The sequence below is a fragment of the Oncorhynchus masou genome, chromosome 17 (assembly GCF_036934945.1).
Source record: "Oncorhynchus masou masou isolate Uvic2021 chromosome 17, UVic_Omas_1.1, whole genome shotgun sequence".
Classification (NCBI taxonomy): Eukaryota; Metazoa; Chordata; class Actinopteri; order Salmoniformes; family Salmonidae; genus Oncorhynchus; species Oncorhynchus masou.
This window is the reverse complement of record NC_088228.1, coordinates 10809997-10954175: the sequence shown is the minus strand read 5'-3', so window position 1 is coordinate 10954175 and position 144179 is coordinate 10809997. Positions and strand designations below refer to the sequence as shown.

Below are 144179 nucleotides of genomic sequence, written 5' to 3'. Positions count from 1 at the left end.
CCAATGCTCTGGTCCATAGCAGACAGTGAAAGTGCCAATGCTCTGGTCCATAGCAGATAGTGAAGGTGCCAATGCTCTGGTCCAGAGCAGACAGTGAAGGTGCCAATGCTCTGGTCCATAGCAGACAGTGAAGATGCCAATGCTCTGGTCCAGAGCAGACAGTGAAGGTGCCAATCCTCTGGTCCATAGCAGACAGTGAAGGTGCCAATGCTCTGGTCCATAGCAGACAGTGAAGAGTTACTCTGCCCTCCTCCTGTTGCACTTATCGCTTTTGTGGATCATAATAAAAAAAATGCATTTGTTTTCAAATCAAACCATTTCTTTTTAATTTCATTAACTGTTCTGCAACCAGATGAGGCAGAATTTACCACAGCTCTAACCTGCTCCCAAGCAATATTCTTTCTTATTAAGACATTGTTAAGACATTGCTGAGGGCTCCAAAAAGTATGGCTTGTTTTGCTTCCACTTCAGTGATCAAAAGTTGTATTTTTGCATCTAAAAAGTTTATTTTCTTTGATTTCTCCATGTTGGCGGACAGAAATTTGTGACATTTCTTGCTTCTTTAAAGGGAAGGTTTTTGACCATAAATGGTCATTTAGGGCAGTACTTTATGTAAATGAGACTTCACGTGCACGAGCACAGTGTTTTAGAACGTGTCTGATTAATCAAGACAAAATACTTAGAGGTGTGTGAAAATCAAGCGCACGAACAATTGATAAATACCAACTTTTTTGTACATTCTACATTTTCTTCGTAGGAGTTAATTTAGAAGCTTTTCTACCCAACATTGATAAATGAGGGCCCAGGCCCAGCTAATCAGAATGAGTTTCTCCTAATAAAAGTTTTTATTACAGACCGAAGTACTCCTCAGTTTAATTAGCTGGTCTGGTCTCAGACAATTCCACAGGTGAAGAAGCCAGATGTTGAGGTCCTGAGCTGGCGTGGTTACATGTGGTCTGCGGTTGCGAGGACGGTTGGACGTACTGCCAAATTCTCAAAAAATGAAGTTGAAGGTGGCTTATGGTAGAGAAATTAACATTAAATGATCTGCTAACACCTCTGACTGACGTTCCTGCAGTCAGCATGCCAATTGCACGCTCCCTCAACTTGAGACATCTGTGGCATTGTGTTGTGTGACAAAACTGTACATTTTAGAGTGGCCTTTTATTGTCCCCAGCACAAGGTGCACCTGTGTAATGATCATTCTGTTTAATCAGCTTCTTGATATGCCACACCTGTCAGGTAGTTGGAGTATCTTGGCAAAGGAGAAATGCCGCTAACAGGGATATAAACAAATTTGTGTGCAAAATTTGAGAGAAATATCATTTTTTGTGCTTATTGAACATTTCTGGGATCTTTTATTTCAGCTCATGAAACATGGGACCAAAACTTTGCATGTTGTGTTTAAAGGGTTTGTTCAGTGTATAATGGACCTATATACACTGAGTATACAAAACATTAGGAACACCTTAATAACCTTAATATTGAGTTGCACCCCCTTTTTCCCTCAGAACAGCCTCAATTCAATTTGAAATCTTTCCACAGGGATGCTGGCCCATGTCGACTCCAATGCTTCCCACAGTTGTGTCAAGTTGGTTGGATGTCCTTTGGGTGGTGGACCACTCTTGATACACACAGGAAACTGTTGAGCATGAAAAACCCAGCAGCATTGCAGTTCTTGACACGCCTACTACCATTCCCCGTTCAAAGACACTTAAATCTTTTGTCTTGCCCATTCACCTCTGTTGTCTCAAGGCTTAAAAATACTTATTTAACATGTCCCTTCCCCTTCATCTACACTGATTGAAGTGGATTTAACAAGTGACATCAATAAGCGATCATAGCTTTCACCTGGATTCACCTTATCAGTCTTTGCCATGGAAAGAGCAGGTGTCCTTAATGTTTTGTACACTCAGTGTATTCTCAAATAACTGCCGATTTTCTGGCCCACAAAATGCTTTTGACAAACAAATCGGTCTAGAAAAAAAATCTCTGCGGCCCTCCACTGAATTTGAAAAGCTGATGAAGCCCTCGAACCAAAATGATTGCCACCACTGATCTGATTACAAATACAATATACCCAACAGGCCGATGTATTGAAATAAAATACAAGATACTTTTGCAATGTATTGTATTGGTATTTTAGATTGTTTGTATTTTCAAAATACAAAATACATTTGCAAGTACAAGTCTTAACTACAACAACATTCTCAGTAAGGAAATACTCTTTACTTGCTATGACTGATCTACATGTGTAATCTACTTTAGCTGAACGCACTGGCTGTAAGTCGCTCTCGATAAAAGCATCTACTAATGACCAACATCTAAATGTAAATCTAAAAATGTACAATTGCAAAGCACACTATGTATTAGCATTGGCCTTGTTTCAGGGCCAGAGCTCATTAGAATAATATCCAGCGTGCTTTGCAGGTGTTTTTACATGTACATTTTGGTCATTTTGCTGATGCGCTCATCGCTCGGTAGTGCCATCAGACTTCTGATACCAATGCAGGGTGAAAGGGGGCCACAAAATTGTGAACTGCATAAAAAACAATGAAAATACAAATTATATTTCAGGCAAAGTGTAACACAAATGACAAAATACAAAAAAAATGGTTTCAATAGTAATTAAATAAGTATTTCAAATACAAGTTTCAGAAATACTGCCCGTCTCTGATGGTTATCTATCCAAGTCTATGGATGGATCTGAGAGTCAAGTGGCGCAAAGAACTCAGGGAGGATATGGAATAATATCTGGTTCCTCTTTGTCTCTTCTGAATTGTGTATAGAATGTTGTTTATTCCAAGTCTGCTGCTTTCCCCATTAACTCTCTTGTTCTGTTGCTTTTCCACTAACACTCCATGGGAACTTAACATGACCTATTGGTTGCCTGGAAAAAAGAAGTCACTTACTGGACCATATAAACACTAGAAACAGAGTGGGAGGAAGTGCAATGGATATCATAGTACAATGCTTACAATAACAAAATATACAATGCTCTATGATTTAAGTACGTTTTGTCAGTTAGTCTTACCTCTGGCATCCATTCGATTGTAGAGGAAAAGTGGGTGAATGCAATTATCTTTCAGCTAGTTTTAGTTTTAGTCCCAAATACACAATTTGATCACTCTTTTGTCGCTAAGAATTTTCCTGCACTGCAAGGAATACAGATGAGCTTCGTGATTGACATGAATGAACTAAAAACCTGCACTAAGACATGATTATATTAACAGTATTGCACTCTTCATGTAACCTCATTTTTGTCCGGCTAATAATAGCCTAACCACCAATCAAAAAACATTATGGACAAAACATTCAAATCCTGTTGTTGTGACAATATCGGGCAAATGAAGATCCTACATCTGTAGGTGGAGTTGTTTAAGTAGACGTTCAACTAACATTTTACATTTAAGATTTGTTCAATTATCTTCTCTGTTGGAAGGAAGTAAATCCTCTCACTTAGAGTTGATCAATTATATCCACAGACTGCCCATTCGTCTACTAATGATGCCTTTTATCAAAGTGTGTTCATAATGAGAATATATTTGACTGAAGCTGAAGGGCAGCCCACTGTTTAACTGCTGGACATAACGTCAGTCAAATGTGAAAATGTACATGAATATTCCAAGGGTCATTTATTTTACACAATTGTTGAAAACCGGTGTGTCTGTGTGTAATAATAATGCAATAATAATTTGGTGGGTGCTTATATTTGTCCTATTTCACACGTGTACAAGTGTGTCTCAATACACGTGTGAATTGGAAATGTTTTTTTTTGCATATCCCAACTCCTCCTGAGAGTGGAGTCATGGCCGGGGTCACCATTGTCCAGGGCCCATGGAGCAATTAGGGTGAAGTGCCTTGATCAAGGGCACATTTCCAGATGTTTCACATTGTTGACTCAGGGATTCGAAATAGTGACGTGTGTGTGGTGCATTTATCGTTGCATTCATTTATTGTTGCATCTCTCTGTGCGTGTTGAGTACCTAAACATGATTGAGATATGACGTCTTAGACACAGAGACATGATGCATGAAATGATGTATTTTACCCAGAACAATAAGGAGGTTAGAAGTGGAGAAACATACACCGAAGGACATTGAACTCCAACCATCTCCTCATCCACTAAAACCAATACAAATAATATATTCTCCGAAGAGACGGTTTGTGAATTAAACAGCCTGGTATGGAGTATGGAGTGTTGCATCTACACTTCGGTCCGCAGACCATACAAACGCTCCACACCGCGTGGCCGCGGCCACCCTAATCTGGTGGTCCCAGCGCGCACGACCCACGTGGAGTTCCAGGTCTCCGGTAGCCTCTGGAACTGCCGATCTGCGGCCAACAAGGCAGAGTTCATCTCAGCCTATGCCTCCCTCCAGTCCCTCGACTTCTTGGCACTGACGGAAACATGGATCACCACAGATAACACTGCTACTCCTACTGCTCTCTCTTCGTCCGCCCACGTGTTCTCGCACACCCCGAGAGCTTCTGGTCAGCGGGGTGGTGGCACCGGGATCCTCATCTCTCCCAAGTGGTCATTCTCTCTTTCTCCCCTTACCCATCTGTCTATCGCCTCCTTTGAATTCCATGCTGTCACAGTTACCAGCCCTTTCAAGTTTAACATCCTTATCATTTATCGCCCTCCAGGTTCCCTCGGAGAGTTCATCAATGAGCTTGATGCCTTGATAAGCTCCTTTCCTGAGGACGGCTCACCTCTCACAGTCCTGGGCGACTTTAACCTCCCCACGTCTACCTTTGACTCATTCCTCTCTGCCTCCTTCTTTCCACTCCTCTCCTCTTTTGACCTCACCCTCTCACCTTCCCCCTACTCACAAGGCAGGCAATACGCTCGACCTCATCTTTACTAGATGCTGTTCTTCCACTAACCTCATTGCAACTCCCCTCCAAGTCTCCGACCACTACCTTGTATCCTTTTCCCTCTCGCTCTCATCCAACACTTCCCACACTGCCCCTACTCGGATGGTATCGCGCCGTCCCAACCTTCGCTCTCTCTCCCCCGCTACTCTCTCCTCTTCCATCCTATCATCTCTTCTCTCTGCTCAAACCTTCTCCAACCTATCTCCTGATTCTGCCTCCTCAACCCTCCTCTCTTCCCTTTCTGCATCCTTTGACTCTCTATGTCCCCTATCCTCCAGGCCGGCTCGGTCCTCCCCTCCCGCTCCGTGGCTCGACAACTCATTGCGAGCTCACAGAACAGGGCTCCGGGCAGCCGAGCGGAAATGGAGGAAAACTCGCCTCCCTGCGGACCTGGCATCCTTTCACTCCCTCCTCTCTACATTTTCCTCCTCTGTCTCTGCTGCTAAAGCCACTTTCTACCACTCTAAATTCCAAGCATCTGCCTCTAACCCTAGGAAGCTCTTTGCCACCTTCTCCTCCCTCCTGAATCCTCCTCCCCCTCCCCCCCCTCCTCCCTCTCCGCAGATGACTTCGTCAACCATTTTGAAGAGAAGGTCGACGACATCCGATCCTCATTTGCTAAGTCAAACGACACCGCTGGTTCTGCTCACACTGCCCTACCCTGTGCTCTGACCTCTTTCTCCCCTCTCTCTCCAGATGAAATCTCACTTCTTGTGACGGCCGGCCGCCCAACAACCTGCCCGCTTGACCCTATCCCCTCCTCTCTTCTCCAGACCATTTCCGGAGACCTTCTCCCTTACCTCACCTCGCTCATCAACTCATCCCTGACCGCTGGCTACGTCCCTTCCATCTTCAAGAGAGCGAGAGTTGCACCCCTTCTGAAAAAACCTACACTCGATCCCTCCGATGTCAACAACTACAGACCAGTATCCCTTCTTTCTTTTCTCTCCAAAACTCTTGAACGTGCCGTCCTTGGCCAGCTCTCCCGCTATCTCTCTCAGAATGACCTTCTTGATCCAAATCAGTCAGGTTTCAAGACTAGTCATTCAACTGAGACTGCTCTTCTCTGTATCACGGAGGCGCTCCGCACTGCTAAAGCTAACTCTCTCTCCTCTGCTCTCATCCTTCTAGACCTATCGGCTGCCTTCGATACTGTGAACCATCAGATCCTCCTCTCCACCCTCTCCGAGTTGGGCATCTCCGGCGCGGCCCACGCTTGGATTGCGTCCTACCTGACAGGTCGCTCCTACCAGGTGGCGTGGCGAGAATCTGTCTCCTCGCCACGCGCTCTCACCACTGGTGTCACCCAGGGCTCTGTTCTAGGCCCTCTCCTATTCTCGCTATACACCAAGTCACTTGGCTCTGTCATAACCTCACATGGTCTCTCCTATCATTGCTATGCAGACGACACACAATTAATCTTCTCCTTTCCCCCTTCTGATGACCAGGTGGCGAATCGCATCTCTGCATGTCTGGCAGACATATCAGTGTGGATGACGGATCACCACCTCAAGCTGAACCTCGGCAAGACGGAGCTGCTCTTCCTCCCGGGGAAGGACTGCCCGTTCCATGATCTCGCCATCACGGTTGACAACTCCATTGTGTCCTCCTCCCAGAGCGCTAAGAACCTTGGCGTGATCCTGGACAACACCCTGTCGTTCTCAACTAACATCAAGGCGGTGGCCCGTTCCTGTAGGTTCATGCTCTACAACATCCGCAGAGTACGACCCTGCCTCACACAGGAAGCGGCGCAGGTCCTAATCCAGGCACTTGTCATCACCCGTCTGGATTACTGCAACTCGCTGTTGGCTGGGCTCCCTGCCTGTGCCATTAAACCCCTACAACTCATCCAGAACGCCGCAGCCCGTCTGGTGTTCAACCTTCCCAAGTTCTCTCACGTCACCCCGCTCCTCCGCTCTCTCCACTGGCTTCCAGTTGAAGCTCGCATCCGCTACAAGACCATGGTGCTTGCCTACGGAGCTGTGAGGGGAACGGCACCGCAGTACCTCCAGGCTCTGATCAGGCCCTACACCCAAACAAGGGCACTGCGTTCATCCACCTCTGGCCTGCTCGCCTCCCTACCACTGAGGAAGTACAGTTCCCGCTCAGCCCAGTCAAAACTGTTCGCTGCTCTGGCCCCCCAATGGTGGAACAAACTCCCTCACGACGCCAGGACAGCGGAGTCAATCACCACCTTCCGGAGACTCCTGAAACCCCACCTCTTTAAGGAATACCTAGGATAGGATAAAGTAATCCTTCTCACCCCCCCTTAAATGATTTAGATGCACTATTGTAAAGTGGCTGTTCCACTGGATGTCATAAGGTGAATTCACCAATTTGTAAGTCGCTCTGGATAAGAGCGTCTGCCAAATGACTTAAATGTAAATGTAAGAAAACAATGGTATCGCTTTCTCTGGGAAACATCTTTACATTTGGAATTGTTTGTCATTTAGCAGACACTCTTATTCAGTTTTATTACAGTTGGTGCATTCATCTTAAGACAGCTAGGCGAAGCAACCACATATCACATTTGTAGTAAGTACATTTTAAATAAATACCTCAATAAAGTAGTTATCAGCAAAGTAGGAAAAAACATGCTTGAGTTCTTCTTCTTCTTAGGAAATGTGATGGAGTGGAGCTTTTTAATTAGAGATTTTCCAACTGTATTGCCTTGTTATCAAATAATCTGCTCAGACCCCAACCAAGGAACATCAAAAGTCGTGCTATAAATTCACAGACAACACAAAGATTCCTTGATGTCCTTCCAGATTCCCTCTGTCTACCCAATGACACCAGAGGACAAAAATCAGTTAACCACCTAACTGAGGAACTCAATTTTACCTTGCGCAATACCCTAGATGCAGTTGCACCCCTAAAAACTAAAAACATTTCTCATAAGAAACTAGCTCCCTGGTACACAGAAAATACCCGAGCTCTGAAGCAAGCTTCCAGAAAATTGGAACGGAAATGGCGCCACACCAAACTGGAAGTCTTCCGTCTAGCTTGGAAAGACAGTACCGTGCAGTACCGAAGAGCCCTTACTGCTGCTCGATCATCCTATTTTTCTAACTTAATTGAGGACAATAAGAACAATCCAAAATTCCTTTTTGATACGGTCGCAAAGCTAACTAAAAAGCAGCATTCCCCAAGAGAGGATGACTTTCACTTTAGCAGTGATAAATTCATGAACTTCTTTGAGGAAAAAATTATGATTATTAGAAAGCAAATTACAGACTCCTCTTTAAATCTGCGTATTCCTTCAAAGCTCAGTTGTCCTGAGTCTGCACAACTCTGCGTGGACCTAGGATCAAGAGAGACGCTCAAGTGTTTTAGTACTATATCTCTTGACACAATGATGAAAATAATCATGGCCTCTAAACCTTCAAGCTGCTTACTGGACCCTATTCCAACTAAACTACTGAAAGAGCTGCTTCCTGTGCTTGGCCCTCCTATGTTGAACATAATAAACGGCTCTCTATCCACCGGATGTGTACCAAACTCACTAAAAGTGGCAGTAATAAAGCCTCTCTTGAAAAAGCCAAACCTTGACCCAGAAAATATAAAAAACTATCGGCCTATATCGAATCTTCCATTCCTCTCAAAAATCTTAGAAAAGGCTGTTGCTCAGCAACTCACTGCCTTCCTGAAGACAAACAATGTATATGAAATGCTTCAGTCTGGTTTTAGACCCCATCATAGCACTGAGACGGCACTTGTGAAGGTGGTAAATGACATTTTAATGGCATCGGACCGAGGCTCTGCATCTGTCCTCGTGCTCCTAGACCTTAGTGCTGCTTTTGATACCATCGATCACCACATTCTTTTGGAGAGATTGGAAACCCAAATTGGTCTACACGGACAAGTTCTGGCCTGGTTTAGATCTTATCTGTCGGAAAGATATCAGTTTGTCTCTGTGGATGGTTTGTCCTCTGACAAATCAACTGTAAATTTCGGTGTTCCTCAAGGTTCCGTTTTAGGACCGCTGTTGTTTTCACTATATATTTTACCTCTTGGGGATGTTATTCGAAAACATAATGTTAACTTTCACTGCTATGCGGATGATACACAGCTGTACATTTCAATGAAACATGGTGAAGCCCCAAAATTGCCCTCGCTAGAAGCATGTGTTTCAGACATAAGGAAGTGGATGGCAGCAAACTTTCTACTTTTAAACTCGGATAAAACAGAGATGCTTGTTCTAGGTCCCAAGAAACAAAGAGATCTTCTGTTGAATCTGAAAATTAATCTTAATGGTTGTACAGTCTTCGCAAATAAAACTGTGAAGGACCTCGGCGTTACTCTGGACCCTGATCTCTCTTTTGAAGAACATATCAAGACCATTTCAAGGACAGCTTTTTTCCATCTACGTAACATTGCAAAAATCAGAAACTTTCTGTCCAAAAATGATGCAGAAAAATTAATCCATGCTTTTGTCACTTCTAGGTTAGACTACTGCAATGCTCTACTTTCCGGCTACCCGGATAATGCACTAAATAAACTTCAGTTAGTGCTAAATACGGCTGCTAGAATCCTGACTAGAACCAAAAAATTTGATCATATTACTCCAGTGCTAGCCTCCTTACACTGGCTTCCTGTCAAAGCAAGGGCTGATTTCAAGGTTTTACTGCTAACCTACAAAGCATTGCATGGGCTTGCTCCTACCTATCTCTCTGATTTGGTCCTGCCGTACATACCTACACGTACGCTACGGCCACAAGACGCAGGCCTCCTAATTGTCCCTAGAATTTCTAAGCAAACAGCTGGAGGCAGGGCTTTCTCCTATAGAGCTCCATTTTTATGGAACGGTCTGCCTACCCATGTCAGAGACGCAAACTCGGTCTCAACCTTTAAGTCTTTACTGAAGACTCATCTCTTCAGTGGGTCATATGATTGAGTGTAGTCTGGCCCAGGAGTGGGAAGGTGAACGGAAAGGCTCTGGAGCAACGAACCACCCTTGCTGTCTCTGCCTGGCCGGTTCCCCTCTTTCCACTGGGATTCTCTGCCTCTAACCCTATTACAGGGGCTGAGTCACTGGCTTGCTGGGGCTCTCTCATGCCGTCCCTGGAGGGGGTGCGTCACTTGAGTGGGTTGATTCACTGATGTGGTCATCCTGTCTGGGTTGGCGCCCCCCTTGGGTTGTGCCGTGGCGGAGATCTTTGCGGGCTATACTCAGCTTTGTCTCAGGATGGTAAGTTGGTGGTTGAAGATATCCCTCCAGTGGTGTGGGGGCTGTGCTTTGGCAAAGTGGGTGGGGTTATATCCTTCCTGTTTGGCCCTGTCCGGGGGTGTCCTCGGGTGGGGCCACAGTGTCTCCTGACCCCTCCTGTCTCAGCCTCCAGTATTTATGCTGCAGTAGTTTATGTGTCGGGGGGCTGGGGTCAGTTTGTTATATCTGGAGTACTTCTCCTGTCCAATTCGGTGTCCTGTGTGAATCTAAGTGTGCGTTCTCTAATTCTCTCCTTCTCTCTCTCGGAGGACCTGAGCCCTAGGACCATGCCCCAGGACTACTTGACATGATGACTCCTTGCTGTCCCCAGTCCACCTGGCCGTGCTGCTGCTCCAGTTTCAACTGTTCTGCCTTATTATTATTCGACCATGCTGGTCATTTATGAACATTTGAACATCTTGGCCATGTTCTGTTATAATCTCTACCCGGCACAGCCAGAAGAGGACTGGCCACCCCACATAGCCTGGTTCCTCTCTAGGTTTCTTCCTAGGTTTTGGCTTTTCTAGGGAGTTTTTCCTAGCCACCGTGCTTCTACACCTGCATTGCTTGCTGTTTGGGGTTTTAGGCTGGGTTTCTGTACAGCACTTTGAGATATCAGCTGATGTACGAAGGGCTATATAAATAAATTTGATTTGATTTGATTTGATTATCCAAATCAAATTGCCTCCAGGCAAATGAACAACAACTAGGATAAGCATCAAGTATGCCATATGGAGGTACACAAGCATAACATTATCACCAGCCACACTCAACTGCATGAAGGCACGTCACACACCATAACGAACATCAACCCTGTGCATGTATAAAGAACTGGACAACCATAACGAACATCAACCCTGTGCATGTATAAAGAACTGGACAAACTATAACGAACATCAACCCTGTGCATGTATAAAGAACTGGACACACTATAACGAACATCAACCCTGTGCATGTATAAAGAACTGGACAACCATAACGAACATCAACCCTGTGCATGTATAAAGGACTGCACACACCATAACAAGCATCAACCCTGTGCATGTATAAAGGACTGAACACACTATAACGAACGTCGGCCATGCTTGTGTTGATCACCTGCTGGCTGTCTGGCAGCCGTTGGATGAACATCAGATATCGCGGTGAGCTTGTGAGCTTGTGAGATCAAGTTGTTGATGAACTCTCAACACTAAACTGTGTTGATATCCTTATTCTTCTTCCTCATCGTTTTCCCTCTCACGGACAGTGCAGGAACTGTCCAATGTTGATACAGATGTCAGCATGTCAGCAATCAAGTTTTCTGGATGCAGGACTTTGCGATTACAGATATGCTGCCATCCACTAGGTTAGCCTGAAAAAGTAAACAGTATATTAAAAAAAAAATGTGTAAAGAAATGCACATAAAAAAGACATGGAAAACGTGTCACGCTTGTGGCAGCTCAAAAATCAGTGGTGTAGATGGTTCCTAACTATACACACATAAACTATTACTGCATTACGTGGGCAGACGCCAAGTACTCTAACCTGTGGTCTACATGTTCACGCAAGACTTTGCACTCCTTTGATCACCCACATGAACTACACTGCATTACGTGAGGGGACACTGCCCAATAATACACACGCAGTACAAGAGCTTTAATTGTCACATGGATTCAATCTTAATGCCTTATGGTATTAACACTACCCTATAGAGTGCCTTGTTATCATCTCCAGAAACATTTAGGAAAATTGTGTTGATAATTAAAATGCACTTATTATTATTCTAGCAGTCCAGGTACATGTTTCTAGAGATGATAACAAGGCACTCACTCTAAAGGGCAGCGCCACTCTTGGACATCGCTTAGTGATGTCACCATCTTTCTATTATTTTGTTTGCGTGAAAAAAAAGGTCAGTTATGCATTGTTAGTCCCCAAAGTGTCCAGTTCTGAAATTATGCTAATAGTAGCACTTACTGGAAACTGGAGAAAACATCAAGGACTGAGAGGGAGGCACTTTCGCAATCCAGGTACTTTTGGGTGGGCGGTTCGACGTAAACAAGATAAAAGGGTTACTAGGTACATTTTCAATCAGTGTAAATTAAAGCAGTTCATTTAATCAGCCAGGCTGAAGCGCATCTGCTTGCCAACACAAAATGAAAAACAGAACTATTGATTAAAAGGGATGTGTCCTGTAGTATAATGGGGTAGTTTGGTATTATTGTTGGATTGTTTTGAACAGCTGATTGTTGAGTTGGGGCTGTCAGTGACCAGCAGATAAAATAGATACAATAACTTCTTCCTTCAGTCTAGATGGGCGTCATACTGTACAATGTGTGTGTATCCTCTTTTTTCATAGGCCTAGGCTACTGGTTGCATTCAATACAAGGTCATTTTTATTGATCTGAGTTTGCATTGCATGAAATGTATTTATAAAAGGCCAGATGTTTGGACTGTATTTGAAGCTTTACGTCTTGGAAGGAGTGTGATTCTGTTCTTCATGTTTCATGGCATTGTGGCAAGCTAGGTGAAACTTGTCCCTGTCTCATGTTTTTGTATTATGTCATCACGGACTGTGTCATAGTTAGGGCTTTCCAAGGTTGAAATTCAGGTGTAGATATTGGAGGGGGGTCCGGGTGTTCTACCACCTATATGTTTTTCTTTTACTTTTTCAAACACATTTCCTGCAATCCTACACAGTTTGACATGATTTATTATGCCTCTCTTCACAGAAAAAAAAGAAGAAAAAAATAAAATAAAATAAAGAAAACACCATTGAAGCTGTGAATTAGTCCAGGAGTAATATTTCACTTACTGTTACTGAATCTTGAGGGTTGATGTAATCTGAAATCAGCTGACAGAGGCTGGACTGGACATTGATGGAGACCTTCTCCCTTACCTCACCTCGCTCATCAACTCATCCCTGACCGCTGGCTACGTCCCTTCCGTCTTCAAGAGAGCGAGAGTTGCACCCCTTCTGAAAAAACCTACACTCGATCCCTCCGATGTCAACAACTACAGACCAGTATCCCTTCTTTCTTTTCTCTCGAAAACTCTTGAACGTGCCGTCCTTGGCCAGCTCTCCCGCTATCTCTCCCAGAATGACCTTCTTGATCCAAATCAGTCAGGTTTCAAGACTAGTCATTCAACTGAGACTGCTCTTCTCTGTATCACGGAGGCGCTCCGCACTGCTAAAGCTAACTCTCTCTCCTCTGCTCTCATCCTTCTAGACCTATCGGCTGCCTTCGATACTGTGAACCATCAGATCCTCCTCTCCACCCTCTCCGAGTTGGGCATCTCCGGCGCGGCCCACGCTTGGATTGCGTCCTACCTGACAGGTCGCTCCTACCAGGTGGCGTGGCGAGAATCTGTCTCCTCACCACGCGCGCTCTCACCACTGGTGTCCCCCAGGGCTCTGTTCTAGGCCCTCTCCTATTCTCGCTATACACCAAGTCACTTGGCTCTGTCATAACCTCACATGGTCTCTCCTATCATTGCTATGCAGACGACACACAATTAATCTTCTCCTTTCCCCTTCTGATGACCAGGTGGCGAATCGCATCTCTGCATGTCTGGCAGACATATCAGTGTGGATGACGGATCACCACCTCAAGCTGAACCTCGGCAAGACGGAGCTGCTCTTCCTCCCGGGAAGGATTGCCCGTTCCATGATCTCGCCATCACGGTTGACAACTCCATTGTGTCCTCCTCCCAGAGCGCTAAGAACCTTGGCGTGATCCTGGACAACACCCTGTCGTTCTCAACCAACATCATGGCGGTGGCCCGTTCCTGTAGGTTCATGCTCTACAACATCCGCAGAGTACGACCCTGCCTCACACAGGAAGCGGCGCAGGTCCTAATCCAGGCACTTGTCATCTCCCGTCTGGATTACTGCAACTCGCTGTTGGCTGGGCTCCCTGCCTGTGCCATTAAACCCCTACAACTCATCCAGAACGCCGCAGCCCGTCTGGTGTTCAACCTTCCCAAGTTCTCTCACGTCACCCCGCTCCTCCGCTCTCTCCACTGGCTTCCAGTTGAAGCTCGCATCCGCTACAAGACCATGGTGCTTGCCTACGGAGCTGTGAGGGGAACGGCACCGCAGTACCTCCAGGCTCTGATCAGGCCCTACACCCAAACAAGGGCACTGCGTTCATCCACCTCTGGCCTGCTCGCCTCCCTACCACTGAGGAAGTACAGTTCCCGCTCAGCCCAGTCAAAACTGTTCGCTGCTCTGGCCCCCCAATGGTGGAACAAACTCCCTCACGACGCCAGGACAGCAGAGTCAATCACCACCTTCCGGAGACACCTGAAACCCCACCTCTTCAAGGAATACCTAGGATAGGATAAGTAATCCTTCTCACCCCCCCTTAAATGATTTAGATGCACTATTGTAAGTGGCTGTTCCACTGGATGTCAGAAGGTGAATTCACCAATTTGTAAGTCGCTCTGGATAAGAGCGTCTGCTAAATGACTTAAATGTAATGTAAATGTAAATGGAGGCAGACATTGGCAGGCCTCAATGCAGCTGACAGACTGGACTGGAGTTTTCTAGCAGACAGACAGTAGCTGGACGTTGAAGATGGTTGACAGAGACTGGACTAAACTTTGAAGAAGGCAGACATTGGCTGGGCTCTGAAGGTGTCTGCCAGAGACTGGACTGGAGTCAAATAAATGTTGTCCTGTCTATCTTGTCCAACCTTTTCTGGTGAGCATGGCAAACAGCCACATCTCTTCTGTGTCATTGATGTTCTGAGCCATATTATCAGTCTTCTCAGGGCACTGAAGCTTCTTCAAACTCAGCAGGAACAAGTAGAAGTCTCACCCAGGTTTCTACTTGCTTGAAGATACTTATCACCTCTGGTACCATGTTCTTAATGATATCGACCAAATACAGCAGGTGCTGTTTGTGTAGTTAGACTCTAGCATGTCTAGCTGCACGTGCAACGCCCTGGGCTCCAACTCTGGGAACTGGTTGAAAACAAGAAATAAACACCTTCTACAACTGTTTGAGTGTGTGGAGCTCCACCCCCCCCGTAGTATCTAAGATGTTGAACTACTGCATTCTGTAGTATCATGGACATGACTGTTTATTTTCACTTTAGAGGATAAGTCATCCCAATCACTCACTCACCTGTAGATCAACACTGCTGCTGCTCATGCCTGCACTGACTTCACTCTCCTCACTGTCACTTTGATTATTTAACCTTTATTTAACTAGGCAACTCAGTTAAGAACAAATCATTATTTACAATGACGGCCTACCAAAAGGCAAAAGGCCTCCTAGGGTGTCAGGGGGGCGTAACTGGTGGCATGGAAGTCAAACGCAGGAGAGCAGAATTTGGTAAATAGCCAGAGCCGTTTAATGTACATAACTACCGGCATACAAAAGTAACAAAACACATGGGCACAAAAACCCCGCATCGCACCAGTCACATAAAGCACACGTACTACAATAAACAATTCCCGACAAGGACATGGGGGAAACAGAGGGAACATATACAACAGGGAGTTGAAACCAGGTAAGTGCGACAACCAGACAAAACAAATGGAACATGAAAAATAGATTGACGTCACCGGTCTTCTAGCCATCATCAACCGCCGAGCCCCCGCCCGAACAAGGAGAGGAACCGACTTCGGCAGAAGTCGTGACATAGGGGGACGGGGGCTGGGTTTAAAAATAAAGACAACAATATAGCATGACAGCAACACATGACAACACAGCATGGTAGCAACACCACATAACAACAACATGGTAGCAACACAACATGGCAGCAGCACAAAACATGGTACAAACATTATTGGGCACAGACAACAGCACAAAGGAGAAGAAGGTAGAAACAAACAATACATCAAGCAGCCACAACTGTCAGTAAGAATGTCCAGTCTTTGAATGAAGAGATGGAGATAAAACTGTCCAATTTGAATGTTTTTTTGCAGCTCGTTCCAGACGCTAGCTGCAGTGAACTGAAATGAGAAACGACCCAGGAATGTATGTTCTTTGAGGAACTTTAACAGCATGTGACTAGCAGAACGGTGTTGTATGTGGAGGATGAGGGCTGCAGTAGATAACTCAGATAGGGGGGAGTGAGGCCTAAGAGAGTTTTATAAATAGGCATGAACACTGGGTCTTGCGACGGGTATACAGAGATGACCAGTTTACAAAGGAGCATTGGTGGGAAATCTGATGGCCGAATGGTAAAGAACATCTAGCCGCTCGAGCGCACCCTTACCTGCCAATCCATAAATTAAGTCTCCGTAATCTAAAATAGGTAGGATGGTCATCTGAATTTTTCCTCATGTTCCATCCAGTTTGTTTTATTTTTATAATATATTACACTGGATCTTTCTTGAATAAGTTCCTCTATTTCTTTTAGTTTTTCCTTATTCTGTGCCTCTATGGTACAGTTTTTATTGCTATCTAACTGTAATGTTAGTCCTTCAATTTCCTTTGTTAATATGGACTCTTGATCGAAATTGATTCTGTTTTATAGATGGGTTGTCACGTCCTGACCTTAGTTCCTTTTTTATGTCTCTGTTTTAGTTTGGTCAGGGCGTGAGTTGGGGTGGACATTCTATGTTTTGTGTTCTGTTTTCCATTTCTATGTGTTTGGCCTGGTTTGGTTCCCAATCAGAGGCAGCTGGCAATCGTTGTCTCTGATTGAGAACCATACTTAGGCAGCCTGTTTTTCCCACTTGAGTTGTGGGTGGTTGTTTTCTGTCTCTCTACCAGACAGGACTATTTCGGGTTTTGTTTACTTTGTTCAGTTATCGAATAAATCTAACATGGACACTTACCACGCCGCATCTTGGTCCTCTCCTTCCAACAGCAGTTACATGGGTACTGAATTGCATGGCCTCTTAAAGGCACATTTAAAAGTGTCCCATACAATAAGAGGATCTGCTGTACCTATGTTATGTCTGAAAAAGGCAGTTATAAATGATTCTGTCCGAGTTCTAAACAAGTCATCCAATAGGATTTGATTAGATGTCCAATATCCACACCAACGTGGAAATTCTGTAAGAGTAATATATATGCCAATTATGTGATGATCCGACAACATTCTGTCCTTTATCAACACTTTTTAAACTTTTGGTGCCAGAGAGAATGACATTAGAAGGTAATCAAGACAACTAGCTTGATTAAGCCTCTGCCATGTATATCTCCCTAGGTCAGGGTATTTAAGGCTACATATATCCACTAATTCCAATATATCCTTGACATTCATGATTTCCTTAAGTGCCTGAGGGTGGTAGTTTGTAGTGTGATTTCCTTTACGGTCCATAGAGGTATTTAAAACCATATTAAAATGTCCCACCAAAATAATAGAGTCTAGTGTGACTTCTAGAGTTGATAAATTCTTAAATATATTTTCAAAGAAGCTTGGATCATCATTATTTTGACCATATAGGTTAATATGCCATACCTGTTTATTGTCTAATAATATATTTAAAATAATCCATCTACCATGATGATCTGTTTGGACAATTTGCACATTTGGATCAAAATTACTGTTAATTAAAACCATCACCCCTTTTGAATTTCACTGCCCCTGGGAGAAATATATTTCACCCCCCCAGTCCTTTTTCCACAAAACTTCATCTAAAATTGTTGAATGAGTTTCCTGTAAACAAAATATATTTTATTCCTTCTCTTTTAGCCAGGTAAATACTGATTGTCTTTTCTTATTATCTGCTAAGCCATTACGATTATAACTGTCTATACTTATTTCACCACCATAATGAGACAACTTTCAATTCAATTTATCAAAATATATGTTTGTAAACGTACCATTAAAAAGTAACATGATGATGGAGTGTCTATATAGCTGTACCATGATATTTGCATTGCTACTAAGTAAACCTCCAATTGGTCCCCACTATTCGACCCGCTAAAAGCCCTCCTCATCCCGAGTTGGGTTGTCATCCAAATGCCCGGCAGACCACCCCCGACCCCCCGGATCCCATAGCCCCGGAGAGAGACGGACCCCTCCTTCGAAAAGAGCACACGGAACAGAAGCAGAACAACCGCCAAATGCATTTCCATCCCCCTCACCTCCATTTGTATTATATATAGCCATCAAAAAAATATATATTTAAAAAATCACATTTATCTTATTTTCCATAATTAGCTATTAATATTTGTAGTAATGTAGGCAATTTATGCAAATGATTTTTACCTCTCACCAGTCTCGCCATTACCAAAATTACATTATGGCAAGCAATTATTATAGCAAACAATTATTATATTAGTAAACAATTATTGTGAATCATCCTATATTGTCCCTAACATCTTTTACTCTCTCGCAACTGTTGTGGGATACACACACACCCACACATACACACTCAACCCTTTCCCCCACAATAAACATAGACTCAGATTCTCAACAGTTGCACCATCCCAGAGCCCAACTCAAGAAATGTCTTGATTTACGAATGCATTTACAGTTGCAGTTGTGTGACAAGGCCTGCAAGACTGTGCATAAACATGGGCAGAAATGGGAAGATTTGATTAACCAGCACTGTCACTGCCTGGGTGGGGACACCCCACCGGAATCCTCACAGGCTAGGTACAAGGTTGTCAAGGTTCTCATTAGCAGCTTTGAGAATTTCCTTGAATATTATGCTCTCCCTTCAGGGGGCTTTTGCTTTGCAGGACCAAACCTGCCAAAGCAGGCTCAGAATCTTGAGGGGGCAGTGCTGCTCTAGAAACTCTCTGACTGCATTTTGACTTCATACAGGCCACTTACAGCAGGCCCATAAAAACAGATAGGGACTTCTCCTTAATATCTGGGTCGTACAGGTGGGTTTCTAGGGTATAAGGTTGTGGACCGTTCCATCAATATAGGACCATAAATAAATAAAATAGATGTAAAATGTATTTTAAAAAATGTAGTTCCCCATGATAGGACAATACATAAATAAATAAGATGTATAATTCATTATAAAATGTATACCCCTCATCTGCACAACATTGAAAGCTCTCTCACAACCCCTGCTCACAGAAATACATTGGTTCTGGGATATTCAACCATTTCCTTTCTCACTCAATGCCAGACTTTCCCAAACACCAAAAAAATTCACACCACACCATCCATCCCCCATTCTATTCTACCATGCCCAGAAATTTACTCCTTTTATTCTCTGTCCCCAATGCACTAGACGACCAGCTCTTATAGCCTTTAGCCGTACCCTTATCCTACTCATCCTCTGTTCCTCTGGTGATGTAGAGATTAACCCAGGCCCTGTAGCCCCCAGTTCCACTCCTATTCCTCAGGAGCTATCATTTGTCGACTTCTGTAACTGTAAAAGCCTTGGATTCATGCATGTTAACATCAGAAGCCTCCTCCCTAAGTTTGTTTTATTCACTGCTTAAGCACACTCCGCCAACACTGATGTCCTAGCCGTGTCTGAATTCTGGCTTAGGATGGCCACCAAAAATTCTGAAATTTCCATCCCCAACTACAACATTTTCTGCCAAGATATAGAACTGCCAAAGGGGGTGGAGTTGCAATCTACTTTCCAGAAATAAGTCTCTCACTGTTGCTGCTTGTTATAGACCCCCCTCAGCCCCCAGCTGTGCCCTGGACACCATATGTGAATTCATTGCCCCTCATTTATCTTCAGAGTTTGTACTGTTAGGTGACCTAAACTGGGATATGCTTAACACCCTGGCCATCCTACAATCTAAGCTAGATGCCCCCAATCTCACACAAATTATCAAGGAACCAACCAGGTACAAACCTAAATCCGTAAACACGGGCACCCTCTAAATAAACCTCTGCTGTCTTCAACCAGGATCTCAGCGATCACTGCCTCATTGCCTGCGTCTGTAATGGGTCCGCGGTCAAATGACCACCCCTCATCACTGTCAAACGCTCCCTAAAACACTTCAGCGAGCAGGCCTTTCTAATCGTATGCTGGAAGGATATTGACCTCATTCCGTCAGTAGAGGATGCCTGGTTATTCTTTAAAAGTGCTTTCCTCACCATCTTAAATAAGCATGCCCCATTCAAAACATGTAGAACTAGGAATAGAACTCACTCTAAACTTGACTGCCCTTGACCAGCACAAAAACATCCTGTGGCGTATTGCATTAGCATCGAATAGCCCCCGTGATATGCAACTTTTCAGGGAAGTTAGGAACCAATATACACAGGCAGTTATGAAAGCAAAGGCTAGCTTTTTCAAACAGAAATTTGCATCCTGTAGCACAAACTCCAAAAAGTTCTGGGACACTGTAAAGTCCATGGAGAATAAGAGCACCTCCTCCCAGCTGCCCACTGCACTGAGTATAGGAAACACTGTCACCACCAATAAATCTACGATAATCGAGAATTTCAAGAAGCATTTCTCTAAGGCTGGCCACGCTTTCCACCTGACTATCCTTATCCCTGGTCAACAGCTCTGCACCCCTCACAGCAACGTGCCCAAGCCTGCCTCATTTCGCCTTCACCCAAATCCAGAGAGCTGATGTTCTGAAAGAGCTGCTAAATCTGGACCCCTACAAATCAACCGGGCTAGACAATCTGGACCCTCTCCCTAAAAGTATCTGCCGCAATTGTTGCAACCCCTATTACTAGTCTGTTCAACCTCTCTTTCGTATCATCTGAGATCCCAAAAGATTGGAAAGCTGCCGCGGTCATCCCCCTCTTCAAAGGAGGAGACAAACTGTTACAAACCTATATCTATCCTACCCTGCCATTCTAAAGTCTTCGAAAGCCAAGTTAACAAACAGATCACTGACCATATCGAATCCCACCGTACCTTCTCCGCTATGCAATATGGTTTCCGATCTGGTCATGGGTGCACCTCAGCCACGCTCAACGTTCTAAACAATATCATAACCGCTATCGATAAAAGACAATACTGTGCAGCCGTATTCATCGACCTGGCCAAGGCTTTCGACTCTGTCAATCACCGCATTCTTATCGGCAGACTCAACAGCCTTGGTTTCTCAAATAACTGCATCGCCTGGTTCACCAACTACTTCTCAGATAGAGTTCAGTGTGTCAAATCGGAGGGAATGTTGTCCGGACCTCTGGCAGTCTCTATGGGGGTGCCACGGGGTTCAATTCTCAAGCAAACTCTTTTCTCTGTATATATCAATGATGTCGCTCTTTCTGCTGGTGCTTCTCTGATCCACCTCTACGCAGACGATACCAATCTGTATACTTCTGGCCCTTCTTTGGACACTGTGCTAACAAACCTCCAGACGAGCTTCAATGCCATACAACACTCCTTCCGTGGCCTCCAACTTCTCTTAAATGCAAGTAAAACGAAATGCATGCTCTTCAACCGATCGCTGCTTGCACCCGCCTGCCCATCTAGCACTACTACTCTTCTGACTAAGAATATGTGGACAACTACAAATACCTAGGTGTCTGATTAGGCTGTAAACTCTCCTTCCAGAATCACATAAAACATCTCCAATCCAAACTCAATCTAGAATCTGCTTCCTTATTTCAAAACAAAGCATCCTTCACTCATGCTGCCAAACATACCCTTGTAAAACTGACCATCCTACCGATCCTTGACTTTGGCGATGTAATTTACAAAATAGCCTCCAACACTCTACTCAGCAAATTGGATTTAGTCTGTTACAGTGCCAACCGTTTTGTCACCAAAGCCCCAAACACTATCCACCACTGCGACCTGTATGCTCTCGTTGGCTGGCCCTCGCTTCATATTCGTCACCAAACCCACGGGCTCCAAGTCATCTATAAGTCTTTGCTAGGTATAGCCCCGCCTTGTCACAGCTCACTGGTCACCATAGCAACACCCACCCGTAGCACAAGCTCCAGCAGGTATATTTCACTGGTCATCCCCAAAGCCAACTCCTCTTTGGCCGCCTTTCCTTCCAGTTCTCTGCTGCCAATGACTGGAACGAATTGCAAAAATCACTGAAGCTGGAGTCTTATATCTCCCTCACTAACTTTAAGCATCAGCTGTCAGAGCAGCTTACCAATCATTGCACCTGTACACAGCCCATCTGTAAATAGCCCACCCAACTACCTCATCCCCATATTGTTATTTATTTTTCTCCTTTGCACCCCAGTATCTCTACTTGCACATTCATCTTCTGCACATCTATCACTCCATTGTTAATTGCTAAATTGTAATTATTTCGCCACTATGGCCTATTTATTGCCTTACCTCCCCAATCTTACTACATTTGCACACACTGTATATAGATTTTTCTATTGTATTATTGACTGTATATTTGTTTATCCTATGTGTAAGTCTGTGTTGTTTGTGTTACAACTGCAACCTGGCCAAGATAAAGCAAAGCAGTGCAAATGAGAACTTGTTCTCAACTGGCCTACCTGGTTAAATAAAGGTGAAATAAGAAATAAATCCACACATACTGTGCCTTCTGTTTACTGTGTTTTTATCACCACCAGGTTGAATTTGTGCTTTTGTGTTCCAATTAGTTATATTTGAAGATAGTTTTTCTATCTATATTTTTGTTGTTGTATTAAATACAATCCAAAACAGGGCTAGAATTGTATGTTTCATTATATGCCTCCTCTATGACAACTTTGTAATTTTTAAAATAGCCATGGAGTAGTCTTTGTGTCTCTGAACAACTGGTTATCAATATATAGTTTATAGATGACAAGAGCTATGCGTTTCCCTTTCAATCTATTTTCCTTGAAAATTGGATATAGAATTTACGCCGTTCATGCCTATTTTCGTGCCAGCTAGTCTTTTACCCAGGCTTTTAACCATTATTTATCTTTAAAGAAAGCTAATTTGGCAACGATTGGGCGTTCAATCCTCTGCCCTCTCTGTCCGAAGTGGTGTACACAATCGAGTTGGATTTTGTCGATAGCTTCACGTGGGATCTGAAGAGCTGCAAGGAGGAACTCTCACACTACAGATTCAGGAACTTCTCCTTCTTTCTCTTGGATACCTGTAAGTACCAGATTCTCTCTGAAGGATCTAGTCTGTTTGTCAAGCTTCTCTCAGAACGACGTTCTCCTTTTGAAGTAACTCTGGGTTCAGTCTTATTGACTGTGTCTTTTAGCTTGTTTGTGTCTTTCACCAATGTCGCAGCTTTTTCGTCACTCATCTCGAGACCTTTAACTCTTTTATATCCTTACTGACTAGTTCAAGTAGGACCCAGTTTGTCTTTTATTGATTTTAACAGATGGTTTTCAACCTTTACCATTCCCGGTGGTGAAAAAATGTAATTGTCTGTAGAAGAGTCCCGTTATTCGTTTTGAAATAGGTTCCCCTGTCTTACTCGCAGTCATGTTTGGGTGTTGCTTGTCTTCGTAATATTTGTCAATGAATTTCTCTAGTCTTATGATTTGTTTTGTGTTGTTATCCAGATTGAAGGTTATTACCCAACAGATTGTGTAGGGCTAATATTTAGTCTAACTTACCGAAATAGAATATTACATTTTTTATCTTGAGGTGGTCTACATAACTGTGGTCAGTCCGCCATCTTCAGTAGCGGTAGATGGGCCAGCATGTACAGTCATGGCCAAAAGTTGAGAATGACACAAATATTAATTTCCACAAAGTTTGTTGCTTCAGTGTCTTTAGATTTTTTTGACAGATGTTACTATGGAACATGGAACAATACTGAAGTATAATTACAAGCATTTCACAAGTGTCAAAGGCTTTTATTGACAGTTACATGAAGTTGATGCAAAGAGTCAATATTTGCAGTGTTGACCCTTCTTTTTCAAGACCTCTGCAATCGGCCCTGGCATGCCGTCAATTAACTTCTGGGCCACATTCTGACTGAGGGCAGCCCATTCTTGCATAATCAATGCTTGGAGTTTGTCAGAATTTGTGGATTTTTGTTTGTCCATCCACCTCTTGAGGATTGACCACAAGTTCTCAATGGGATTAAGGTCTGGGGAGTCTCCTGGCAATGGACCCAAAATATCAATGTTTTGTTCCCTGAGCCACTTAGTTATCACTTTTGCCTTATGGCAAGGTGCTCCATCATGCTGGAAAAGGCATTGTTCGTCACCAAACTGTTCCTGGATGGTTGGGAGAAGTTGCTCTCGGAGGATATGTTGGTACCATTCTTTATCCATGGCTGTGTGCTTAGGCAAAAATTGTGAGTGAGCCCACTCCCGTGGTATGACACAGGACTGATGTTTTTTTCAGCTTTTTTTCAGTTTGCCCCAAACAATTGGAAAGGGGATTCATACCTTTGCAGAATATTAGTCTGTCCCTGATGTTTTTCCTGGAGAGAAGTGGCTTCTTTGCTTCCCTTCTTGACACCAGGCCATCCTCCAAAAGTCTTCACCTCACTGTGCGTGCAGATGCACTCACACCTGCCTGCTGCCATTCCTGAGCACGCTCTGTACTGGTGGTGCCCCGATCCCGCAGCTGAATCAACTTTAGGAGACGGTCCTGGCGCTTGCTGGACTTTCTTGGGTGCCCTGAAGCCTTCTTCACAACAATTGAACCGCTCTCCTTGAAGTTCTTGATGATCCGATAAATGGTTGATTTAGGTGCAATCTTATTGGCAGCAATATCCTTGCCTGTGAATCCCTTTTTGTGCAAAGCAATGATGACGGCACGTGTTTCCTTGCAGGAACCATGGTTGACAGAGGAAGAACAATGATTCCAAGCACCACCCTCCTTTTGAAGCTTCCAGTCTGTTATTCGAACTCAATCAGCATGACAGAGTGATTTCCAGCCTTGTCCTCGTCAACACTCACACCTGTGTTAACGAGAGAATCACTGACATGATGTCAGCTGGTCCTTTTGTGGCAGGGCTGAAATGCAGTGGAAATGTTTTTTTGAGATTCAGTTAATTCGCATGGCAAAGAGGGACTTTGCAATTAATTGCAAATCATCTGATCACTCTTCATAACATTCTTTAGTATATCCAAATTGTCGTCATACAAACTGAGGCAGCAGACTTTGTGAAAATGTATATTTGTGTCATTCTCAAAACTTTTGGCCACGACTGTACATGCACATTTCCAGATGTCATCAGAAGTAATACAATCAGGGCACGGCAGAGGCCAGGGAGAGATCTGCAGTGTTGATTTATGACATTTGAACGTGCATCAGATGGCAACAAGATCATATTGTAAAGCAATTTCATTAGATAACATGAATACAAAGCCGGTGAGAGGTGGTTAGAATAGGATGGGAGGCCAAGAGTCTGTGTAACCAATAGAGAGTCAGAGTCCCGAGTGTGGGAACAAACATATTCAATCCCACGGTTGGGTAAACAAGCAAGTTCATAGTCAACAAAGCACTCAGGAGTCATGAGACACAGCTAGCCATTGTAAGTTCAAGAAGTCACTTACCCCAACAAAATTATTTGATAGAGTAGCTCTCTATGAGTCCAGTAGGTTATAAAAGTATGTGTTTAAATAAATAAATAGCAGGCCTATACTAGTTAATTAAAGTGTTTGAGTAAGCTCAAATAATAAATGAATAATAACAAATAATAATAATAAATAATAACAAGTTAATTAGCCTAGCTAATATTCCTATCAGTTGCTTCTCTGTCACAGTAGACATGGACCAATACAGTGAGGCAGATAGAGGCAGTGAACAATGTCCTGTGTTACAGGATAACCAGTGAAGTTTACTTTAAAGGACAAATTTAGAGGGAGCTGCTCTGTCAACAATCACATTTGTCTAGTACTTGAAAAAGTAGGGTCTGTTCCATCTCATGATTTTTAATCAGGGTGAGAAAAAAAACATGGTTTGTTGATGTGTGATTTATGTAATGGAAAGGTTGAGCATCAGAGCATACAGTACCAGTCAAATGTTTGGACACACGTACTCATTCAAGGGTTTTTCTTTATTTTTACTATTTCCTGCATTGTAGAATAATAGTGAAGACATCAAAACTATGAAATAACCCATATGGAATCATGTAGTAAGCAAAAAAGTGTCAATATACATTTTATATTCTTCTAAGTGACCACCCTTTGCCTTGATGACAGCTTTACACACTCATTCTCTCAACCAGCTTCATGAGGAATGCTTTTCCAACAGTCTTGAAGTTCCCACATATGCTGAGCACTTGTTGGCTGCTTTTCCTTCACTCTGCGGTCCAACTCATTCCAAACCATATCAATTGGGTTGAGGTCAGGTGATTGTGGAGGCCAGGTCATGTGATGCAGCACTCCATCACACTCATTATTGGTCAAATAGAACACACCTCCAGGCTGTGTAAGGGCTATCTCAAGGCCATCAGACTGTTAAACAGCAACCACTAACATTGAGTGGCTGCTGCCAACACACTGACTCAACTCCAGCCACTTTAATAATGGGAATCGATGGGAAATGTAAAATATATCACTAGCCACTTTAAACAATGCTACCTAATATAATGTTTACATACCCTACATTATTCATCTCATATGTATACGTATATACTGTACTCTATATCATCCACTGCATCTTTATGTAATACATGTATCACTAGCCACTTTAACTATGCCACTTTGTTTACATACTCATCTCATATGTATATACTGTACTCGATACCATCTACTGTATCTTGCCTATGCTGCTCTGTACCATCACTCATTCATATATCTTTATGTACATATTCTTTATCCCCTTACACTTGTGTATAAGACAGTAGTTTTGGAATTGTTAGTTAGATTACTTGTTGGTTATTACTGCATTGTCGGAACTAGGAGCACAAGCATTTCGCTACACTCGCATTAACATCTGCTAACCATGTGTATGTGACAAATAAAATTTGATTTGATTTGTTTTGGGTCATTCCAGAAAAATGCTGTGGAAGCCATGCTGGTGTGCCTTGAATTTTAAATAAATCACCTACGGTGTCCCAGCAAAACACACCCATACCATCACACCTCTTCCTCCATGCTTGACTCCAATACTTCCCACAGTTGTGTCAAGTTGGTTGAATGTCCTTTGGGTGGTGGACCATTCTTGATACACAAGGGAAACTGTTGAGCATGAAAAACCCAGCAGCATTGCATTGACACACTCAAACCGGTTCGCCTGCCACCTATCACCATACACCGTTCAAATCACTTATCTTTTGTCTTGCCCATTCACCATCTGAAAGGCACATATACACAGTCCTCGTCTCAACTGTCTCAAGGTTTAAATATTTTTTTACCTCTCCTCCCCGTCATCTACACTGATTGAAGGGGATTTAACAAGTGACATCAAGAAGCGATCATAGCTTTCACCTGGATTCACCTGGTCAGTCTTTTTCATGGAATGAGCAGGTATTCCTAATGTTTCGTACACTCCGTGTACAGTGAACCAGACAGAGACATTGAACAATAACCTGTGTCACTGAATGACATATTAAGTTTACTTTAAAAAGGAAACATTTATAGTGAGTTGCTGTGTCAACAATCCCATTTGACCAGGACTACATGATTCCTTCAAGCTATCCACAATGTAAATGTAGGGCCTGGTTCCATCTCATCAATTTTAACCTGGGTAAAGAAAGAGATCAGAATATTTTATGATCGCTGAAGGAAGAGAGGGCAGAGTATTATGTCATGTGTCTGTACATGACTGGTTTCCAAAGGAAGGCACATGTTTTGTTGCCATTATTAGTGCTGAGCGATTAGTGCTTTTTGAGGTCGGTTCGGTTTTGGTTGATTATGAATAAATATCACGGTTTTCGATTTCAAATGTTTTTTTTAGGTATTAAATGCACTATGCATTATGTGGGTTGAATGCTATAACACAGAATACAATTAATACAAGTCCCATGACGGTAGTGACTGCCCGTTACTGCGTATCACTTATTATAATCTGGATGGTTCGAACCCTGAACACTGATTGGCTCAAAGCCGTGGTGTATGAGACCATATACCGCGGCTATGACAAAACATTTATGTTTACTGCTCTAATTACGCAGGTAACCAGTTTATAATAGCAATAAGGCACCTCTGGGGTTTGTGGTATATGGCCAATATACCACGGCTAAGGACTGTTTTCAGGGACTCGTGCACAAGAACAGCCCTTAGCCATGGTATATTGGCCATATACCACACCCCCTCGTGTGTTATTGCTTAATTAACAATAATTTACTTCAATAAAATATTTGTTTAATTACAGTTCATCTTTATAGAGCTGCTGCGCATTCTGTCTGACAAAAATCACAATTTTTGTAGTTATTCAAAGTAAATAAAGGCAAACTTTTATGACTACTGAATATCAACTATCAATCACTTAGAACATATCTATATTTTCAGGCAGGCGAAGCAGCTCCTTCCATCCTGCGTTCTCTCTTCTCATGTTTTTCTGGGCGTCGAACCCGCATTTTCCATACTTGATGCATATGTGCTGCACTTTTCATTTTGCTAAAAAACGAGCTAGTTGGAGTCTACTTCCTTTTGTACCGATACACGGTAAAACAACACATAAGTTAACATATTTAACTAATGCGGTACACAGAACGCACCGCAGCCCAGTGCTGCACCCCCAACATAGCCTTGCAGACTGCTCCATTGAAAATGTATGACTTCCACCAGAACACAAAGAGAGTGATGCATCCGGTGGACATGAGGCATCAGTCTCCGTGTCTGCTCTGCACAGGCCGGTGCCGGTGGACATGAGGCATCAGTCTCCATGTCTGCTCCGCACAGGCCGGACAAGTTTAAGCAGGAATGGATTATGGTCATTGTAGTTAACTGCCAGGTCGCATATGTAAATGAGAACTTGTTCTCAACTGTCCTACCTGGTTAAATAAAGGTGAAATAAAAAAATAAAAATAATTTCATCCTTCTCTAGCCTACTATTAAATACTTTATCTTTTTCAATGGGTTTCCGTTTCATGACATGCCAAAGCTGCAACAGTGGGTAGAAAATATCAGGTGGATGTATTGGGAACCCACCTAACACTCAACTCTGTGCGCTTCACTTTGAAGAGGACTGTTTTTGACCGTGGTGACATGGGAAGAGTCAGCCTCACTAGACTGCTGTGCCCACCATTGTGTCCTTTTCCAGATCATCTACAAAAGCGATCACAAGACCCCAGGGAAAAACAAAGGAGTATGGTAAGTACATAGGTAATTGGCCATGTTTATCATGCTACACATGATCACAGGTACAGACACACGCATACGCAAACAAGCGCTAGCACACGCACTGTACACACACATTGTAATATTGTTGTATGGTGGTATTATACATTTTGTATTGTACATTTCTGTATTGTAGATATGTAGCGGTGTAGTAATGTTATATGATGTACTGTTTTATCTTTTGTTTTATGTGTAATGTAAGTGCCTATAATGTGTTTGGACCCCAGGAAGAGTAGCTGCAAGGCAGCAGCTAATGGGGATCCTTAATAAATACAAATACACAAACTGTGCAGAGGTTGAGGATCTTGATGAGGTAGCTGATAATGATGAAGCGACATCACTGTGATACTGGGTATGCATGAGGATATTACTTTTGTGTCAGATGTATGCTTACATCACAATGATATATCTGTGACGGTGGATGTATGTGAGGAAAATGTGGTGTCAGACTTTATCGATCGTGGTTATGCCGTTCAGGAAACCCCTTGTGTTCCTGAACACAACTACAATGTGATGGAATTACCCAGAACACTGAACCGTAACTTGAGGTCAGTAGGAGACAAACTGTAAACATTTAGAAATAAGTTAAAAAGTGTAGAAGGAAAAAACACATTTTCACTTTGTTACATTTAGATTTGTTGAATGTCGACATCCTTCGTTCCACTGGTCTCTTTACTGCATGTTATGTTCTTAACTAACATCGTCTTCGTCTGCTGACAACCCACTCATTGTCGGTACCTTGACGCGGTGAGTGGGGTTCAAACCAAGACAGACCATTCATTTATCATTTCTTTAAAATGCTCACATAATCACCTGTGTGTGTATCCTTTCCCTTCTGCAGGTGTGACTGTCACAGCTGCAACATAACTATTCAACATGACAGAGTGAGTAGTTATTGGAAATTGAGTGTGAATTGAACTATGAACTATGAATTTTGCTCCAGTGTTAATGTTATTGTGTGCCACTGGATGTGCTGTGTTTTGGTAGTGTAACGGATGTGAACGGCTAGCTAGTTAGTGGTGTTCGCTCTAAATAGCGTTTCAATCGCTGACGTCACTTGCTCTGAGATCTTGAAGTAGTAGTTCCCCTTGCTCTGCAAGGGCTGTGTGGAGCCATGGGTAACAATGCTTCGTGGGTGACTGTTGTTGATGTGTGCAGAGGGTCCCTGGTTCACGCCCAGGTATGGGCAAGGGGACAGCCCAAAGTTATACTGTTACAGTAGCTTTCATTATACTCAGGTGACCTGACTCGGACGCAGTGGCAGCCCTACCCACCTGGTGGCCTGTAATTGGCTGGTATCTTATCTGCAATAAGAATGGAGGCAACAGAGACAATGGCAGGACGCCTCCCAGGAAAAAGCCCTGTAAAGAGGGCCACATTTTATCCATACTTCCTCATTGGCGTGACTGTCATGTACCGTTTCTGTTCACATGCCACTTATCTGAGATCCTCGTGTGTATTCCAGTCTCATGACTCCCAAAGCAACACTGCCACCACTGCTGCACCTTCAGACAACCCTTCACCAGCTACTCACGTAAACAGGGATGACCTTTTCATATTCCTTCATTAGTGTGACAGCTAACGTTGTTAATCACATGCCATTTATCCTATTCCACTTGTGTGTTCTAGGCTGCCTGTCGTGATTCAATGAACACTTAACCAGCATGGCTACCACAGCATTCTGCAGCTATATGCCATCCTATCTGGTTTGCGTTTAGTGGGACTATCATTTGTTTGGTAACTACTTAAAGAATCTAAAATCTAAAATATATTTTGATTTGTTTAACACTTTTTTTGGTTCCTACATGATTCCATATGTGTTATTTCATAGTTGTGATGTCTTCACTATTATTCTGCAATGTAGAAAATAGTTGTTTTTTTTAAATGGAAAACCCCTTGAATAAGTAGGTGTCCAAACGTTTGACTAGTACTGTAGATTAAAAAAAACTACCAGCCACTCAGATTTGTTATCCCCCTCCCCCACACAAAACAAAAAGATGAGTCTGTTTTCTAATGTTTCTAAAACAGGAAATGTATTACTAGTAAGAAGTAATGTGGTATTATTGCTTCATTTTTCTGATATTTTAATCATTGTATGTTCAATTTAATAATTGAGATACAATAGTTAAAACAGATTAACAGTTCTACAACTGAACATCAAGAATCAACAAAGTGCCTACCCTGCCATTTTTATAAGGAGTACATGATGTGATCATAAGTAGAAATATAGAAGTACACTAATAAATCTAGGAGAACAATTCAAGTATTTGAGCATGTTAACTAAAAGTGAATGAATAACATTTTTCGTGGGTAATCCATGCTGACTCAAGCACTATCAGGAGGCGGGACAAAAATGTTCCGCTGCTGGCTGTTACCGTGGTAACTTGGGCACTTGCTTGTCTGTGATGGACTGTGTTGCCATGTTGATTTTTTTCGTGCGAATTGGGCTACATTGAAAACGATGTCACGGGTGAAAATATATTGGTCGCGGGTTGCATTTTGTTTGAGGTTATTTCTAAGTTGCACTGTGGCCGCTATGGCATTTCTCATAAAAGTATATATATATATTTGACTGTGACCTGCTGTCAGGCAGCTGTTGCTTAGTGAGTGATTGGTGGGGATGGCCAGAGGGTTGTGTGTATGGGGGGTGATTCAGGCCATCATTTAGCCTAGTGAAGCTACTGATACCTCTCACCAAGTCAGCTAACGTCTTCCTAGCGCCATAAGATACCGCCATGAATTAACATGGAGTGCAAATTGAGCTTTCGCGTCACATTCATGTCACGTGACACGTAGTGTTCACGTTGTGTAAAGTGGCACTGACATGTCACTGTCAGTTGTAAGTTTATTACGAAAGATCTCACCATGAATGCCTTCTACATCTACGTCAGCTTTCACTTTGTGTACAAGCGACACTTACGCGTCATGTGTAAGTGATGGTTTAGTTTATTATTAAAGATCTGACCATGAACGCCTTGAAATCTATATGTTCAGTATTTTGTAAAAAATATTTTCCAGAGTAATCAAATCAATTTAGCTAAAATAGACATCACCTCAATACAAAAATTATTAGGCTAGTTGATTTGCAGCCAGATACCATTACTGTGTAGATATGCCTATTTCTCACATCAATACAGGCACAAGGGCTTATTTGTTGGAGGTAGCCCTATTCAGAGATGAGGTAGCCTAGGTCTCGAGTGGCGCATTCAAAACAACTTGGAACTCGGCAATCTCTGACTTCTGACATCAGTGTATTTCAGACAACTGTGAACTCAGGGGAAAAATTTGCTTAGACTGGGATTTTTTGGGGTAACAGTCATCCAACTCCGAATTCCAAGTCAGAAACACCTTTCTCCTCATTGCCCAAATCAATATGACACATAGCCTGGCAGTTATACTAGACTGAACGCTACGTTCACCACTGGTTTTGTTGAACCAGGCTAAGTATAACTTATCACGACTAGAAATCCCATAAAACTTATGCAAGAACCCCCTATTAAGTCTAGAGTTTCTAAGAAATGATCCAGGCTAGAGAAGCTGCAGCCAGGAAGAGGACAACACTCCTTACTGTGATTTCACTCTGCCCAGTAGGACTATTGAGTGCCTGCAAACACAAGTCTTGTTATCTCCACTCACCCTCAGGTCTGTAGTTACGTGTATTCAATCACTAGGTCTTAATCCTGTGCTGTAGTCGAGTCAACATCTATTTATCCAGGCAAGTTAATTCACTTATATTTACAATGATGGCCTGGCCATTAAGTGGCTTCCGTCGGTACTTGAGACAACAGGAAAACAGGAAGAGAGAAACATGGGATAATTTCTTAAAGCTCTAGACTTAATAGGGGGTTCTTGCATAGGTTTTATGGAATTTGTAGTTGTGATACATTTTTTCAGTATAAATGGGAATAGTCATATTTTTACATCCATTTTCATGTATGTGCGTCCCCTCCTGTACTCCCTGTTCACTCATGACTGCACAGCCAGTGTTGTGGAGGATCGTTTCAAAATATAACACTTCCAAGAACTTGTGAATTCAATATAGGCTTTTAATACAAACATATCAGAAGCCTAGATGGTCCGCGGAACACACCCCTTCCCAGAGCACTGGCTCTGAATTTATACACACACAGTATATGAGTCCATTCCATATGTTTAATGAAGTTACTTCCCTCAGGTCATCGGCCACCATTATCTTTCAGTCCAGGCTTCCTCCATGTTCATGCCTAATAACGCCTGTATCCGCTCTTGATTAGATTGATTACAATGGTGGCAGGACCCTCTCGTGTCCTAAAATTAATATATGTCTATCTTACCCTAAGCACTTATGGCCTTTACCCTAAGCACTTATGGCCTTTACCCTAAGCACTTATGGCCTTTACCCTAAGCACTTATGGCCTTTACCCTAAGCACTTATGGCCTTTACCCTCTCTATCTACTCTTTATAATGAGGTCCTGCTCCTTCCATAATAGATCATGTATTTAAGGGTCACCTCCTCCTCTTTGCCCTAAGCCCTTATGCACAGTAAAGCACGTATGGCTTCAGCCATTACACTTATGTCTGTTTAATCTTTTGTTTCCTGTCCGCTTTCTGTTTGTGGTCTAATGTACACCTATCTTTGCTCAATAGTGTCATATCTGTCTCTATATGTAACAATAACTACAACACCAGGCACAACTCCAACACCATCATTAAGTTTGCTGATGACACAACAAACACTGGTAGGCCTGATCACTGACAACAATGAGACAGTGTATAGGGAAGAGGTCAGAGACCTGACCGCGTGGTGCCAGGACAACAACCTCTCCCTCAACGTGATGAAGACAAAGGAGATAGTGCACTACAGGAAAAGGAGGACCGAGCACGCCCCCATTCTCATTGACGGGGATGTAATGGAGCAGGTTGAGAGCTTCATGTTCCTTGGCGTCCACATCACCAACAAACTAACATGGTCCAAGCACATCAAGACAGTTGTAAAGAGGGCATGACAAAACCTATTCCCCCTTAGGAGACTGAAAAGATTTGGCATGGGTCCTCAGATCCTCAAAAGTTCTTACAGCTGCATCATCGAGAGCATCCTGATGGGTTGCATCACTGCCTGGTATGGCAACTGCTCGGCCTCCGACCGCAAGGCACTACAGAAGGTAATGCGTATGGCCCAGTACATCACCGAAGCCAAGCTTCCTGCCATCCAGGACCTCAATACCAGGCGGTGTCAGAGGAAGGCCCTTAAAATGGTCAAACACTCCAGCCACCCGAGTCATAGACTGTTCTCTCCCGTGCTACCACACGGGAAAACGGTACCGGAGCGCCGAGTCTAGCGCCAAGAGGCTTCTAAACAGCTTATACCCCCAAACCATTAGACTCCTGAAAAGCTAATCAAATGGCTACCGAGACTATTTGCACCCCTCCGCTACTGCTACTCTCTGTTATTATCTATGCATAGCCACTTTAATAACCCGACCTGCATGTACATAATTACCTCAATATTACCTCGACACCGGTGACCCCGCACATTGACACATCGACTCTGTACCGGTACCCCCTGTATAAAACCCCACTATTGTTATTTATTGCTGCTCCTTAATTATTTGTTTTTCTTATCTCTTACTTTTTGGGGGATATTTTCTTAAAACGGCATTGTGGGTTAGGGGCTTGTAAGTAAGCATTTCACTGGAAGGTCTAGACCTGTTGTATTCGGCGGATGTGACAAATAAATGTGTTATTTGATATGAAGGAAGTTAAGAGGTAGTTTTTTAGAACCTAAGCTAACTAGCATTAGCGCAATGACTGGAAGTCTAGAGGAACAGCTCTAGCAATTGCGCTAATGCTAGTTAGCAACTTCCTTCAATCTGCATTCAAGTACATAAACATGGTATCCGAACTATCCCTTTAAATTTGAAATGTGATGGTTGGAATAGGACTACCATTATACATCAGACCCCATGCACTGAGGATGTGGTGAGAGAAATGTAATTTCTTGGACATGCCTCCCACAAACTATGTCATTGTTGTGAAATAAATAGGTGTCATTCAGTGGAGGGGAAACACACATAAATGCCTTTTGTGTGATCTCTTTCCGACCGATCGTGAAAAAATGAATTGAAAGTATAGGGGAGTGTTACTTTAAATTAAGCACCAAACCTTTTTTTACCACAACATCACTGGCGTCATTGTTATCCGGTGATCGAAGATGTCTCTCACAAACTATCTCAGTGGGTTCTTTTCAGGAAACCTTCAGTACCTGTCCTTCCTCGTTCACTCAAAACATTTTCTTCACTTTTCTGCAGGAGACTGCTGAAGGACACTGCAGCTGAGAGAGTCCTGTCAGACACACAATATAAGTAGGATACAGTGCCTTCAGAAAGTATTCACACACCTTGACTTTATCAACATGTTGTTACTTTTTTATATTGAACCTTTATTTAACTAGGCAAGTCAGTTAAGAACAAATTCTTATTTACAACAACGGCCTACCGGGAACAGTAGGTTAGCTGCATTGTTCAGGGGCAGAACGACAGATTTTTGCCTTGTCAGCTCAGGGATTTGATCCAGCAACGTTTCAGTTACTGGCCCAACGCTCTGACCACTAGGCCACCTACCTCCCCTCCACTCTAACCACTAAGCCACCTACCTCCCCTCCACTCTAACCACTAAGCCACCTACCACCCCATCCACTCTAACCACTAAGCCACCTACCACCCCATCCACTCTAACCACTAAGCCGCCTACCACCCCTCCACTCTAACCACTAAGCCGCCTACCTCCCCTCCACTCTAACCACTAGGCCGCCTACCTCCCCTCCACTCTAACCACTAGGCCGCCTACCTCCCTCCACTCTAACCACTAGGCCGCCTACCTCCCCTCCTCCACTCTAACCACTCGGCCGCCTACCTCCCCTCCACTCTAACCACTCGGCCGCCTACCTCCCCTCCACTCTAACCACTCGGCCGCCTACCTCCCCTCCACTCTAACCACTCGGCCTCCTGCCTCCCCTCCACTCTAACCACTAGGCCACCTGCCTCCCCTCCACTCTAACCACTAGGCTACCTACCTCCCCTCCACTCTAACCACTAGGCTACCTACCTCCCCTCCACTTTAACCACTAGGCTACCTACCTCCCCTCCACTTTAACCACTAGGCTACCTACCTCCCCTCCACTCTAACCACTAGGCCACCTACCTCCCCTCCACTCTAACCACTAAGCCACCTACCACCCCATCCACTCTAACCACTAAGCCACCTACCACCCCATCCACTCTAACCACTAAGCCACCTACCACCCCATCCACTCTAACCACTAAGCCGCCTACCACCCCTCCACTCTAACCACTAAGCCACCTACCTCCCCTCCACTCTAACCACTAGGCCGCCTACCTCCCCTCCACTCTAACCACTAGGCCGCCTACCTCCCCTCCACTCTAACCACTAGGCTGCCTACCTCCCCTCCACTCTAACCACTAGGCTACCTACCTCCCCTCCACTTTAACCACTAGGCTACCTACCTCCCCTCCACTTTAACCACTAGGCTACCTACCTCCCCTCCACTCTAACCACTAGGCTACCTACCTCCCCTCCACTCTAACCACTCGGCCTCCTACCTCCCCTCCACTCTAACCACTCGGCCTCCTACCTCCCCTCCACTCTAACCACTAGGCCGCCTACCTCCCCTCCACTCTAACCACTAGGCTACCTACCTCCCCTCCACTCTAACCACTAGGCTACCTACCTCCCCTCCACTCTAACCACTAGGCTACGTGCCACACCAAATATGAGTAATATTAAAGTATAAGGTACATTTTGTCCACATCACCTCAGCATACGGTGGACTGAAGTGTTTTAAACGAGTGTTTAAGTGATATTTAAAACGGAACATTGGGCTTGCAGTACAGAGAGAACTTTTTTCTAAGCATTTTCACGATTTATGTTTTACAGGTCATGTCTGGACAACGTGTTGAAGAGGTAAAATAATAGAGGCCATCTTGTCAAGGTAAACTCTATTTTTGTGTGTGACATCACTGCCCTTTTTACTGGGGCCGGGCTCTGTGTGTGTGTGTGTGTGTGGTAATAAAAGTTTAACCTTTTTTAAATTGGTTGCCACTGTGAACAAAAGCTCTATCAATCACTACATCAGATGTCAATTGACACAGTCAGTGGTTCACTGCAGGTCAAGGACTCAATCTTACAAGGTGTGTGGTGCAGTTAGGAGATAGGGGATGTGACCAGAGGGAGGAGGAGGACAGAGAGCTGAGCATCATTTACTCTCCCAGAGAAAAATATAGAGAGAGAGAGATTTTGTTTTTGGTGCTATGCTCTCCAATTCATGAAGACAGAGGAGAGAGCAGCGCTCTTCGTCTTCACTCCGGCAGTTCAGGAGATTAACATGGGGAACCGAACCGGTAAAGTATAGGAGGGCGAACATCAATTTGCAACCTTTTTCCCACTCCTTTACATACATCTGTGTCTGAAGAGAAATAAGAAGAGGACATTTAAAAAGGACAAGGTAAGTTTTCCATCTTTCCAGCCATGGCACATGACAATGGAAGAACATTTCTGCAATGACTACCATGAATGCTTATTATAAACAAATGCCCATAAAAATAGGTGCATTAGTGTACATTAGTGTTTCTTGTTAGACAAAGACAAGAAACAGGGCCACTGTACTTTCCCAAATATATACAGCTATGGGTTCAACACTGTTTATGGTACCTATATCGCTAAAAGAATGTCAAAATGACCAGTATACTTTATACATTTATACAGTATAAATAATATGGGAATAGTCATATTTTTACATCCTTTTTCATGCATGTATTTTAATACCTCTCATAGCTAATTATCTTGAACTTGATATGAATTTGGATGGGAGAAAGCAGTAGGTTGTTGTTTTAAATTAATCATGACTTTGTCTGGGCTGTGTTTATGCAGTTGGATCCGTGGCTGGTTTGGAGCCAAATATTTTAACTGAATTGTTACTATTGTTATGATTATTATAGTTTACATTGGTTATTTGGAGTGACAAAATCTATTTGGATCTTTTAGCTTCGTTTAGAAAAATGTGTAATGATGATTTATGACAGGTTGGTCACAGATACCTTAAAAAATAAGTATGGGCTTTGCATATAGTTGATCAGGCTGTTGATTGTGGCCTGTGGAATGTTGTCCCACTCCTCTTCAATAGCTGTACGATGTTGCTGGATATTGGCGGGTACTGGAACACACTGTCCTACACGTTGATACAGAGCATCCTAAACATGCTCAATGGGTGACATGTCTGGTGAGTATGCAGGCCATGGAAGAACTGGGATATTTTCAACTTCCAGGAATTGTGTACAGATCCTTGCGACATGGGGCTGTGCATTATCATGCTGAAACATAAGGTGATGGTGGCGGATGAAAGGCACGACAATGGGCCTCAGGATCTAGTCACAGCATCTCTGTGCATTCAAATTGCCATCGATAAAGTGTAATTGTGTTCATTGTCGTTAGCTTATCCCTGCCCATATCATAACTCCACCTCCATCATGGGGCACTCTGTTCACAATGTTGACATCAGCAAACCGCTCGCCCACACGATGCCATACATGTGGTCTGCGGTTGTGAGGCCGTTTGGACGTACCAAACTCTCTAAAATGATGGAGGTGGCTTATGGTTGAGAAATTAACATTACATTCACTGGCAACAGCACTGGTGGACATTCCTGCAGTCCATATGCCAATTGCACGCTCCCTCAAAACTTGAGACATCTGTGGCATTGTGTTGTGTGACAAATCTGCACATTTTAGAATGGCCTTTTGTTGCCCCCAGCACAAGGTTCTCCTGTGTAATTATCATGCTGTTTAATCAGCTTCTTGATAAGCCACACTTGTCAGGGGATGGATTATCTTGGCAAAGGAGGAATGCTCACTACTAACAGGCATGTAAACAGATTTGTACACCACATTTGAGAGTAATAATGTAAGAATCAATGCTGGAGTAGAGAAGCAGGTACGGAGTCAACATTTAAATAACGAACAGATACAGAACAAGACTGGAACAGCGTCAGCACACGGGTAACACAACGACACACAACAATTAATCATGAAGCGGGGAACAGAGCTTGGGAACAGACATACAGTGGGGAGAACAAGAATTTGATAACCTGCAAAATCGGCAGTGTTTCCTACTTACAAAGCATGTAGAGGTCTGTCATTTTTTATCATAGGTACACTTCAACTGTGATTGAGCCTGTGGACAGGTGTCTTTTATACAGGTAACGAGTTCAAACAGGTGCAGTTAATACAGGTAATGAGTGGAGAACAGGAGGGATTTTTAAAGAAAAACTACAGGTCTGTGAGAGCCGGAATTCTTACTGGTTGGTAGGTGATCAAATACTAATACAAATACTAATATAATAATAAAATCATACAATGTGATTTTCTGGATTTTTGTTTTAGATTCCGTCTCTCACAGTTTAAGTGTTTTACTAGACTAGAATGCCAAAGGTCTGCAAGGCTGTAATTGCTGCAAATGGAGGATTATTTGATGAAAGCAAAGTTTGAAGGACTTTATTATTTCAATTTAAAAAAATGTTTTATAACCTTGTCAACGTCTTGACTATATTTCCTCTTCATTTTCCCAACTCATTTCATGTATGTTTTCATGGAAAACAAGGATGTTTCTAAGTGACCCCAAACCTTTGAACGGCAGTGTAAATCCGAGACACTCCAGTTAGTAAGATATGTCAAGTTTCATATGGTATGTATTCATTTGTGGATGTCCATCACACATTTTGTATAATATGTTCTGAATTACAATTTTTTTGAATTGCAATTCGTACAATATCTTACGAATTTACAAATACCGGTAAGTATGACATGTTACGAGTTCCAATTTGTTGTGGCTAACGTTAGTTAGGTGGCTAACATTAGCTAGATTAGGGGTTTAGGTTAGGAAGGAGTTAGCATGTTAGCTAGCCCTAACCCTTTAACCTAAGTAGTTGCAAAGTAGCTCAAAAGTAGTAAGTAGTTGAAAAGTTGATAATTAGCTAAAATTATGAGATTCAAACACGCAACCTTAGCGTTTACACGCCCACCCATCCCGACCAACCACCATCCTTTCGTTTTGGCCTTAACTAACCTTCAGTAACCATGCCAAACCTAACATTTCAAACTAATTTGAATGTCCCAGGTTTACATTTACTATGTTTCGTCTAGTTTTTGAGACCAGGCTGCGTCATAACACCTCATAACCATGTCATAACAGCTGTCATACAATGTTATTTACGACAGACTAACACTGTTTTCACACACAGACGTTTTGTTGAATAAAATGTAGATGTTAATGTTGTGCCATACAGTATATTGTGATATTTTATAACCTGGTTGACACCTACATAAGTGTCAAAACCCACAAAAACCTACCACACAAGTCAAACCATTAAATTACACCAAACTTGTATGTCAGATAGCATTGTAATTGCACACACATTGATATTAGACATACAGTACCTACCCCAATGCTCATTTGCTGATGACTGGGATGAATTCAGAAGCGAGACAAGACACCCTCATTGTGACATATGAGCATGCACGTAATAGGTCACGTCATAATCACCAACTGCCAAATGTTGTTTGTTCAGACTGCAGCTAAACTGTCACCTACACTGAACCAAGCAAAACATTCCATTCCTATTATTTCCATTCTCCCCCTCAGGTGTTGTGTCCCCATAAACCAATGGCTCAGTATAACTGTTCCTCTCTGGGTCTGCCTGCCACCACTCCTGACCAGCTTGGTTGGAATGTGTCCTGGGCCCTGGGCAACGTCAGTGCTGATGACATGGAGGACATGTGCCTGAATCGGAGTCAGTACCTGGAGAAGTTTCTAGGCTTCCAGCAGTCGCCTGTTTTCCTGCCAGTTTGCATTACCTTCCTCATCATCTTCGCTGTGGGAGTGTTAGGTAACGTGCTCACCTGCGCCGTCATCGTGCGCTACAAGGTGATGCGGACGCCAACTAATTACTACCTGTTCAGTCTGGCCGTGTCCGACTTACTGGTCCTAGTCCTGGGGATGCCGTTGGAACTCTACGAGATGTGGAGCAACTACCCGTTTCTGTTCGGCGCTGGTGGCTGTTACTTCAAGACCTTCCTGTTTGAGACGGTCTGCTTTGCCTCCATTCTCAATGTAACGGCACTGAGCGTGGAGCGCTACATAGCCGTGTTACACCCGCTGAAAGTCAAGCACGTGGCCACGCACGCCCATGCCAAGCGTGTGATCCTGATAGTGTGGGTCATGTCCATGGTGTGTGCCATGCCAAACACCAGCCTCCACGGGTTGGCCGTGTTGAGGCCTCGATTTGGCCGCCAATTCCCAGAGTCGGCCGTCTGCATGATGGTCAAGCCCATGTGGATGTACAACCTGATTATTCAAGTGACCACGCTGGTCTTCTTCCTGATGCCTATGCTCACCATCATTGTGCTGTACCTGCGCATCGGTCTGCAGCTCAGGATGGAGAGGGGCATGCAGGGGGTCAGGATCGGGCAGGGTTTTGGTCCTGATCGCCACTGCAGGCACCAGCAGAGGGCGCGCCACAGACAAGTCACCAAGATGCTTTGTGAGTGCCTCATCCACTTTCTCTATAGTGCCTGAAGGGTAGAGAGGAGATGTCCAGGAAATTACAGATTACAGACCGATCTCTCTATTGAATAGGGATTTAAAATCATTTGCTGAAATACAACTGTTCCTAACCATTGCTCTTGCTCTCAGAAGATAAGATGTTCTGGAAATGCGACAAATTATAGACCAATATTTATTTTGAATTGGGACTTAAAACGTGCTAAAGTACAAACCAAAAGATTAGTTTCTAAACATGTTCATTGTCACTTAAACATTGCTCTTGCTCTCAAAGTCTGCAGATGTCTTGTCTTGTCTGTCCAACTGTCTACGCAGGCGTACTGGTGATTGTTTTTGGCATCTGCTGGGCTCCCTTCCACATTGACCGTCTCATGTGGAGCTTCATAAACTCCTGGACTGGCCACCACCACCTGGTCTTCGAGTACGTCCACATTGTCTCCGGGGTCTTCTTCTACCTCAGCTCGGCGGTCAACCCCATCCTCTACAACCTCATGTCCACCCGCTTCCGGGAGATGTTCCAGCAGATCACGTGTCGCTCCGGCCTCTGTGGCGGCGACGTGCGCATGCTGAACGCCCGTAGCACCCAAATGACCCTACGTAGTATCGTCTATGAGAAGCCGCAACATAATGGGACCCCAGAGAGAATCACCCCAGACAGAGAGGAGCAGAATGTGTACGTAAACCCCCACGGCCAGCATGTATATGGCAATACAAGCCCTGATTAGATAGAGGGTGATGGGGTGGGGGTACCAAAACAATGTATAAACATTAACTAAGATTGGGTACCAAAATGAGAAAATGTGTAGCTGATTGAACGTGTACAGCGAGAGTTTGGATGGAAAGCAACAGAGTTGAAGTTGAAGTTTTGCCCTAGACTTTGGATTTAAAGTGGAATTTTCACTGGGCAATAACAAAATTAACTAGGATGAGGTACCAAAATGTAATTATTAAATCGATCACTGCTTGAATGTGTAGCAGGTAGGTATTTATTGGGATGACTCATGTGCAGCTTTGTAGAGTAGACACAGCCACAAAGTTATACAATCAGATTTGAAACCTAACCCTAACCACCCTGCTAACCTTATGCCTGGGGCGGCAGGGTAGCCTAGTGGTTAGAGCGTTGGACTAGTAACCGAAAGGTTGCAAGTTCATATCCCTGAGCTGACAAGGTACAAATCTGTCGGGCAGGTAACCCACTGCTCCTAGGCCGTCATTGAAAATAAGTTAAATAAAGGTCAAATAAATAAATAAATAACCCTAACATAGAGACAATTTTGACTTTGCAGCAGGCCCATCTAGTGGAAATCGCTTAGCTCTGCCTCCAGAACACGACATCTCAATAAATATCAACCTGCGACTGTGTACAGCCAGAGTGGATAGAGGGAAAGTAATAAAGTGGTTTTCACACACACATACAATTAGTTATGTGGGATATTCAAATGTTTATTCCGTGCAGATGAAAGTGTTCTTCAACCGGATATTAATATTCAGATTGAACACATTATTTATATAAGCTTATTTTGAAAAAGAAATGATACCCAGCTTTGTAAAATAGCTTATTAATATAATACTAATCTTATTCTGTTCATATGTTTCAGGAGACACGATTAAATTGTAACTGTCTTCTTCCATGCGTTATTGTACTAGGTACACTATCAAAATCCCACTCGCTATGAAATGTATATCACAGGCAATATTGAAAGTATATGGGAGATAGAAATGTCATGACACAGAATTGGAAAATGTGATATACGTATGGCATCCTTAAAGAAATGGAAATGGGGCAGGATATCCATCAACAGTAAGTATATACCTATGCTAAACAAATGCTGTGTGCCTTCTTAGTAATGCTCCACAATGCACAGTATTGCTTCAAGTGCTTTCTGAAAACTGAAATTGTTTTATTCCTGTGTAGACTGATTTCAAATTCATATTTTAGGTTTCAGCATCACGTACATTTCCATTGCTAAACAGAAGTTAAATCATACAGTATTTAGTCATTACTTGCATGCTCCCATAACGTCTCAAACGTTTTTGAATGGTCTCTATTATGAAAATATATAGTTCTAGATGATATATTAGATGTAACCTGTCATGTGGGTTCAGAAAGGACTTGATTCTTTTTATAGAATACAAATGCATGTGTTATGTTGCTTTTAAGTAGCCTACTGTAAAATCTGAACATTATTTTGGAAAACACAATGGTTTTACTGACGAGCTGCATGACAAATCTACGTGAAAAATTGATTTCAATTGCAACAGTATAATTTACATCGTGGGGATATTAAATCGTGGGGATATTATAAAGCCAATCTAATAGGAACACATTTCTTCAAGACGAATAAGACTTCTCTTGAGCTTTCTCTGTGTGCCATTGAGAATATTTCATTTAATATAGGAATAGCTAATTATATTCACAATATCTCGGTTTGAATGACAGCTCTGAGTGAACAGCGCAGCATGAATCTCACACACTTCCCCATTATTACATTTGACCCGGATCCATCCGGATGAGTCTGGTGACGGCTCTGCTGACTATCTACTCTCCTAATCAACACTTATTTATTCGCTTTCTAGCTAACGACAACACCGATCGTAGCATCTCAGATTCACAGTCCGTCTGGTTGAATGACCGAGGACACAATATAAAATGTCCCAAAGTTCCCGGGATTATGACTTTTTACCCTGAGCCATCTGGGGTAATGACTCCACCGACTGCCTCGTCTGGCTTCACTGTGCTCTGGGGCAGAATACTTACCACTCAGACGTGTGTGTGGAGCGAACTTCAGAAATCCACACAGTCCCTGGGAAATTACAATAGGAGTCCAGCGCAAGTTACGGATAATGATGAAAATGTGCGTCTGGCACAAGTTCAGGTGACCTAGGAATTCAATAACAAATATAACAATGAAGCCAAAACCAATGGCATTGAAACACAGTGCAGGTGTAGCTGTGGAAGGTTGCTAGTTTTTGTCTGGCGATAGCGTGCTCCGTCAGTGGTTAGCAAAGAAAAGTGTAACCTGGTTAAGAAAATGATCACAATCTATTAGTAGTTTATCATAATTATTATATTCATGTGATGTCCATGGAGATACCATGATTAATTAGATTTATTTGTTTCATAATAATTGTAACCTTTATTTTCCCAGGTAAGTTGAAAACAAACTCTCATGGACAATGATGACCTCACATCAAATACAGACAGCAGCAAGAACAAAAACACACCGATGAAGTAAAACTGTAAAACAGCACTAAAGTACAGTCTGTGTACTACACATTGTTAAGAGTTCAGGAAATTGGAAATGTAAGTGCCAGGGGCGATATTCTCTCCATCTCTGTCATGAACTGGCTGAAGTTGCTCATCTTAATGACTGCACACACTGAAAGCCAGTTTTATTGATTGACAGGTACCAACTCCAGAAGGTTTTAAGCTGAAAGTTAAAGCTATGTCCTGTCTACGAGACTCATGGGCCAGAGGCAATACCATCACAGTGAGATAGCAATAACCAATCACAAAATGAACTGGCTAAAGTTAATCACTTTCGGCTAAATGTGATTGGCTGAACATCACTGTTATGAATTTACTTCTAACCCCAGAAGCTGTAACCTCCTTTATCACCTAAGGCCTGTTTACAAAATTCATTAGGAGAGTCCGAAGATCATCGGAGTGTAAATAACACACTTGTGGAGTTCTCAAAAAAAAAACATGTTATGAGATAAACCTTTTAATAAGTAAGAAGAAAATACTCTTATAGGGAGAATATTAGGTATCTCGTTCATATATTTAAGCAGGCTTATTTTAGACATTACGGAGGCAAACTTTAGGATTCACCAGAGCACCATCAAGATTCTGCTGTCATTGTACGGTCTATAAACTTACGCTCATCAAAACTTCTGTGGTGAGGAAAGAATTGTCTCAGTGCCAAAAGAGAAAACTTTCTCAGTGCCAAAAGAGAGAATTTTCTCAGTGCCAAAAGAGAGAACTTTCTTCAAATTCGATTTTTATTTTCAAATCGCTATACATGGAAGGGTTCTTCTAAGCCTGGTAAAAACCAGAGATCTTTGAATCAGACTTTTACAAATCAACTTGCTTGGTGCCCACAAGAAAGAGCCATCAGCTACCCTTTCACACTACTGAGCTGTGCCCAACTGTATTGTGTGGCCTGGTCAGACAGCCAGCATAATTGCTGAAACAATGCTGGAGAAGACAACATGAAAGGAAAACATCAGAGCCTGCACTGTACAGTAGAGTTTGGCATTGTAAAAGGGGGTGAGAAGGGTATAAAAGAGGAGCTGGGATGAAGATTTTCTTTGAGCTTCTCTGTTTACATTAATAGTGCCAACAGGGCTATTCTCGGCCCCGGATGGCTGGGAAAAATGTATTTATAAAACATTCTACCAGAACCCTCTGCGCTCTATGAAATAAACAGCACCTCAAAGAATTTTAAAGCACACCACCAATGTAAGGCACCTGACAATGAAAATACATTATGTGTGGCTTCTAACCCCTTTGGCATCACATCCACTCTGTGTGTAAACCCAAGCAGCATTACGCTTTAATATAACACCTCAATACATAAAATAAAACAATATATTCAAGTCAGTAGGTTGCATGCCTCTGAGTTAAGATGTCCATATATGGTCATCCTTCACAACTCTAAGACACACCTCCAAAGGAAGAATCTGGGGTTATCATACCTTATGAGTAGTTTAAACGCAGACATAATACAAGCAAGCGTGTCATGCGATCGCATAGAAACCAGGCCTGTAATTTTGTGATTTTAGGGGCAAGGCCATTTGGCTTTTAAGATGTGCCCAATCTGCCAGGCAACTGGCAAAAATATCAAATTAAATGTATTTGAAAACTGGAAAAAAAAAAAACACCAGCTATTCTGTTAAGGCGGTAAATGTACATAAATAATTAAGTGTCGGTGATAGACTGTGTGTATTGGCTATAGTCGGTCATGTCAAAACTGATGCTAACATGAGGGAGAGGCGCCTGAAAATGTAGCCAGACTTTTAATTACAAACTAATATATTATATACACATTATATATACACATATATTATATACACATTAGTTTGTAATTAAAAGTCTGGCTACATTTTCAGGCGCCTCTCCCTCATGTTAGCATCAGTAACATAACATAACATAACATAACATACATACATACATACATACACATCCAAATACATTTAAACTCAGTTTTACCCTCCTTAAAACTACACACAATACCCCATTATGACAAAGCAAATTGTATTTTTTTTAATTTCTGCAAAAATATAAAATGTACATACAGTTGAAGTCGAACGTTTACATACACCTTAGCCAAATCCATTTAAACTCAGTTTTTCACAATTCCTGACATTTAATCCTAGTAAAAATTCCCTGTTTTAGGTCAGTTAGGATCACCACTTCATTTTAAGAATGTGAAATGTCAGAATAATAGTAGAGAGAATGATTTATTTCAGCTTTTATTTCTTTCATCACATTCCCAGTTGGTAAGAAGTTTTACATATACTAATTGAGTGTATGGTAGCATTGCCTTTAAAATTGTTTAACTTGGGTCAAACATTTTGGGTAGCCTTTCACAAGCTTCCCACAATAAGTTGGGTGAAGTTTGGCCCATTCCTCCTGACAGAGCTGGTGTAACTGAGTCAAATTGGTTGGCCTCCTTGCTCGCACACACTTTTTCAGTTTTGCCCACAAATGTTCTTTGCTCCAATACCTTGACTTTGTTGTCCTTAAGCCATTTTGCCACAACTTCGGCAGTATGCTTGGGGTCATTGTCCATTTGGAAGACCCATTTGCGACCAAGCTTTATCTTCCTGACTGATGTCTTGAGATGTTGCTTCAATTTTTGCACGTCATTTTCCTTTCCCATGATGCCATCTGTTTTGTGAAGTGCACCAGTTCCTCCTGCAGCAAAGCACCCCCACAACATGATGCTGCCACCCCCGTGCTTCACGGTTGGGATGGTGTTCTTCGGCTTGCAAGCCCACCCTTTTTCCTCCAAACATAACAATGGTCATTATGGCCAAACAGTTCTATTTTGGTTTCACCAGAGGACATCTCTCCAAAAAGTATGATCTTTGTCCCCATGTGCAGTTGCAAACCATAATCTGTTTTTTTAATGGCAGTTTTGGAGCAGTGTCTTCTTCCTTGCTGAGTGGCCTTTCAGGTTATGTCGATATAGGACTCTTTTTACTGTGGATATAGATACTTTTGTACCCGTTTCCTCCAGCGTCTTCACAAAGTCCTTTGCTGTTGTTCTGGGATTGATTTGCGCTTTTCGTACCAAAGTACGTTCATAGGAGACAGAACGAGTCTCCTTCCTGAGCGGTATGACGGCTGCGTGGTCCCATGGTGTTTATACTTGCGTACTATTGTTTTTACAGATGAACGTGGTACCTTCAGGCGTTTGGAAATTACTCCGAAGGATGAACCAGATTTGTGGAGGTCTACAATTTTCTTCTGAGGTCTTGGCTGATTTCTTTTGATTTTCCCATGATGTCAAGCAAAGAGGCACTGAGTTTGAAGGTAGGCCTTGAAATACATCCACAGGTACAACTATGATTGACTCAAATGGTGTCAATTAGCCTCTCAGTAGCTTCTAAAGCCATGACATAATTTTCTGGAATTTTCCAAGCTGTTTAAAAAGGCACAGTCAACTTAGTGTATGTAAACTTCTGAACCACTGGAATTGTGATACAGTGGATTATAAGTGAAATAATCTGTCTGTAAACAATTGTTGGAAAAATGACTTGTCATGCACAAAGTAGATGTCCTAACCAACTTGCCAAAACTATAGTTTGTTAACAAGAAATTTGTGGAGTGGTTGAAAACCAAGTTTTAATGACTCCAACCTAAATGTATGTAAACTTCTGACTTCAACTGTAAGTATATACAGTGGGGCAAAAAAAGTATTTAGTCAGCCACCAATTGTGCAAGTTCTCCCACCTAAAAAGATGAGAGGCCTGTAATTTTCATCATAGTTGAAGTGTACCTATGACAGACTTAATGAGAAAACAAATCCAGAAAATCACATTGTAGGATTTTTAATGAATTTATTTGCAAATTATGGTGGAAAATAAGTATTTGGTCAATAACAAAAGTTTCTCTATACTTTGTTATATACCCTTTGTTGGCAATGACAGAGGTCAAACGTTTTCTGTAAGTACCAGTGATGGTACCCCCTAATATTAGGATTAGGGGGTACCATCACTGCCATAGTGGAAACTCTTGCAACGCCCGGAAGGTGGAGGGTCCCACAAACTCCGGGGGCCCATGTGCTCCCCATCACACACCTGTCTACATTTTAAATAAATCATTTTGACATTAACCCTCCTTTTAAATTTCAATGTGTAGCAAGTGAAGTGTTTGTGATGTCCAGTCTACTTGGGTAGTAGGTGAGGCAGACAAACAATATAGTTGTGATGCATCTAATTAGCCTATTTTCCAGTGGCAGGCTATAGGCCTACAGGACGGTTGTATTTTTTAAATAATAACAAGTTACTGATTAGTATGCTGTTGCATCGAAAATCTATTTTACAATCTGCAATGTTTGAATTTCCCACTTTAATTACTGAACAAGTAAAATACATTATTGCCAACAGCCAGCAGTCTAAATGCAGTAGGGTAGTAGGGTAGTAGGGTAGACCATGCCCCAGGACTACTTGACATGATGACTCCTTGCTGTCCCCAGTCCACCTGGCCGTGCTGCTGCTCCAGTTTCAACTGTTCTGCCTTATTATTATTCGACCATGCTGGTCATTTCTGAACATTTGAACATCTTGGCCATGTTCTGTTATAATCTCTACCCGGCACAGCCAGAAGAGGACTGGCCACCCCACATAGCCTGGTTCCTCTCTAGGTTTCTTCCTAGGTTTTGGCTTTTCTAGGGAGTTTTTCCTAGCCACCGTGCTTCTACACCTGCATTGCTTGCTGTTTGGGGTTTTAGGCTGGGTTTCTGTACAGCACTTTGAGATATCAGCTGATGTACGAAGGGCTATATAAATAAATTTGATTTGATTTTGATTTGATGTTCAGAAAAGTAAGAGGATTGCATATTTCAAAATATCTCTCTGTGGGACACTTTGCAAAGTATACCTAGGCCAGTGCTCATGACTTATCTCCACACAACACATGTCAAACTCAAGGCCTCATCTACAGTGTACAAAATATTAGGAACACCTGCTCTTTCCATGACAGACTGACCAGGTGAATCCAGGTGAAAGCTATGATCCCTTATTGATGTCACCTGTTAAATCCTCTTCAATCAGTGTAGATGAAGGGGAGGAGACGGGTTAAAGAAGGATTTTAAATCCTTGAGACATGGATTGTTTATGTGTGCCATTCAGATGGTGAATTGGCAAAACCCCAAAATGTAAGTGCCTTTGAACAGGGTATGATAGTAGGTGCCAGGCGCACCAGTTTGAGTCAAGAACTGCAACACTGCTGGGTTTCACGCACAACAGTTTCCCGTGTATCAAAAATGGTCCACCACCCAAAGGACATCCAGTCAACTTGGCACAACTGTGGGAAGCCTTGGAGTCAACCATGGGCCAGCATCCCTGCTGAACGCTTTCGACACCTTGTTCAGTCCATGCCACAACAAATTAAGGCGGTTCTGATAACAACCTTTATGAAACTTCTATTAGCTAAAATAAGCCTCACGTATCAAAATAAAAATGAATTGCCTTCTTGACTAAATTCAACTCTCATTGCCACACATACAAACACTCTTCACTTGCTTAATAATGAATTATCTGCTTAACGTGGACAGATTTAGCGTGGAGTGAACTCTCTCGCTTTGCCTCTACATCTCTGGCACTAACCAGTGGAAGTGGGAATGTTTGTATGGAGGTCAATGGGAGTGTCAAAATTGTTCAATAGAATGAAGTTACATTTTAGATGCAAGTCTTATTTGATCGAAGTTTCAAAATGGTTAGGTTGTTACAAATGTACTAATAAAAATCAGGCACGTGGCATCCCAGCAACTTTGAGAAAACCAATGTTATCGTAGTTTTGGGGCAGCAGGGTAGCCTCGTGGTTAGAGCGTTGGACTAGTAACCGAAAGGTTGCAAATTCAAATCCCTGAGCAAACAAGGTACAAATCTGCCATTCTGACCCTGAATAGGCAGTTAACCCATTGTTCCAAGGCCGTCATTGAAAATAAGAATTGTTGTTCTTCTTAACTGACTTGCCAAGTTAAATAAAGGTAAAAAAAACACACAAAAAAACAAAGTTGTGCCCATTGTTCACATGCTCCCACCTCCACCCGGTTTGCAGACATTAGTATTGTTAGACCATCGAGTCCTGCATCTTGTCCTTATATAGATCTTTGTTTTACTCAGCGATATGACGTTGCCACAAGCAGCACCACAGATGAGCGCATACTTTGTGATAATCCTTGAGTGTATCTGCACGGGTTCGCTTCAATAGCTACACGATGGCTGCAGGACCGGAAACAGAGGAGAAGTTCAGTCTGTCAACGCTCTTAGTTGTTGTGGAAATCGACCCAATATTGCTGATTACTTTGTGCATCGCTGACTGACTTATCTTTAAACTTATTTTCTGTTGTCTATGCAACAGCAGGGCAAGGTCAACAACGACAAAAACTTTCAGGTAGTCAATAAAAAGTGATACGCAAGGCTCTTTGTTGTGCATCCTGAAGATCACTGATCACCTTGGTTACAGCTGATTATACTATGTTTAGCTCTGAAATCAGACTGGCTTTGGGATATGACAATTATTGTAGAGAAAATCTTTCAGCTGTGATCAGCTGTGAATTCATCAGGTTTTGAAGTTTTACAAATCTTATATAAAGAGAGTTGATGTTGGGTTAACGTTATAGAATAATAATTTATTGGACACCGAACACTATACTAAAAGCAAATGACAACTTTATTCAAAAATACAACGCACAATGCTAATCTCTTCGTAAGACAACTGTGACACAAAACAATAATGGTAACACTTTACTTGACACCAAGCGCCATAACATTGTCATGACCAATATATTTACACGTGTTGTGACATATATTGTGTTACCACGCTGGGTGTCAAGGAGGTGTCATGGAAAGTGTTACCACGCTGGGTGTCAAGGAGGTGTCATGGAAAGTGTTACCACGCTGGGTGTCAAGGAGGTGTCATGGAAAGTGTTACCACGCTGGGTGTCAAGGAGGTGTCATGGAAAGTGTTACCACGCTGGGTGTCAAGGAGGTGTCATGGAAAGTGTTACCACGCTGGGTGTCAAGGAGGTGTCATGGAAAGTGTTACCACGCTGGGTGTCAAGGAGGTGTCATGGAAAGTGTTACCACGCTGGGTGTCAAGGAGGTGTCATGGAAAGTGTTACCACGCTGGGTGTCAAGGAGGTGTCATGGAAAGTGTTACCACGCTGGGTGTCAAGGAGGTGTCATGGAAAGTGTTACCACGCTGGGTGTCAAGGAGGTGTCATGGAAAGTGTTACCACGCTGGGTGTCAAGGAGGTGTCATGGAAAGTGTTACCACGCTGGGTGTCAAGGAGGTGTCATGGAAAGTGCTACCACGCTGGGTGTCAAGGAGGTGTCATGGAAAGTGCTACCACGCTGGGTGTCAAGGAGGTGTCATGGAAAGTGCTACCACGCTGGGTGTCAAGGAGGTGTCATGGAAAGTGCTACCACGCTGGGTGTCAAGGAGGTGTCATGGAAAGTGCTACCACGCTGGGTGTCAAGGAGGTGTCATGGAAAGTGTTACCACGCTGGGTGTCAAGGAGGTGTCATGGAAAGTGTTACCACGCTGGGTGTCAAGGAGGTGTCATGGAAAGTGTTACCACGCTGGGTGTCAAGGAGGTGTCATGGAAAGTGTTACCACGCTGGGTGTCAAGGAGGTGTCATGGAAAGTGTTACCACGCTGGGTGTCAAGGAGGTGTCATGGAAAGTGTTACCACGCTGGGTGTCAAGGAAAGTGTTACCAAAATAACACTAGGAAATACACATAAAATAAAACATCAGTGATGTTCTTGACAAGCCAAAGAAAAATCAATCACGCAAAACCGTAATACATGTACATACACTAGCATCATTTGCATAGTCGCTTAGATACCAGATACAAATTAAATGGAGTATTATTACCTTTGATCTCAGAAGTGTTTGACATCCTATTTGACATGTTTGATCTGCTTCCCAACCAAACACACATTGATATAGCTACAGTATGTTCCATTTAACAGATTATTTTAACCAAAGAGACTTACAGCTGTGTGTATACATTGCTTCTGCAGTCCATGTAGTTATATACAAACCTGAAATAGCAGTATGCTGTGGCTGAAAACCCCCAGCTGTGCTCAGTAGGGGGAAAACGTTTTGAAACAGAGTGAAACGGAGAGGTACTACCTGGGCCCGTATCAACAAAGCGTCTCAGAGTAGAACATTGGTCGCAGGTGCTGAGAAGAGACATTTTTTTTTTCGCCTCTCATGGGTAAAAATAAAAGCTATGCGTGAAGCCTCTTTAGTCACAAGAGTCCCACCTCGTCGGCAGATATTTAGGAGACCTCATGCGCTGACCGAACCAGTGAAGAGTTCCCAGCAGGTGTCTTAAACAATAAAGGGCCGTGGTTCCTGAGCCGTAGACAAGCAATGATCTGGAGTTGAAAGAATAGTTTGATATTTCTATACGATCAACCCATAAATGATCTAGACCTTCATGCAACAGTAGGTATTTCTTGCGCTTTTGACAATGATTTTACACAAGGCCTAATTCACATTATGATATGCCTAAATACTTAGAACCACTAGGCTAATAAATGATCACATTTTTCTTTTTGACTATTTCATTAACCTACATGTATATCAAGTTGTCCCTTTGGAGTGCAATATTCCTAAATTGGGCATGCCTATAAGTTTGGCAATTGACAGCATTTAGGGGCTGTGCTTTTGGTGGTTAATGATAGACCTTTCAAAATGTTTTAGGCAACATTATCGGCAAGTGACTTGATGCCTACCGTGCTAAAAGAGATTCAGAGTTGTTGAAGGAGAGAGATAAGTGTGTTGATATAACAGTAATATAATGAAAATTCCCCTTTTAACAACCATCATACTGTATGATTCAGTGCAATGCCTTTCAAATATTTTTAAAATATATAAAAAAATATCTTTGTAAAAAAAAAAAAAAAAAAAAGTTATGCATGCCAACATATTAGGCAAGAATTAAGAGTATTTGTTTTGCTGTTGTCTTAAAACAAGTGAACAGGATTCCTAGGACCTTTTCTGAGATGCTTTCTGGATACGGGCCCTGAACAATAAGAACACAGATAAAGATACACGTGCTGTGCCGAACTTGACCCAATCTTAAAGTCTGGAGTAGGTTCGAGAACAAGGTAGTATTCACTCGGCACCAAAACAGAAAGAAACGGAGGAACCACCTTGAATGTGTAATAATAAAGGATTATTTTCCTTTTCGCATTGAACAACATTTTGATACGTTTTTGCCCTTACGAATATGACCCAGGTATGGGATATAAAGGCTCCCAGACTCTATACACTCTACCCCCAACTTGCCTCGGCGCCTATCCTCATTACAGGTCTTTGGGGCAGTACTTCCTCTCAAACTGTGCCACGTCAAACTTGCGGGTGCAGCCTTTGTAGTTCATGTACCGTATCTTTCCGAAGATGGGTCTCTCGGCCCAGCCCTGGTCATGGACCCCACATATGGACCACATACAACCTACGGAGAGATAGAGAGGGTTGGGGGGAAAAGAACGTTGCAGTGTAAAACAGACATGGTAGCAGTCGTAAGAACAAAGATTCAGCACGAGGCAAGCAGGTAGAGGTTGTCATGACGTTGCCCTCTTTGGGTACAGCAAGCCCCATCCCCCTCTCCCTGCCTCCCCCTTTCCTCATTCAACTAGGCTGCTGTGGTCAGAGAGAGGTCGTAAATTCCTGTGGATCTCCTCATGGCCACACAGTATAGAGATAGGGTGAAGTTTCATAGAGAACAAAGGAATCTCTTCAACCTCACAGAACTTGGAGGTCCAAACAACGTTTACGTTCCGGAGAAGGTATAAAAGATCATGAAGAATCCAGCTACGAACTGGTCCGTTTGTTACAACTTGGGGAAGCTCATGGGAGACGGTGTGGCCACATTACCATAACGCTGTTTATATAATAGTCTCAGATATGAGGTTTACGTCTAATTGTTGTATAAGATGAATGAGTGAGTATGATTCTGTTTGTAAAATTGTGTAATGTGATTTTGGACTGTTTAATGAAGGAAACTCCAATTCCCCTTTTAGTTGAACTAAATCAGAGGACTGCCCATGAACCCAGTTAGGGTCAGGCATCCTGGGACAGCCCCTGTCCTGCAATTCCAAATAAAACCCCAATCTTGAAAATTCCTCAAGTAGACCATGTTTCTCTCAATCATGTTTCTCTCAAACGAAGGTTGCAGACCATTGCTGAATCTTTTAACCATACTACGTGGTTAAACTCTTAGACTATCGATACTGACAGAATAAGAACAAGTCTTTGATATTAATTACTAGTCTGCAGCTAGGAATTCGGTATCATTGGACGCGAAGAATGACAACCGCCGAAATACCCATTCTATAACGAATGAATGTCACTCTGAACAATCAACTCTAACCACAACAGAGAGAGAGAGAGAGGACGAAAACTCTCCAACAGAAACAAACTTTTCAACAAAGATCCCGGCGACACACTGAGCGTAAATATATATTGATTGCAATTGTTCCCGAATGAGTGAGCGTTCATGTGCAAATGATTAGCATTTCAATTGTTATAATTATCAACTTTGTAGTGTCTCATCTTAGTCGACCCCCACTTCCCTTTTGTCTAACAAGCCGCCATGCCGGTTCAGCCCACTAGGGCACATTCTCCTATCATTTCATGTAACCATATTTACTGTTTATTTATGCACTTCTGTGAATTACTTAGTTAGTAATAAATAAATGATTTTAGACAATTGATGTATGGATGACTCATAGTGAAGACTGGGTTCATGCAATTTACGACGTTTGGAATGAGACTAATGTGAGGTAAAGTAAATAATTCATTAATTCGAAGACTAATTGATCAGATATAAAATATTTGAAAGGTTATTTTGGGAAATTATAACTTTAATCTGAATATTTTCCTTAGTGCCTCGACTTCCTAGTTAATTACAGTTACATGATTAATCTGTTTGATCGCGTAATACTAATTACAGAGAATCTTTGATAAAAACCAAGTCTTCAATTTAATGATAGTAAAGACACGACAAGGTGCAAATGGATGTTGGTTTAATTTACACAGCGCTGGTGATGACAGTTAGTTAATATAGTTAATATATTTAGAAAAAGGTTTGTCTTAACCAGAAAGCGCAGGTGGAGTCTACTCGGTTCAGATGCAGCCTCCCCATTAAGGTACCTAAACCAAAAGAACATACCCAAACGGTAGAGCTGCACAATTAATCAAAATTGCGATCTAGACATGCGCAATATCCATAATCGCAAATCTGCGATATTTTTTAAATGCCACTTAGCCGTTAGCCATCTTTAACACCTGTTTATTTTACTTTTGATTTATTGCTAGAGTTGACAGAGATCCCCCTCCATCTCTCCTCTTTAGGCCGGCGATCCCCCTCCATCTCTCCTCTTTAGGCCGGCGATCCCCCTCCATCTCTCCTCTTTAGGCCGGAGATCCCCCTCCATCTCTCCTCTTTAGGCCGGAGATCCCCTCCATATCTCCTCTTTGGGCCGGAGATGCCTGGACTCTACAAGGTGTCTAAAGTATTCTATAGGGATGCTGATTCAAGTTGACTTCAATGCTTCCCACAGTTAAGTCAAGTTAGCTGGATGTCCTTGGTGTGGTGGACCATTCGTGACACACGTGAAACTATTGAGTGTGAAAACCCAGCAGCACTGCATTTCTCGACACAAACTGATGCGCCTGGAACCTATTACCATACCTAGTTCAAAGGTACTTAATCTTTTGTATTGCCCATTCACCTTATTTAAAAAAATATATAATATATTTGTTTTACCTTTATTTAACTAGGCAATTCTATCAGATCTAGGAACATTGAAGGGGTGTAGGAAGGGGCTAGGTGCAGAAATGGAACCTGGCCTTACACCAAAATAATAGGTGCTTTGGGTAAGAATTGAACCAACCACCAGTGAGTCACTTACCTACGAATCCGTTGGGGTCCTGCCCATCCAACTCGTATCGGTCGTTGAAGTAGATGGCGATGGAGAGCGCTCCCTCTGGTGAGGAGGTCCACTCCAGGATCTTCTTGGCCCAGTACATCCTTAGGAAGCCATGCATCTTACCCTCAATCACCATCTGGTACTACAGGAGGAAGGATACAAGATGGAGAACTTATTTACAGTGATATAGGGCTGTCCCGGTCAAAAAAAAAAAAAAAATCATTGGTTGACCGAGTCGTCGTTCTTTCATCCAATCGATTAGTCTAAATTTAAAAACGTGTATTTTTTCATATACAGTGAATTGGCAACGTATTCATATCTGGACTTTCCACATTTTGTTATGTCGCCTTGTTCTAAAATGGATTAAATTGTTTTTCCCCCGTCAATCTACATACAATAGCCCATAACGACCAAGCAAAAACAAGCTCATCGAAATCTTAGCAAATTTATTCAAAACATAAAAAAAAAAATGAAATATTACATTTACATAAGTACTCAGACCCCTTTACTCGGTCCTTTGTTGAAGCACCTTTAGCAGCCTCAAGTCTTACTGGGTATGACGCTACAAGCTTGGCACACCTGTATTTGGGGAGTTTCTCACATTCTTCTCTGCATATCCTCTCAAGCTCTGTTAGGTTGGATGGGGAGCGTAGCTGCACAGCTATTTTCAGGTCTCTCTAGAGATGTTAGATCGGGTTCAAGTCCGGGCTCTGGCTGTGCTACTCAAGGACATTGAGATTTGTCCCGAAGCCACTCCTGTGTTGTCTTGGCTGATGGAAGGTGACCCGTCACCCCAGTCTGAGGTCCTGAGCAGGTTTTTAATCAAGGATCTCTCTGAGGATCAAGGATCTCTCATCTTTCCCTCAATCCTGACCAGTCTCCCAGTCCCTGCCGCTGAAACACATCCTCACAGCATGATGCTGCCATCACCGTAGGGATGGTGCCAGGCTTGGCATTCAGGACAAAGAGTTCAATCTTGGTTTCATCAGACCAGAGAATCTTATTTCTCATGGTCAGAGTCCTTTAGGTGCCTTTTGGCAAACTCCAAGCAGGCTGTCATGTGCCTTTTACTGAGGAGTGGCTTTTGTCTGGCCACTCTACCATAAAAGGCGTGATTGGTGGAGTGGTGCAGAGATGGGAGAACCTTCCAGAAGGACAACCATCTCCACAGAGGAACTCTGTCAGAGTGACCATCGGTATCTTGGTCATCTTCCTGACCAAGGCTCTTCTCCCCCGATTGCTCAGTTTGGCCAGGCGGCCAGCTCTGTGAAGAGTCTTGGTGGTTACAAACTTCTTCCATTTAAGAATGATGGAGGCCACTGTGTTCTTGGGGACCTTCAATACTGCAGAAATGTTTTGGTACCCTTCCCCAGATTTATGCTTCATTACAATCCTGTTTCGGAGCTCTACGGACACCTCCTTCGACCTCATGGCTTTGTTTTTGCTCTGACATGCACTGTCAACTGTGGAACCTTATATAGACAGGTGTGTGCCTTTCCAAATCATGTCCAAATCAATTGAATCTATCACAGGTGGACTACAATCAAGTTGTAAATACATCAAGAATGATCAATGGAACCAGGATGCATCTGAGCTCATTTTCGAGTCTAATAGCAAACGGTCTGAATACTTATGTAAATAAAGTATTTTTGTATATTTTTAAATTTGCAAACATTTCTAAAAACCTTTTGTGTGTGTAGAGCAGGTGTCCACATACTTTTGGCCATGTGTATATGGCTGATTTATAAAGCCAGGCACATTTAACAGTTAAGCTTTTGATTATAGAGCTAATTAAAGTTGGGGTTCTCTCTCTCCTCACTTTTTAGACAATTAAGGCAAGGGCTGTTTTCTCCTCAACTTCACTGCAGCCTCCACCACATTGTTCTCGACACCAATATGCTGGGTAACTTTGCTATTATACACATAGCAACATGGTCTCGGAAAAGGTGTCAATTTAACAGCGTGTTTGTTTCAGAAACGCGGCCAGGGATTATATTTTTTATTAGTGTTGCGCCATTGTTCTTATGTAATATAACCATATACAATTTCAGAAGTGCACGTCTTATGCGTGATGGACTTTGCCATCCCCACGGCCTCCACAATGGATTAGTCCACTCAGACAGGTGTCTTGTACACTGATTTTTTCAGTCGAAGCAGTAGCAATCTCGGTCGACCAAAAACAATCGTAAATGGGGTCAGCCCGACAGTGAGTTGACTTAATTGAAGACTGAGCTTCTCTTTGACTTCCCGGTGTAGTTTTTCTGGGCTAACCAGCAAACGATAAGTAGTAACTGCACTGTAAACGATACCTGGGCTGCGTTCCAGAGCTTGTCGTGGGTCTGGGCTTTCTCCAGCTGCTCGCGGGTATAGATGTATGGCCTGGGGTCTTTGGCGTGATCTTTCAATGTTTTCTGGGCCCAGTCATTTGCACCTAGATCAAATACAAGGATCATTAATGTTAACTTCGTAAAACAGAACGAAAACATCCCTTCCCCTTTAAAATGTCACAATGATCTTTAAATTGTTGCAATGTCTAAAACCCTGCACATAATCTACCATGTCGATACTAATCAAACGTTATTTGAAATGCTTAAGGGCCCTTCCCAACAAAACAGAGAGAAAGAAAATAGAGATATTAAAGTAATAACACGTAATAATAAAAACTTAACGAGTAACGATAACTTAGCTTTATACACAGGGTACCAGTGCCGAGTCGATGTGCAGGGTACGAGGTAATTGACGTAGACAGTACCAGTCAAAAGTTTGGACACACCTACTCATTGCAGGGGTTTTCTTTATTTTTACCATTTACTATACTCTGGAATAATAGTGAGGACATCAAAACTATGAAATAACACACATGGAATCATGAAGGAACCAAAGAAGTGTTGAACAAATCAAAACATATTTTATATTTGACATTCTAAGAAGTAACAACCCTTTGCCTTGACAGTTTTCCACACTCTTGGCATTCTCTCAACCAGCTTAATGGGGTAGTCACCTGGAATGCATTTCAATTAACAGGTGTGCATTGTTAAACGTTAATTTGTGGAATTTCTTAACCTTTTTAATGCGTTTGAGCCAATCACCTGTGTTGTGACATTGTAGGAGTGGTACACAGATGATAGCCCTATTTGGTAAAATACCAAGTTCATTTCTGGCAAGCTCTATGGGGGTGCCACAGTGTTCAATTCTCAGGCCGACTCTTCTCTGTATATATCAATGATGTGTCGCACTTGCTGCTGGTGATTCTCTGATCCACCTCTACGCAGACGATACCATTCTATATACATCTGGCCCTTCTTTGGACACTGTGCTAACAAACCTCCAAACGAGCTTCAACGCCATACAACACTCCTTCAGTGGCCTCCAACTGCTTTTAAATGCTAGTAAAACTGCTCTTCAACCGATTGTTGCCTGCACCCTCCCGCCCGACTAGCATCACGACTCTGGACGGTTCTGACTTAGAATATGTGGACAACTACAAATACCTAGGTGTCTGGTTAGACTGTAAACTCTCCTTCCAGACTCACATAAAACATCTTCAATCCAAAGTTAAATCTAGAATTGGCTTTCTATTTCGCAACAAAGCATCCTTCACTCATGCTGCCAAACATACCCTCGTAAAATAGACCATCATACTGATCCTTGACTTTGGCAATGTCATTTACAACATTGCCTCCAACACTCTACTCAGCAAATTGGATGCAGTCTATCACAGTGCCATCCGTTTTATCACCAAAGCCCCATGTAATACCCACCACTGCGACCTGTATGCTCTCGTTGGCTGGCCTTCACTACATATTTGTTGCCAAACCCACTGGCTCCAGGACAGCTATAAGTCTTTGCTAGGTAAAGCCCCGCCTTATCTCAGCTCACTGGGTCACCATAGCAACACCCACCCGTAGCATGCGCTCCAGCAGGTATATTGCACTGGTCATCCCCAAAGCCAACACCTCCTTTGGCTGCCTTTCCTTCCAGTTCTCTCCTGTCAATGGCTGGAACAAATTGCAAACATCTCTGAAGCTGGAGTCTTATAGCTCCCTAACTTTAAGCATCAGCTGTCAGAGCAGCTTACCGATTGCTGCAGCTGTACACAGCCCATCTGTAAATAGCACACCCGACTACCTCATCCCCACATTATTACTTACGCTCTTGCTCCTTTGCTCCTCAGTAGCTCTACTTGCACATCATCATCTGCACATCTATCACTCCAGTATTAATGCTAAATTGTAATTATTTTTGCCTCTAGAACCTATTTATTGTCTACCTCCCTACATTTGCACACACTGTACATAGATTTTTCTATTTTTCTTTTGTGTTGACTGTAAGACACTAAGTTCAAGTAAGACACTCAACATCAACTGTTCTGAGGAGACTGTGTGAATCAGGCCTTCATGGTCAAATTGCTGCAAAGAAACCACTACTAAAAGGACACCAATAAGAAAAGGAAGAAACTCACTTGGGCCAAGAAACACAAGCAATGGACATTAGACCGGTGGAAATCTGTCCTTTGGTTTGACAATTCCTAATTTGAGATTTTTGGTTCCAACCGCATTGTCGTTGTGAGACACAGAACAGGTGAACGGATGATCTCCGCATGTGTAGTTCCCACCGTGAAGCATGGAAGAGGTGGCGTGATGGTGCTTTGCTGGTGACACTGTCTGGGGTTTATTTTGAAGTTACACTTAACTTGCATGGCTACCAAAGCATTCTGTAGCGATACGTGGGAGTATGATTTGTTTTTCCAACCGGACAATGACCCAACACACCTCCAGGCTATGTAAGGGCTATTTGACCAAGACGGAGAGTCATGGAGTGCTGCATCAGATGACCTGGCCTCCACAATCACCCGACCTCAACCCAATTGAGATGGTTTGGGATGAGTTGGACTGCAGAGTGAAGGAAAAGCAGCCAACAAGTGCTCAGCATATTCCTTCAAGACTACTGGAAAAGCATTCCAGGTGAAGCTGAAAAAAAAGGGGGGAAAAATAGCAGCAGTTGTGGCCTTTAGCTCAGCCCGAATGTTGCCTGTAATCCATGGCTTCTGGTTGGGATATGTACATACAGACACTGTGGGGACGACGTCATCAATGCACTTGTTTACGAAGCCGTGATTTCCTGCCATGGCCAGCGAAGAGCCCGGATCTCAATCCCATTGAGCACATCTGGGACCTGTTGGATCGGAGGGTGAGGGCTTGGGCCATTCCCCCCAGAAATATCAGGGAACTTGCAGGTGCCTTGGTGGAAGAGTGGGGTAACATCTCACAGCAAGAACTGGCAAATCTGGTGCAGTCCATGAGGAGGAGACGCACTGTAGTACTTAATGCAGCTGGTGGCAACACCAGATACTGACTGTTAGTTTTGATTTTGACCCCTCCTTTGTTCAGGGACACATTATTCCATTTCTGTTAGTCACATGTCAGTGGAACTTGTTCAGTTTATGTCTCAGTTGTTGAATCTTATGTTCATACAAATATTTACATGTTAAGTTTGCTGAAAATAAACGCAGTTGACAGCGAGAGGACGTTTCTTTTTTTGCTGAGTTTAGATTAAGTCTCTCTTCGTAAATAGTATGGTCTACAACTTATCGTGAGGTATTCTACCTCAGGCACCAGCTGTTGTTAACAAAGAGAAACGCACCCCTCACTTCAGCTTACCAGGGCTTCCGTTTGATCCTGCAGATGCATAGAAAAACCAGCTAGACATATTATCCATGTCCTTGTTCAACCATGACGGACTCGGAGAAACATAGGATATTACAGTTCTTCTGGTCCCGTTGATAGGATAGTCTCAAACGGAGCCATCCAGTTTGTTCTCCGGTGATTGTACGTTCGCCAATAGAACAGAGGGTAAAGGCGGACTATTTATTCGTCAGGGTGCTCGCATGTCGGCCTCCCTTATGCCGTTTCTTTTCAGAGTCACTGGGATTAGGGCCTGATCCAGGGCGAGCAGTATATGCCCTGTTCCACAGATTCGTTTCTTTTCCGAGTCACTGGGATTAGGGCCTGATCCAGGGCGAGCAATATGCCCTGTTCCACAGATTCGTTTCTTTTCCGAGTCACTGGGATTAGGGCCTGATCCAGGGCGAGCAGTATGCCCTGTTCCACAGATTTGTTTCTTTTCCGAGTCACTGGGATTAGGGCCTGATCCAGGGCGAGCAGTATGCCCTGTTCCACAGATTAGTTTATTTTCAGAGTCACTGGGATTAGGGCCTGATCCAGGGCGAGCAGTATATGCCCTGTTCCACAGATTCTTTGAAGTAGAAATCTGAATCCAAATCGAGGTTAGCGATTGCTGTTCTGGTGTCCAGAAGCTCTTTTCGGGAATAGTAAACTATGATCAGCACAAAAAAACAAAACAGCAGAACTGGTCATGAGCCTGTAGAACAGGCCTGTAGCCTGTATCCATCGCAGCGCAATTCTAATCAGGTATTTGCTTGGGGCTCTGGTCAAATATAGTGCACTACATAGAGAATAGGGTGCCATTTTGGATGCCGATCACATCTTAACTCAAGAGAACTCAGTCCTCCTCACTCACCCTTCACGCTGTCATAGCTGGGGTTGTAGAAACAGAAGTTATCGGTCAACTCTCTGCGCACCACCAGTTCTTCTGTGAAGGAGGAAACTGACTCGCCGGCACTCTTCCCACAGCACTTTACCTGCAGCACCACGCGCTGGGCAGACAAGTGACCTGGAGATAGGTAGGGATGGAGAGAGGGTAGAAAGGGGAGAAGGAAGGGGATGGAGGGATAGAGAGCAGGAGGAAGAGAAGGAGGGACAGTCAGTGGAGTCCACCTTGAGCTTCAGAAATAAGTTTGAAAAACATTTGCATACAAATAACACTGGATACGAGCAGGCCTGCAAAGCCCGTGTTTCTTTAGGTGGGAGTGGAGCTTCACACCGGGTGGGTGGGATTGGGGCTTCACACCGGGTGGGTGCTGGCTGTATAAGGTCATAAGAGGTGTGTTTGTAGGCTGGTATCAGGTGAGCACTGTGTTTTGAGTTGGCATGTTGAATTTAACTCAGCATTTAGAAAGGGGAGAGCTGACACAGGTGTGTATTGCAGGCTCATAGTGGGTGTGTGATTATAGGCTGAAATAACACTATAGTTTGTATTGGCACAAATTCCAGTAAGCGGCTTCCCCAACTGACCAAAGCGGATCCACGGCGAGAGCTGACTAACGGCAGAAGAATTGGGGTTGTTCCTCTGCGTGGCAAAGTTCTTGAGGCGCAGGTCGATGAAAGATTCCAACATGGCTATGCCTGCTGCAGTGCCAGACTTGGCCCAATCCACCTCCTCCACGGTCTTGTCCACCTCCAGAGAGGACAATGCTTCTGCCCAGTCTACTGGCTGGAAGGAGAGAAGAGCTTCATTTATTTAAGGTTGTGAAAAGTTTAATATATATGGAGTGGCCTATACCAACAGAGGAGGAAAGACGATGGGAAAGATATGAGGAAGAACTTAGGTCTCTAAAAACAACATCAAACTTACTTCCACTTTGGTGTTTGCAGGTCTGGAGGGACTTGATAGGTGTAAGCAATACAACAGAAGCTCCATTGGAAGGCTTTGCAAGGTCATCACCTTATTGCTTACACCTACCCTGTGCATTCTGCTAATACGGTGGAAGGGAGACGGTGGGGGCTATGGGTTGTTTTCTGATCAGGCAAGAATTTAACCAACCCAGAGACCAACTCATTAACCAACCCAGTTTAGTGGATTGTGTCAATACAAATACCATTAAGGAATCCCTCATCTTAACGAGGCCCACCTTCTATAAGCAACCTCTTACTTTGGCGGTTCGGAGAGCAGTGTGTGGGTGTTTATCCACTAAAGGCATCTCTGTGAGGAACTCCTTCAGAAGCTTGGTGATCTTGTTACGGATCGTCCTGGCAGAATACTCCAGCTTGTCTGATGCCACCCAGCAGGGCACCACGTTATGGGCATCGACCTGTGGTAGTGATGGGAAGACGTGGTAGTTGACAGACTGGAAATCCTTTGTTAATATAGCCTGAGAAATTGAATGAAGAAAGCTATACAGGAATTCAATAGGTGTTCAGTGTTGGTATAACAGAGTGAGTTCCATCCCTGTCTACCCAACACGGGACACAAACCTTCTAACACAAATCTTTTGCACAATGATACTCTAGAAGCTCCGGGCCCCCAATAACACTGACCCAGAAAAATAAATGCATCTGGGTGCGATTTTCATCTGACTTTTACCCCATAATGTTAAATCAAGCCACAACACACCGTCTGTGCATTTTTGTTATACATTTGACAAAAATGTTCGCAAATTTCCATGCAAAATATCAGAATTGCTGCAGCAAAATAAAGCGAGCAACTATCACATAAAAAAAAAACGCTAAGTAATCCTGAAGGGATTGATCTGCATACTTGTATGAAGGAGATATCACACACAGAATGCAACACGGAACCGAAACCGGCTGTGCGCGTGCGCCATCGTGCATGAATTTATTTGTCCCCTTACACCAAACGCGATCACGACAAACAGGTTAAAATATCAAAACCAACTCTGAACCAATGACATTAATTTGGGGACAGGTCGAAAAGCATTAAACATGTATGGCAATTTAGCTAGTTTGCTTGCTAGTTAATTTGTCCTTTTTAACTAGCTTGCTGTTGCTAGGTAATTTGTCCTGGGATATAAACATTGAGTTGCTATTTTACCTGAAATGCACAAGGTCCTCTACTCCGCCAATTAATCCACACATAAAACGGTCAACCAAATTGTTTCTAGTCATCTCTCCTCCTTCCAGGCTTTTTCATCTTTGAATTTATATCGTGATCCATCTACACTTTCATAGTATTATCACGACAACCGGCAAAACAGTTCATCTTTCAATCACCAATGAGGAGATGGCACGTGGGTGCCTGCTTCTATAAACCAATGAGGGGATGGGAGAGGCAGGTCTTGCAGCGCGATCTGCGTCAGAAATAGGAACGACTTCTATTTTAGCCCTTGGCAACGCCGACGCTCGTTGGCGCGCACGAGCAGTGTGGGTGCAATAATTGAATAACATGAATTTCTAAATTTATTTTGCGATGCTCGCGCACGCGACATGTCCGGTGTAGTCAGCATGTAAGTAATCCTGAAGGGATTGATCTTCATACTTGTATGAAGGGGATATCCGACGGAAGCCCCTTTTTGACCTCCTCCAACCACTGCAGCGGTGTCCTAAGAGGGGAGAAGTCGGTCACTACTGCCCCAAAACTCCAGTCCGCCACAAACCCTGGCAGCAATTCTCCAGCGGAGCCCTGGAGCAGATGGAACTGAATATCCAGGGCACTGCAGTCCTGTGAAAGGGAGGACAAATAAGTACATGGGACAAGGAGGAAGCAGGTATAGAGGAGAATCTCAATTGGAATATCTCGATTCCTTTCGCCCCCTAGCATTCACTCAAGTAGGAGGAAATGTGGAAAGAAATGCACTTGTAAGAAATGAGTCTGTCCTCCTCTATCAGGCAAATTACATTTACAGAGGTGGAATCTCAAAATATTTATGTTTAAAGTGGTAAAAAAAAAAAAAATTGCCAGACATTTCATAGATAAAAAGATAGGTGGCGTATAGTTTTTAAATGTGTGCATGCTTTTCTCATCCGAGAAAATAACAGCTGCTCTTTGAGGGGGCATTTCAAAAGTCTTCTGGGGTAGGACACACCTACACCGGAGGCAGCAACCAAGGAGAGGAGCAAACTCCTCCCTTCACCCATTAACAAACTGACACTCTCCTACATACGGCAGCCACGTATAGGTTTCCGAGTCACGGAAGAGGAGGAGGACAGAGATGCAGAGAGGACAGACTTTTTTGCCAATTGAGAATCTCCCTCGGGTGACTGATTTTATTTTGTTTTACGTTTATTTAACTCGGCAAGTCAGTTAAGAACAAATTCTTATTTTCAATGACAGCCTAGTGGGTTAACTGCCTGTTCAGGGGCAGAACGGCAGATTTGCACCTTGTCAGCACGGGGATTTGAACTCGCAACCTTCCAGTTACTAGTCCAACACTCTAACCACTAGGCTACCCTGCCACCCCAGATAGGGCCATAAACAAGTGTAAGAATTGACGGGAGCCGGATGTCAAGATGACGACCCAGATGTCATATCCTCACATATATTTGTTTACAATCATAACATGAGTAACCTGCTTAATTGCTAAGTTAAAAAGGTATGAAGTATCAAAGTCCAACTTGCATTAGGACACATAACACAGGACACATAATTCTCAAAGGCCTCGAACTCAAGACACAGTGCAAAACAATCGTAGGGGGGGGGGAATGTAGGAGTGCGGCCACGAGGCCGGATACCAAGGCAAAAACTGCACACTAGAAAAGACAAGCACTCGACCTCGGCTCAGTTTATTTTTAATTTGCTGTGAATCAACAAACAGATTCGCATACAGATTCTTCAGGTTTGTTTTTGTTGATTCACTGAAAATGTAAACTGAACAGAACTTAAGTCAAGGTTGGTCACCTGTCTTTTCTAGTGTGTGGTTTTTACATTTGTTTTAGGATACTAGTTGTTTTGGCACTGGTTGGGCCATCTCCATCTCAAAGTCTCCCAGCAGCTGCTATTTTCTTAATTGGGAAAGCTATTTGAGCCAGTACCTAGATGCAAGGTTGCCTTTTTTTCCATCATGAATCTTGGAAGGAAGCTCTGCTCCAAAATCATAAAATCTGATTGTAAACCTAACCTTAACCACACTGATAACCCTAATGCCCAACCTTAAAATTACGACTAAAAATAATGTTTGTTTTCATGAATTTCTACAATATAGTCAATATTGACTTTACAGCTAGTCTATCTAAGGGGGAGGGGGGATAAAATAAAAATGTACTCAGTTCTGCCTCCAGGGAAAGACTCATTACAATAAAAGTCAACCTACTCCCTAGATAGAAAGAACAGGGAAGAGAACACACAAGTAATTTTCACCCCAGACAACAATGGAGGGTTTCTCTACCTTTGCAACTTCCTCCAGTCCCTTCAGCATGAAGCCAAAATGTCGGATGGTGGCCAACTTTGGGTTTTGTGGTACCGCCAAACAGAAACAGATATGCAGGGGCAGCTTCTCTTCGAGGGCAAGCTGCTGGGCATAGATCAACGCCCAGTTATCTACAGAAAGAGTCAAAGAGAGAAGCAAACATTATGTTACTGGTGAATATGGCTGCAAATACTGAAAAGAATCCACACAAAATTCCCACTACAATGTCAACCCAAACTATACTGGCTTGAATAGTTTATTTTCCCATTGTCATTTCGAGCATGGTGGATGCATAACCAGGCCAAAACACAGCTCAGCAGTGTAACAAGGCTACATTCAATGCACTTTCTATCGGACATGCTTATTTACAATGACGGCCTATTCCGGCTAAACCGGGATGACGCTGAGCCAATTGTGCACCGCTATGGGACTCTCACTTGGGAGCCCACTGTATATCCACTGTTATTGGTAGTGGATATACTGGAGATTCTCACCTTGGACCCTGTGATCCCGGTTCATCCAGTAGACTACTCCCTCTGAACCTTGCTTTATCTTCTGGGTTTGGGACAGAAAAAGGAGGCGCTGCATGTTGAATTTCAAGTCCTTATTCTCCCTCCGTTGCTCTGCCACCACATCCTGCAGCCAGCCCTCTACTCTCTCCCTCTTCCCCTCTTTTACGGCCTGCAGCTTCTGCCGTTTGGTGTTGTCCATTTTGACAAATGTTGCCTTGCGTTTTTCTGCTGGCATGGTGGTTCGATTATTAATGCTGATTGGGCCTACTAATTTGGTAAAGGAGCAGTGTCTTTGGCTCTCGAGTGTCACAAACTTCCAAATGTGCTTGGATGCTGGAATGAGCAACACACTGGATAGAGGGAAGCATTAGAGGATAATTACTAAAGAAATATCACTTTTTCATCTTCAATACATTTTCTAATAATGCAAGCAACCATGGCAAAACAGGATGTTATCATGCAGACCAAGACACCATTTGATGTAAGCCAGGAAATAATTAAATGACAATCGCACTGAAATGTTTGGCAAGAAAGGCCTTTACCTGCGATGCATACAGATTATTGTAAACGTGTATCGCAGTCCTTTTCAGAGTTGAACTGCGGCTTCGTGATATGTATGTATTCAAACAACAGCAGATAGGTACACATCTACACGCGTGTCGTGTTCTTTTTGTTTTGTAAGAGCAAATCTTTTGGGTGGGGATATTATGACAACAACACATCCCAAAATGCCATTCGTGTCTCTAATTTCACTAGTTACAACAGCCACAAAGTCATAAAGCTCCCCATGTCTAAAATTGATATTCTTAAAATCGGATTTTATACCTAACCTTAACCACACTCCTAACCTTATACATACCCCTAAATTAAGACCAAATAGCACTATTCTTTAACGAAATAGCACATTTAGTGTTTGTGGCTGTTGTATCTAGTGACAACCGTTTAGACGGGGGGATATTTGACGTCACTAGATAACTAGGCTGGCTAGCTAGCGTGCTAATTTTTGTGAATTTTATCCAGAATATTTTCCTGTGTGGAGCTACAGATTTCCACAGTATGAGCAACGTTGTTTTTTCGGCTACACGGGGGATCAGCTCCGGCGGACCTGATAAGGTCGACATGTCTTTAGGTAAGGCCGCTCGCGACACCGTTGGATGTGGGTGGGTCACCGGCAGCTCGAGTTTGGTTGTTGTAGCTTGCTAAATGTTCGCATATGAGAGATCATAATATACATCGTTATATAGCTAATTATATGCATTTTTTTTAGATACATTACACTGTATATTTAAAACGACTTACATACTACTCTGGGCAACTTTGTTTGCTAACCGCTAGTTAGCTGCGTTCATTCAATGCGACCAAGCCAATTTGCCACTACTACTCAGTTGACGAACTGCTAGCTAACGTTAATTGTTATGCAGGTCTATTGGCCCATCCAAATGTCAGCGAGAATGATTAATGTAGTTAGTTAACTAGAATGTACAAATTCAGCCAAGACTTCCAAGAGCCAGACAAACTTTAATTCATAAGCATGGCATACATAACGTTAGATTGACTGAAAGAGCTCATTGACTGAAAGAGCTCACTGACAAGTAAACGTACTGTTTTGTTCATCTGACTGTCCTAGATGATATAATTCGTTTGAACAAGAAAGAGCAACAAGCAAGAAGACCGGGCCCGGGGAATCGCAGGCCACTACAGAAGGGGAAGGTCTTTGTCCAAGGGAAGCCAGTTGGAGCGAGGGCCAGGGGACAGACTCAAAGACGTGTGTACAGTAGTTTTGTTTGTGGTGCTCATCACTGCAACTAGTTCTCCATTGTTGACCATAAACTAGGTGGTTCGAGCCCTGAATGCTGATTTGGTTGACAGTCGTGGTATCTCAGATCATATACCACGAGTATGACAAAATATTTATTTTTACTTCTCCAATTACTAAGGGGTGTATCCAGGCACTCAGCTTTGCGTCATGTGTAAGAGCCCTTAGCCACATTGGCTATATACCACACCCCCTTGGATGGCAGGTAGCCTAGTGGTTAGAGCGTTGGGCCAGTAACCGAAAGGTTGCGAGATCGATTTGAATCCCCGAGCCCGCCAGGCCATGTTTCTCTTCCACAGGGGCCTCAAGGTACACTCTATTGGCCCATAGGTGTCTCTGACCGTATGTAGACTTCTACTCCTGAACAAAGCAGTTAACCCATTGTTCCTAGGACATGATTGTAAATAAGAATTTGTTCTTAACTGACTTGCCTAGTTAAATAAAGGTTAAATATACATATATACATTTTAAATATTGCTTAAATAACTTAATATAATAATGCCTGGGATATTTGAAATGCCAGTGAACTAGTTAGACCTTCCAATACATCACATCAATTGAATTCTCCACATGAATAAGAAGCCGTGTCATTTCCAGGAGGTGGTGTACCAAGAGGTGCGATAACGAGAGCGGGTTTTGGAAGAGGCCGAAAGATTCCCCCTCCAGTTGGTCGCCGCTGGGGTCAAGGGGTTATCACTGGACTGGCAGCCCGGAAGACTGCAGCACTACAGAAAGGCATCAGTCCGCTCAACCGACCTGCTATCAACCGGGTACTAAGGGCTCATACATCTGGGACATTTCAATTAGGGAACACTGTAGCAAAACGTGCATCAGAACCAAAATGAGCATCCCTTATTGGACAAGTTAAGATAATACCTCGCTGTTTCGAACTGTTTTCCTCCGTTTCATGCCTAGTTAACATGACCCTTATTGGGATCAAAGAGGAGAGAGTTAGTTTCCAAAGAAGACTGTGCTCCTCTGTTCACCATCTCTATTTACATTTTCTCTCTCAGAAGTTACAGCGCTTCAACAACCGATCACGGCCCTTCAACAACCAATCACGGCCTTTTATCCAACCAGCCCAATACAGACAGGTGCAAGGCCAAAGGAGGCGCTACAGACAGACAGACGTACAGAGACGCCTCGACTCGACAAGACCCTTTCAGCAGCGGAGACGGTGAGGAAATAACATTTGCAGCATTACTCCTGGATGACTCCCCTCCATGGAATATCACTGTCACACCATCAGCCGGTCCCAGACCTCTATCTACCCTTTCTTCCCTTTGACCATAACCGTTCAATGGTTGCAGACCTGTATGTATTAAAGGGCAAATCAGCCGTTGAAACAATAACAAAAGTGTTCTCCCTGCTACTTTTATTAATGAACAGCTGAGGGATTTGGGGTGAAGAAATGTAACCATTCTAAAATGCATACAGCTATGGGATGCAAGGACTTGACCATCCATTATATCAAAAGTATAGTTTTAACCATGTGTTGAAGCTATATGGTGTTTGTTTACATTTACTTTGTTAGCAAACATTGGAGTAAAACAAGTTTATATTTTGGGTTCTGATGGGGTACGACTGTTGAACTAAACTCATGAGGCCTTTAAAAGTTATATTCAAGAATCGATGGGTACATATAAGTCCAAAAAGGGATGTAGCAACTGCAGATTTCCTCATTAAGTAATGTGGGGGAAGCGCCATATACACTGATTATACCTATATAGGCCTATAAGATCTGCAAATATCGAAGGGTTAACATCAAAGCAAAGTGGTAGGGAACAAATTGGCCCTGGCTCTGTTTAACGCTGAGAATCACTGAAGCGTTGTTCCAAGTGCTCTCCAATGACATTGCACAAACAAAGGACATCATGGAACATTTCCATCTCCATCCAACCATCTATTTGGTCTTCTCCTTGTAGGCCCTTGCCCCCTGTCCAAACCCAGAGAGAAGCCCGCCAGGCCACGTTTCTCTCCCGCAGGGTTCTCAAGGTACAATCTATTGGCCTGAAGGTGTCTCTGACCGTATGTAGACTTTTAAAAATGTATTGGACACAGTGCATGGAAAGTCCTGTCTTTGTCTCACCTGTACATTTTTCCATACTGTTGGTTCACGCCCAGGTCCCGAAGCCGTCTTTAACCTCTATATCCCCTGCCCCAGTTAGAACCCGCCAGTGAGTATTTGACGTGTGTGTGTGTGTGTGTGTGTGTGTGTGTGGATGGGTGTGAGACTGTCGCCTCTTGACAGACGGCATTCCACTCTATAATATAGTGCACCCTCATCATTCCTGAAGACGACACATCAAACCTTTGCTCGTCATTATCCACAAGTCGTCTAACCATATGTGTGTCTGTCTGTCCACCAGGTGGCGCACGTCAACAACCAGCAGTGGGATCCTGACTGTTTCCATCGACAACCCCACTGCCATGACACAGTCTGAGTGAGTCACATTATGAAGCCACACATACCACTATAGGAGCAGAGACTGACTAAATACATAGGGCCAGTAGTTACCATACCAAAGAACCTCATATTAACTAAGGGCCAGTAGTTTTTCCTAGTCTGTTCAAGTGGTACGAGGGTGGCAGGTAGTTAAGAGCTTTGTGCCATTAACCGAAAGGTCACTGGTCCGAATCCCCATGTTGGCTAGGTGAAGAATCTCTGTGCCCTTGAGTATTGCCCTAAGCCCTAATTGTTCCTGAAAGTTGCTCTGGGTAAGAGCATCTGCTAAATGACAAAAAAAATGTAAATACTCCTGGCCCTATGTATACAGTGGCGACCAAATATATTGGCACCCTTGGACTTTTCTTACATCATTCGTTACTTCTTCTAAAATAATTGAATAAGTCAGTTCTGCAAATTTCTGCCCTGCTCGTGCTGCCCCGGTCAACTGTAAGTGCTGTTGTCAGATCAAATCTTCTTCGTCACATAATCGTGATTGACAGCTGTAATTCTGGGGGTAGCGAAATGCTTGTGAAGTGGACACATCTAGGAGCAACAACGGCTCAGCCGCGAAGTGGTAGGCCACACTAGCTCACAGAACGGGACCGCCGAGTGCTGAAGCTCGTAAAAAATTGTCTGTCCCACCGAGTTCCAAACTGCCTCTGAAAGCAACGTCAGCACAAGAATTGTTTGTCGGGAGCTTCATGAAATGGGTTTCCGTGGCTGAGCAGCATGCGCAATGCCAAGCAATGGCTGGAGTGATGTAAAGCTGCTGCCATTGGACTCTGGAGCAGTGGAAACGCGTTCTCCTGTGTGATGAATCACACTTCACCATCTGGCAGTCCGACGGACAAATCTGGGTTTGGCGGATGCCAGGAGAACACTACCTGCCCCAATGCATATAATTAAATGTAATCTTTATTTAACTAAGCAAGTCAGTTAAGAACAAATTCTTATTCACAATGATGGCCTACACCGGCCAAACCCGGACGATGCTGGGCCATTTGTGCACAGACCTATGGGACTCCCAATCACGGCCGGTTGTGAGAGCCTGGAATCGAACCAGGGTGTCTGTATTAGCGCCTCAAGCGCTGAGGCGCAGTGCCTTAGACCGCTGCACCACTTGGGAGCTCCCTGTAAAGCTTGGTGGAGGTGGAGTAATGGTCTGGGATTGTTTTTCATGGTTTGAGCTTGGAACATTTGTTCCAGTGGCTGAATGGAAGCAAGTCCCCGCAGCAATGTTCCAACATCTAGTGGAAAGCCTTCCCAGAAGAATGGAGGCTGTTATTGCAGCAAAGGGGGGACAAACACTATAATACCCATTATTTTGGAATTAGATGTTTGACAAACAGGTGCCCACATACTTTGTCATGTAGTGTAACAAACTGTTCTTATAGCAATCAATGAGCTTGCTGCACCTTTCGACTGGCAATGTGGCCCACTTTGTCAGGAAACTGCAAGAATTCTTTAATGTTTCAGGGATGCCCTCCTACTACTTTTTTCAGATCTCACCATAGGCTTTGGATGTGATTCAGGTCTGGATTCTTCCCTGGCCACTCCAGGACAGTCCAGCTTTTCTTCTTGAACCATTCCAGGGTGCTTTTGATGTGTGTTTGGGGTTGTTGTCCTGCTGGAAGTTCCACAACCTTCAACAGACACAGTTTTTGGACAGTGGGTTGAACATTGCACTCTAAACACCTTGATAATCTGCTGATTTCATGATGTCTTGCACACATTCAAGGCCCCCAATACCAGAGGCAGCAAAGAAACTCCACGGCATTATCAAACCTCCCCATGTTTGATTGTAGGCAGGGTGTTCTTTTCTTTGAATATTTAAGTTGGTCGTCAGTAAACACAGTGCTGATCTGTATTGCCAATGTACAATAATTTTGTTTCATTGGTCTACAGAACATTTCTCCCAGGATTAAAGCTTGATAGGTGGGTCTTTGAGAAGTTCAATCAGGCTTTCTTGTGTCTTTCAGTAGTGAGGTCTTCCTATGTTTACCAACAACCAAATTAAGCAGGTTGCTTTGCTGCTTCTGGTACTTGGGGCCTTGAATGTGTGCAAGACATCATGAAATCAGCAGATTATCAAGGTGTTTTGGAGTGCAATGTTCAACCCACTGTCTAAAATCTGTGTCTGTCTGAAGGTTGTGGAACTTCCAACAGTTAAACAATCCCAAACAAATGTTAAAAGCACCCTGGAATGGTTCAAGAAGAAATGCTGGACTGTTCTGGAGTGGCCAGTGAAGAGTTCCAATCGGAATCACATCCATAACCTATGGCAAGAGCTGACAACTGCCGTTGGTGGAGGGCACTCCTCAAACATTGAAGAATTAGAGCAGTTTGTTGCTTCAAAGTTAGCCAAATTTCCAGTAGAATGGTGTTACAAGCTCATTAATGGCTACAAGAAGCGTTTGTCTGCAGTTCTTGTCCAAAGCCTGTGCCACCAAGTACTAGTTCCGGGGTGCCAATAATTGTCCATTCATCTTTTATTTTCTCAAATCTAAACTTACATTTACAAAAATATAATTGTTTCTGCAATGTAGTTTTAGAATAAATAGGAAATTATTTAAGAAATGTGCATGGGTGCCATTGTATTTTTTGGGAACTGTCCATAACCACTCGCCATATTTTTTTCTTCTGTTCTCCCAGGCCTCCCTGTGCTTGGTCCCTGCACCCCTCGGCCCCCACCAGCTCTGCCCCAGTCAAGATGAAGGTGGAAGTGGAGAAGAAAACGGAACCACCTAAAGGAGTCCCCTTGCAGTTTGACATCAACAGTGTGGGGAAACCGGTGAGAATAAGATATAATTGGGCAATCGTACACAAAGGCTACATTTACAAAGGCAGCCCAATTCTGATGTTTTGGCACATTTTTGGCAAAAGAGCTAATCTGATTAGGTAAAATATCAGAATTAGGCTGCCTGTGTAAACACACCCCAAGTTGTTTCAGATCATGTCCTCGTGAGCCTTAATGTACAAAACATTAGGAACAGCTGCTCTTTCCACGAGACTGACCAGGTGAAAGCTATGATCCCTTATTGATTTTTATTTCACCTTTATTTAACCAGGTAGGCAAGTTGAGAACAAGTTCGCATTTACAATTGCGACCTGGCCAAGATAAAGCAAAGCAGTTCGACACATACAACGACACAGAGATAACATGGAGTAAAACAAACATACAGTCAATAATACAGTATAAACAAGTCTATATACAATGTGAGCAAATGAGGTGAGATAAGGGAGGTAAAGGCCATGGTGGCAAAGTAAATACAATATAGCAAGTAAAACACTGGAATGGTAGATTTGCAATGGAAGAATGTGAAAAGTAGAAATAAAAATGGGGTGCAAAGGAGCAAAATAAATAAATTAAATACAGTAGGGAAAGAGGTAGTTGTTTGGGCTAAATTATAGGTGGGCTATGTACAGGTGCAGTAATCTGTGAGCTGCTCTGACAGTTGGTGCTTAAAGCTAGAGAGGGAGATAAGTGTTTCCAGTTTCAGAGATTTTTGTAGTTCGTTCCAGTCATTGGCAGCAGAGAACTGGAAGGAGAGGCGGCCAAAGAAAGAATTGGTTTTGGGGGTGACTAGAGAGATATACCTGCTGGAGCGTGTGCTACAGGTGGGAGATGCTATGGTGACCAGCGAGCTGAGATAAGGGGGGACTTTACCTAGCAGGGTCTTGTAGATGACATGGAGCCAGTGGGTTTGGCGACGAGTATGAAGCGAGGGCCAGCCAACGAGAGCGTACAGGTCGCAATGGTGGGTAGTATATGGGGCTTTGGTGACAAAACGGATTGCACTGTGATAGACTGCATCCAATTTGTTGAGTAGGGTATTGGAGGCTATTTTGTAAATGACGTCGCCAAAGTCGAGGATTGGTAGGATAGTCAGTTTTACAAGGGTATGTTTGGCAGCATGAGTGAAGGATGCTTTGTTGCGAAATAGGAAGCCAATTCTAGATTTAACTTTGGATTGGAGATGTTTTGATATGGGTTTGGAAGGAGAGTTTACAGTCTAACCAGACACCTAAGTATTTGTAGTTGTCCACGTATTCTAAGTCATGCCGTCCAGAGTAGTGATGTTGGACAGGCGGGTGGGTGCAGGCAGCGATCGGTTGAAGAGCATGCATTTAGTTTTACTTGTATTTAAGAGCAATTGGAGGCCACGGAAGGAGAGTTGTATGGCATTGAAGCTTGCCTGGAGGGTTGTTAACACAGTGTCCAAAGAAGGGCCAGAAGTATACAGAATGGTGTCGTCTGCGTAGAGGTGGATCAGAGACTCACCAGCAGCAAGAGCGACCTCATTGATGTATACAGAGAAGAGAGTCGGTCCAAGAATTGAACCCTGTGGCACCCCCATAGAGACTGCCAGAGGTCCAGACAGCAGACCCTCCGATTTGACACACTGAACTCTATCAGAGAAGTAGTTGGTGAACCAAGCGAGGCAATCATTTGAGAAACCAAGGCTGTCGAGTCTGCCGTTGAGGATGTGGTGATTGACAGAGTCGAAAGCCTTGGCCAGATCAATGAATACGGCTGCACAATAATGTTTCTTATCGATGGCGGTTAAGATATCGTTTAGGACCTTGAGCGTGGCTGAGGTGCACCCATGACCAGCTCTGAAACCAGATTGCATAGCAGAGAAGGTATGGTGAGATTCGAAATGGTCGGTAATCTGTTTGTTGACTTGGCTTTCGAAGACCTTAGAAAGGCATGGTAGGATAGATATAGGTCTGTAGCAGTTTGGGTCAAGAGTGTCCCCCCCTTTGAAGAGGGGATGACCGCAGCTGCTTTCCAAACTTTGGGAATCTCAGACATGAAGGAAAGGTTGAACAGGCTAGTAATAGGGGTGGCAACAATTTTGGCAGATCATTTTAGAAAGAAAGGGTCCAGACTGTCTAGCCCGGTTGATTTGTAGGGGTCCAGATTTTGCAGCTCATTCAGAACATCAGCTGAACGGATTTGGGAGAAGGAGAAATGGGGAAGGCTTGGGCGAGTTGCTGTGGGGGGTGCAGTGCTGTTGACCGGGGTAGGAGTAGCCAGGTGGAAAGCATGGCCAGTCGTAGAAAAATGCTTATTGAAATTCTCAATTATAGTGGATTTATCAGTGGTGACAGTGTTTCCTATCCTCAGTGCAGTGGGCAGCTGGGAGGAGGTGTTCTTATTCTCCATGGACTTTACAGTGTCCCAGAACCTTTTTGAGTTAGTGTTGAAGGAAGCAAATTTCTGCTTGAAAAAGCTAGCCTTGGCTTTTCTAACTGCCTGTGTATAATGGTTTCTAGCTTCCCTGAACAGCTGCATATCACGGGGGCTGTTCGATGCTAATGCAGAACGCCATAGGATGTTTTTGTGTTGGTTAAGGGCAGTCAGGTCTGGGGAGAACCAAGGGCTATATCTGTTCCTGCTTCTAAATTTCTTGAATGGGGCATGTTTATTTAAGATGGTTAGGAAGGCATTTAAAAAAAATATCCAGGCATCCTCTACTGACGGGATGAGATCAATATCCTTCCAGGATACCCTGGCCAGGTCGATTAGAAAGGCCTGCTCGCTGAAGTGTTTCAGGGAGCGTTTTACAGTGATGAGTGGAGGTTGTTTGACTCCTGACCCATTACAGATGCAGGCAATGAGGCAGTGATCGCTGAGATCTTGGTTGAAGACAGCAGAGGAGTATTTAGAGGGCAAGTTGGTTAGGATGATATCTATGAGGGTGCCCGTGTTTAAGGCTTTGAGGAGGTACCTGGTGGGTCCATTGATAATTTGTGTGAGATTGAGGGCATCAAGTTTAGATTGTAGGATGGCTGGGGTGTTAAGCATGTTCCAGTTTAGGTCGCCTAGCAGCACGAGCTCTGAAGATAGATGGGGGGCAATCAGTTCACATATGGTGTCCAGAGCACACCTGGGGGCAGAGGGTGGTCTATAGCAGGCGGCAACGGTGAGAGACTTGTTTTTAGAGAGGTGGATTTTTAAAAGTAGAAGTTCAAATTGTTTGGGTACAGACCTGGATAATAGGACAGAACTCTGCAGGCTATCTTTGCAGTAGATTGCAACACCGCCCCCTTTGGCAGTTCTATCTTGTCTGAAAATGTTGTAGTTTGGAATTAAAATTTCAGAATTTTTGGTGGTCTTCCTAAGCCAGGATTCAGACACAGCTAGAACATCCGGGTTGGCAGAGTGTGCTAAAGCAGTGAATAGAACAAACTTAGGGAGGAGGCTTCTAATGTTAACATGCATGAAACCAAGGCTATTACGGTTACAGAAGTCGTCAAAGGAGAGCGCCTGGGGAATAGGAGTGGAGCTAGGCACTGCAGGGCCTGGATTCACCTCTACATCGCCAGAGGAACAGAGGAGGAGTAGAATAAGGGTGCGGCTAAAAGCAATAAGAATTGGTTGTCTAGAACGTCTGGAACAGAGAGTAAAAGGAGGTTTCTGGGGGCGATAAAATAGCATCAAGGTATAATGTACAGACAAAGGTATGGAAGGATGTGAATACAGTGGAGGTAAACCTAGGTATTGAGTGATGAAGAGAGAGATATTGTCTCTAGAAACATCATTGAAACCAGGAGATGTCATTGCATGTGTGGGTGGTGGAACTAATAGGTTGGATAAGGTATAGTGAGCAGGACTAGAGGCTCTACAGTGAAATAAGCCAATAAGCACTAACCAGAACAGCAATGGACAAGGCATATTGACATTAAGGAGAGGCATGCTTAGTCGAGTGATCAAAAGGGTCCGGTGAGTGGAGAGGTTGGTTGGGGGTCACGGCGATTTAGACAGCTAGCCAGGCCATCGGTAGCAAGCTAGCATAGGATGGAGGTCTGTTATTAGGCACCTCTTGCGTTCCGTCAGTAGATTAGTGGGGTTCCGTGTGGTAGAGGGGATTAATCCAAATCACACAACAACAACAAAAATAAAAACAAAAACAATAGATATAGTTATAGAGGCCCAAGAAGAAAAAATAAATAAATAAATAAATGGTGATATTGTCTCCCTGATTCAGTCAGTTTGTCTCCATTTTGTTTCTAGTGAACTGGACCCAGTTATACTGTATGTACACACCATTATATGCAAATGTATTATATGTGCACAAGTCAGACTTCTCTATTCTCTCACACGGCAAGTGGTACCGGAGCGCCAAGGCTAGGTCCAAGAGGCTTCTAAACTGCTTCTACCCCCAATCCATAAGACTCCTGAACAGCTAATCAAATGGCTACCCAGACTATTTGCATTTTTTTTGCTGTATTTTCTTAAAACTGCATTGTTGGATAAGGGCTGTACGTAACCATTTCACTGTAAGTCTACACCTGAAAGTATTCGGCGCATGTGACAAATAACATTTGATATATATTTTTATTCTGGTCTCTGACCATTGCTAGTTATAATTAAAAAATAGTTTTTCAAAAGTATTATTTATAGGTATTACTGCACTGCTGAAGCTAGAAACCCCAAGCATTTCGCTGCACCTACAATAACATCCATGTACACGACTAAAACATTTTGATTTTGTGTGAAGCGAATTGAATGTTTTTCTGACAAGCTTTCTCTCCCAACTGTTGTCACATCAGACTGCGATGACTTTGAATGAGCGATTCAGCATCCTGAAAGACGAGCGCGGACCAGCAAAGGCAGCCGATTCATCACTGTGGGTTAAGACAATGACGCAAAGGAGAAGGGGGATCCCCAAAACCTTTGTGTCCCAGACAGACACACACACAGACACTGATCCCCACCTATCTGATGATATAGAAGCGTTTTAAAAGGACCCTGAGCTGATCGTAAGCTCATCCTCCTGAGTGATTTTCCTTATGGAGCAGACTTGGGGTAGAAAGAGAATGACGCATTCTCAGTAGGATGAGCCTAGTATGCTGATATTTGTTGCTTACTTGCATTCATTTTTATGAAAACAGTAGGCATACGTTCTAAATTGTATGCCGTTCGTGTAAATATTAGGCAAACCAGATTTGGACACCACCTTTTTGATGTAAAATAAATATGGTAGAATGTTTTTTATATGTATAGATATGGGATACTGTTCTATAGGAAATGTTATACTTTAAAATGTTTTTATACTAACTACAAAGTCATTTTGTTGAATAAATCCCTAATTAACGTACGAAAAGGCTTTTTTTATAATTATTTCTGCGTAATCACGGTAAGCCTGCAGCGCATATCCAGTGTTAAATATAGAAAATAGATTAATTAGGGAAAAAAATGTAAGAGGTCTATCTTGTCCGTACCTGCACAGATGCAGTTGCTCTAGGATAGTCACCTGATGTTTGCTTCCCAATTTATTATTTTAGGAGCGCAGTAGCCTAAGCCTGCAAAAGTTTGGTAGGTATCAAAGAGAGAGGGGGAATTGGTAGGCTCCCAGCCATATTATTGTTCTTCTGTAGCAATTGTTGATTTTTTTCTTTGACCTTGCATGCAACAGAAATGACAAAAATATAAGACCGTCATGAAGAGTGATCAGATGAATTGTAAAGTCCTTCTTTGCCATGCAAATTAACTGAATTCCCCCGAAAAACATTTCCACTGCATTTCAGCCCTGCCACAAAAGGACCAGCTGGTGTCATGTCAGTGATTCTGTCATTACACAGGTGTGAGTGTTAACGAGGACAAGGCTGAAGATCATTGTCATGCTGCTTGAGTTTGAATAACAGACTGGAAGCTTCAAAAGGAGGGTGGTGCTTGGAATCATTGTTCTTCCTCTGTCAACCATGGTTATTTGCAAGGAAACACGTGCCGTTATCTTTGCTTTACGCAAAAAAGGCTTCACAGGCAAGGATTTTGCTGCCAGTAAGTTTGCACCTAAATCAACCATTTATAGGATCATCAAGAACTTCAAGGAGAGCGGTTCAATCGTTGTGAAGAAGGCTTCAGGGCGCCGAAGAAAGTCCAGCAAAGTCCACCGTCTCCTAAAGTTGATTCAGCTGCGGGATCGGGGCACGACCAGTACAGAGCTTGCTCAGGAATGGCAGCAGGCAGGTGTGAGTGCATCTGCACGCACAGTGAGGTGAAGACTTTTGGAGGATGGCCTGGTGTCAAGAAGGGCAGCAAAGAAGCCACTTCTCTCCAGGAAAAACATCAGGGACAGACTGATATTCTGCAAAAGGTACAGGGATTGGACTGCTGAGGACTGGGGTAAAGTCATTTTCTCTAATGAATCCCCTTTCCGATTGTTTGGGGCATCCAGGAAAAAAGCTTGTCCAGAGAAGACAAGGTGAGCGCTACCATCAGTCCTGTGTCATGCCAACAGTAAAGCATCCTGAGACCATTCATGTGTGGGTTTGATTCTCAGCTAAGGGAGTGGGCTCACTTACAATTTTGCCTAAGAACACAGCCATGAATAAAGAATGATACCAACACATCCTCCGAGAGCAACTTCTCCCAACCATCCAGGAAACTCCCCAGACCTTAATCCCATTGAGAACTTGGTGGTCAATCTTGGACACTGTGTTTACAACCCTCCAGACGAGCTTCAATGCCATACAACTCTCCTTCCGTGGCCTCCAACTGCTCTTAAATAAAAGTAAAACTAAATGCATGCTCTTCAACCGATCGCTGCCTGCACCCTCCCGCCCGTCCAGCATCACTACTCTGGACGGTTCTGACTTAGAATATGTGGACAACTACAAATACCTAGGTGTCTGGTTAGACTGTAAACTCTCCTTCCAGACTCAAATCAAACATCTCCCATCCAAAGTTAAATCTAGAATTGGCTTCCTATTTCGCAACAAAGCATCCTTCACTCATGCTGCCAAACATACCCTCGTAAAACTGACCATCCTACTGCTCCTCGACTTCGGTGATGTCATTTACGAAATAGCCTCCAATACCCTACTCAATAAATTGGATGCAGTCGATCACAGTGCCATCCGTTTTGTCACCAAAGCCCCATATACTACTCACCACTGCGACCTGTACGCTCTTGTTGGCTGGCCCTCGCTTCATACTCGTCGCCAAACCCGCTGGCTCCAGGTCATCTACAAGACCCTGCTAGGTAAAGTCCCCCCTTATCTCAGCTTGCTGGTCACCATAGCAGCACCCACCCGTAGCACACGCTCCAGCAGGTATCTCTCTGGTCACCCCCAAAACCAATTCTTACTTTGGCCGCCTCTCCTTCCAGTTCTCTGCTGCCAATGACTGGAACGAACTACACAAATCTCTGAAACTGGAAACACTTATCTCCCTCACTAGCTTTAAGCACCAGCTGTCAGAGCAGTTCACAGATTACTGCACCTGTACATAGCCCACCTATAATTTAGCCCAAACAACTACCTCTTCCCCTACTGTATTTATTTATTTTGCTCCTTTGCACCCCATTATTTCTATTTTGCACATTCTTCCACTGCAAATCTGCCATTCTAGTGTTTTACTTCCTATATTGTATTTACTTTACCACCATTACCTTTGTCTTTACCTCCCTTATCTCACCTCATTTGCTCACATTGTATATAGACTTGTTTTTCTACTGTATTATTGACTGTATGTTTGTTTTACTCCATGTGTAACTCTGTGTTGTATGTGTCGAACTGCTTTGCTTCATCTTGGGCAGGTCGCAATTGTAAATGAGAATTTGTTCTCAACTTGCCTACCTGGTTAAATAAAGGTGAAATAAAATAATAAAAAATCCTCGAGGCGGGTGGACAAACAAAAACCCACAGCTTCTGACAAGCTCCAAGCATTGATTATGCAAGAATAGTCTGCCATCAGTCAGGATGTGGCCCAGAAGTTAATTGACAGCATCCCAGGGCAGATTGCAGAGGTCTTGAAAAAGAAGGGTCAACACTGCAAATATTGACTCTTTGCATCAACTTCCTGTAATTGTCAATAAACGCCTTTGACACTTATAATTACACTTCAGTATTCCATAGTAACATCTGTCAAAAATATCTAAAGATACTGAAGCAGCAAACTCTGGAAATTACAATTTGTGTCATTCTCAACTTTTGGCCACGACTATACATACCGTAGTATTTTATTTGGCCTTTACGGTACACTTTCACAAATCCTGTGAAATAGAGTTGTGAGGAGTCTACCGTGTCCGGAAGTGACTCCACCATTCATTTTCTGGATTCAATTTCACTCAAAAATAATTTAAAGCTTTGTTTTACTATTGACAGTTACAGATGATTTCGGGATTGTATATCGATGGCTCTCCTTAAATATGTCATCTGATGTATTCGTTTGTTTCTTAATTGTTTAATCAAACTTTTCGGTGCATGTAAACTACACTTCCCTGAATTAGCATAGTGCCCATGTGCGCCCAACTATAACCCTTTCCGAGCTTGTTTTCCCTCGCTAAACTATGCTAGTTTTCGTCATTGCGAAACTTCAATACTAAACCTCAACTTCAAAACGCGATTGCTAGTTATACAATCATGTAACTAAGAAATTTGCTGGAAATAGACTTGTGTTGTTTTGTTGAATAGTCACGACGAGTTCGAGCAATCCGTCTTGTCGTAACGATATCCTTGACTCTCATTGTTACTTAACGCAATATCGGTGCCATGGTGGCCTTATGGTAGCCTAGACTGATTTGCTCTGCTAGTTTTATTGAAATGTATCAAGTGTTTAAATGTGCATTGTTTTTGATTAACCTTTTTTGTTTGGGGGTAGCTAAATAAAAGTATTGATATTTTTTTTACCTCAACGTGGAAATTGGACAATATATTCCAGCTGATTTGTTTTCTTCTGATTACCAACATTGAGAATTTACAAACGCTCAACACCCGTTGAATATAGCGGTTGTCAGTAAACATCGGCAAAAAAATGTTATTGCTGCCAGCAACAGTCACCAACGCTCTGGATAACATAAACAGCTTTACCAGCTCTGATAGGGCAAGTAAAATGGTCAGTGAGGTGTTCTCTCATTTAAGTCTGGAAGTAGCTGGCAAGCGAACTAACTTTAGACAGTTAGCTTGGGTGCTCTACTGCCATTGTGAGGTCAAAGTTTGGATCAACTATACTCCTCGCCCAGATGCAACATGCAAAGTGTTGGTTTCATGAGCTAAAATAAAATCCCAGAAATGTTCTATACACAAACTGCACAAATGTATTTAAATCCTTGTTAGTGAGCATTTCTCCTTTGCCAAGATAATTCATCCACTTGACAGGTGTGGGATATCAAGAAGCTGATTCAACAGCATGATCATTACATAGGTGCACCTTGTGCTGGGGATAAAATGCCACCAAAATGTGCAATTGTGTCACACAACATGTCTCAAGTTGAGGGAGTGTGCAATTGAAATGCTGAATGCAGGAATGTCCACGAGAGCTGTTGGCCAGATAATTGAATGTTAATTTCTCCCCCTGACAGCTGATGAAACCAAGGAGTATTTGTCTAATAAAGCCCCTTTGTGAGAAAAATAATAATTCAGATTGGCTTGGCTCCCAAGAGTGGGCCTATGCCCCTGCCCAGTCATGTGAAATCCATAAATTAGGGCCTAAAGGATTTATTAAATTGACTGATTACCTTATATGAATGAACTAACACAGTAATATTGTTGCATATATATTTTTGTTCAGAATAAATGAATGGTGGATACTCATCTTTTATTCAGGGGGATTCCTTCATCTTTAAGAGGATAAAACAAACCCTTAGTAAAGGAGCTCAACTTGAATCCCACAAGAAAAGCTTAAACATTGACTTTGGCAGTAGGAAATCCATTCATAAGACAGAACTGTTCAACTCCATCTTCAGGGCAGATTATACAGCAAGTGAGAAAAACAAAATGCATATGTTCTGCCTCTCACTCAGGCCACTTTCAGAGTGGCACTGTTTAATGGCAGTCTCTGACAAACACAACTATCACAATAGTTTGTCAGTAACAACGGCCTGGGACTGTTTGATGGAACTAATCAAATGAAAACTACCAGGTTAACAAGCCAGTCTTGTCGGAAGGAAATTACTCCTCAATGGTCAAGTTGTGAGGCTTGATAGAAGCTAACTAATACAATACTACGTTTTGTATTTATGTAGCGAAACTAATTACCCATACAATTGTGACAACTTAAATTGTGTCTCAGTCTCCTGTAGTTTCTAATCTCACAGAAAAAAAATGGAATCTGAATATTGCATTTATTTAAATACATTAAATTTGCAATGTAACAAAACTATTGGCATATGAAATTCAAACACCATTTAAATGAACAAAACATGGCTCACTTCATTTTCTGTAGCTAGTGTACTTAACACTTGTTTGTATCGCTCTACCAAAACCCTAGCTCTTTGTCTCCATGTCTTTTTCCCCCATTTACATTGTTCACAGACTACTATCTTACAATAAGAGTGCTGAATAAAAATATGAGGTAAGAAAGTGGTTTGAAAATTACAGATCATGCAGAACATGCTAAACAGCAACAAAAACATTTTGTTGTGAAAGTGAGAAGAAAAAAAATACAGAAGTGCACATTACAAAATAAATCGAATTACAGCTTTGCATCTTTGGTTACAAAGTAGGTATGAACGATTTCACAGCTTTTTTCCCCCCACCCCAAAAACACATGTACAAGAAGACACGAGTATGACAATAAACGTTCCATTTTGGAGACAAAGAAACTAGCAATTGGATTGGAAGTTTGTTAAAAAAAAAAAAGTCTACCGCAGATTCACGTTCAGATTTCCTGTCCGTAGACTTGGTGTTCACCTGTACAAACTTTACTATGTTCTTAATACTTTACACTATACAAAATGTACATTCAAACTGGATCTTGACTGGTGCGGATGAAACAATTCCATTGTAAAACTGCCTGTTTAGTGTTAGACGTATGTCAGAGTTTCTTTATTATTGCCTACATATTCAACTGGTTCATGTAATACACTGCCAATTGTGTGTACAGACTATTTTAAACACTGATGACGAAAAAAAAAAGGCTCTTTTTTTTAACATTGTTCCTTTCATGAAAATAGCAGCCCTGTAATAAATAAACATTAACCGTAGAACTTCAGACTGATGCATGGATTGGACTCATGTCGAAGAAGTAATGGCGGCGCGGCTCCGAAAATAGATCTCTCCCCCACTTCTTACTTACAACATGAAACAGCAAGGCTAAAAACACATCTCTTACAACAACAAAACATCTCTGGGACGCTCTGATTCATCCTCATGTGAGCTGCACAACTCCTTTGTAGCCGGGGGGGAGAGAGATCTGGTCCACAGCACTCAACCAGTCCAGGCTCCAGTATGGCGCCCCATAAGAAAAGCCCCCGTCTCTCTCGCGCAATGATTGCATTAACACTGGGAAAGCCAAACAGGCACAGAAGCACTGCTCTTGGTTGTGGTGGCCAAGCTGGTGGAGAACAAGACAATATAATTATTTTGTTGTTTCGTATGCTAATTTAGAATAATTGGAGGGTGCTTTTCTGCTTTTTTTTCTCCTGCTGGGGGGGGATGCACTTCAAGCGGAGTTGCCGTTGGGCTGTGGTTGCAGCAAAGGCTGGCTGGCGTCAAGCTGGGGTTGGGGCTGGAGTTGCTGGGCCTGGAGCGGAGGCTGCATTTGAGGCTGGGCTAGGAGCTGAGGCTGGCCTTGGCCCACCCCTTGCTGGGGAGGCGTGCTGCAGGAGGAGTTTGTGGCGGCCGGCCGGACGGAGAGCTCAGACAGCTGGTCGCTGTTGGCCAGGGATTTCAGCACGGCGTTCTCCTGTTCCAGCATAGAGTTCCTCTCAAACAGCTCCTTGATCTGCTCCTTCAGCACCTCCACCTCCTCACGCACTGCATACATCAGATGGCTTTTCACTAAGTCCTGAAGGGAGAGAAAACAGGGGACATGCTATTAGCATTTAGCTCGCTAACATCCTCTGTGGGAGGAAAGAGCAGAACAAGTTATTAGCATTTAGCTCGCTAACATCCTCTGTGGGAGGAAAGAGCAGAACAAGTTATTAGCATTTAGCTCGTTAACATCCTCTGTGGGAGGAAAGAGCAGAACAAGTTATTAGCATTTAGCTCGCTAACATCCTCAGTGGGAGGAAAAGAGCAGAACAAGTTATTAGCATTTAGCTCGCTAACATCCTCAGTGGGAGGAAAAGAGCAGAACAAGCTATTAGGTCTTTAGCTCGCTAACAGCCAATGCGAGAATACAGGCTAGTTGTTTTCTGCTCTATGTACATTAACTGAACAAAGCAAACCCTGTAGGCACATGATGATTTCGCAAACAAAACTGGCCCGGAGCGGCAATGAAGTCAGACCACAATTTATGCTTGTATTCGTCCTTGTCAGCAATTGGCTCAGACCAGGGAAACTAGTTGGAGTCTCTAGATGGCAAATTATTTTAATTGCTTTAGTTTCAGTTAAGTACCAAGGAGGGACCTAAACCAGGAACCTAAAACATGACATGAGTTGAGATTTGTTCCTTGCAATACAGTAGTTCCATTTCAACAATGAGAGTTCAACAAGAGACTGTTTAAAACAAGAATGAAAGCAAATGATACCATAAAATTAATATGATTAAATAAAAACACTTACCATCGCCTGTTCGATTTTATTATCAATGGCAACAACACTGGCTCCAGAGGCACTGTAAAAGGAATAGAGGAGAATATTAGACAATCATAGGCTTATTGAACTAATTATTGATTACTTTTCATACAATTTAAAAAAGGTTTCTTTAACTTTGAAAATTTCTGACACTAGAAACCTGAGAGATACCATGGGCCAGTTTATCATGAAAGTAAAGTGAAAAGTAGCCTAGTAGCCCAGCCTGGTCTCAGACTAAACGTAACATAGTGAATGTAAATCCGGGACACTGAAATTAGTATGATATGTTACATAAAGACAGATTCTTACTTAAAGCAAAAACTTAAAGTAGGGAGGATGTATATAGCAACGCAAAGATTGTGAGTTCGACGCATCACGGACAACTTCAGCATTTTAAAAACTAACGTTTTAGCTACATTCAACTACTTAGCATGTTAACTAACCCTTCCCCTTTTGTTTTTGCATATTTTCCTTTTTGGTTTTGTACACCAGCGTCAAAACAATAATTCTCTACACCACACTTGTTGTGACAAACTGAAATTAGGCAAACAATTTGAATTTTAGCAGCCAGGAAATGGAGGAGCGATTTCTTAATAGTGAATCTTTAAAAATGGAGACACGACTCACATTCCTAAACTGTGCAATCAAAATATATCACGAGATGAACGTGCAACGTAAAAGTTAGACAAAACTACACAATACATCTTGTGACACCTGTCCATCAGTTATGAGAACCAGAATGAAAATAAGTCTTGTGCCTCGATGTTTTGTGTGTGTGCTCTCATGGCTGAGGCAAATCTATATGCATGAAAAAAAATGTACATGAAAAAAACTAAACTAACATGCATTCATTCAACGACAAGTGTGAATTCTGCACCGTGACCTTTTTGGAAATGTAATCTACATTTATCAAAACGTGTGCACAAAACATTCTAAACATCCGTCTGAAACCACATTTCCAAACCTATTTTAGAAAATATAAAATCAAAAACATCAGCGACAACTACAGACCCAGTCCGCATTAACGACACACTTAAAACAAAAACTCTCCACTACCGAAAACGGGCAACTGTGAAACTAAAGTATTGAGCAAAAGTTACCCGCGTCGTTCCCTGTAATGGACCAATGATCCGGAATAACTACGAGAACCGGGAAAGCACTGTAGTTAGTAGGATAGTGGGCGGCAGGGTAGCCTAGTGGTTAGAGCGTTGGACTCATAACCGAAAGGTTGTGAGTTCAAACCCCCGAGCTGACAAGGTACAAATCTGTCGTTCTGCCCCTGAACAGGCAGTTAACCCACTGTTCCCAGGCCGTCATTGAAAATAAGAATTTGTTCTTAACTGACTTGCCTGGTTAAATAAAGGTAAAATTGGATTCAAGCCATGGACTCAAGCTGTTTACGCTAAATCCTGACTCTGCCATCAGCATGACGCAACAGGAACCGGGATTTGTTTTTCCACTCAAATTGTCCAGTATGGGTGATTCCACTAGACCCACTTCTTGTCTCTAGTTGATAGGAGTGGCACCTGGTGTGGTCGTCTGCTGCAATAGCCCATCTGTGACAAGGACCGACGAGTTGTGCGTTCTGAGATATCGTTCTGCACACCACTGTTGTACTGAGCCGTTATTTGCCCGTTTGTGGCCCGCCTGTTAGCGGCACGATTCTCCTTCGACCTCTCATCAACGAGCTGTTTTCACCCACAGGACTGCCGCCTACTGGGTGTTTTTTGTTTATTTCACCATTCCCTGTAAACCCTAGACACTGTTGTGCGTGTTAACCCCAGGAGGCCGGTTCTGAGATACTGGAACCGCCTGGTACTGATGATCATACCACGCTCAAAGTCACTTAGAGGGCAAAACGAGTGGCCTAACGTTCAACCAAACAGCCCCTAAATGCCTCGATGCCCGTCTGCCTGTGTATATAGCAAACCACGGCCACGTGACTCACTGTCTGTAGGATTTAAGCATTTTCGTGAACCGGGTGGTGTACCTAAAACTGCCCACAGTGTGTGTGTGTGTGTGTGTGGATGCAGTATTCACCACCAGATATGTGGTAGCCTTTATCGGCAAGGACTGATTGCATAGGTTGATATTCGGTGCCATTCTACAACAGTAATCACATTGTTGTGATCCACACTTTAGAAGGCTAGGAACCAGGTAAGACAGCTGCTGATTTTTTGACATCTCAGGCTCTAATGAGCACACACAGAGCTTCCCTCAAAATGAGTGTTGGATGGCCCTGGAGCACAACAAGACATTCTGTTCTTTCACCATCCAATTTAGTTGTCCAAGAAGGGCGGAAGTACAAGCAGATTAACATCAGCAGGCTTCTCCACAGAGGAATGCCCTCCTCGCTCTGCATCCAGTCCAGTGACATTTGTACCACTAAATCTCCTCTTTGAGCTCGTTGACAAGAGGATGATGGGTAATGAATACCGAATAAGACAAAACATGTCACATGCGTGGATGCAGTGGGCACACTCCCCCCAAAACCTCTAAAAAAAAAACAAATGCCCACACACATACTATTAGAAAAAAAAATGTAAAAATTCCATCTGTGCTTGTCTGTTGCAATGGAACTAATAGAAACGTATTGAAAGTATGTCCACCAGGCAGACTAAAGCAAACGCAAGCGAAGCCAGGCAGGTCCCCACTGTTAGGGAGTTGTTACGTAGGCCCCCCAAAAAACCTTGAAGAAAGCAGGCAAAACACAAATTTCAATGTGTGTTTAATTGTTTAGTTCCAGGTGTACACACAGGCCTTCTATATAAAAAGGTTCCTGCAAGTTTTCAAAAAAAATAAAAAAAAGGTCTGACCAGACGGATCTCTTGCTCTGTAAAGGCACAGACCTCGCCGTGGGCCCCAATATCTCCAGACTGGTCCCATGCCAGTGAGAGACCAAAAACTAAAATCAGTTGAAATTCTTAAATCAAATGAATGAATGCAAACATGGACTGGCCTAATCATGTGACCTCGGCCTAAACCAAACACTGTTGTCACTTTAATAAAATCTTACACAACATCAAAACAACCAGAATTAAACATGTCAGCTTAGCAGTTAAGAGCGCTTTGGCCAGTAACCAAAAGTTTGCTGGTTCGAATCCCCGAGCTGAGTAGGTGAAAAAAATAAAAATAAATCTGTAGATGTGGCCTTGAGCAACGCACTTAACCCTAATTGCTCCCGAAAGTCGCTCTGGATAAAAGCGTCTGCCAAATGACTAATGTAAACATTGGGCTCTCTAGCTAGCGAGTGTACAGTATGTACACTGCCTAACTGGGCGTAAACGGGCAATACCAGCATTACGAATTTAGATGCTGGGACAGACTGAAGGAGAGTTTGTTTATTCATTTGCTCAGAAAGGACAAACGTGACATAGCACAGGCCTGGGTTACAGGACAAAATAGAACAGTCATGTGGTTCTTCCAGGTTTGCTCAAGATGAACCTGGATAAAACCAGCCACTGGTGGTTGAGGGATGGTAGAGTCAATGTGACCACAACGAGGACAGTCTGTTCTGGCCATTCGACAGTGAATAGAAGATACTGCTATTCAGTGTAAAGGACTGAGGGATTGCCAAAGATAGCTAGTGCTGGATCAGCACCCGTGGTGGAATTCAGCACCGATCAGAGCTACCACAAACCAGCAGACCATAGATCAGTCTGGGCAGGGCCACTCAAATTAACCTACTTTAATACGGTACCTACCGTGTACCGTTTTTGACATTCTGGTGGGCCTATGCATCTATATAGACAAAAACAAAATCCTTCCATTGGCATAATTCTTGCAGTGCGACCACCCGAAACTCAGCGAAGGTCTGAATGTCTTGAATTTGGCCCCAGCAGCAAAATGAGTTTGACACCCCTGGTATAATCTGAGAAGGTGCATAGAGTATCTATTGTGACACTAACAACAATATTTTTGTGATGCTTTCAGCCGTTTATGGTTGGATGTGGAACAGTCACAGCTTTCTTCAAAAGCATCTTGTCCATCCAATGATTTAACAATTAATTAAGCTGGTGTTGAATCATGAAGGGTTGGTTACACACTGCTACATAAGCCAAGAAAAATAACAGAACTAGTTGCCAAAGCCCATGGCAGCTTTGAGTGTCTGAAAGGAAAACAAATAAATTAGAAAAAAAAGAACAAAAACTGTCCAAGAAGCAAAATTACACTTAGAAGTGGTGATATTTTTGTTGTATGGCAAAACAAATGTGGCCAGGTGATGTTACAAGGTCGCCCAAACCTGTTCTGACAGTTTAAGCCAATAGTTTCTAGTTAAGCCACGTAGGCCTCCCTCTTTGTTCGAGACACTGACTTGGAACATGTACCGTCGGTGGTATAAAGCTACTTCTCCGGCTCTGCGTGGGTAAAGGTGTCAATTCGCCTCTGTTCGTCAGAGCCCACAGGGGGCAAAAGGGCTGAGATCAAACAAAAAGCCGCTGGGGGAAAAAAGGGTTCTTATCGCCCATCTTACGCAACTCTGTAAAGTTGACCTTTTCTCAAGCACCGGACAGCACTTAATGGAGCTCAAATTGGGGTTTGGTGTTCCGAGCAGAACGACCGAGACGGCTCAAAACATCAAGGGTTCAAGAGAAGGTATTAAGTGTATTAAGTATCTAAGGACGCATTACCTACCGAAGAGTGGACAGTCATGAAGCGCTCTGACATTGATGAAGACTGAGTGGGAACCTGGAAAAGTTGTCATACCTTGCCCCTTGGCCACTGTTGCCTCAGTGTCACTAGGATCAGTAACTTTGGAGCTTCAGTGAGGGAGAGAAGCCCAGTTGGGGCCTTTGGCTCAGCTTGGCTTCCGATAAAACCAGTGCGAAGCTCAAAAGGCAAGGCCAGTCCACATGTTCAGGACCTGCAGGTTGACTTGACTACCTTGACACCTTTGAGAGTACATACCTGCTACTAGCATGAAAGGCTTTTCAAAACCATGTGTGACTGGAAGCATACTCCTTTCATAACTAGAAAGAAACTGAACAGAGACACCAGTCTGGAGAATTGGCAATGGGGCATCCATCCATAGTCCTCTTTACAGTAAACATTAGGGGGAAACGGTGAAGCCTGATGTTGAGAGACATCGGAACAAATCTCTATGGAATCATGTTGACAGGGCACACAATCTGTTTCAAAATTAGGTTGAATAACTTACATTTTTTAAATAATATTTGTCACATGCTTTGTAAAAACAGGTGTGAAATAACAGCTAAAGGCTTACTTATGGGCCCTTCCCAACAATGCAAAGAAAGAAAAGAGAAATAATAGAAAAGTAAAGCACGTAATATAAGTAATAGATAGACAATGAGTAATGATAACAAGGAGTACCAGTACGGAGTATTGATAGCTTGGCTATATACAAGGAGTACCAGTACCAAGTATTGATAGCTTGGCTATATACAAGGAGTACCAGTACAGAGTATTGATAGCTTGGCTATATACAAGGAGTACCAGTACCGAGTATTGATAGCTTGGCTATATACAAGGAGTACCAGTACAGAGTATTGATAGCGTGGCTATATACAAGGAGTACCAGTACAGAGTATTGATAGCTTGGCTTTATACAAGGAGTACCAGTACAGAGTATTGATAGCTTGGCTATATACAAGGAGTACCAGTACAGAGTATTGATAGCTTGGCTATATACAAGGAGTACCAGTACAGAGTATTGATAGCTTGGCTATATACAAGGAGTACCAGTACCGAGTTGATGTGCAGAGGTACGTGGTAAGTTGAGTTAGATATGTACAGTACAGATAACTAGGAATAAAGTGACAGATCATAAAACAGTAGCAGCAGCGTATGTGAAGAGTCAAAAAAGTTAGTGCAAACTAATCTTTACAGCCTCCTGAGGGGGAACTTTGACATGAAATACAGACTCAGCGCGCCAAGGGAACCATTGAGATCTCCAGATGATCTGAGCCTGGCCTGTTTGCGCTTCTGCCATGGAAACCCGACACTCATGGGTGTGTGTGTGTGCCTACGGAGCACCCTACATACAGCACCTCTTGAAACAGGAAGTTAACCAGAAAGTTGGGCCGAGGGCATCCCTCCTCCCTCACCATCCTGTGGTGCTGCTGGTGGTGTTGGTAACCAACTAGAGATAGACATTCCAGGTGATTGCAGTAACAGTAAAGTCTCCAAACAATCACAGCACAACTGAAATCCACATGTACTCGTCCAGGCGGACGCAGTACATGTTACTGCAGCGTCCCGGTTAAAAAGCACTCAGTCAGCCAGCCAAATCAATGCTTTAGTACTAGTGTGGCTTAGGCACACAGCATTGTGGGAGGTTGGGTGTTTGAAATGACTGCATATGTATGTGTGCAGTTCTCCTCGGCTGTTTTAACGATGTGCATTCATTTCCAATCTGGTGCTGCTCTCTCCTCAGATATGGTTTCATGTACAGCGCCTTCAGAAACTATTCACACCCTTTCACTTTTTCCACATTTTGTTGGGTTTCAGCCTGAATTTAAAATCCATTAAATATATTTTGTCACTGATCTACACACAAGACCCCATAATATCAGAGGGATTCATGTTTATCAAAATATTTACAAATTAATAAAACCACGAAAACCTGAAATGTCTTGAGTCAACAAGAATTCAACCTCTGTTATGGCAAGCCTAAATAAGTTCAGGAGTAATAATTTGCTTAAAAAGTCACATAATAAGTTGCATGGACAGTGTTTTACCCCACACATACAATGATCTACAATGATCTATAATGTCCCTCAGTCAAGCAGTGAATTTCAAACACAGATTCAACCACAATGATTAGAGGTTTAACAATGACTCGCAATGGGCTCCTATTGGTTGATGGGTAAAACATTTTTTTTTTTTAAAGAAGCAGACATTGAATATCCCTTACAGCATGAAGTTCTTAATTACACGTTGGCTGGTGTATCAATACACCCACAGGCTCTACAAAGATACAGGTGTCCTTCCCAACTCAGTTGACAGAGGAAACAGAGTTTAATGACTGATATGAGAAAACCGTCTGTATCAACATTGTAGTTACTCTACAAAACTAACCTACTTGACAGAGTCAAAAGGGACACCTGTACAGAATAAAAACACACATCCTGTTTTCAACAAGGCACTAAAGTAATACTGCAAAAATGTTGGCAAAGCAATTCACTTTTTGTCCTGAATACAAAGTGTTATATTTGGGGCAGATTCAATACATTACTGAGTACCACTCGCCATATTTTCAAGCATAGTGGAAGCTGCAGCATGTTATGGGTATGTAATCATTAAGGACTAGGGAGTTTTTTAGGATAAAAAGAAACTGACGTGAGCTTGGCAAAAGCAAAATCCTAGAGGAAAACCTGGTTCAGTCTGCTTTCCACAAAACACTGGGAGATGAATTCATCTTTCAGCAGGACAAAAACGTAAAACACAAGGCCAAATCTACATAGGAGTTGCTTACCAAGAAGTCAGTGGATGTGGCAGAGTTACAGTTTTGACTTAAATCTGCTAGAAAATCTATGACAAAGACCTGAAAATACTGATCTAATCAAGATCGTTCTTTTTCATAATCGTTTTACGAATGTTTGAATTTTCTAACACGTTGACAGACAGTATTTTGTGTAACTCATTGACAACAAAAAAAATAATTTCATCCATTTTAAATCATACTTCGGAAGACAACAAAATGTGTAAAAAGTCAAGGGGTGTGAATACTTTGAAGGCACGTGGTTCCCTTTTCATTTTTATAGACGGCTCCTCAAGAAATTCCTGCCCCGCTGAATGTACCCTCCGTCTTAGCTGTCTGAAAGGGGTAGGGGAGGTCATAATACACTGGCAAATCATCTGTTCTGTACGTAGGTGTGATAGGGAAAGGTTTCAATAGGAATAATCAGATGTTTTTTTAAATTATATTTATTTAACTCGGCAAGTCAGTTAAGAACAAATTCTTATTTTCAATGACTTGTTCAGGGGCAGAACGACAGATTTGTACCCCGTCAGCTCGGGGATTTGAACTTGCAACCTTCCGGTTACTAGTCCAACACTCTAACCACTAGGCTACCCTAAAGGACTTCACATTATGACTGAAAAGTACCTTCCTTTCTAGCACCACTCGGTCCAGTGTCATACTGACCAGTGTCATACTGACCAGTGTACAGTCGTGGTCTAAAGTTGAGAGAATGACACATTCATTTCCAAGTTTGCTGCTTCAGTGTCTTTAGATTTTTGTCAGATGTTACTATGGAATACTGAAGTGTAATTACAAGCAAGTGTCAAAGGCTTTTATTGACAATTACAGGAAGTTGATGCAAAGAGTCAATATTTGCACTGTTGACCCTTCTTTTTCAAGACCTCTGCAATCGGCCCTGGCATGCCGTCAATTAACTTCTGGGCCACATCCTGACTGATGGCAGCACCTTCTTGCATAATCAATGCTTGGAGTTTGTCAGAATTTGTGGATTTTTGTTTGTCCATCCACCTCTTGAGGATTGACCACAAGTTCTCAATGGGATTAAGGTCTGGGGAGTCTCCTGGCAATGGACCCAAAATATCAATGTTTTGTTCCCTGAGCCACTTAGTTATCACTTTTGCCTTATGGCAAGGTGCTCCATCATGCTGGAAAAGGCATTGTTCGTCACCAAACTGTTCCTGGATGGTTGGGAGAAGTTGTTCTCGGAGGATATGTTGGTATCATTCTTTATTCATGGCTGTGTGCTTAGGCAAAATTATGAGTGAGCCCACTCCCTTAGCTGAGAATCAAACCCACACATGAATGGTCTCAGGATGCTTTACTGTTGGCATGACACAGGACTGATGGTAGCGCTCACCTTGTCTTCTCCGGACAGGCTTTTTTCCCCAGATGTCCCAAACAATTGGAAAGGGGATTCAGAGAAAATGACCTCAGCAGTTCAATCCCTGTACCTTTGGCAGAATATCAGTCAGTCCCTGATGTTTTTCCTGGAGAGAAGTGGTTTCTTTGCTGCCCTACTTGACACCAGGCCATCCTCCAAAAGTCTTCACCTCACTGTGCGTGCAGATGCACTCACACCTGCCTGCTGTCATTCCTGAGCAACTCTACTGGTGGTGCCCTGATCCCGCAGCTGAATCAACTTTAGGAGACAGTCCTGGCACTTGCTGGACTTTCTTGGGCACCCTGAAGCCTTCTTCACAACAATTGAACCGCTCTCCTTGAAGTTCTTGATGATCCGATAAAATGGTTGATTTAGGTACAATCTTACTGGCAGCAATATCCTTGCCTGTGAAGCCCTTTTGTGCATAGCAATGATGATGGCACGTGTTTCCTTGCAGGTAACCATGGTTGACAGAGGAAGAACAATGATTCCAAGCACCACCCTCCTTTTGAAGCTTCCAGTCTGTTATTCAAACTCAAGCAGAGTGATCTCCAGCCATGTCAGCTGGTCCTTTTGTGGCAGGGCTGAAATGCAGTGGAAATGTTTTTTTGAGATTCCGTTCATTTGCATGGCAAAGAGGGACTTTGCAATTAATTGCAATTCATCTGATCACTCTTCATAATATTCTGGACTATATGCAAATTGCCATCATACAAACTGAGGCAGCAGACTTTGTGAAAATGTATATGTGTGTGTCATTCTCAAAACCTTTGGCCATGACTAAGTCAGTTGAGGTGAGGTTCAGGGAACAACTGTTTGTTTATGCACTTTAGTAGGCCTTAGTGTTACTGAGGAGGCAGATTGCCTGACACTTAAGAGCGTTGGGCCAGTAACTCAAAAGGTCGCTGGTTTGAATCCCTGGGCCGACGAGGTGAAAAATCTATTGATTTGCCCTTGAGCAAGGCACTTGCTCTAATTGATCCTGTAAGTCGCTCTGGGTAGGAGTGTCTGCTAAATGACCAAAATGTAAATGTACTGATGTAGGCCTATTGGCTGAGTGTGAGAGGTTTGGCTGGCCAACATTCCCACTGCCATGCGGTTTCCATCCATGCACATCCACAAAGGAAAGCTCACTGTTACTGAGCTGCTATGCACTGCACCATAAACACACACAGGAAGGCCTGTCCCATCCAGTTCAGTACAGTACCTATCACTGTGGGCCTTAGAGTCCTGCAGCCTGCTGCCAGACTGGAAGGCCCGGTAGAACACCATGGAGGGGGTCCTGTGTCAACCAAAGTCAAAAGAAGACAGGAGAGAAAAGGAGAGGGGATGAATCAGAGAATACAGGAGAAAACGAGAAACCCGTCTCATATTGTTAAATTGTCTTAAAATCAGAAGAAAAACCCTGTGTGCATGGTTAACTAGACAGGAGGACAGAGGCTGTGCCTGAAGGTGTTTCAGTAAATCAGCTGTCACAAGTTCAAGATGAGCACACAGTACGTAATTCACAAATATTCAAATGCAATTTGCTAAGGGGGGGGGGGGGGGGGGTTCAAGTGCCTGTTGAGAAAACAATACATGTACATCTAACCACACACTCTTAAAAATATTTATAATGCAGCACAGGCAACTGAGGCAAAAACTGTAAAATGGCTTGAGTGTTGAGTTCTGCAGAGAAGGAAAGGAGTTATTTTGCCAACCACTGTGTTGATAGGGGGCGAGCTCAAATGGATACCATTCCCTCCCATGTCCCGACTATGGGGCCCTGGAGGCCACAAGCACACCATGTTCCATGAGGACTGAGAAATGCCCCCCCTCAAAGCCCCATGTCCATAAACTGAACTACACGTGTGCACCCCCCCAGCCCAGCCGTACAGCATGTGTGTGAATATCTGAACATTGAGCCAAGGCTCTTTTCCTAGAAATCTCTGGCACAAACTTTTTGTCACACAACACTTTTGGAGCTCCACCTTCACGTTGTCTCGCTTCATACAAAACCCAACATACATGAACTCATGCAGTACTAATAGTGTTGAGCAATTAGTGCTTTTTTAAGTCTGTTTGGTTCAATTTATTATTTTATTTTATAGTTTATTTTTTTTAAATCTATAAAAAAATGAAGTGTTCCACAAAAGGCACGAGGCGGGTTCAATGCTGTAACATAATAAAACAAGGATTATAAATCTCATGTTGGTAGCGTCTGTCCATTACTGCTCATCATGACTTTAATGGAATATTTCAGTTTTATTTGATGACTTTGTTATTTCATTCCAAGTCATCATCTCATCTCTATAGAGCTGCTGCCTATGCGATCTGACCCCCCCAAAAAAACTATTTTAGTAGTTCTTCAAAGTAAATAAGTCGTTATTTTATGACTGCTCAAAAGCAACTATTCATAAACTTGTCTCGTGTATTTCCAGGTAGAGATACCGCAAAGCAACTGCTCTCTATCCCTTTCCATCAAGCATTCTTCTGTCTCTTTTTCCCCTCCGTGTCTGCCCCACATTCACCTAGAACAGCAGGCGGATAAGAAAACACCCAGACCGGACAAGTAGGTGAGCAATGGATTATGGTCATTGTCATTTATTACCACAGTTTAGTGCAGAAAACATGTAGAATATTGGCCTGTTGGAAACTACAACAGTTCAGCTTGATCAGATTTATCTCTAGAGAAAACTGCGCAATGTCGCATTAAGCTCACATAAAAAGAAATGTAATTCAAATAATTCAACCGATGCCGCTCAATTAGCCGTTTACACACACTCATGTAAAAAGAGGACATTACATCACCGGTCAAGCTGAGGAGAGAGAGTTGCTGCAGGTTGTTTGTGGGCTTGGCTGGGCTTAGATTAGTGTTGGGCAATATCCAGACTGGCATACCTTCATACTGTTCCTGTACACACAAAACACATTTAGGCAGCAGGGATCTTGATCCAGGAGGGGATTGATTGTCTCTGCCGGAACCAAGAAGATTGATCTTGCATTAGCCACATAGCTAGCAAGTTAGCAAACCAAATGCATAGCTGGAGTCCTGAGCTGGAGATAATTTATTTGGCACATCTTAGATAGTTGACTTAAGCAGTGCCATAGCATTTGCTAGCAGCATACCACCCTGCATCCCACTGCTGGCTTGCTTCTGAAGCTAAGCAGTGTTGGTCGTGGTCAGTCCTTGGATGGGAGACCAGATGCTACTGGAAGGGGTGTTGGAGGGCCAGTAGGAGGCACCCCTTCTTCTGGCCTAAAATATATATATACCCCAATTCCCCAGGGCAGTGATAAGGGACGTTGCCCTGTGTAGGGTGCAGTCTTTCGGATGGGATGTTAAATGGGTGTCCTGACTCTCTGTGGTCACTAAAGATCCCTTGGCACTTTTCATAAGAGTAGGGATGTTAACCCTGGTGTCCTGGATAAATTCCCAATCCGGCCCACATTCCATCAAGGACACCTAATCATCCCCAGCTTACAATTGGCTCATTCCTCCCCCCTGTAACTTTTCCCCAGGTCGTTGCTGTAAATGAGAATATATTCAGTCAACTTACCTGGTAAAAGCATGCAAGGCTTTTTTGTTGTTGTTGACAATATTGAAAATCATACCGTCGGTATTTCAAACTACCCCAGTATACTGCCCAAGCCTAGATCACAGGATTCTAGAACACCATCGTCAATGTAACAGATGAACTGAAGCGGTTATCCTCTCCTGTTTTCAAGTTGTCCCGACTCTGAAAGGACACCTTATCCCAATTATGACTGGTTGTAACCTTCTCCTAAACTAACAGACCTCAACCCCTGAAGCAACACACCCATCAGCACACGATTGAGGTAGCCTAGATAACAGCCATATCATGGTAAGCTATTGATTCCTAGGCCTGAATTGGTTGAAAAACTACTAGTAAACTTTGCTACAACATGACTGATAGTTGAACGTAGAGGTCGACCGATTATGATTTTTCAACGCCTATACCGATACAGATTATTGGAGGACCAAAAAAGTTGATACCGATTAAATCGGACAATAAAATTTAAAAAAATGTAATAATGACAATTACAACAATAAATACTGAATGAACACTTATTTTAACTTAATATAATAGATCAATAAAATCAATTTAGCCTCAAGTAAATAATGAAACATGTTCAATTTGGTTTAAATAATGCAAAAAAAAAAAAAGTGTTGGAGAAGAAAGTAAAAGTGCAATATGTGCTATGTAAGAATGCTAATGTTTCAGTTCCTTGCTCAGAACATGAGAACATATGAAAGCTGGTGGTTCCTTTTAACATGAGCCTTCAATATTCCCAGGTAAGAAGTTTTAGGTTGTAGTTATTATAGGAATTATAGGACTATTTCCCTCTATACCATTTGTATTTCATATACCTTTGACTATTGGATGTTCTTATAGGCACTTTAGTATTGCCAGTGTAACAGTATAGCTTCCGTCCCACTCCTCGCTCCTCCCTGGGCTCGAACCAGCAACACAACGACAACAGCCACCATCGAATCAGCGTTACCCATGCAGAGCAAGGGGAACAACTACTAGAAGGCTCAGAGCGAGTGACGTTTGAAACGCTTTTAGCGAGCGCTAACTAGCTAGCCATTTCACTTTGGTTACACCAGCCTCATCTCGGGAGTTGATAGGCTTGAAGTCATAAACAGCGCAATGATTGACGCACAATGAAGAGCTGCTGGCAAAACGCACTAAAGTGCTGTTTGAATGAATGTTTACACGCCTGCTTCTGCCTACCACCGCTCAGTCAGATACTTGTATGCTCAGTCAGATTATATGCAACGCAGGACACGCGTGTAGTTAATTAACTAGTGATTATGATTGATTATGATTGTTTTTTTATAAGATAAGTTTAATGCTAGCTAGCAACTTACTTTGGCTTACTGCATTTGAGTAACAGGCAGTCTCCTTGTTGAGTGCAACGAGAGAGAGAGATGCAGGTCGTTATTGCATTGGGCTAGTTAACTGTAAGGTTGCAAGATTGGATCCCTGAGCTGACAAGGTGAAAATCTGTCGTTCTGCCCCTGAACGAGGCAGTTAACCCACCGTTCCTAGGCCGTCATTGAAAATAAAAATGTGTTCTTAACTGACTTGCCTAGTTAAATAAAGGCATTAAAAAAAACGTTAATAATTTTTTTTCAATAATTTTTAAAAACTTTAAGAAAAAAAAAAAAAGAATTCGGCAAATCGGCACCCAAAAATACAGATTTCCGATTGTTATGAAAACTTGAAATTGGCCCTAATTAAAAATCGGCCATTCCGATTAAATCGGTCTACCTCTAGTTGAAAGGTGTCTAACCTAACTCAATACAGCCCTCAAGCAAAACTAATGACCCAGAACAACCGGTTAAAAAAAAAAAAAAACCTTTTCAGGCATTCTTTTCCATTGATGTCAACCATTTCCGTCTGTGTCAAACGTTGGCTGCGTTCACCCCTGCACACACAGAACCGCCTTGAGTGAGCCTGGTGGCTGGTTGGTTTGCTTGCAGGGTGTTGGACCTCGGAGCAACCTCACTAATTCACTCAGCATGTGAAAAGCCAAGGGGAGGGAATCAATTCAGTTACATAAATTGGGATATTATTTTTGGACAATATCGCAATATTTTTGCACTAGTCGGCTGTACTGCCACCAAAACTCCAGTATTTTTCCATCTATAGTTTGTTCTCTATCCAATTTCGAAAATGGTGAGCCAAGATATTTTTAGCAATTTATTTCCATGACTGATCAAAACAGTCAGATCTCTCTTGTTCCTCTGCAGCAGACATGGTGAGCAATATGTTAGGAACACTGAATCTTAAAAAACATAGAATTGTGACAATTGCAGTACATATCGTATCGGCACCTAAGTATGGCGATATCGTATCGCGAGGTCCCTAGCAATTCCCGGCCCTAGAAAGAAGCAATCTCTCCTGGTGTTCATGAGGCCATCTGTCCCATCCATCAGAGCCTGGGCAGAACTAGGTCAAGACTATTTAGATTCCAGCGCTCTGTTAGAGTCCCCCTGCGGCACAGGTTTAATTCAGTGGGGTGTTGGGGAGTAAGAGAACGGGGCTCAATGCCCACTCTGTAAATTCATAAATATGGCCACACTTCTGGGAATGTTCCCCTGTACTGTATAGGCCCTTAAATCAGGAAGCAGGGGTGATGGAAAACAAAACTATGGAGAGAGTCAAGGGAACTGACTTTCGTGGAACTGTGGTTTCTTGGACTCACTGTATGTCCTATAGGCCATGTCGTGTTTTCCCATACTCTTGTAAGAATGTGGATAGGCTAGGCAGAAAAGTTACCGATATGAAGTTTGTGACATTGCTTCAACCTACCTGGACAATCTATCAGCGCTTTCAGAGTTACACAGATAAGAAAGTGGAGCAAAGGAAAGGCCTCTTGACTATTCAAACAAACATCACTTAAAACACCGCTCACCTAAATACTGTGCATAAATAACATCCTCAGCTTTAGCAATTGTGACGTACAGTCAATCTGTTAAATCAGGGGGCTGAGGAGCATTTCTTTCTGAAGCTAGGGCTGACGTGCCTTTCTCTGTAAACAATGGCGGGAATCGGTACCTGGGGCAGAGGTGATCAAATCAAATCAAAATCAAATCAAATTTATTTATATAGCCCTTCGTACATCAGCTGATATCTCAACGTGCTGTATGACTGAGAAGGGAACCTAAATACGACAATGGAGAGACCGGCAGAGTGGGTCCGCAGGGAACAATGCACCTTTTTTTTTTTTAGAATAGCAATAAAATATTTTTAAAAAGGCAGCGAGACTTGAGAGGCTGATGAGTGCAAAGATTACCATTGGTAGGCTAATTCCGTTTACCCATTTTAGCCAAAAGGGCCTGAAGAATGGTATGAAAGTGAAGAACATGGGGCTGGATGCAGGCTAATGTCTTCAGGTACATTGTAAATGAGTAGCAGAGGCTGCAGGCGAGTCAGGACACAGTGATCAGCGGTGGTCCAGGCCCCTCAGGATACCACTGGACACCCTGGGGTTAAAGGCCAAGTTATCACACACCCTGTGACATATACTTCCCCTAACAGACTATTGTACTCAAAACTTAAAAGTTCATCCCAACCCCCCATTCTCTACCCACATTCCACACACACTCAAACCCAAGCCACAAACCTCCTTGTCCACACACACACACCCCTCCCCCAGACTCACCTCTTTGTCCACCCCCCCTCCAGACACCCTTGTCAACCCCCCCCTCCCCCCCCCTCCAGACACTATCCTTGTCCACACACTGGCTCATTTCACAGTGTCAATCCCTCCTTGTCCACACTGGCTCATTTCACCGTGTCAATCACACCTCGTCTCCTAGTGGGCTGCTGAGTCAAGTTGCACAGCTCAGCTAACTTAGACCTAAAACACATTCCATCCACCAGGTGATTTCCAGCACTGACTGACACCATAAGGTCAATTTGGCTACAATTGTTGTTAAACTGTTGTTGTAAGCAAATAGCCTCAGTTCATTATACAAGTATATCAAGTCAAACATCTTCCCCTAAAATGTCTGTTACTCTGACAACACCGCATAAAACTGCAAAATGTTCTGCAACAAGTTTTTCGACCATCAGGCATACATTAAACGTCTAACACGGAACCCAAACCGGCTGTGCGCCTGCGCCATCGTGCATAAATGTATTTTGTCTACCCACACGAAACGCATTCACGACACGCAGGTTAAAATATCAAAACAAACTCTGAACCAATTATATTAATTTGGGGACAGGTCGAAAAGCATTAAACATTTATGGCAATTTAGCTAGCTAGCTTGCACTTGCTAACTAATTTGTCCTTTTTAGCTAGGTTGTTGTTGCTAGCTAATTTGTCATTTTTAAGCTAGCTTGTTGTTGCTAGCTAATTTGTCCTGGGATATTAACATTGAGTTGTTATTTTACCTCAAATGCACAAGGTCCTCTACTCCGCCAATTAATCCACACATAAAACAGTCAACCGAATCCTTTCTAGTCATCTCTACTCCTTCCAGGCTTTTTCTTCGACTTTATATTGCGATTGGCAACTTTCATAAATTAGGTGCATTACCGCCACTGACCTCGTTCGGCTTTCAGCCACCAACGTGGGTATTTTTTTTTTATTTTTTTTAATTTTAATTTTACCTTTATTTTAACCTTTCGGTTACTAGTCCAACGCTCTAACCACTAGGCTACCCTGCCGCCCCGTATAACCAATGAGGAGATGGCACGTGGGTACCTGCTTCTATAAACCAATGAGGAGATGGGAAAGGCAGGTCTTGCAGTGCGATCTGTGTCAGAAATAGAACAGAATCCTATTTTGGCAACGCAGACGCTCGTTGACACGCGCAAGCAGTGTCGATGCAATAATTGAATAACAGATTTCAAAATTTATTTTGCAACGCACGCGACACGAGCAGTGCAGTCAGCCTGTCAATCTGAAATAAAAAGTAGATAAATCGGGGGAGAGCAGCTTAAATCGGCCATCTTCAGGCTATCTATGGCTGAGGGGAGGGGGGGGGGGGTGAGATTTGAGTCGAGACACAGCTAAGCTCTACAGTAATCACTTGCAGAAAGAACTGGCAGGGGGGGATACTGACTTAACGAATGATGCAACAGTTGACTCTAAAAAAAATATTAATAATAATACATTCCCGAACTTGCCATTACAATAGCAGTTTAATGCGGAGGGAAGGGGACCCATGCCCCATTACACATTCTAAAACACGTGGGCAGAATGTGCAACACAGGTCAGATCATGACTTAGTCTCATTACAATAACAGTTGCAGTCACAGCAACAAATTAGAAACCCAATATCACCAACATCTTTGATGGCGTTTGATTTCTATTGTGAGAAATGGGGAAACAAACTTACAACTGGTTAGTTGGACCTAAATGTTATAGCCCTGATGTAAACAAGGAAGATGGGCCTAGTACATAGCCCACACGCCTATCCTACACACCAATCTGGAAACATTATTATAGAATAGGACTCCATGGAACTCCACTCACTCTGCGCCGGATTCCTAGAGATATTGGGAATAACTCAGTCACCTCTAAACAGAAATGTCATTCAACACTTAACTAATGTGCAACAACTGCCAGTTTGCCTTTGCGTCTCTATGCCTGTCAGTCAGTCAAGGGGCCTGGCACTAGACACTGCAACATGGGATGTTCCTCGCTGGCAAAAAAGACACTAGAGTGGTAATGAACAGAAGAGCATTTCCTCTGGAAAAAATGTGAAGCACGGAGCCTAAAAAGGTCACAGGGCCTATTTTTGCAGCCTATATTCGAGTCAGGTAATTGTTTCCGTAAGGCACTCGTAACTTGAATATTTATCTGGCATAGAACACACAACAAGCCGACGAGGTAAATAGAGCAACTATTCTACTACGGGGTTGTCAGATTTTCCTATTTTATTACTCGTTTACAGAGGAAAAATACATGTGGACTGTTACAGCATCTTCAACGTGCGCCCCAGCAGAAATATGGTTTTCCATGTTCCCTATTTTTGGGCCGTGGTAAAAATTATTTTGCCGTGACACAGCTATACAACTGCATTATAAGCACTGCAACAGATGCAAAGTTACAGCCAAGTCTCACCAGCCAGGGCCACAGTGGGTGACTGACAACGAGCTTTTGAATTAAGTTTCAGACAGAGTGAAAAAAGTATGTATGGCAGAAGAAGGTGACAACTAGTAGTGATTTCTGGTTCTGCATTGCCGTTTTTAAACAGCAACTTAGGAATGGCAAAACTGTGTAACTTACATGTTCAAACACACAACTAAAATCTATTTTTCAAAAGGCTAAAAAGGAAAGTTAAGCTCATGAATCAACAAAGAGCAGAACCAGAGCTATCAAAATAAAATAAAAACATGTGCTGCAAAAACACACAAAACTATTTTTTGAAAAAGCCAGTAAGGCAAGTTGGGCTCGTAAATCAACAAAAAGGGTCAAACGATTGTAGGTATCTAGGACATGTGACCGAAAACAAAATGCCTGTGCTACTGCATATATACTGCCTTGTCTAGGCTATATTTCAGTCTATAAAACCGGTATATGGAAACCACCAAGAGATTTGAGGCACTTCACGGTTTCCTCTAATGCTTGCCGACCCCGACGAGCACTCAACTCAGGAACTGAAAGTTTTTGCATATGAACAGGAAGTGTCAGTGACACCTCTCACCCCTAACAACCCCCACAACCCTAACCCCCTCAACCCTAACCCCCTCAAAAAAAAAGCAGATGATCACATCCTAAATTGAAGTCTAGTTCCTAAACTGTATACACTAAATTTACTATTTTCAATCAAAGGTCACCATCTGTAAAGTTCCTATGCCAGACTGTAGTCAATACTTCAGTATATCTGTTTGTAGGCCTATCTTTAAAAAAAAAAACTTGACTCCTGTATCAAATGTACACACATCATACAGCCTAACAGTCCCTAAGCAATCCACTTGGCTAGACTTATCCCCCCCCAAAAAATAAAACCTGAAATATCTGCCTTTTTTTTGGAAGAACAGGAGTTTGGGCTGGCCTGGTGACATCATCAGGCGATAAAGTGGTTAATAGAACAATAAGAAAGAGTTCCAAACCTCTGCCAATAACAGACACTTTTCAGTTTTCCCCATCTCACTCCGACAGTCCTAGCAAAACTCTTGCTTGAGAAATTGCTCTTTTGCTAAGAAGCTATTTGTTTATTTTTGACCACGTCAACATAATACAAATCATAGTAAAGGTACTTAATCAACACCCAGAAATGATTTGATATTGAAATAAAAACATCTGCATTGGATCTTTAACGTGTGATGGCAACAGAATTAGGATAGCTGGAGATTAGCTTGGGTCAAGTCAGCAACATTGTATTTAGACTAAAAACTGAAAACAGAATACATCAAAGCAACACGAGTACACACACTTCTGTACACCAGTAAGGAGTTAGTAATGGGCTACACTCCAGCTCCCTTTTGAGAGTCTACCTACTGAGAAACATATTTCCTGCCTGTGTGCCCCTCCGCTCCCATGTATAGCTATGCTACATCCCAAATGACACCCTAGTCCCTACATAGTGCTCTACTTTTGAACAGAGCCCTGGAAGAACAACCCGTTTGTCTGTCCCGCCACGCCAACCAAACCACTGATGACAAGACGTCATCGTGACAAGAAGAACAAAATGAGAGGTCTCCAGAACGCACCCGCTGCACTCTCCTCTTCTCCAGTCCATCTACATGTCCAGGGAGCTGGCTGACGAGATGCTACATGCAGCCATGAGTTCAAACACAGACCCTCCCCCTTGTGAACACACACACACGCTTATGCCCCCCCCTTCATAAAACCACTCCACAGCTGCAATGTTTTTCCACACTGCTATAAAAGCCTGCCAATTCAAATCAATCTTTATTTGTCAAATGCTCCAAATACAGCAAGTGCAGACCTTACAGTGAAATGCTTACTTACAAGCCCTTAATTGTACTGATTAAAAGAGAGAAACAGTGCCAAAATGGTTTAAACCTCAACATATGAGATTGAGCTATTGTTTCGCAATAGCTATTATTAGATAAGCCTCAGTCATGCGTCTGAATGGCCCTGCCCCTAAGAGTCTCCAGTATGTGGCCCGACAGCATTTAGTTGACTTTCAAGCCAGGTTATTCCCTTCCATATGATAAATGGTGAACTGTGACAGGGTGAAAGGTGGTGGCTTACCTGTCCTCGTCTATGGCTATTCCAAACAGGCTGTTCACAGAGGGGTTGTTGGCCAGCTGCAGGCTCTCAGGGATCTTCATCAGGTTTTTCTCAGAGAAGGCAGGAGGCTGGCCCTCCTCCACATGGCTGAACCCAGCCGCCGGGAGGCCCTGCGCCCCCCTGCCATCGCGGGCCTGTTGCCCGGGCAACATGGAGGCAGTCAGGTTTGGCATGGCGGTGGGGGCTAATGTGGTGGCGCTGGAGGCACTGGGCACAATGGTGGGCACGTTTTGGGTGCCGGGGGGCGAAGGGTGGAGGCCGACGGGTTGACAAATACCCGTGGGGGCATACTGACCTACAAGCTGTTGCAGAGTAGAGCTTCCGCCCAGTACCATGGATGACCCAACACCTCCACCCATCAGGCCTGAAGCTGGCTGACTGACAGGTAAAGAACCTCCTCCCCCCACTGCTGCCATCTCCCCTACCTGCCCCGGCATCGGAACCCCGGTGGCGGGAGTCATGACCAGTGAAGGGCCCTGACCCACAGTCTGTCCCACATAGAGGGTCTGGCCGGCTGAGGCCACTGCTTGCATGCCCGGCTGGTTCTGTTGGTAGTAGTCTGCCTGGTTCTGGGGCAGGCCTGGGGGCTGGTTGGGCAGGTGCTGTCCCAGTGGAAGCTGCTGTAGCATGGCCTGCTGCTGGGGAGGGTAAGCCAGCGTCTGGGTCTGGGCTGCAGGGGTCATGCTTGGGGATTTCTGTATGTGAATGCCACTTTGAGGAAGACCGTTGAGCCCCACAGGAAAGAGGTTCTGGTTGGCAGCAGGTTGGATAGTACTCAGCATTGGCTGCTGACCTGGGACAGCCATGAGGTTGTTGGTGGGGAAAGTGTTGTGTGTGGCTGTTCCAGGCTGCCCCATGTTGTAGTTTTGGTGGTGAGGCTGCTGCTGCTGTTGCAGTGTGTCCATTGGGTGAACGTGCAAGGCATTAAGAGCAGCAGCATCCACTATGGAGTCTAGGCCCTGGCCGGAGTGAGTCGACGGTGCAACCACCGTACCACCCGTCAACCCCAGCCCGCTGTCCCTGTCAGCACTGGGGTCAAACGCATTGGCATGTCTAATGTTATCCGTAGTCCTGTTAACCACAGTGTTACCCTCCGAGTCTTTCTCATAGAACTCTGTGCAAGTCCATCGGCCCTTTCTGAAGGGCTCTCCAGTACCATGGTCAAGTTTGATGACCCTGAAACGTGAACTGCAACTTGCTGTCGTTGACATTGCAGAAGTAGGGGTTAAACTAGTCACTACTGGCTGGGATGTGCTCACTGACACTGTTGTAGCCCCCCAACTGGCCACTGGGGCAGGCTGTGGCATGAGCCCGGACTGAGCAATAGGGAGGCCGCTTGACGAACCACTTCCCAGTGTTTGCTGGCTAACATGAGGCGAGCTTGCCACTCCTGCCTTTCGAATAGCAAAACCTTCATTTGGAGGCCCCGACATTGCAGGTATCTGCCCAACTTTAGGTACACTACGCGGTGGGACCATAACGCCAGGTGCCTCTTGCTCCCCTACATGGTTTAGGGTTTCCTCAGACGAACTTCGATCACATACCTCCGGCTCGAAGTCAGCCCGGGACACGTCGAATATTTCCGACGACACGTCTTCAGTCCGTGATTCGTCTGGGTCGTCCAGGCTCTCCGTGTCGTCCGTGGCACTGCTGGCCGCCACCTGAGCCTGTGTCACACTTGTGATCTGAAAACAGCTTTTCTTTTTAGCCGGCATTTTAGACATTTTGAGAGCCTGCGTTCACAACTCCCGTCTAAATGTCTCGCGTTAAAAGCAAGTGAGTTAGCTAATATCAGCTGACAACTGGCTATCTGAAACAGCGAATTTGCATCGATGGAAGTTTTTTAAACTATTATCAAGAGGAGTATGAGTCATCCTTGTTCCTTCCTCCTCTCCTGTTGCATTTTACGAGTTCATAACATTGAAGACCAACCCTTCCAAGTCCAGCGTTTGCCAATAGAAGTAGTAATTCTATAACTGATCCAAAGCTTTGATCCGTCCGTACTGGCCTGTTCAGTAAAGTAATTGCCGGACCCCGTAGTTGTCAGATGGCGGCTGTCGCAGATAGAGTTGCCCAGCTGCGGTATCTACTTTAGACTGTGAAGTGGGCCCGTACCTCTCCACTCAACTAGCTAGCTGGCTACAACAACACTCTCTTTACGTTGGGACAAGTATGTAAGACATCTCTCGGAACAAGTCACCTCTCCCCTCCTGACTTACGAACTTAAAACGATTCAATACTAACACTCGTTTCAAAGGTATATGTAACCCATTTCCAAGAATAAATCGTCTCTAGTTCACACTTCAGGGAACTGAAATTCCGAACAGCGGCTACCTCCCTCATTCTTGTCAAGATGGCTAGCTAGCCTAGGCTAGTTATGTACAACCGCACTGCATCGTGGGTAACATACGCAACAATATTTGCGTACATGATTATTGAGAATTTCATTTCCCCCTGGAGTACAGTGTGCTTGCACTGCCCCACAAATCTCTCCTCTCTCTCTCTCTCGATATAAACTCAGCAAAAAAAAGAAAAGAAACGTCCCCTCAATGCCAACTGCGCTTATTTTCAGCAAACTTAACATGTTTAAATATTTGTATGAACATAAGATTCAATAACTGAGACATAAACTTAACAAGTTCCACAGACATGTGACGAACAGAAATGGAATAATGTGTCCCTGAACAAAGGGGGGGGTCCAAAATATAAAGTAACAGTCAGTATCTGGTGTGGCCACCAGCTGCATTGAGTACAGCAGTGCATCTCCTCCTTGTGGACTGCACCATATTGGCCAGTTCCTGCTGTGAGATGTTACCCCACTCTTCCACCAAGGCACCTGCAAGTTCCTGGACATTTCTGATGGGAATGGCCCAACAGGTCCCAGACGTGCTCAATGGGATTGAGATCCAGGCTCTTAGCTGGCCATGGCAGAACACTGATAGTCCTGTCTTGCAGGAAATCACGCACAGAATGAGCAATATGGCTGGTGGCATTGTCATGCTGGAGGGTCATATCAGGATGAGCCTGCTGGAAGGATACCACATGAGAGAGAAGGATGTCTTCCCTGTAACGCACAGTGTTGAGATTGCCTGCAATGACAACAAGCTCAGTCCGATGATATTGTGACACACCACCTCAGACTATGACAGACCCTCCACCTGCAAATCAACCCCGCTCCAGAGTACAGGCCTCAGTGTAACACTCATTCCTTAGACGGTAAACAGGAATCCGAACAACACCCCCGGTGAGACAAAACCGCGACTCATTAGTGAAGAGCACTTTTTGCCTGTCCTGTCTGATCCAGCAACAGTGGGTTTGTGCCCATAGGCGACGTTGTTGCCAGTGATGTCTGGTGAGGACCTACATTACAACAGGCCTACAAGCCCTCAGTCCAGCCTCTCTCAGCCTATTGTGGACAGTCTGAGCACTGATGGAGGGATTGTGCGTTCCTGGTGTAACTCGGGCAGTTGTTGTTGCCATCCTGTCCTGCGGGTGTGATGTTCGGATGTACCGATCCTGTGTAGTTGTTGTTATACGTGGTCTGCCACTGCGAGGATGATCAGCTGTTCGTCCTGTCTCACTGTAGCTCTGTCTTAGGCGTCTCATAGTACGGACATTGCAATTTATTGCCCTGGTCACATCTGCAGTCCTCATGCCTCCTTGCAGCATGACTAAGGCACGTTCACACAGATGAGCAGGGACCCTGGGCATCTTTCTTTTGGTGTTTTTCAGAGTCAGTAGAAAGGCCTCTTTAGTGTCCTAAGTTTTCATAAATGTGACCTTCATTTCCTACCGTCTGTAAGCTGTTAGTGTCTTAATGACCGTTCCACAGGTGCATGTTCATTAATTGTTTATGGTTAATTGAACAAGCATGGAAAAGTGTTTAAATCCTTTACAATGAAGATCTGTGAAGTTATTTTGATTTTTACAAATTATCTTTGAAAGACAGGGTCCTGAAAATGGGACTTTTCTTTTTTTGCTGAGTTTAGTAGCTTTTAAACAACTTGTCTTAATTGAAAGGCATTTACAGACTAAATTTTGTATGCATTTCAAAATTTCTCAATGTATTTTAAACCTGATTGTTATTTGTTGGGGCATCATTTGAATTCAGCATGTTTATTACTCACTTGGCTGACATCCCCCTCCTCTCCCCTGTAACTATTCCCCGGGTCGTTGCTGTAAATGAGAATGTGTTCTCAGTCAATTTACCTGGTAAAACAAGGGCCCCCCAAAAATAATTGGAATAAACTCCACCGCTTACAATTTGTTCCGCTCAATGGATGGGTGATTAACACTATTGAAGGGACTGGCAACAATTCAAAGTAAAACCCCCCCATCGACCCCTGGGTGTCTTTGTTTTCAACAGGTTCTGATTCTGCACACCAATGTATACACATCTTAAAATATTCAGTAAGTTCAATAGAATTATAGATTGGTGTGAATCCCTAGATAAATATTTTTCATTAGGATCTAGCAAGTTCAGTGGTATAAAGTACTTAATTAAAAATTATTTAAAGTAATACTTAAGTAGGTTTTTGGGGTATCTGTACTTTACTATTTATATTTTTGACAACTTTTACTTCACTACATTCCTAAAGAAAATAATTTACTTTTTACTCCATGCAATTTCCCTGACACCCAATAGTACTCAAAACATTTTGAATGCTTAACAGGACAGGAAAAGGGTCAAATTCACAGCTTATCAAGAGAACATCCCTGGTCAGCCCTACTGCCTCTGATCTGGCAGACTCACTAAACACACATGCTTTGTAAATGATGTCTGAGTGTTGGAGTGTGCCCCTGGCTTTCTGTTAAAAGAAAAATACAAGAAAATGGCGCCATCTGGTTTGCTTAATAAGGAATTTAAAATTATTTGTACTTTTACTTTTACTTTTGATACTTTAAGTAAACAAAATACGTTTAGACTTTTACTCAAATAGTTGTACTTTTTCCACCACTGGGCAAGTTAGAACCACTGCCTAAAGATATTTAGATCTGACCTTGTTCACAGTATAACTAGAGGGACATTCCAAGCATATCATGATGATTTTTGCTTTATTAGTTTGAGATTATTGGATTGCTCATAATATTACTCAACTTCTTCAAAATGTTGTCTCTTTTCATTTATTTCAGCTGTAATGTCCCCATGAGACCTCTTTTTCCAGGTGGGACCACGTGAGACACATGTACTGTAGCCTACAGAGAAAACGTTTCCCAACAACAATATCGGCATAGCACTGTAATATTTTATTTCTTTAAATGCTTATTTACTGAATTAGCTCATGGTAACGGTAACTTGCCTTGCTTTGGGGCACGGCAGCAATATGCAAAGCCTTATGACTGATGATTCTCTGATCACCAGACTTGGTCATATTCATATCCTTTACAAATTGATCCTTGTGTTGTATCGAAGCATTTTAGGCACTTTATGAACAGCCAACCTCCACTGAAAAACCCATGATTCATTCTCTAGAGTCTAAGACGTTAGGGGGGTTATAAACTGACATATGGAATCGTTTTAAGATGGTCATGCCATGGCTCATTTAGCTATTTGATTTTGAATTTTAGGATCCTTTAAGTGTAAAAAATATATATTAAAAAAATATTTGATAAAATATTGAATTTGGACTTTAGTACCAAATCCTATAGAAATGCATTGAAAAACAGATTCATACATGGAAGAAAATAAGACAGTCAAAAAATGCATAAAAAGGAATAAGGTTTTGTAGTGTCTGTCCTATATCTAGGAAATCTAAGACAGCTCAGGAAATATATATATATAGCGTACCAGTCAAAATGTTGGACACACCTACTCATTCAAGGGTTTTTCTTTATTTTTACTATGTTCTACATTGTAGAATAATAGTGAAACATCAAACTATGAAATAAAACATATGGAAACATGTAGTAACCAAAAAAGTGTTAAACAAATCCAAATAGATTTGATATTCTTCAAAGTAGCCACCCTTTGCCTTGATGACAGCTTAGCACACTCTTTGCATTCTGTCAACCGGCTTCATAAGGAATGCTTTTCCAACAGTCTTGAAGGAGTTCCCAAATATGCTGAGCACTTGTTGGCCACTTTTCCTTCACTCTGCGATCCAACTCATTCAAAACCATCTCAATTGGGTTGAGGTCAGGTGATTGTGGATTCCAGGTCATTTGATGCAGCACTCCATCACTCTCCTTCTTGGTCAAATAGCCCTTACATAGCCTGGAGGTGTGTTTTGAGTCATTGTCCGGTTGAAAAACAAATGATAGTACCACGAAGCGGAAACTAGATGGGATGGCAAACGCTGCAGAATGCTGTGGTAGCCATGCTGGTTAAGTGTGTCTTGATTTCTAAATAAATCACCGACAGTGTCACCAGCAAATCTCCATCACACCTCCTCCTGCATGCTTCACAGTGGGAACAACACATGCGGAGATTGTCCGTTCACCTACTCTGCGTCTCACAAAGACACAAAAATCTCAAATTTGTACCCATCAGACCAAGAGACAGATTTCCACCGGTCTAATGTACATTGCTTGTGTTTCTTGGCCCAAGCAAGTCTCTTCTTATTGGTGTCTTTTAGTAGTGGTTTCTTTGTAGCAATTCGACCACGAATGCCTGATTCATGCAGTCTCCTCTGAACAGTTGAAGTTGAGATGTGTCTATTACTTGAACTCTGTTAAGTATTTATTTAGGCTGCAATCTGAGGTGCAGTTAACTCTAACGAACTTATCCTCTGCAGCAGAGGTAACTCTGGGTCTTCCTTTCCTGTGGCGGTCCTCATGAGAGCTAGTTTCATCCTAGCGCTTGATAGTTTTTGTGACTGCACTTGAAGAAACTTTCAAAGTTCTTGAATTGTTCCAGATTGACTGACCTTCATGTCTTAAAGTAATGATGGACTGTCGTTTCTCTTTGCTTATTTGAGCTGTTCTTGCCATAATATGGACTTGGTATTTTACCAAATAGGGCTATCTTCTGTATACCGCCCTTACCTTGTCACAACACAACTGACTGGCTCAAACACATTGAGAAGGAAAGAAATTCCACAAATGAACATTTAACAAGGCACACATGGGATTTGAAATGCATTCCAGGTGACTACCTAATGAAGCTGGTTGAGAGAATGCCAAGAGTGTGCAAAGCTGTTATCAAGGCAAATGGTGGCTACTTTGAAGAATCTAAAATATATTTTGATTTGTTTTACACTTTTTTGGTCATTACATGATTCCATATGTGTTATTTCATAGTTTTGATGTCTTCACTATTATTCTACAATGTAGAAATTTAAAAAAATAAAGATGAACCCTGGAATGAGTATGTGTGTCCAACATTTTGACTGGTACTGTATATATATATATATATTGATACATATTTAACCCCTTTTGTGGTGTAGGCACAAAACTCCATCCGCACTTCCATTCATTTTTTAAACAAGTAGGGGTTGCCTCCAGAGGAGTCATTTGTGGATTGGTCAAATTAGTTTGTAGACCAAACCGTTCTGATGCTACAGCCGTTTTTGTGAGAAACCCCATTTTTGGGATGTCTCATGGTCTGACAAACAGGTAGCTGGGCCACCTTCCACCACAGATGTGGAAGGCCGCCATTGGAGGATGTGGTGGATTGAGACACAGCCCATGCAAAAATTATATATCTCTAGTTTAAATTTTGAAGGGGATTTTAAAATGATATTACTTATATTTATGCACCGGTTTCTTATATTTGAAAAAGGAAACACTGCCTAACCCTGCATAGTCTGCGTAACATGTCTGACATATTTTTGCCGTTGCATCAGGTTGTGACATAGACAGTGTTCTTTGTCACTAGAAGAACATAACCATTCGATGGGAATATACGTTTTAGAAAATGTATATTTAAATACCTCTTAAGGATCCGCCCCTTTTTTTCCAATTATCACCTAAAATGACATACCCAAATCTAACTGCCTGTAGTTCAGGACCTGAATCAAGGATATGCATATTATTGATACCATTTGAAAGGAAACACTTTGAAGTTTGTGGAAATGTGAAATTAATTTAGGAGAATATAACACATTAGATCTGGTAAAAGATAATACAAAGCAAAAAACATGCGTTTTTAATTTTTTGGTATCATCATTGTTGAAATGCAAGAGAAAGGCCATAATGTATTATTCCAGCCCAGACACAATTTAGATTTTGGCCACTAGATGGCAGCAGTGTATGTGCAAAGTTTTAGGCTGATCCAATTAACCATTGCATTTATGTTCGAAATGTTGTATCAAGACTGCCCAAATGTGCCTAATTGGTTTATTTTTAACTTTTCACGTTCATAATTGTGTGTAAACGGTGTGAAATGGCTAGCTAGTTAGCGAGGTGCATGCTAATAGCATTTCAATCAGTGACATCACTCACTCTGAGACCTTGAAGTAGTTGTTCCACCTGCTCTGCAAGGGCCGCTGCTTCGAGGGTGACTGTTGTCCCATGTGTGCAGAGGTTCGAGCCCAGGTAGGGCCGAGGGGAGGGACGGAAGCAAAACTGTTACATGTGCACTCTCCTCAAACAATAGCATGGTATTATTTCACTGTAATAGCTACTGTAAATTGGACAGTGTGGTTAGATTAACAAGAATTTAAGCTTTCTGCCAATATCAGATATGTCTATGTCCTGGGAAATTGTCTTGTTACTTACAACCTCATGCTAATCGCATTAGCCTATGTTAGCTCAACCGTTCCATGGGTGACTCACCAATCCTGTAGAGGTTTAAAGACGTGCCTACTCTGAACTCTCTGTCTCCTGCGTCTAACTCCTTCCTCCACTACACCCCGGACATTACACCATAGATTGCGCACAGGCCAATTTGAAGATATTACCAAAGATACTTAAATTAAAATAGTGTTAGCACAAAGGGAATGTTGTTATAACATGTCCTTGAAATGTGGTTGTCAGGTTTGAGTTCATAGGGGCTTGCCCTTTTTAGGTAAAACTTTGCATATATTTAAACATATTACAGACAAAACAGGTTTTCCAGTATATTTGTTTGCATTCGTTTTCACACAATAATATCACAGATAGAAGGGGTTTATACACCGACCAGGTGAAAAAGCAGACGCCACTCAACACAAATACCCCAAACCACAGGGGAACTAAACGGTATCCAAAAAACAGCTTACGTACACGAAACAGCCGTGACATACATGCGTGCACGACAAGTACACATAGAACAATCCCGCACAAAGAGCAGGCGGGCCGGCTGGCAAATAAAGCCCAACTAATTAACCAAATTAACAACAGGTGTAACCAATAAACAGACAAGGAGGGGGAGGAAATAATCAGTGGCAGCTAGTAGCAGCTAGTGACGACGACCGCCGAGCGCCACCCGAACGGGAATGGGAGCCACCTTCGGTAGGAGTCGTGCCAAATGGAAATGTATAATAATATATGCCATTTAGCAGTTTTTTTAAATCCAAAATTACTTAAAGTCCTGCGTGCATCCATTTTACATATCAGTGGACCCAGGAATCGAACCCACAACCCTGGCATTACAAGTGCCATGCTCTAGAAAACTGAGCCATAGAGAACCAAAAATGTAGGGTTTTCAACCTTGAGGGTCAAAGAACTCCATGTCTTTCATTGTATGCAAAGTGACTTTTCCTTATAATGTTGAAGTAGAAGTTTTAGATGTTACATCTGCATCAATAACATCAGCTTCAAAATGGTGTCTTGCTTTTTAGGAGAGGAGGAATGAGCCAATTGTAAACTGGGGATTATTAGGTGACTATGATGGTTCAAGGGCCAGATTGGGAATTTAGCCAGGACACCAGGGTTACCACCCCTACTCTTACAATAAGTGCCATGGGATCTTTAATGACCTCAGAGAGTCAGGACACCCGTTCCATCCAAAAGACTGCATCCTACACAGGGCAGTGTCCCCAATCACTGCCCTGGGGCATTGGGATATATTTTATTTTAAACCAGAGGAAATTGTGCCTCCTACTGGCCCTCCAACACCACTTCCAGCAGCATCTGGTCTCCCATCCAGGGACTTACCAGGACCAACCCTGCTTAGCTTCAGAAACAAGCCAGCAGTGGTATGCTGCTTTATTGATTTAATACAACAAAATTTTCTTTAAATACCGAGCGCTTAATGTCCCTGACTCCTTACCAGCCTAGTGTGTCACACTACTCGCAAATGCTTCACAATGTATTTCTTTGAAGGCTATAGCCTTGAAACATTCTAAATAATATAGCCTGAATAATTAATTTTGTTCCTTCTATGGCTCCATGTCTGGCCCCTGACCTTTTAATTAAGAGTGTTTATATACATGTGTATATATATATATATATATATATATATATATATATATATATATATATATATATATATATATATATATATATATATATATATATATATATATATATATATATATATATATATATATATATATATATGTATATATATATATCTATGTATATGTATGTATGTATGTATATGTTTATATGTGTATATATATGTATATGTATATATGTATGTATATGCATATGGGTGTATATATATATATATGTAAAAGTAGTGGCCCCAGCCGACTTGTAAGTCGCTTTGGACAAAAGCGTCTGCTAAATGGGATATATATATATGTGTATATATATATATATATACACACATATACATATATATGTGTGTATATATATATACACATATATGTATATATATATACATATATATATATACATATATATACACATATATACATATACATACATATACATATATACATATATGTATATGTTTGTGGAAAGCTACCTGAAACGTTTGACCCAAGTTAAACAATTTAAAGGCAATGCTACCTTTACTAATTGAGTGTATGTAAACTTTTGACCCAATGGGAATGTGATAAAATAAATAAAAGCTCAAATAAATGATTCTCTACTATTATTCTGACATTTCACATTCTTAAAATAAAGTGGTGATCCTAACTGACGTAAGACAGGGAATGTTTACTAGGATGAAATATCAGGAACTGGGAAAAACTGAGTTTAAATGTATTTGGCAAAGGTGTATGTAAACTTCTGACTTCAACTGTATATTGACTCAAGACATTTCAGCTTTTCATTTTTTATTAATTTGCCAAAATTCGTAAAAACATTATTCCACTTTGACATTATGGAGTATTGTGTGTAGGCCAGTGACAGAAAATCTCAATTTAATCAATTTTATACTAAGGCTGTAACAACAAAATGTGGGAAAAAAAATCATCAAGGGGTGTGAATAGTTTCTGAAGGCACTGTACACTATCCAAGGAAATGCTAACTTACAGGTTCCTACTTGACATTGTAACAACAATAACACACCATCTATATACACCATCATATACATATATATTTATATTCCGAACTCTAATATTTCTACATTTCTTAATTCCTTTATTTGTATTTTTGGGATTTGGCAGCAGAGAACTGGAAGGAGAGGCGGCCAAAGGAGGAATTGGTTTTGGGGGTGACTAGAGAGATATCCCTGCTGGAGCGTGTGCTACAGGTGGGTGCTGCTATGGTGACCAGCGAGCTGAGATAAGGGGGGACTTTACCTTGCAGGGTCTTGTAGATGACCTGGAGCCAGTGGGTTTGGCGACGAGTATAAAGCGAGGGCCAGCCAATGAGAGCATACAGGTCGCAGTGGTGGGTATTATATGGGGCTTTGTGGACAAAACGGATGGCACTGTGATAGACTGCATCCAATTTATTGAGTAGGGTATTGGAGGCTATTTTGTAGATGACATCATTGATGTATACAGAGAAGAGAGTCAGCCCAAGAATTTAACCCTGTGGCACCCCCATAGAGACTGCCAGAGGCCCGGAAAACAGGCCCTCCGATTTGACACACTGAACTCTATCAGAGAAGTAGTTGGTGAACCAGGCGAGGCAATCATTTGAGAAACCAAGGCTGAGGATGAGGATGTGGTGATTGACAGAGACGAAAGACTTGGCCAGGTCAGTGAATACAGCTGCACAGTATTGTTTCTTATCGATGGTGGTTAAGATATCGTTTAGGACCTTGAGCGTGGCTGAGGTGCATCCATGACCAGCTCTGAAACCAGATTGCATAGTGGAGAAGGTGTGGTGGGATTCGAAATGGTCGGTAATCTTTTTGTTGACTTGGCTTTCGAAGACCTTAGAAAGGCAGGGTAGGATAGATATAGGTCTGTAGCAGTTTGGGTCAAGAGTGTCCCCCCCTTTGAAGAGGTGCTGAGAGTGACACTGTACCTTCTAGCCATACTCCCAAGTATTTGTATGAGGTGACTACCTCAAGCTCTTAACCCTCAGAGGTAGTAATCACACCTGTGGGGAGAGGGGCATTCTTCTTAACAAACCACATGACCTTTGTTTTGGAGGTGTTCAGAGCAAGGTTAAGGGTAGAGAAAGCTTGTTGGACACTAAGAAAGCTTTGTTGTAGAGCATTTAACACAACATCCAGGGAGGGACCAGCTGAGTATAAGACTATCATCTGCATATAAATGGATAAGAAAGCTTCCTACAGCCTGAGCTATGTTGTTGATATAAGAAGAGTGTGGGGCCTAGGATCGAGCCTTGGGGTACTCCCTTGGTGACAGGCAGTGGCTGAGACAGCAGATTTTCTGACTTTAAACACTACACTCTTTGAGAGAGGTAGTTAGCAAACCAGGCCAAAGACCCCTCAGCGACACCAATACTCCTTAGCCTGCCCACAAGAATAGAATGCTCTACCGTATCAAAAGCATTGGTCAAGTCAATAAAAATAGCAGCACAACATTGCTTAGAATCAAGGGCAATGGCGACATCATTGAGGACCTTTAAGGTTGCAGTGACACGTCCATAACCTGAGCAGAAACCAGATTGCATACCAGAGAGAATACTATAGACATCAAGAAAGCCAGTCAGTTGATTATTGACAAGTTTTACATGTAAGCTAAGGTAAGCCTACACGAAACACAGGCCTTAAAATCATCTATGGGAAAAATGAATGGTGGAAAATTGATTGGACCCATTTACCTGTTTGACCGCTAAGTTTTATGGGTATTATGAGTCAAACTGTGGTACTCTTACAATATTGTCTGAAATAATATACAGAGGTCCACAAATCAGGAAGGGTGTTACATTACTACAGCAACATGCTCTAGACACTCACCCTGTCTATTAATTTCTCAATTTAACTGCCAACAATACAGTTTCGAGAGAAATAGATTATGCAGTACTAAAACTTGAAGACACTCCAGAGAACTCTGAAGTGCAGGACATGTCCGTTTTTATTCTTCCGCCCCTTGTGCTAAAAGCGCCAGTGAGTCCATTGTGCGGAGTGATCTGACGCAGACTACACCCATGCACTGCCTGACTACATTGGCTTTCTTTACTGCCCGAGCCAAGACGTGTGTGAACGTCGAAGTGGGGGTACAATTAGAGACAGTCAATTGATCCGTAAGCAGCGCAAAATCGTCTGTAACTGTCTTATCCCATAAACTACACTTTGGAGTTCATAGGGAGCTGTATATTTCAACATGTCTTGGCAAAGCTACGTGGATAACCTGATGGCGGATGGCAGTTGTCAGGATTCCGCCATTGTTGGGTATACGGACGCCAAATACGTTTGGGCAGCACATGCCGGTGGTACTTTTAACAACATAACGGTAAGAAATGGAAACAAATAACAAATGTGAATCAGAATGAATGCTGGCAGGGATAATCACAACCTCGCCGAACCTAGTTTTGCTAACGAGTTAGCTTGCTAGCTGATTCCACCGTCCATTCCGTTTGACCAGCAAGCTAGTAACGTTAGCTAAAGCTTGATACGTTAGCTTGCTATTGCTAACGTCATATGTACAATGCGAGTTGGTCAATAATATTAGGCTATAACTGTTGTGGACTTATCCTGGCTGCTAACAATGTTAGCTAGCTAGGTACAGTTAGCTAGCTGCCCAGAATTAGCCTACCTAGCTGGCATGCTTGCGAGACAACCTTTTTTTACCTTTTTTTATAAATATCACCTTTTATATAACTAGGCAAGTCGGTTAAGAACAAATTATTATTTACAATGACGGCCTACACCGGCCAAACCCAGACGACGCTGGGCCAATTGTGCGCCGCCCTATAGGACTCCCAATCACGGCCGGTTGTGATACAGCCAGGATTCGAACCAGGTTCTGTAGTGACGCTTCTAGTACTGCGTAGCAGTGCCACCGCTGCGCCACTCGGGAGCCCGTTAACGTTAGATCCAATGAATAAGTGTCGTGGTCTAAAGTTAACGTCAGATACCATAGTTAAGTTAGCCAACTAGCTAATGTGGCTAGCTACCTACACTTGCCAAAGCGTCACTAGCTAACGGCCTAATAATCTGTTTATTCTATACGGGTGTGCTAGCTAGTTATTACGGCTTGTTACCCAATGTTTCCATTTGGAGAACCAAGACAATTGATACATTTCGACATTGTTATAGCTAGTTAACTAAGTAAATGTGCAAGGTAGTTTTATATTAACTAGTTGAAGAAAGAGGGCTTAAGCGTTTTGCTCAAGTCAGGACCTAACGTGCCTTGTTGCTTCCCAAGATGGCGGCTCTCCCATGCCATCCACAATGGGTGAGCTTACCAACTATACTGATCAAAAAAGTAAACTGAACAATTTCTAAGATTTTACTGAGTTACAGTTCATATAAGGACATCAGTCAATTGAAATAAACCCAATAGTCCCTAATCTATGGATTTCACAAGACTGGGAATACAGATGCTGTATATGTTGGTCACAGACACCTTAAAAAAAAGTCAAGGGCGTGGCAAAAAAAATCAAATCAGAATTTGGTGTGGCCACCATTTGCCTCATGAAGTGCAACACATCTCCTTTGTATCGAGTTGATTGTGGCGGGTGGAATGTTTTCCCGCTCCTCTTCCATGGCTGTGCAAAGTTGCGGGATATGGCGGAAACTGGAACACGTTGTCGTTCACCGCGATCAAGAGCATCCCAAACATGCTCAATGTCTGAGTATGCAGACCATGGATAAACTGGGAAATTTTCAGCTTCCAGGAATTTTGTACAGATCCTTGTGACGTGGGCCCATGCATTATCATGCTGAACATGAGGTGGATGAGTGGGTCAGGATCTGGTCTCATTCAATTCTTGGGCAACAGCTCTGGTGGACATTCCTGCAGTCAGCATGCCAATTGCACGCTCCCTGATTCTGTTGTGAAAAAGCAGCACATTTTAGTGGCCTTATTGCTGTTTATTCAGCTTATTGATATGCCACCTCAGGTGGATTGATTATCGTGAAACATGGGACCAACACTTTACATGTTGCCTTTTGTTTTTGTACAGTGTAGCTAGTTAGTTAGATTAGTTTGTAGACAAGTGTAGCTAGCCAGCTCCACTAATGCATTTTGAATTTAGACTAAGTGCTGTACTACTTATTCATTATTCCCAGTGTATTAAAAAAAATGAGAACAGGGTCAGGGTTGTCGCACCCAGCCCCCCCCCCCCCCAAAAAAAAACAAGCTTGACAAAAATTGAGGTTGAAACGTGTCAGCTTTCAAAAATAATTAAAATATCACCTATGCATTACGGAAAACTTTCGTTGCCGTCTTTTTGGTAGATACCATCCCTCTTGCATACCATACATACCCTCTTGACAAAATGACATAAATCCAGATGTGCACCCCATTCCAGATGCTTTTAGTAGTGCTGCCATTTCTAAATGTTACATGTCCACTTTTTAATCTGCATTAACTTTGTGAGTGCACTTTAACTGTGTTTCAGCCTCAAGAAATTGATGTTCTCATTGGAAAGGACAGGGCTAGCTTCTTCACCAACGGCATGACCTTGGGTTCGAAGAAGTGCTCGGTCATCAGAGACAGCCTCCATGTTGAAGGGGACTGGACAATGGACATCAGGACAAAGAGTCAAGGAGGAGAGCCAACATACAACGTCACTGTAGGCAAAGCCGGAAAAGGTAAAGGGTGACTACTTTTAGTGGTAAACAAAACATTTCAGTGATTGCGACGTTATAGCCCCAGATCCATCCTAAAAGTTTGCGTTGAGACAGACAGCCGAATTCTGATCTTTTTCCCACTATTTGATCTTTTGACCAATCACATCGGATCTTTTCAGATCAGAGCTGATCTAATTGGTCAAAAGACCAATTCATGAAAAAAGATCAGAATAGGGCAGCCTTTCTAAAGCAGCCTAACATACTCAAGTGTTGCCTTCTAGTCAATGCAAGCGTCTTGTTGATTGGTGATGATTCGTTCTAGTGCTCTGTTCTCATATTAGTACATCATGCAGCTTTTTTTACTATGAAACAGAATACAGCACAACATATATCGGTGTTCTGCGCATGTCAATTGCAAAGGGAAATATCAACATGTGCAATTTGATTTATCAATACCGGTATAGTCAATGGCACAATTTAAGCTAGGACATCGCTGTGACTTTGGGATAGAAATTGAAGAGAACTTGGGCCTCCCGAGTGGTGCAGTGGTCTAAGGCACTGCATCGCAGTACTAGCTTTGCCACTAGAGATTCTGGTTTTGAGTCCATGCTCTGTCGCATCCGGCCATGACCGGGAGACCCATGGGGCGGCGCACAATTGGCCCAGCATTGTCCAGATTAGTGGAGGGTTTGGCCGGCAGGGATGTCCTTGTCCCATCGCGCACCAGCGACTCCTGTGGTGGGCCGGGCGCAGTGCACGCTGACAAGGTCGCCAGGTGTACGGTGTTTCCTCTGACACATTGGTGCGGGTGGCTTCCGGGTTAAGCGGGCATTGTGTAAAGAATCAGTGCGGCTTCGTTGGGTTGTGTTATGGGGGACGCACGGCTCACGACCTTCGCCTCTCCCAAGTCCGTACGGGAGTTGCAGCGATGAGACAATTTGATACCAGGAAATTGGGGAGAAAAGGGGAGATAAAAAAAATAATTAAATCGAAGAGAACTTGTTGAATTTCATCACATCGGCGAGATGTCCACTGAGGTAAAGTACATAGATGTTACTTATGAGGAGCCATGCTTTGTATGAGAGAAATGAAGCCTAATTCACAAGCAGTCTCATTCAAGTTAGTGTTTTGAAATGGCAGGAGTGAAGAAACAAGAAGTCAAGGTTTGCCTACTCTTAAGTCCATCTGCCTTTGTGGTCCTTACTGACGTCTGTCATTTGAGTCTAATCAACAACTTTGTGGGTCTTTACCTTTTTCAGCTTCTTCTTGCCTCAACTATTGGGTGGTTGTCAACCTCACTAACATTTTAGATGCATGCTGTCTAACATTATTTCTAGCCCTCTATCATCTCCCTGGACAGTAGCCTACAACGTCTCAACATTTTGGGGCAGTCAAAACGGTTCTGTAGCCTACATTTTGATTAACTAGCAGTCCATGGACTTCCATTTTCAAGGCAATGTCAAATATTCCACCACTAATACAGGGCACTACGCTGACATATTTTTACAATGAGCACATGTGTGCCTATTTTGAAAATGTAGGACTGCACAAAGAATTTTAGGAGCACAATGAAAAAGGTGATAAAGCTAGATTTCTTCATTTTTCTTGGCAAACTGGTGCTCCTAAATTTTAAAATTCCAGGTTGCACAGCAAAATATGTAGGTGCGTATGCAAGTAAAGTGGTCGGCCCTGTAATAACCCTGAGTTAGATTCCAGTGTAGAAGTGGCTTTAAAAACATGGCTGACACATCCCCCACTCATTACCTTATGTTGGCCACATTCCAATCTTTTGACGTTCTAGTCATTTAGCAGACGCTCTTATCCAGAGTAACTTACAGTAGAGAGTGCATACTTTTTTTGTGCAAAAATAATATTGTGAAGTTGTCAATTGACTCCCTATTTCAAAAGAAGATGGAGAACAAAATGTGATTGGGGGGGGGGGGGAGAACAAAAATAATATTGTGAAGTTGTCAAAACGATACGATCAAAAAATGTCCCGATATGGAACTATCGATTTTAAAATAAAATAAATGACCCTCGTCACTACCTGTAACACACGCAAGCCATAACTTTAGCTTCTGTTATGCCAACTGTACAGTGTTTCCCCTAGGATTTTTTTTTTTCAGCAGTGGTAGCTGTTCCCATAAACCTCCAGACATTGAGCCAACAACTATCCATTTAAAAGCATGTGTCGGCATATATATATAAAATAAATAATTGCAGCGGTAGCAACAATTCAGAGGCGGGCCACCTCTGCAAAATGAATATAGGGGAAACACTTCCATAAGCTCACTAACCTTCTTTTCCTCACTTGACTGTCTTTCCATTTGACCGCTCTAAACTTTCCTTTCTTCTCTTTCAGTCTTGGTTCTTGTAATGGGCAAAGAAGGGGTCCACGGAGGCGGATTGAATAAGAAGGCATACTCGATGGCAAAATACTTGAGGGATTCAGGGTTCTAGTGTCACCAAGCTTGCTTAGTTAAAATTGAGGGACAAAAAGAAGAGAATTAAAATATTGCTGTTAAGATTTCTCCTGCAAGCAGTCAAATGTCGTGGAAACTTTAATAGCAATGGTGGCGGTAAGGTCCTATGTCACCTTTATCCCCACTTTTAGCGGGGAAAAAATACTTTCTTGTCAATTTGTCATTTTTCCTTTTGTTTCCTTGTGTGCTCCAGCATTGGTTTTAGTCATGGGAAAAGAAGGGGTCCATGGCGGACAGCTCAACAAGAAAGCATTTACTATGACTGAGTACCTGAGGAGTTCTGGATTTTAAGGCAGCCTGTCTACCCACCTAGTATTTCCCTCTGGCTCCGCTCCCCCTCATTGTGTTGACAGTACTTCCAGGATTAGTTAGCAGATGCATTTCTCTCACAGTTCCATTTTCATGTACACCCTTTTATATTTTTTTTCATGTCAATTCATTTATTTATTTTTTTGCTCCTATCTCCCTGTTCTTTCTCACAGTATTAACACTACAGTATGTTCTCAACTCTATTTCTGACACTACAATAACAAATTGTGGATGTTTATATTTACCAAAACACATGTGCAAAGAATTGAATGATAATGTAATAAAGTTTATACCAAATTTGAACTTGGCTTGTAAAAACAAATGATGAGGAATCACACTGAATGGCTGTGTCATTCAATGGTGCAGATAGTTTTGGGTGGGACAATGCCTTATGAGCATACTGAAGAGATAACCGGCTGGTATTGTTTTCCTGTTCTCCGGGTGGCTTCCATGTCAGGATTTGAAAGTTGCATGCATATCTTTTAGCAGGGTTGAGGTTAATACCATTTTCTTTCCAGACAATTCAGAAAGTTAACCGAATTTCAGTGTAATTCCTGAATTGAAATGGAATTGACCTTAACCCTGTCTTTAACCATACAGAGCTGAACTCTCCTTGCCCTTCCCAAAACTTTTATATTCCCGCAAAATGTTATTTTTTATTCAGGCTTCAATTTTTTGCTTTGTCATTGGATACTACATAAATCCAGAATAATCCTCTATACATACACCTTAAAACCCCTGAGTCAGATCACTTGTTTTTCTTTTGCATTGTCTTCCATCAAATGCTTTTGCTGTTGTAACTTGAATGTGGTCTTACACGTCATTGTGATGTTGGAATATTGTAATGGCAGATCAAAGCAGTATTGCTGAGGATTTTTGTTGATAGAAATTCCTCCCATGAACCCCCACGACATCTTGAAGTCTCCATGGACATTCCATCTGCCAGCTCCCGTATTTCACGCTGCCGATTTGTGCAGCGTATCGTCCAGACTCCCTACATAACCATGTTTTGTCAAGTTGGCAAGTTATATTTTCCATAGGACCAATTGTTACGTCACAGTTAGGGGATTTTTCAGAATGGCTTCAAGTCATTGTGAAGGATGATTGTTGTCCTCTGTTTGACTGTAATCATTAGACTATACTTCAGATGACTGTAAAACACACTGCTTCTTATGATGACTTTAAAACACGAATTGATTTGCTGATAATTTGTTAACAGATCATTGCAGTCTCATTTGACACCTGTGGTAACCAGAGTATTCTCACTGAATGCATTTGACTGTAAACCCAAGCTCTGAATTTATTGCCTAGTGCTCTACTTATCATCATGTGTATCAGCAACTGTCATAGCACGGTACTTAACAGTAAATTAAAAATAAAAAAAAATATATGAAGAAAAAAAAATAGTGATAGTGTGTACACTAAATTTAAAAAAAAAATGGTGTTGGTTGGAATAAGAACACTAAGTTGTCTTGTGAAAACTTTATAAGAAAAGCTGTGTATCCTGTGCCATAACACAGATCTGGTCTGTTGCTACTTTGAGTTTGATTATTATTCTTTTTTTTAAACTGCTGCCCCAGCAAGGACTAACTTCAATGGCATTTTCCTTCGGGATATTTTGGCATCAACCGATACACTCCAGGCTTTGTGGACTATGTACAGACCAAAAAATACATTTTTCCCTTGTGCATTTGGATTCAAAATTATGAAATGTGCATTTTCAAAATTTGGGGAAAATGCTATAAATTTATAAATCACCTTTTTTTGTTTACAGACGGATCAAATAAAAGCTATTCCAACCAGAACTGTAACCCTGTGTGTTCTTGGTTTATTAACTGATTTCAATTCTGTAGTTGAGTTATTTGATTAAACTGATCTTTATGGTAAAAATGCTGCAACATTACAGTAGGAGATGCGGGGGAAAACGTGTTGGACACCCTACAATATATGCCATATTTAGACAGGCAGCCCAATTCTGATCTTTCTCCGCCAATTGATATTTACCAATAATTGGGCAAAAGATCAGAATTAGGCTGCCTGTGTAAACGCAGCCACAGTTAGCAGTTTCCTGCTCAGACGTTGCATGCATCAACCAATGGTTGCGTTCCTTGTCATCGACGGGTCGAGCACCACATTGCTCGAACATAATGTGAGCGTTCCTCTGCTCAGGCTTTGCTGACTCCTTACCAATCTTACAATTCCTGGATAGGTATTTTACGTACAACTAATCACATACACTATATACAAAAGTATGTGGACAGCCCTTCAAATTAGTTTATTCAGCTATTTCAGCCACACCCTTTGCTGACAGGTGTATAAAATTGATCACACAGTCACGCAATCTCCATAGACCAACACTGGCAGTAGAATGGCCTTACTGAAGAGCTTAGTGATTTAACGTGGCACCGTTCTAGGGCGCCACCTTTCCAACAAGTCAGTTCATTCAATTTCTGCTCTGCTAGAGCTGCCACGCTCAACTGTAAGTTTTGTTATTATGAAGTGGAAACGTCTCGTAGCAACAGCTGCGAAGTTGTAGGCCACACAAGCTAAAAGAACGGGATCGTCCTCGGTTGCAACACTCACTACCGAGTTCCAAACTGCCTCTGGAAGCAATGTCAGCACAAGAGCTGTTAGTCGGGAGCTTCTTGAAATAGGTTTCCGTGGCCGAGCTGCCGCACACAAGCGTAAGACCACCATGCACAATGCCATGCGTCTGCTGGAGTGGTGTGAAGCTCACTGCCAGTGGACCCTGGCGCTGTGGAAATTAGCTCTGTTCCGGCCATTATCATGAGGCGTTCTCCCCTCAACAGCCTTCTGTGCACTCGACCACGGTTTCCCAAACTAGATGCTGTGTTTACATTGGCAGTCAACTTCTGATATTTTACCACTTATTGGTCGTTTTGACCAATCCGATCAGCTCTTTTGACATTAATTGGGCTGCCTGTGTAAACACAGCGTGAGAGGATTTTATCGTATAATTCTGCTTTCATTAAAAAAGTGGGTAGGTTGTATTTACCATATACGATTTTTTTTCCAGAGTTCCCAGTTGTCTTGTAAGTACAATATACACTACATGGGCAATCTCGTGCCTGATGGCACAGTTTATGCATGCAACGTTTGAGCAGGGGAACATGATCGCTGCTTACACCTGTCAATCTCAGTGCATATAGTGGGCGCATTTCTCTGTCTAAACATTGCAGATGAATGCCAGAGGTATACTACAAGGCAGGATTATGGGGTAGCCAGCTAACTTGTCTAAATATTCTGTAGAAATAACCTTGGTCTAATTCAATTTAACAAATGAAAATACATTTTCTGTTTAGCTTTTTTTTTTTTACAGTGCCTTCAGAAAATTTTCAGGACCCATTGACTTTTCACATTGTTACGTTACAGCCTTATTATAAAATGGATTAAATAAAACACTTCCCTTAACAATCTGCACACAAAACTCCATAATGACAAAGCAAAAACAGTTGTTTTTTAAATTGTGGCAAAAGAAAAAATAATTGTTTTTAAAATACCTTATTCACATAACTATTCAGACCCTTTGCTATGAGACTCAAAATTGAGCTCAGGTGCATCCTGTGTCCATTGATCATCCTTGAGATGTTTCTACAACTGTATTGGAGTCCACCTGTGGTAAATTCAATGGTTTATACATGATTTGGAAAGGCACAACCCTGTCTATATAAGGTCCAACAGTTGACAGTGAATGTCAAAGGAATTGTCTGTAGACCTCTGAGACAGGATTGTATCGAGGCACAGATCTGGGGAAGGGTACCAAAATATTTTCTGCAGCAATGAAGGTCCCCAAGAACACAGTGGCCTCCATCATTCTTAAATGGAAGAAGTTTGGAGCCACCAAGACTCTTCCTAGAGCTGGCCGCTCGGACAAACTGAGCAATCAGGGGAGAAGGGCCTCGATCAGGGAGGTGGACAAGAACCCGATGGTCACTCTGACAAGAGCTCCAGAGTTCCTCTGTGGAGATGGGAGAGCCTTCCAGAAGGACTACCATCTCTGCAGCACACTACCAATCAGGCCTTTATTGTAGAGTAGCCAAATGGAAGCCACTCCTCAGTAAAAGGCATATGACAGCCCGCTTGGAGTTTGCCAAAAGGCACCTAAAGACTCTCAGACCATGAGAAACAAGATTCTCTGGTCTGATGAAACCAAGATTGAACTCTTTGGCCTGAATGCCAAGTGTCACGTCTGGATTAAGCCTGGCACCATCCCTACAGTGAAGCAGGGTGGTGGCAGCATCATGCTGTGGGGATGTTTTTCAGCAGCAGGGACTGGGAGACTAGTCAGGATCGAGGCAAAGATGAACAGAGAAAAGTACAGAGATCCTTGATGAATACCTGCTCCATACCGCTCAGGACCTCAGACTGGGGCGAAGGTTCACCTTCCAACAGGACAACGACCCTAAGCAAACAGCCAAGACAACGCAGGAGTAGCTTCGGGACTATCAAACATCTCTGGAGAGACCTGAAAATAGCTGTGCAGCGACGCTCCCCATCCAACCTGATGAAGCTTGAGAGGATCTGCAGAGAAGAATGTTAGACACACCACAAATACAGGTGTGCCAAGCTTGTAGCGTCATACCCAGGGAGATTTGAGGGTGTAATTGCTGCCAAAGGTGCTTCAACAAAGTACTGAGTATAGGGTCTGAATACTTACGTACATGTGATTTTTATATTTTTCCTAGATTTGCACCAAAAACACTTCATGCTTTGTCATTATGGGTATTGTGTGTAGATTGATGAGGGGAAAAAAACTATTTAATCCATTTTAGAATAAGGCCTTAATGTATCAAAATGTGGAAAAAGTCAAGGGGTCTGAATACTTTCTGAATGCACTGTAAATTATAGCAATCTGGTGCCTGATGGAAAAGTCAATATTGTGGCCAACGACTGAGCAGGGGATCTCGACCAGGGTCTAGGGGTTGATTTGGGGCCATTGTCTTCAAATGGTGACCATAAACAGATGGTGTGTAGAAATTTGGTGGTTTGGTGGGTAGAAACTTAGCGGTAGGTGGGTAGAGACTTAGTGGTAGGTGGGTAGAGACTTGGTGGTAGGGGTGGTTGGTGGGTAGAGACTTAGTGGTAGGGGGGGGTTGTTGGGTAGAGACTTAGTGGTAGGTGGGTTGCCTACTGTACTTTGCAGATCCTATGGAGTGTAGACTATTGAAGAGTTGACTAGATATGAGGGTGCAGAGTGGTTGTGTAATTTACCAGCCCTGTGAAGTGTGGACCAGTAGGGTTATGAGGGAGGAGGTTGCTGGTCAGTTGCAGTTCAGGGCCAACATGGCATACTTGAATTCCTCCTCACACACTACATGATCTGGGGAAACGGAGAAGAACAAGATTTGATGACGTTTTAAAAAGAGTTACAGAGATGAGACATAACCACGTGCCCATCCAAACCTTTTATGCAAGTAAAGTACAAAAATATCACGACAGGCCTGATGTAAAATTTGTCTGTAAACATTTTCAAATGGCGACAAAACAAAATACGCTAGACAAGGTGATAACTTTTGGGTAAAATTCAATATGCAGGAAATGGCGGAGAAACCGCGTTAATGCGCAAATATTGATATAATAACTGTCGTATTGAAGTAAACGCGATATGTTGTGGCAAAATGTGCACTATGTCATCACCCTTAGCTGGAAAGAAGCATCAAGCTCATCACCGTGCACATTCACCATCCTGTTAATTTCATCATGTTATTTAATCTGCAGCCGAATACACTGCATGCTTTCCAGAGTCGTAGTGGGAGGACCACACAACATATCATCACGAACTCAAATCTACTTTGATATCATGGTTATTATTGTAACGACCCTGGGTTTATAAACGCGGAAATCGACTCTGCCGCTTGAGCATGCTTTTGCGGCACAGTCGATAGTGCGCCGGACCTCGGGCTAGAAGGTCGAGGGTTCGAGACCTGCTCCCTGCTGTTTCATTACATTATATACAATGTTTTTCCATAATGTATTTTCCACCGCAATATCTCGCATAATTAAATCTACAGATAATAAGATCCCATCATGTCTAGCGTATTTTTGTTTTGTCGACATTTGGAACGTTTACCGACAAATTTGCTGTTCCCACCTGGCTGGCAACATGCACTTTAATCGCATGAAAAGGTTGAATGGAAACCTGGTTATTGATGGAAAATATTCTAAGCGTACACGTCAATCAACCAAATACGACTAATTGATCACAGCTGCATATCATCACAGTTGCGTTCAATTTGGACGCAATGTTCAGATAGAAATGTAGGCTGTAATGTAGAATAGACATATGTCTCTCATGTAGAATACGGAATCATGTCAGCTCAGAACAAGACATTTCTGTCTGCGTCGTTCTGAATGTCGCACCCTCGTGAGGGTGACGTGGGTCATTTGATTAGAGACACCTGTGAGTGGGAGGTCTGAAGTCTAATTGGTCGGTAATCATATTCAGCCTCTGGCGGCAGTGAGTGAAGGAAACTCATTCAGCACACTGATGTGGTGGTCTTGTGTGTTTGTGAAACGCGATTTTAGTCCGATGGCATGGAAGGCAAAAGGGGAGCGTCTCTCTTTAATATGTTTAGGGCTAGTTGTGGTAGTATTGAACTCCTTTGGTCAGTGCGCTGCAGTAACACAAACAAGATCGTCAAAATCCTCCATTGTCCTGGGACCCCATTTGAAGGGGGATCTTAACAATGGTAAAGAGGAGCCGTCTCCAGGTGCTGTGCGATTTGGAAGGCTTATACTTGGACGTAATGTCAAACAAAGAAATGAGAGTTTTTCTGCTGATGAACATACTGTCTCCAAAGTCCGATCCTCCAATGGTTCACTGGATGATGCTGACTACCAGTCTGACATGGGTATGTATCTCTGACTTGCTTTTTAATATGCTAATTTTGTTTCCATTTGTAGGAATGTTTATCAGTTTGACTTAATTAACAACAATTAGTTGCACCTTCCAGTGAAACTGGAAGCATTTGGTCCGAACAATGCTGTAGGGACTCTTAGTCCTGTGAATGGCTTTAGTAGTATTGCTCTACAATCTAGGTTAAGAATGGACTACCATTGGTGTAGTTAACCTAAGTTGTCTTCTACTTTAAAGGTTGGGAACCTAAGCAGCTGGGAGGACATGTTTATGGCACAATTAGGCCAAGTAGTCCAGTGGTGGAAAGTCTTTTGCAGATGGAACCAAGTGTTGAGTGTGTTGGGGACTCCATGAAACTAAAGGTCCATGACACAGGCTCTACACCAGGCTCTTTCTTTTTTGTGGACCGAGGCAAGTATCCAGCTGTTATCCTGGTATTTGAGATTTAAGTCATTTGAAAGCTGTACAAGTTAGATGCCATTTGTTGTGTTACTGGTTAACAAATTTCCTTTCTCTTGCTGTTACAATGTGTTGCAGGAAATCAGTCTCCCCTGCCTCTGTCACAGTTGCCCACAAACTGTGGTCATTCCATCAGCACCACTCACCAGGATTGGATTTTCATTGCCATCTATAATGGCTGTTATGTCACACTGGAGGTTGGAAGTCATTCAAATTGTTCCTTTTTTATTGTGAGTTTTAACACTTTCCAAGATTAACTTTAAATTTAATTTTGCAGGATGGTAATTATGTTCTGCCTTTGCGTTGGTGGGGATTGCCAATTAAAATGTCCTGCCCTGCCAAAAAACCCTTTAAGCCCAACCCTCCTACTGTTTCCTGCTACCCTGAGGGCATGGTGGTGAAAATGGAAGGGGGCACCTCTGCCAAGGATCTCAGGGTCAAGTGTAAGTCATTTACATGAATCTCAATCCTTGTGCATTCTCTCAAGAGGAACACGTGCAAGTTGGATAAGTACCTTTGTTACTGTATGCTTTAATTTCGACTATTCCACTCTTCCAGTCAAAGGACACTGGCAGCCGTTGATGAGAGTTTCGCCCCATTGTGGCTACAGTGTGGTAGCTCATCGAGAAGCTGTGACCATTTCTGCTCATTATGAACCCTGTGTGGAACTTAAGGTCTGAATTGTCAGTTGTGTTAATATTGTCCTTGCTGGTTTTGAAGGACATGGGTCGGAATTAATGATTTGATTCAAATGTTAATTTCTTTATTGCAGGATGGGATGTTCACCCTTGAACTTGCTGGCGAGGCGGAGGTTAAAGTGTCCTGTCCTAGTCCTGTTGACCAGTCTTTCCCTCGCCCCAATTACCCCCAAACCCCTGTGTTTCCGGTTCCTCCCACCATTGCGCTTCAACCAAGTCCAATGTTTCCTCCTCAGCTTACTTCACCCCCTAAACCCCAGGCTCCACTGCATCCTTACTACACAAAGCCTGCTGAGAAGCCAAAACCTGCTACTCTGCCTCCTGGAAACCCTCAGTATTACTTTTCCTTCTACCCTCGACCAGCCAAGCCTGTCACTAGCTCTCCACCTAAAGACCCCCAGCCTCCTTGGTATTCCGAGTCCTTCTACCCTCGGCCAGCTGAGCCAGTTACTCGTATGCCTGGCGAACTTCCCCCTGCAACAGAAGCTCCAAATGACAAGGTGTACTATCCTTACAACCGATATCCTTATGACCCTCAGCCAGCCAAGCCTGTAACTCATCCTCCTGTGATTCAAAGGCCTGCTACTGAAAAGCCAACATCTCCACTGCATCCTTACTATACACAACCTGCTACTCTGCCTCCTGGCAATCCTCAGTATTACTTTTCATTCTACCCTCCCGCTGCAACCAAAGTTCCTCAGGGCCATGAACAACATCCCGACTACCGACATCCCAAACCTGTAACTGGTTCTCCCCCTGAAGACTACCAAATTCCTTGGGAGTTTTTTGACAGTCAACCAGCCAAGCCTGTGACACGTACTCCTGTGACTCAACCTACACCTGCCATACATCCCCCTGCTACTGAAAAGCCAACAGCTCCACTGCGTCCTTATTACCCGAAACCTGATACTCTGCCTCCTGGGAACCCTCAGTATTACTTTTCATTCTATCCTCTGCCTGCTAAGCCTGTAACTCCTCCCCCTCAAGTGTCTACCTCTGCTACCAAAGCTCCTCAGGGCCATGTGCAGCATCCTTACTACCCACACCCTCTCTATCCACCACATCCCAAGCGTGTAACTGGCTCTCCCCCTAAAGACTCCCAAATTCCTTGGGATTCCTTTGACCCTCAACCATTTAAGCCTGCTACGTATCATGTGACTCCAGAGCCTACACCTGCCATGCTTCCCCCTCCTACTGAAAAGCCAACAGCTCCACTGCATCCCTACTACCAACAGTTCCACCCTGAGCCAGCTAAGCCCATTACAATCCCACTTAGGCCTGCAACTCAAACACCAGAACAAACGCCACTTGTAGTCCATACATGGATACCTGCTCCTCAACAACCTAGTCATCCAAGAACTACTAAAGCACCTCCAACAGTGGCTCCTAGTTCACCTCAGCCAGGTGACTCTTATCCACCACATCCTGGGTATTGTCCTGCAGTCTGCCCTACTGGTTTCTTGACCTGCTGCCCCATGCCCATATCTTTCCATCAACACCACCACAACCATTTTGGCTCTGTAACATCCAAAGATAGTGGTATCATTCCTGCTTACCCTTTCAAACATACATCTGACCTGTTCAATTATGCTTCGGTTTCTGGACCTACCCAAGCCACTACAACCCCACAACCTATAACAGTTCAGACCGTTGCCCCCACTAAAATTACTTTGACTGGTTTCCATGACTACTGGAGTCAGCATGGAATGAGGTTTTCAGCCTCCTTGGCTTCGTATGCCCAAGCACCTAGTGATGCCAACAAGCCCTCAGAACCCCAACGTCCAAAGCAATCACATTTTCAGTCCTACAACCCACAGCAGCCAATGCACCCATATTTTGAAGCACCTGCCAGTGACTCCAACAAACCTATGGCACAGCAACAACCAATTCAGCCATATCTGCCCCATAACCCACAGCGGCTTATGCATGCATATCCTCTGCCATACAAACCACAAGGTCCAGTACAGCCACATGGCCAAGCACCTGTTTATCATAACAAGCCCTTGGAACTTGAGCGACCTGCCAGTGATCCAAGTAAACCATCTGAACCTCAATCGCTGTCTAGTGACCTCAACAAGCCCTTAAAACCCCAACCTTCAAAGTGGCCACATTATCCTTTCAGACCTCCAATGTGGTATGACCCTGACATGTTCTACGCATCCAAGCCTCTGCTGCAACCACACCACCAAACCCAACTGTCTGAATCTGCAATGCAGATGCATAGCACACTTGAACAACTGAGTCCTCAAGAACATCCACATGGACCGCTTCAGCCTCCAAGACCAGTCAAGGAACTGGGTGGCTCCCTTCCCAGTAATTCAAAGGGTATCTCTAGCCTTCAGCAACGAAACCCCTCAGGCCATCAAATGCCTACCCATTACGGCTCATTGCCAATATATTATGCTGGTGCCAAACCATCCTACCCCCAGAAACCTGCAGCCAAGCCTTCTGGTAAACCCTCCAGACCTGAATTTCCAGAGTCATTCGAACACTATTGGAAGCCCATTGTGCCACTAGGGCCTAACGAAGGGTTCCATGTCCCTTACCCGGCCCAGTCCGCAGGAGGTTCTTACCCGGCCCAGTCCGCAGGAGGTTCTTACCCGGCCGCTAACTAAATGGTAAGTCATTTTGTCCTTCAGTCAACTACGGAGAAACGTTTTAAGTCTTTAATTGAACAGCTGACTTAACATGCATTTGTCTCTTTCAGGATGTGCGCCCCTTCTCATCCTTCAGTTAATGGTGCTGATGCCAACCAGAAACTGTCATGTTTTCCAAATAAAGTAATTAACTGACAAATGCGCAACATTGCTTCCTTAATAATTGCATGTTAAATTAGGTGTTTTAAGAAATGTTTTAGCCAGGTGTGATTAACACTTGTATTGTAAACCAGAAGGCACAATTTCCCCACTTTTTTTCCCCCAGTCAATGTCACCCACAGACTTAAATTTTAAAACCGATCATAGTTTTAACAATATCAGACCATGGCTCCAGAAGCTATTTCAGATTACTGCCAGTGTTTCAGCAATGTTCTTCCACTCAAATGGTGAAAGCCTCCCATCTAGTGCTCATATTGAAAAATAGTTAAGCTTTTCATGTGAATGGGTTCAACTGGTTGCATGCTACTGATCTCAACGGAGTCTTAAAGGAAACTATTTGCTATTGAATGTGAACCATTACTCACAGTGCATCAATTTCTATCCTGCCACTTTGAAGTCTACTGCATTTTGCTAGCATCCCACTCAGACTGCACATTTGGTGGCAAAACATTGTCACCCATTATCCTCAATGTAATCACTCATTTGCGCATGTTTAGAGTGAACTAAAACTTTTCTGCAGTGTTAGGAAATACTGAAGGATTTTTTTTGGTTTAACACTGCAACAATTGAATTAGTTTTGAGAGTTCACACAAGGTGTTGTGTATGGGGTTGTGGCTTGTTCAATATTGGGTTACAATAAGACCTTAGCCAACAAATACTGACCTGGTGGTCTACCATATTCGCTGGAAAGTACAATCCTAAAATGAGGCAGCACGGCTTTTGAGTCGCTTATCCAAAGCAACTTCCAACTTAGTTGGTCGGGGTTAGATGTCTAACAGGCAACTGATCCCCTGTAGCTCAGCTGGTAGAGCATGGTGTTGCCGGGACAGTGGGTTCGATTCCTGGCATCACACGTATAGAAACTGTATACGCGTGACAGTCGTTGGCAAAAACAGGTTTCTGTGCCAATGCAACACAACCAATTAACAAAGCATACAGACTTTGGGCACATCATGGTTTGGGTTTTCAAAACACTGTTGATCTCAACAAATACATCACACCCTACCTTGTATGCTTACCCAGAATTGAAGGTGTGACAATCTCCAAATGTCATTCAACTTAATGTCTTGTAACGTCTCTTTCCATTCATCAATTGACCGGTGCAGTTAGGATTGATTGCTTAAGTCAGGGACTTATTTCTGTGATTCCTATTTTCTTTATACATAAAAATATATACAATTAGCGGTAAATTACTTAAAGTATTTTGGGGGGGTGTCTGTACTTTATATTTTTGACATTCCTAAAGAACAATGTACTTTTTACTCCATACTGTTTCCCTGACACCCAAAATTACTCATTTCGAATGCTTAGCACGACAGGAAAATGGTCCAATTCACACACTTAAGAGGTCATCCCTACTTCCTGATCAGGCGGATTAAACACATGCTTCATTTGTAAATTGTCTGAGTTTTGGGGTGTGGCACTAGCTACCAGTAAATTAAATAAACAAGATGGTGCCGTCTGGTTTGCTTAATATAAGGAATTTGAAATTATTTATACCTCTTATACTTAGTGCCTTTGGATAGTATGCAGACCCCTTGACTTTTTCCACATTTTGTTACATTACAACCTTATTTTTAAAAACTTCCTCAGCAGTCTACTCACAATACCCCATGACATCACAATACCCCAGAATGACTAAATGAAAAAAAGGTTAGAAATGTTTGCTAATAAAAAAATTCAAAACATAGTATTTAGACCCTTTGTTATGAGACACAAAATTGAGCTCAGGTGCATCCTATTTCCATTGATCATCCTTGAGATGTTTTTACAACTTGATTGGAGTCCACCTGTGGTAAATTCAATTGATTAGACATAATTTGGAAAGGCACACACCTGTCTATATAAGGTCCCACAGTTGACAGTGTTATGTCAGAACAAAAACCAAGCCACGAGGTCGAAGGAATTGACCGTAGAGCTCCAAGACAGGATTGTGTTGAGGCACAGATCTGGGGAAGGGTACCAAAACATATCTGCAGCATTTATGGTCCCCAAGAACACAGTGGCCTCCATCATTCTTAAATGGAGGACGTTTGGAACCACCAAGACTTCCTAGAGCTGGCCGCCCAGACAAACTGATCAATCGGGGGAGAAGGGCCTTGGTCACCCAAAGGCACCTAAAGGACTCTCAGACCATGAGAAACAAGATTCTCTGGTCTTATGAAAACAAGATTGAATTCTTTGGCCTGAATGCCAATCGTCACAACTGGAGGAAACCTGGCACCATCCCTACGGTGAAGAATGGTGATGGCAGCATCATGCTGTGTGGATGTTTTTCATGGGCAGGGAGACGAGTCAGGATTGAGGCCAAGATGAATGGAGCAAAGTACTGAGAGATCCTTGATGAAAACCTGCTCCAGAGCGCTCAAGGTTCACCTTCCAACAGGACAACGACCCTAAGCAAACTGCCAAGACAATGCAGGAATGGCTTCGGGACAAGTCTCAATGTCCTTGAGTGGCCCAGCCAGAGCCTGGACTTGAACCCAATCGAACATACAGTTGAAGTCGGAAGTTTATATACACCTTAGCCAAAGACATTTAAACAGTTTTTTTTTTCTCGCAATTCCTGACATTTAATCCCAGTTAAAATTCCCTGTCTTAGGTCAGTTAGGATCACCATTTTATTTTAAGAATGTGAAATGTCAGAATAATAGTAGAGTGATTTATTTCAGCTTTTATTACTTTCATCACATTCCCAGTGGGTCAGAAGTTCACATACACTCAATTAGTATTTGGTAGCATTGCCTTTAAATTGTTTAACTTGGATCATTAGTTTTGGGTAGCCTTCCACAAGCTTCCCACAGTAAGTTGGGTAAATTTTGGCCAATTCCTCCTGACAGAGCTGGTGTAACTGAGTCAGGTTTGTAGGTCTTCTTGCTCGCACACGCTTTTTCAGTTTTGCCCACAAATGTTCTATAGGATTGAGGTCAGGGCTTTGCGATGGCCACTCCAATACCTTGACTTTGTTGTCCTTAAGCCATTTTGCCACGACTTTGGAAGTATGCTTGGGGTCATTGTCCATTTGGAAGACCCATTTGCGACCAAGCTTTAACTTCCTGACTGATGTCTTGAGATGTTGCTTCAATATATCCACGTAAGTTTACTACTTCATGATGCCATCTTTTGTGAAGTGCACCACCAGTACCTCCTGCAGCAAAGCACCCCCACAACATGATGCTGCCACCCCCGTGCTTCATGGTTGGGATGGTGTTCTTCGGCTTGCAAGCCTCTCCCATTTTCCTCCAAACATAACGATGGTCATTATGGCCGAACAGTTCTATTTGTGTTTCATCAGACCAGAGGACATTTCTCCAAAAAGTAGAAGCTTTGTCCTCATGTGCAGTTGCAAACCGTGGTCTGGTTTTTTTTATGGCAGTTTTGGAGCAGTGGCATTTTCCTTGCTGAGTGACCTTCATGGTTATGTCGATTATAGGACTCGTTTTACTGTGGATATAGATACTTTTGTACCTGTTTCCTCCTGCATCTTCACAGGATCCTTTGTTGTTCTGGGATTGATTTGCACTTTTCGCAAGTATGTTCATCTCTAGGAGACAGAAGCATCTCTTTCCTGAGCGATATGACGGCTGCGTGGCCCCATGGTGTTTATACTTGCGTACTATTGTTTTTACAGATGAATGTGGTACCTTCAGGCGTTTGGAAATTGCTCGCAAGGATGAACCAGACTTGTGGAGGTCTGAAGGTACCACATTCATCTGTTCAAACAATAATACGCAAGTATAAACACCATGGGACCACGCAGCTGAGTTTGAAGGTAGGCCTTGAAATACATCCACAGGTACACCTCCAATTGACTCAAATGATCTCAATTAGCCAATCAGAAGCTTCTAAAGCCATGACATAATTTTCTGGGATTTTCCACGCTGTGTAAAGGCACAGTCAACTTAGTGTATGTAACTTCTGACCCACTGGAATTGTGATACAGTGAATTATAAGTGAAATAATCTGTCTGTAAACAATTGTTGGAATAATGACTTGCACAAAGTAATGTCCTAACCGACTTGCCAAAACTATAGTTTGTTAACAAGAAATTTGTGGAGTGGTTGAAAATCAAGTTTTAATGACTCCAACCTAAATGAATGTAAACTTCTGACTTCAACTGTATCTGGAAAGACCTGAAAAGAGCTGTGCAACGACGCTCTCAATTATAAGGTATCACGTGTAGATTGATGAGGGGAAAAAAACAATTGAATACATTTTGGAATAAGAATTTAACTAAACAAAATTTGGAAAAAGTCAAGGGGTCTGATTACTTTCCAAAGGTACTGTAAGTACATTTTAGCAATTACATTTTATTTTGATACTTAAGTATATTTACAACCAAATACTTTTGGACTTTTACTCAAGTAGTATTTTGCTGAGTATTTTTCTATTAAGGTATCTTTATACTTTTACTCAAGTTTGAGAATTGGGTACTTTTTCCACCGAAATACAATGACATAGATACAGACACATTACAGAGATAGAGATGAAAATTGCTCATCTTTCAGATGAGTATGAGAGGGGAGTTTAAGTACAATTCTTACAAGCTTGTTTGGCTGGTAGCTTATTTTTTTAGATGTTTGGGGCTGCTGATGAACCACGACTTGCAGCATAATGAAAGATACACTGGACTAGTGCACTTGTCTTCAGGGTGTCTAAAGCTAGGGGTTCCATCCAATTGGCGACAGATTTTCATGTGGCTTTTCTAAAATCTTCATAACAACAATATGCCATTTCAGAGTTTCCAATACATTTTATGGACATCCAGATGCATTCAGATCCAACCTTGTTCATCCAGTGACATCAATAGATGAGGGATATTGGCCCAATAAGACACATTTAAGTGTCCTTAAAAACAGCCTTTTACAAATTACAAAACACTATTCCTTGTGTAGCAAATGTGTAGCAAATGCAAAACTTTATAGCACATTGTTTGTGTTTTTTTTAGGCTACTTTCCTAAAACAATAATTGTCCACCTCACGGTTCAGCTGTCAGAGATTTGAACACTAAATGTATCATGGCATTGTATGGATAGGCCTGTAGGCTTAGCTGTCCACTGTATGTATAGGCTTGTAGGCTTAGCTGTCCACTGTATGGATAGACCTGTAGCCTTAGCTGTCCACTGTATGGATAGACCTGTAGGCTTAGCTGTCCACTGTATGGATAGACCTGTAGCCTTAGCTGTCCACTATGGATAAACCTGTAGCCTTAGCTGTCCACTGTATGGATAGACCTGTAGGCTTACATGTCCACTGTATGGATAGACCTGTAGCGTTAGCTGTCCACTGTATGGATAGACCTGTAGGCTTAGCTGTCCACTGTATGGATAGACCTGTAAGCTTAGCTGTCCACTGTATGGATAGACCTGTAGGCTTAGCTGTCCACTGTATGGATAGACCTGTATGGATAGACCTTAGCTGTCCACTGTATGGATAGACCTGTAGGCTTAGCTGTCCACTGTATGGATAGACCTGTAGGCTTAGCTGTCCACTGTATGGATAGACCTGTAGGCTTAGCTGTCCACTGTATGGATAGACCTGTAGCGTTAGCTGTCCACTGTATGGATAGACCTGTAGGCTTAGCTGTCCACTGTATGGATAGACCTGTAGGCTTAGCTGTCCACTGTATGGATAGACCACTGGATAGGCTTAGCTGTCCACTGTATGTCCTGGATAGGCTTAGCTGTCCACTGTATGGATAGACCTGTAGGCTTAGCTGTCCACTGTATGGATAGACCTGTAGGCTTAGCTGTCCACTGTATGGATAGACCTGTAGGCTTAGCTGTCCACTGTATGGATAGACCTGTAGGCTTAGCTGTCCACTGTATGGATAGAGCTGTCCACTGATAGACCTGTAGGCTTAGCTGTCCACTGTATGGATGGATAGACCTGGATAGACCTGTAGGTTAGCTGTCCACTGTATGTATAGGCCTGTAGGCTTA

General features: G+C 42.9%; 5 protein-coding genes across 7 annotated transcripts; 3 read left to right on the top strand and 2 right to left on the bottom strand.

The window, feature by feature from the left end:
* The first annotated feature begins 40785 nt into the window (after window positions 1-40785).
* nmur1b (neuromedin U receptor 1b) lies at window positions 40786-43160 on the top strand. The gene is made up of 2 exons (XM_064991884.1): window positions 40786-41672; window positions 42008-43160. The coding sequence occupies exons 1-2, from the start codon at window positions 40796-40798 to the stop codon at window positions 42415-42417; spliced, it is 1287 nt and encodes a 428-aa protein (XP_064847956.1). The 5' UTR covers window positions 40786-40795; the 3' UTR covers window positions 42418-43160.
* An 8421-nt stretch (window positions 43161-51581) lies between these two features.
* Window positions 51582-69120, bottom strand: cpdp (CPD photolyase). The gene is made up of 10 exons (XM_064992237.1): window positions 68934-69120; window positions 68374-68741; window positions 67859-68010; window positions 66013-66195; window positions 64670-64828; window positions 64032-64230; window positions 63418-63570; window positions 59187-59308; window positions 56860-57019; window positions 51582-54398 (listed from the first exon to the last, which is right to left on the bottom strand). Exons 1-10 carry the CDS (start codon window positions 68942-68944, stop codon window positions 54250-54252), a joined length of 1656 nt encoding a protein of 551 aa, XP_064848309.1. The 5' UTR covers window positions 68945-69120; the 3' UTR covers window positions 51582-54249.
* Window positions 69121-69318: 198 nt separating this feature from the next.
* LOC135558438 (UAP56-interacting factor-like) lies at window positions 69319-80396 on the top strand. Its single transcript, XM_064992238.1, is given in 10 exon segments — window positions 69319-69520; window positions 70019-70156; window positions 70805-70977; window positions 71221-71384; window positions 72133-72202; window positions 72332-72384; window positions 72577-72651; window positions 75309-75447; window positions 80217-80262; window positions 80265-80396. Coding segments are annotated over 10 exon segments (969 nt in total). The 5' UTR covers window positions 69319-69447; the 3' UTR covers window positions 80303-80396.
* Window positions 80397-85718: 5322 nt separating this feature from the next.
* LOC135558436 (TSC22 domain family protein 2-like) lies at window positions 85719-111043 on the bottom strand. 2 transcript variants are annotated; one of them, XM_064992236.1, is made up of 4 exons: window positions 108644-111043; window positions 98160-98234; window positions 88116-88167; window positions 85719-87396 (listed from the first exon to the last, which is right to left on the bottom strand). In XM_064992236.1, the coding sequence occupies exons 1-4, from the start codon at window positions 110404-110406 to the stop codon at window positions 87052-87054; spliced, it is 2235 nt and encodes a 744-aa protein (XP_064848308.1). In that variant the 5' UTR covers window positions 110407-111043; the 3' UTR covers window positions 85719-87051. The 2 variants fall into 2 exon arrangements, with proteins under 2 accessions (XP_064848308.1, XP_064848307.1); XM_064992235.1 differs by lacking the exon at window positions 98160-98234.
* A 10937-nt stretch (window positions 111044-121980) lies between these two features.
* Window positions 121981-129192, top strand: LOC135558435 (profilin-2-like). 2 transcript variants are annotated; one of them, XM_064992234.1, is made up of 3 exons: window positions 121981-122310; window positions 124424-124616; window positions 126958-127265. In XM_064992234.1, exons 1-3 carry the CDS (start codon window positions 122182-122184, stop codon window positions 127053-127055), a joined length of 420 nt encoding a protein of 139 aa, XP_064848306.1. In that variant the 5' UTR covers window positions 121981-122181; the 3' UTR covers window positions 127056-127265. The 2 variants fall into 2 exon arrangements, with proteins under 2 accessions (XP_064848306.1, XP_064848305.1); XM_064992233.1 differs by lacking the exon at window positions 126958-127265 and adding an exon at window positions 127272-129192 and having other exon boundaries at window positions 121985-122310.
* Window positions 129193-144179: the final 14987 nt, after the last annotated feature.

Coding starts and splice junctions, on each gene's coding strand:
- LOC135558436 (XM_064992236.1), bottom strand. CDS start 110,406: ATGTCTAAAATGCCGGCTAAAAAGAAAAGCTGTTTTCAGATCACAAGT. Junction 88,168..98,159: donor TCTAAGGCCCACAGTGATAG/GTACTGTACTGA, acceptor TTCCTTTTACAG/TGCCTCTGGAGCCAGTGTTG. Junction 87,397..88,115: donor ATAAAATCGAACAGGCGATG/GTAAGTGTTTTT, acceptor CTCTCCCTTCAG/GACTTAGTGAAAAGCCATCT.
- nmur1b (XM_064991884.1), top strand. CDS start 40,796: ATGGCTCAGTATAACTGTTCCTCTCTGGGTCTGCCTGCCACCACTCCT. Junction 41,673..42,007: donor ACAAGTCACCAAGATGCTTT/GTGAGTGCCTCA, acceptor CTGTCTACGCAG/GCGTACTGGTGATTGTTTTT.
- cpdp (XM_064992237.1), bottom strand. Junction 66,196..67,858: donor GACTGGAGGAAGTTGCAAAG/GTAGAGAAACCC, acceptor TCCCTTTCACAG/GACTGCAGTGCCCTGGATAT. Junction 57,020..59,186: donor AGCTCTGGAACGCAGCCCAG/GTATCGTTTACA, acceptor TTCCTCCTGTAG/TACCAGATGGTGATTGAGGG.
- LOC135558435 (XM_064992233.1), top strand. CDS start 122,182: ATGTCTTGGCAAAGCTACGTGGATAACCTGATGGCGGATGGCAGTTGT. Junction 122,311..124,423: donor GTACTTTTAACAACATAACG/GTAAGAAATGGA, acceptor ACTGTGTTTCAG/CCTCAAGAAATTGATGTTCT. Junction 124,617..127,271: donor TGTAGGCAAAGCCGGAAAAG/GTAAAGGGTGAC, acceptor TGTGTGCTCCAG/CATTGGTTTTAGTCATGGGA.